Source organism: Hippocampus bargibanti, linkage group LG11 (assembly GCF_051943395.1).
Source record: "Hippocampus bargibanti isolate YZ-2025 linkage group LG11, ASM5194339v1, whole genome shotgun sequence".
NCBI lineage: Eukaryota > Metazoa > Chordata > Actinopteri > Syngnathiformes > Syngnathidae > Hippocampus > Hippocampus bargibanti.
Genome location: NC_142744.1, coordinates 4,214,269 through 4,358,447, shown reverse-complemented (window position 1 = coordinate 4,358,447; position 144,179 = coordinate 4,214,269). Strand labels below are relative to the sequence as shown.

Sequence of the window (144,179 nt, the reverse complement as noted above, 5' to 3'; positions counted from 1 at the left end):
CAAAAGGGGAAGCATGATTTTGCATGTGTGTCTGTCTCAACGTGTGTCCGCACTCCAAACTACCGCCCTGCTGCATGTAAATTATATGTGACATGTGAAACTGCGACTACCTTATATGGTATTCACAGTATTTCGGTACAGTAGAATATTGCCAAGCATTCCGGTTCGCGGGAGGAGAGTCTGTGTCTGTGTCTGTGTGTTTGTGTGTGTGTGTGTGTGTGTGTGTGTGTGTGTGTGTGTGTGTGTGTGTGTGTGTGTGTGTGTGTGTGTGTGTGTGTGTGTGTGTGTGTGCGCGTGTGTGTGTGTGTGCATGTCTGTATGTGTGTGTATCTGTGAGACTGTGAGTGTTTGCATGTGTCTGGTGTAGGGGGAGTTACCAAGGAGGGACAAAGTTGAGAAAAGGAAACGAGGGGCAAGACAAAGAAGGGAAAACAAGCAAATGTACCGTATTTTCTGGAAAATAAGGCAGACCTTCCTTCTATGAATGACATCTTTAAAAAAATGTTCCATACATAAGGTGCACCGCATCATAAGGGGCACCTTCAATGTATGATATTTTAAAACATTTTCCATACATTAATCGCATCAGATTATGAGGCTCATGGTCAGCTTTTGAAAATGTCTTTTACGTGCGCCTTATAGTGCAGAAAATACGGTACTTTTAAGCGCATTTGTCAATGTTTGAACTGAATTGAAAGTTTTTGTTTTCCAGTCATATGACATTCCTCCACTTCAGATATGTGTTTAATATTTTTGTAGGCAGGCCGAGTCGCATCGGGACTTTTTTTTTTCTAAGTGTCTGTAACTCCGAAATGACCCAAATCACATCAGCATGGGTTTCTTCTTAAGTCGTGATACGATGAGTGAATCTTGTGAGGCTTAAATAATTATCTTTGCGCCACTCCTTCCTCTGGCCTCCTCCCTCACATCTTTCCTGGCTTCTTGGTGGTGAGTCTGTGGTCGAGGCAGTGATGTGGAATGTTGTTGTTGTGACTTTGTGGGAGTCCGTAGGTAGCTCAGGCAGTGGCGCTCATGCGCGCACATTATCACAAGTATGTACACAAATGCGGCAAGAGATTTTCGAGAGAGATTGCAGCGAGAAATTTGGACGGGTAACCCATTTTTAGTCAAGCAGAAACCTGAGATGTGCGCTGTTCCCACCGAATAGATCTGAATGCATATGCGGAGCCCATAATATCGAGAATTAAAGTGGGATTATATATTTGACGGCATTGGTGCTGACAGGTTAAGCCTTTATTACACGGGGGGTCTTTTCTCTGTGTTCTTACTATGTTGTGACTACTTTTCAGCAATATTTCACGGCTTGGGCTGATTAGGAGACCCCTGGCTCCAATGAAATTCCTCACAGCAAAAACATTGCTGATGACACGTCATCACACAATTATTTGCCTTCTTAATATTTATTTGTCCTTTTTTTCTTCTCACATGACAAACAATCAGACATGTTGACCATAATCCTCAGTCTAACTGTTTCGCCAGGAAACAGTCTGACTCATGCTGCTTCTGGAGAAACAAACAAGTGGCTTTTGTGTTGTTTTGGTGTTGTCGTGTCCAGAGGCACTCAAGTCAAATGAACTCGTAACATGGCCAAGCATAATCCCGTGTGAGACAATGCCTATGCAGGTTCCGCCAAAATAAAAGCACTCGTGATACTAAGCTGGCATTCTGACTGAGGTTAGCCATGGCTATGTTGGTAGCGCCACCTATTGGTAGTGGACTATTACTATGCAGACACTCCTCAATTTACAAACATCCAAATTACGAATAACGGTCCATACGAACATGTTTGCAGGTACAGTATGTCGAAAAATGTTTGAATAGTGCCACTTGAATTTGCTTTGAATATTTCACACCGATCCATGCGCACCAAATCCAGCAGACATTTAAACAGCTTCTTCCCCCAAGCCATTAACTCTTTGAACTCTTTCAACAGTAGCCAAAATGGAACTGTATAGTGCCACTTAGCAGTTTTTTTGACAACGATACTAGTGCAGCGTGTTCTACCGGAAACAAATTCCTTGTGTGTCCTACATACTTGGCAATAAAGATGATTCTGATTCTGATTCTGATTCTGATTCTAATTCACAACCATACCTGCCAATATGGTCATTGTCTGAATCAGAGAGTACTATAGGCTGGAATGTATCGGAAGTGAAAAAGTACAGAATTGTATCGGAAGTGAAAAAGTACAATCGGGACAACCCAAACCTCCAAGCTTCAGATTAAAAAATAGTACATTTAATTAGACAACATATTAAACTGCCCCCCCTAACTGTGACAGCCCCAACTATCAGAAACTGGCCTCTGAGTGTCTGCTGATATCTCAACATGGTGACCCAGATGACATAAATATGAGCCAATGAAGTTCTCATTAAGCCATAAGGCCCGCCATTGTTGTAAAAATCACCTACGAACATGCGGAAATGCAATTTAGCACACAATCTTATATTCACGACAATTTAAGGATACACCACTGGGACACAGTTGGTCAGTGAGTACGCATGCCAAACAAGTGGCCTCATTGTCCCTAGAGGTCAATTTACGGAATAATAAATGGGGATTGTTTGTGCGCTATTGGCCGAAGATAACATCACCATGTTATTTAATGCACCAAGTTCGATAGAAAAGTCATGTGGTGGCTATGACTTCCCGTTGAAAATGATGATAAGGGTACTGAATGTTGGTAGGTTATCCAACTGTAGTCACGATATTCAGGATAGAGCGGTATAGATTTTGACTCCATCTCTGCCTCGGTGTGAAAATAGCTTCAAGCATATCTGAAATTGGAGCTGGAAGCACTCTTGTTGGCACTTGGATGTTAAATAGTCACACGATCATCCCTGCTTTTCCCAGATGAATCAAATTTGATGAAGGAACACTAGGTGCCAAGCTAACTTGTTCTTAGCCCGCACTGGCTAACAACAGCTGTCTAGCTAGCATAGTAGCCACTAGTCCTTGCCTTCATTTTAGCAAATAAGCCCGCACTGGCTAACAACAGCTGTCTAGCTAGCATGGTAGCCACGAATCTGATCCTTCATTTTAGAAAATTAGATACTCTTCAGAGGAGTTTCGCTATAATGGAAGGAAGACAAGCGGAATGTGACAGACGACAGAGAAGCGATGCTAACTGCTAAAATAATATAAAATGTACGGTAGGTTACGTAAACACCTGATGACTATATGCTTTGATTGGTGGAATGTACAGTTTTTCTGATTCAATGCTTTTTTTGTGTGCACAAATGAGTCATTTATTTTAATTTTAGCGGTTGAATTCTGCATGTTAATTGTAGAATCTTTGTTAATTATTTTTTTGTAATGTGTTTTTCAACCGAATTAGATAATCTAGGAATACTTCTCTTATATTTTTTTAAACACTATGCTTACACCTTTTACACATGTTCACACTGCAAAAAGCTTTTCATTTGCGTTTTGCTAAGACATTAAATTTGTATGGCCAGCTCTCAGTGCCTTTCTTCCTTCAGTGTGTGGAAACCTCAAGAGACAAGGTGGGAAACATATATGTAAAGGTCAGAGAGGCCGTTATTGACATGCTATGATATTCCGAGTAGCTGCAGTGGCATCATCGTGGAGCCCTGCGGTGTTGCGTTTCCTCCTGACGTCCTCCACTGTGATGACCTATCTCAGCAAACTCTCACCCTGCCTCTACTTCTATCAGTTTGCTGAAATCTAGTAGCAGCAAACAAAAGGAAACGTTCTCCCCCTGCAGTCAAAAGCTGAAAATAGAAGCGTTGCCTGCAAGCTATCATTTTGCATGTTCCGTTTTGCAGCAAAACAAAAGCCATATGTGGATTTTGCTGAATGCCGCATCAACTTCAACTCGACTTGAGCTATAAGTGTCTCATTGCTAATGGTGAATCGCCTCATGTGCTCTTTCAGGAAGGCCTATCATAACTGTGAACCGCACCCTCTATGTTGTTTTGTCATCGGTACTCAAGCAGTTATTCATACTGACAACTCCAAGACTTGCCTGTCTTTAAATATTTTTTTTGTGCCTGCATTTCTGTCTGTGCTCGTCGTCTGTGTCCCATACACAGTATAAAGCAATTTTCTTGCATCGATCAGTTTACCGACACGACCGAAGGACAACCCCCTTCCGCAAATGTGTTTTTGTGACTCATTAGAAAAGTGAGACAAGACAAAGATGTGCTCGCTCGCTGTTCATGTCAGAAACCGTTCTGATGTTGTACATGTTTCCCTAACATACTCTCAAGACTCAGTTGAAGCTTTCTCACCATCTTCCCTCCTTCCACCGCGGTTGACCTTACACCATGTTAAGACCTTTGACATGAACAGAAACTATTGGTATGCCATTATCCATAGGGTGAGTGAACTCTGAAGAATAAGAATGAATTATTTAGAAAAGGTAGACCTTCAACACCAAGAGAGGCTAGAGACAATTTAAATGAATGTACAAAAAGGGCTTGGCCTACTGGTAAAAAGATGTAGCAATCGATATGGGAAGGCTATCCATGTTCAGACATGATGGGTCATATCGAGAGCTCGTGGTGAGCATTGCTTCACAGTACTGCAGCATCACTGACTTACACAGAAATAGCAAAGTAGAAAAAAACTTGATGGGGTTTGGCAACTTTTCTTAAATGATGCTATTGCTGTGTCTCATTTGACTCAAGCTAGCCCACGGCGTCGTCAATGTGAACAACGTTGCAAGTGATAGCTCCACTCCACCCCATTAGCGGTTGTACAGCTTTTGCTGTTTGAACTGAACTTTTGATATGTGTGTGTGTTTTCTTGCAAATGACTATCTAGTTCTGGTGAAACCACGAGTGGAATTTGAATGGTTTTAATCGGAATTTATTCGAATTGAAATGTGTATTTGTTTGTTTATTGTTCGCATTTGCATGGCTAGCCGATAAAATACCCTGAGCTAGCTTAGTTGGGCTCAAATGAAAAGGCACATTTTACAATACAATATAATACAATATTGATTTGTATAGCGCTTCAACAACAGCTGAAGTTGTAACAAAGCGCTTAACATGGATGTCACGAAGATAGTAGAAATATTTACTAAGTTAAGACAAGGTCGTTTTTTTCCGCATAGTTCTACGTGATTGTATGCCAAGAGATTTTTCTACTTGCTCAGTAAATGTTGGGAAATTCTGCTTTAGGTTGTACAATCTTTTTTGTTCGGATCGTGCGCAGTGGGTGCAGCGCAGTGTTTGTATTAAGATAGCACTCGCAATTCAAAGGTCATTCAGAGCGACGGAGGTTACTTATGCTATCAAGGTGCCGTGCAATGTCAAAGCAGGGCCGAAATATCACTCTCCCTTTTTGTTTGAAAGACATTGAACCATGATGCTTGGTCATCGTGACCTGGGCTGCGCTGGTGCAGAGGCTTTGTTACAGCACATTGCAGTGCTGCAGTTCCTGTTTTTCGCATTGCTGAAAGTGCTGTACTGGGAAGAAGAAAAAATGATTTCTCTACACAGGGTGTGGTGATTTAACCCTCTCCTTTGATAAGAGCAGAGTCATCCCTCGGGAGCCAAACCATTCAAATTCCACTCGTGGTTTCACCAGAACTAGATAGTCATTTGCAAGAAAACACACACACATACACATTACTGCTTGTCCATTATGATGAGCCAATCCCGAATGTGTTTAAAAACTCATCTGGGTGATTTAATGACAACTCCCTTCCTAAATTAGAATGAATGCGTTTAAGAAAACGGGGCCTTTTTCACTCTGGCGGCAATTGGATCACCCTTTGCTAGGCTCCGCCTCTTCTCACCTGGCGTTCAGCCCAGAATGTTGCTGCAAGCCTCCTTGCTCCCATTGGCCCACACGCTCACGGAACTTCGCAAGGAGGGAAATGACTAACCTCTTCCCCCTTTGTGCCCTGCCTCGACTTCCCCTTTTCTTCACTCTCTTCCCTTCTTTCATCTTCAGACATATTTGCAATGGCCATCTTTGCTGCACCCTATTGTAAGTGACACGGGATATACATTATTATTTATTTCTTAAATCTGATTTCATTGCGTCGACGTGGTGGAAAGTTTTGAATGGCCTCTTTGTATGCGCCAGTGCGTTGAGTGCGCGCATGTGTTTGTGTGCGCCGTGGCGTGATGAGTGTGTGCACACCATGTGTGTTTAGAGCAATGGGCGGGTGAAGGTTTTATTTGTCTAGCTGACAACTGACGCATTTCTGACATTTTTACACATTCTTTATTCCCACCGTTTGCATACCTTTGTTAGACCTTACAACTTGATCCCAGAGCGTGACCCCGCCAAAAAAAATATACAGTGATACCTCAGCTTACGAACTTAATTGGTTCCCAGAAAGTGTGTGTAAGGCGAAAAGTTCATCTGCCGAACATTTATTTCCCATAAGAAACCATTAAAAATGAGAATAATCTGTTCCCAGGTCCCCATAAAACATAATTTTCTACTAAATAAGACTTAAAACTACACAAAATATACCTTAGTTTATGTATAATAAATGTGCTATTGTATTATAATTAAAGAAATAAACGGTACAGTATAATAAAGTCATTTAATTTACCTTTGTGATGGTCATTGATGTAGTTGCCTCATGATGATATCCGAGTGAAGTTGCCGTGCTTCCTCGGCAATAATACCCTCACTCACAATGTCCCCTGCTAGCTGCTTCTTGTTAATCCAAATCAACAGAAGTTTTTCAACCTGTTCTATTGCCTGAGACCGTTGCTTAGACAACTCAGAAACACCCTTAGCCACACGTAGCAATGGTTGACTTAGCATACTGGGACGCTAAGTCACAGTGTTTTTCGATGATCTTTTTCTGCTTGACCGTAATTTTCTTTTGTGTCCTTTTCGGCTTAACGCTAGCCTGTGTTGGGGTCTTTTTCGGTCCCAAAAAAGCAAAAGTTTCCACTCAATAACAAACTACGTATGTACTCAGAGAAAAGGGGTGTGGAAAAGTCGTCCGGCAACCACAGTGGCGCTGTTCGGCCGTGTGGTTTGGTGTTCTTCCGTTGAAAACTAGTCGTCAGCCACCGTGGCGCTCAGTGTGTTTCCCGAAAACTAGTTTGTATGCCAAGATTATATTCTCGTGAAAAGAATGTTAGTAAGGCAAAAGGTTCGTTATCTAAAGCGTTCATAAGCCGAGGTATCACTGTATTAGATTCAAAAGTAGATATGATCTATTTTTTCTCTCTCTCTGTCTCCCCAGAGGAAGTGCCTTTGCTGATGAGTGCCGCAGCTTTGACCTGCTTCTACCGCTGAAGCCCTATCTTCTCCCCGCCCCTCCCGCCTCGCTCGCTTGCTGCCAATAGCGCAAGGAAAAGTGGCCGCGCCATCCTCTGATTGCGCTACGACCCGTTCGTCCATCCACCCATCCTGCTAAGCCTCACCTAACAGCCCAGCAGCCCAATCGACGCACCTTGCCTTGAATTGACCTTCGCCTTGGACCCTTTAAGCCTCCACACAGTCTTCAGTGTCCTTAATCCCCCCGCCACACCCCCCAAAAGCAGACTACACCCCCAGACCGATCACCTTTGTTGCCTGCTTCACTGCATCTTAACTAGAGGGCTTTCTCTCCTATGCCATTTTGTTTGGTGAATGTGCCAGAAAAGAAGAATCAGTGAGTAATAAGAGAGCAGGCCGCCTCCTGGATAAAAAAAAAAAACATTTTACTTGATTGAGAAGATGGCGCAATAGCATTCACGGCCTTACTTCGTCCTGCAATATTTCACCCCGGCCTCTTCGGAAACTTCAGAAACTTTTCGTCTTAAAAAAAACGCATCATCTCAACATCGCAGGCCATATCAGCATCAAAACAAACAAAGTGAAATTGTGGATTAAAACCCAAGCGGTTCACTTTGATCAAGGTCAATCTCAGCTGGGATTTTTTTGTTGTTGCCATGGCGATGAACATAGCACAGATCCGTGACACAAAGTGGCTGACGCTCGAAGTATGCAGGGAGTTTCAGAGGGGCACGTGCTCCCGTTCAGACCAGGAGTGCAAGTTTGCTCATCCGGCCAAAAGCTGCCAGGTGGAAAACGGACGGGTCATCGCTTGCTTCGACTCACTCAAGGTAAGAAACCGAAAGCGGGTTGTCGGTGAGCGTTCAAAGAGCCAGACATGCATGATATGATCAAGGCCATTGATAAGACACTGAGCACTTGCCGCGTGGCAGACAGAAAGTCACAAGGTACAAATAGCAGTCTTTTACAGTCAGACGAGTGCGCACCATCTGGCCCCAGTATGTTCTTCCCCGTTCCACCCATTTTTGGTCTGGTGATCGGAAACATGTGATTAACTCATTCACTGCCAGACAATATGCAAAAATGTCCACTCCAGTGCCAGGGTTTGTGTCATTTCCATTCAAATTCCAGGACCTACAGAATATTGAGTTTTAGCACTACATAAACATTAGACTCTCTTCTTTCATCAGAATTTTTTCTGTTAATTCCTAAATTATATGGATCTGGAGTTATATGGGCTTGAAATGGGGCGGCTGTATAAAAGGCTAATGCTGCTCACTCGTGGGAGGGAAAAACATTGCAAGAGGTCTGACCAGCGCTTTATTGGCACCCCCTCCCCCACAAGAAAAACCAAAACCTGACCAAATTTGGGAATGGCGCTCCATGTCATGTTTTCAATTCCCAAATAAATTCGGGAATGAGTTAATTTCTGATTTTCAGCACCTGATTGGTATTCAAAATCAAAAATGACATTTATGCAATTAATACTAATTAAATGCGATTCCTGATTTATTTGTTTGATAAAAAAATTAAACTCTGACTAGAATTACAGTAGTGTTACAAAAATAATATATATTTTTTTGTATTATTTAATTCATTATATAATGTAATACTGTACATGTATGAAAATCTGTCCAAAATACAACGCAATACATCTTGGTTTCGATAGCGCTTTAACAACAGCTGAAGCTGTTACAAAGCGCTAACATGGACAAAAGGCAAATTATGCCCCCTCGTGGCATGAAAAACCAAAACCCGAACAAATTCAGGAATGGCGCTCTACGTCATATTTTCAATTCCCAAATAATCATGAATGGCAGTGAATGAGTTAAAAGCCCACAAAAGAGGTGGAGGGGTGGGTGAAATCCTGCTTGACTGATTCAGTCGCTTTGGCGGGTGAGTACACTGTAAACACAGTTACATGTACTGTATGTGTAGCATCAACACACACGGAGCTCTGCTGCCCTTAGCTACACGGGTGTGCAACTAGAGAGAAGTGAGGCGATGATGTTGCGCAAAAACCACATCCTGTGAACTGAGGCAGTTAGGGGGCTTTTTTGTAAAAAAAAAAAATAAAATAAACGATACCACACACTTTTTTTTTCATTTTTAGGCAGAGGAAAGAAGTCTTAATTTGTCCTTATCCTTCAGAAATATCTTATTTTCCGGTGTATGAGGCCCACCCCCAATGAATGGTGTATTTTCAAAAATAACGACGGCCGGGTCACTTCCCAATTGTGTTACATGTTATATTAGGATTATATTAGGATATATTAGGACAATTACCATATTTTCTGGTGTATAAGGTGCAGAGGAGTATAAGGTGCACATCCAATGAATGGTGTATTTTCAAACTTATTCCATGTATAAAGCACACCGGACTATAAGGCGCACTTTCAATGAATGGAAAAAAAGTGAATCAAATATATAAAAGCTTATAGTATAAGGCACACCCCATTATAAGGCGCTACAGTAGAGGCTACCATTACATACAACTTCTTCTACAGAGGGTAAATGGAGTTGGTGGCTGCTGACAGTAGTGGCCAGATTGGATATACTTCACATATAAGGTCATGTTTTGAAGAAAATGAAGGTTTTTGGCTGCGCCTTATACATATACATATACCGGAAAATATAATCAAAACTGTCTATTTTCTGAGCTCCTTTCCTGCAGACGGTAGTGATTCATGGTCACAGGCAGTAAGTCATGATGACGTTGTTTTTAGTTCGCTCGGAAAAAGAGACGGTGTTTACGACCAGATGTGGTCAGAGGGATATCGTTGGACATGCGCTGAGCTCTCCTCGCATGACGTCGTGTTCTTGTGAATGAAAATTATAAACTAGCTAAAAGAAGTCAGGGTAACGTCAGGCTTGGGCGGAAAATGATACAAATAGTGGACAGTGCGTGATCTACGTAAAGCTTATTCAACTAGCTCCACCGTGGACTGGTTGCCAGCCAATCACATTTTATCTACGAAAGTAGTTTAGGCTGATGCTACATGTATTGTATGCTATTGGTAACCTGTCGATGAGAAGGTTTCTTCAGCCGTCATCTGTACTTTTTGAAGGTGTCGGATAGGAGGTGGATAGGAGGCGAAAAGTCCGACACCTTCAAAAAGTACAGATGACGGCTGAAGAAACCTTCTCATCGATGGACCACTCCTGTACGACTGGGAGCTTACACAGATGTATTGGTAACCTGGGAATCAAATATGCTCATGCGTCACGGAATTGTTGCAGGATGAGGGATGTAAGAGCTGCTTTGTTTTTAACGATACCCCAGGAAATTTTACAACCGCACTGCTGGGTTCATTGTTTTGTCTTAAAGGGAATAAAACAACAACATGTGGAAAGCCTATCTTACAGAAGAAGCTTAGCAATAAGTGAAAATATTATCTTTTATGAATGGAAATGATTCCCAAAATAAAATCCGTTGTGCACCTAAGACTTCAATAGATGATCAGTTTGACCATTTAAAGAAAAGTGCCACGGAAGCAAGTACAAATGACCTTTTATCTTTCTGAATGTCGCCATCCCCCGCCACGTTCAACCCAGTGTCGACTTTCACTGACGCAGCAGCAAGCGTTCATGCTGAAGCCTCTCGATACGTGAACACGTGTTTAAATTGTCATTCTTGCTGACAGAATCGGCAACCGAGCGGAAAGGAGTAAGTAGCAGACATATAGGGGTTGTTTGAGTGAACCAAGGGGCCTATTATGGGACTCTGACTAGTACTTGGATTGACTTAACACTATTTTTTCCCACTTGTAATAAAGTGTAGCAAATTTAAACCCCACACAAAAAAAAACACATTGCAAACAGGACAGAATATGTGTGTCTCCATTTGCCGCAGACATAACCCAAACCCATCAGTACTGTACAGTGATACCTCAACTTCCGAACATTAAATTCGCGAGCATATAGTCTTGGCTGGTGGACTAGTGTTCGGCGGACGAACCAAACCACACAGCTCCACGGTGGCTGGCGGACTCGTTTTCGGCGGATGAACACCAAACCACACGGTCACAGCGCCGCGGTGGCTGGCGGACTGGTTTTTGTCACCCTCTCTCTTTGAGCGCAGACGTGGTTTGTTATCGAGTGGAGTGCTTTTGCTGTTATGGGACCGAAAAAGACCCCATCACAGGCTAGTGTTAAGCCAAAGAGGACACAAAAAAAATTACGGTTGAGCAGAAGAAGGAGATCATCGAAAAACACGAACGAGGTGTGTGTTGTGTTTCTGTGTTGTCTAAGCAAAGGTCTCTTTTTGGATTAACGATAAGCAGCTAGCAGGGGACAGTGTGAGTGAGGGTATTATCACAGAGAAAGCACGGCAACTTTACCAGGATATCATCAAGAGGCAACTACATCAACGACCATCACAAAGGTAAATAAAATGACTTTATTATACAATACTGTTTATTTATGTAATTACAATACAATAGCACATTTATTATACGTAAAATGAGGTATATTTTGTGTAGTTTTAAGGCTTATTTAGTAGAAAATTGTTTTATGGGAGCTAGGAACGGATTATTCTCAATTTTAATGGTTTTAATGGGAAATTAATTTTTGGGATACACACTTTTCACCTTACACACTTTCTGGGAACCAATTAAGTTCGTGAGGTGAGGTATCACTGTACTCACATCCTTGCTGAACTTTTTTTTTTTCAAGTCGTTCGTCGCCCCCATTGTGCCATGGGCTGACTGACCTCACCCCCTTTTCACTGTCCTGCAGCCTCTTCGATATCCGGATGCTCGCTCTCACTGCATGTGAGTGAGGATCGGCCTTCTTCTGGAGAGTGTATAATTAGAACAGGTCTCACGTGATCTGCTGTGCATAGCTGAATAGGTCACACCCAAACTCTGTCATTTCACCAACAGTCTGTCTCACTGGCCTGGTTTTTTCCCTTTTTTTTCCACGCCACACATATTTTTCTGTCCATTTGGGAATTTGGGAATGCAATTTGTACCAGACTAGACAGAAAAGAATCCACATGTATTTATGAATTCATTATTATTTTTAAACATGACATTAATTAGATAGCTCCCTCCAAGAAGACAATCCACTCCATTCAAATCTGCCTCGGCGTGTGGTCAAATTATCCAACACACTGCTCTCTCTCTGCTGTGTGAGACAGTATCTGTTTGGTGCAGCGCAGGCAGCTCAGTGACATGGAAGAGATGTAAATATTTGGAGAAGGATAATGGCATGGCTGGACCCCCTCATTTTAAAGTTGGCTTGTAACTTTTTAATGATTAACTCCTGAGCGAAAGGTTAAGTGCCACCCTTGCTAATAGTCACGCTTGTAACACTCACGATTGAAAAGTGAAGCTCCTGCAGTGGGCATGCGGGTGGAATTACTCGAATATGTCAGATGGAATGAATGTTTATATACTAAGAGACTGGTTGCTATGTTGTAATTTCACACGCTAATCTTTTTCGCTGCACTTGCATGAGAAAAATGTTGTAATGAGACGTCCCGTGGTGAAACACCAGCGAATGGTACGACAGACACTACCCTACTTACGAACATTCAAGTTACGAACAACGGTACATACGGACATTTTTGCGGGTATGTCGAAAAATGTTCGGGCTGAGATGCTGTAAGTTAGATTTTGTATTGTGCACCTTTTTCCGAGTAGTGCTTCTTTCCGCCGCTAATACCGACGTGAGGCACTGTGAGAGCTCTCTCTCTCTCTTTCTCTGTCTCTCTCTCTCTCTAACATATGTAGGTACTATTCTCTCCAGTTGTACATGTACATATCTTTATAGATCATATATTTTATTCAATGTCTATTTCTCAGTTAAAACCAATACAATTAGGATATATATAGGGTCGGAACTAACGGCAAATTTTAGTTGGCTGACGAAGCCTCTTGGATGAGAAGCGAAACGTCCGACACCTTCAAAGAAGTACAGATGGCTGAAGAAACCTTGTCATCGATAAACCAATACAGGTTACTTATACAAGCCTTAAACACACTTATATAAACATTAAACATACTTATGTGAGCTTTTAACATACATTTCATACAAAATATAGCACTGAAGCAACTTATGAACAAATTCACCTTACGATTGACCGTTCGGAACGTATCTTGTTTGTAAGTTGCGGAATGTCTGTACACTTTCCACAGGTCTTATTGGCTGTATATGATCAGCCAGTATTTTACATGTATTGCACACATATTTTGTGATGAGACGTAATATCTTAATTTGCCAACACTGATCGAATTGACGATTTCAGACAAAACGTCAAAAATCTGTTAAGAGCCGTTCCCTCTCAATTTGTAATTGATATATTAACTTTGCTTTGCTACATTCTTTCATTTGGTCAGCTTTAGAGATACAACTATTTTCACACTCAGAAAAATATGCAAACCATTTGGAATTAGAACGTTTTTTTTTTTAATGTAATCTGTTCTTTATACTGATCGTGACAATAGATGATTATGTTTTAATGTTTTTGCTAAACACAAAAATATGTGACCCCCTTGGCGACTCACTTTTGCAACAGCTAATTGGAGTCAGGAGTGAGTGACGATCAAGTCAAATTAATACGGCGAGATAGGACATGTTGGGTAAAGCAACCAAATAACAACACCATGTTTGAATTCTTGAGAAGCATTGATGTACCATTCTTGATGCTGAATCTCTTGTGAAATACCTGCAATTCCAAATTGTGAATTTACACGAACCTAGAAAGATATTTCTAAAATCCTTTAGTCATCAACCCATAGTAAAACAGATTGTAAATTAAGAAAGATCAACACTGTAGAAACTCTCCCTAAGCATGGCTGCAAAAATTACTGCAAAAACAGTGCAAAATAAAAAATAAATAAATTATAGCGCATTGGCTAATGACTTACAGAAATCTCTGGTGCACGCTAACATCGATGTTGACAAATCTAAAATAAGTAACACATTAAAACAAGAATGGATGTCATTGAAGGACACCATGGAGGAAGCTCCTGTTCCCCCCACCCCAAAAAAAAAAAGTTAACAAAAGCCTCTGAGTGTTCCAAAACACTGCAGGCAAATTTATGTGGACATAATGGAATTTATGTCTACATGTGAACGTTTGTTTTTCAACAACTGTTTGGAATATACAAAACGCTAAGTGGAGAAAAAAAGGCACACGACCGCCCAAAACCTCAAATATGAGAAGTATGGTGGCGGGGACATCATGGTTTGGGATTCCATGGCTAGGTATAAGATAGGAACAAAGAGATGTTTTTTTTTTTAAAGATCATTTGAATATTTTACTGTCAGCTCATGCGGACATTTTAAAAAACACATGATAACTACCTTCTACAGTATGTCCGCCGATTGAATAGGATAATGGCTACAACTTAGAACTATAGTTCTGATTGAATGCAATCAAGATGCCTTAGCACCAAATGAAAACGATTCACCCCAAACGTTCCAAAAAACACTGCTCAACTCATCCAGTTTCGTACAGCGGAATGGTCTTCTTCCTCCTGACGGTTATGCACTTTTGATTTACAGGAAATGTTAGTTTATTGTTGCCAAAGGAGTGTCATCCATTAATTCCAAAGGCTCACATACCTTTTCAACCCAACAATATGTTTGTGTACTGTGTTCAAGAAAAACAATGGAAGCATAATTGCTTCTTTCTCATGTGGTTATGTTTATACTGTACATTAACTTATTTGCTGCCATTTCCGATTTTTTTTTTTTTCGGGAGGGTGCCTATATAGCGCTGGTCAGACCTCTGGGAATTTTTTTTCCCTTCCACAAGGGGGCAGCGTTTGCCTTTTGTCCATGTTAGCGCTTTGCTCCAGCTTCAGCTGTTATTAAAGCGCTATATTAATCAATATGTATGTAATGTATTATATTTTGTACAGCCGCCCCCATTTCAAGCTCAGATAACTCCAGACCCATATAATTTAGGAATTAGGAATAGGACCCATATAAATTAGGAAGAAATTACATGCAATTCATTTGACACATTAATTCACTTCTTTTTAGTTATCTGGCTATCCAGCTGTCTATCTAGCTAGCTTGCTATTTGGCTATCTAGCTATTTGCTATCAGGCTGGCTACCTAGCTAGCTATCTATTTGCTATTTATGAGCTGTCTTGCTGGTTATCTAGCTGGGTATATATTAGCTATGTAGCTATCTATTACCTATCTAGCTGGTTAGCTATTAGCTATGTATTAGCTAGCATTCTATCTATTTGAGTTACTTTTGGGTTGAGTGAACGCTGGCGCGTGCTCACCCACGGAAAAACTTATCCTGTGACTGTGAAGTGACCTTGAGAGTTTTGAAAGGCGCTTAGAAATTAAATGGATCATTATTATTATTATTAATTGTTGTTGTACTTTATACACCAGTAATGCACAATTCGCCACAATGGGTCTTTTTTCTTTTTTCTGAAGTGTTGTAATTGTCCCAACTGCATCATTTAGGTCGTTATGTAGAACCTCTGTTATTAGCCCGACAGAAACACATTCACCTATTCCCTCTTCAAATTTTTTATTTTATTTTTTATATGGAAAAAATGCCTTGAAGAAAGTGACTTGAAGCAAGCCTACTCTCGTCACCCATTTTCTTTCCACTGGTGCTTATTTTCACTTTCCCCTCCATCTTGATTTCCTGCTCACTCCGTTTTTTTTTTTTTACCTCAAGCCACACCCATGGGTCACATTACATGCATGCGCACGAGCGCGCGCACACATGAATGCGTGCTCTTTTCGCCAAATGACATCACCCCCTGACCTAGTATGAACCCACCAGCAGCAGCAGCAGCGTCTCATCCAACCAAACAAGGCCCACTCTGTCGTAAAACAAGCAGAATGGTAACGGTCTGGAACAAGCAAAGTTTCAACACATACCTCCGTGCCATTAACCTCGCAGTCTGTCTGCCGGTTGGCCCGACACACCCACCATCATCACGTCTGACTGGTGCACAAAAACAGGCCGACCGTGTGCACATGCACGTGCGTGTTATGTGTGCGTTAGTGGCGCTGTCGGAGCAGGTTTCAACTCCGAGCCAAGATTACATTCCCACAGAGCCGAAGGCCCTTCATACCTTATCTTCCCTCTCTCCCTTTCTCTGTCTTTCTTTCTACTCAGCTCCTATTTTTCTCAGCCTATGACAGCGTGTTTATGCGGAGCGCTTAGGTAGCACCGTCAGGTAGAAGGCAAACATACACGGCGGTGTAAATATTAGTTACGTTGCTACTCGACGGCGGTTTTCTCGCTTGGGAGTAAAATCAACACGCCGCTCTCAGTGTATGGTTGTGTTCGTTTTGGGTTCAGGGGGGCTAATGTCTATTTGACACTTCTGTCACACGGCGTGCATGAAATCAAATGATACAACGCACATGGCCCCCCGTTCAAGTAGCAATTACCTTTTTTAGTCGATGACAAAGAAGTTATAAATAAGTCCAGGACTCATAAAATCTTTTGGTGTGAACACACCTGTTGAAAGTTTGCGAATCAAGTTGCCATGTGAAGATGCGATTAGATTAGATTAGATTGCTCTCACACTGGAGAAATTTACATTTCACAGCAGCAAAGTGATGAAAGGAAAAGAAGAAGTAGAAAAACAAAATACCGGAGCTGGAAATCAGGGGTGTCAGTCTTTTTTTTTTTTTTTTTTTGCCGCGGGCAACATTGTAGTTGAATGAATGAATGAATGAATTTGGGGAAGCCATTAGAATGTTTGATCCCCTCCACATATTAAATATAGAGCGCACAACAAATTAAAGAATAACTAGTTTTCAAATCTGAAGTCAGGAATAATCACTGTTATTGTGGTTTACATCTAAAAATATGAAATTTTGGTTAGGATTTTAGCGAGCATCATGGAATTTCACAAGTTTGATTTGCTTTCGCGGGCCGAAAAAAAAGTATGTTGCGGGCCGGATTTGGACCCCGGGCCTTGACTTTGACACCTGTGTTGTAAAGGCAGCCACTCTTGCGGCACCATCTTGAAGTTAAAATAACAAATAGTATGACAACAAAAAGACACTGACAGTCATTCAATCATAAGCACTTGCTGCACCCTTTTTGTTATATGAATCAGTTCTAGATGAAATAGGAGAGGATCAAAGCATCCTTTTCACCAGTGGATCAGTGATGTCATAGTGAAATGTGCACATATGCTACAAGCTAAGTTTTGAAAGCAAACACAAAGCTGTAGCATCCATTGACTCAAAACGAGATTGTCTCACTCACATCTCCTGTCCCACGTGAATCCGCTTCAATTCCAAGCCGCGACCGTCATCCATACGCATAGGCGCTCTGCGCTGACGCTCCTTTTTTCTCACTGCTCCTCAAGCCATGCATCCATCCAGCCGCAGACTGTTCAACAGCACCCACCTGACGCTAATTTGATGCTAAACTGACCGATCGTTCGTTTTGATCGTGATCATCATATGTTCATCCACCGTTTACCTGCAGATTTTGCAAAAGTGAGACCCTGTCATTGTTTGCTTGGCACCTCGCGCTTGTCCAAAGAAAATGTGGCTTTGCAAAGTAACAAAAAAAAAAAAAAAGATAAGACACCTGTTAGCAGTATCGTATTGCTCCTAGTAATCTGACTAAGACAAATGTGTTTTCAAGTTGAGGACTTCTTTATCCCTATGATTAGCGAGGTTTGTTTTTAGTAGCGCCATGGTTACTTCCAAGCCAATCCTGCAGTGATGTTGTAATCCAGATCATCTACGGGGTCCACACAGACTTCTGCCTATTGCAGCCTACACATAAATCCCCCATCCTTAATTGGATTTTTTTTAATACTATGGCGAAATCCTTCTTGAAATAATTTGCCCGGAATTTAGTTCTCTGTAAAGTAAGCTTTTTGTCTCTCTCTTTTTTTTAATGACACAATGCAAGGTTGTCGTCGTCTCAGGTTTTATTAAGAGCTAACCTATCTTCCAAGAGCTTTTGTTTTACTCTCCCTATTGTTTGTCTTGCTTCTATTCTTAAAGGACAACCGACACCATTTTTTTTTTGTTTCCTAACTGACATCAGAAAAATGTTTTATAGCATCTTAAATACCCAAAACACGCAGGCTGATATTTTTAGTCTAATGCAAAACACCAATAGAAATGACTTAGTGAGTTCAAATAGTTCTGAAGAGGAAAGCATACATGTTTGCAATCGATTAAAGAAGTCCTTCCGTGTCATTTTGAGGCGTCTGGACTCCTTTGTAGCGCCCAGAAAATGCACAAGATGACGCCCAAGTTCCGTTGGAAATGGGTTGATTTGTCAGCTGGGAATTTGTGTCAGCGAATATCAAATAGTTGTCTTGGTGCAACACACAACGATTCACCATCGCATTATTTATGTTTTTTCCTTCTAATTTCGCCTTCAACACAGATCAACACGAAGTTTTCAGACCAAACAAAGTACCCAAAATGCCCTGTGTGTCGCTTTCTCGGTCAGGGGCGTTCCAGACGTGACGTCACGTCAGGCATCGTCATCAACTCGAAAACAAGACTTCCTGAATATTCAGAGCGAGTCTTAAAATGTAAAATATAGCTATATGCGGTGGAATCTTTGTAAAATACGCTCAGTAGAAGTCATTTGAAGTGATTTTACAAATTATGGACACAACTTGTCCGGAGGCGTTGTTTGTACTTTAAGCACGGAATAATGCCTGGCACGCAGTTGCACAGTGACTTTAATATTTTGTCCACCAAAGCATTCTTTCGCTGACCGTTGTTCGGCGCGTACGGTACATCCTCCTCAGATCACTGATCACTACCCCTTTTTCTTCTCCGTGTCAGCCTGAGTCTGTGCCGCCATCACATTAGGTCCCTTTTAGAACGCTGCTAATACAATGAGCACTTCTCTGTCGACCTGCCACCTCCCGTGTGTATTTTGCCCCTTATGCACGCGTGCCACATAAACACCTCAGGGCTATGTGTTCAGCCAAGGAGCAAATAGTGATGCCTTGACAGTTGACACTCAAATGATCCTGTTAAATAATCTTCCAGCCATATTTTTGCCCGAGATTATTTCCTCAGTGGCGACTGAGGTGTCAGCAGGAATGCTGTTAAGTGTATTTGCTTGAAAATGTAAACCAGATGAGACAAAAGTCAATTTGTTTTGGAAAGCAGATCACCGCCATTTTAAAAGACTATATATTATTATTATTATTATTATTATTCAATTTTATATACAGTGATACCTCAGTTAACAAACGCTTTTGCTAACGAACATTAAATTCGCGAGAATATAATCTTGGCATACAAACTAGTTTTTGGCGGACGAGCCAAACCACACAGCGCCACAGTGGCTGGCGGACTAGTTTTTGGCGGATGAACACCAAACCACATGGTCGAACAGCAGCATGGTGGCTGGCGGACTAGTTTTCCACACCCCCTTTCTGAGTGCAGACGTGGTTTGTTATCGTGTGGTGTACTTCTGCTATCATGGGACTGGAAAAGACCCCACCAAAGACCCCACCAAAGGCTAGTTTTAAGCCAAAGAGGACAGAAAAGAAAATTACGGTCGAGCAGAAGAAGGAGATCATCGAAAAACACGAACGAGGTGTGCGTTTGTGTGACTTAGCGTCCCAGTACCAGTGTGCTAAGTCAACCATTACTACGTGTGGCTAAGGGTGTTTCTGTGTTGTCTAACCAACGGTCTCAGGCAATAAAAGAGGTTGAAAAACTTCTGTTTATTTGGATTAACAAGAAGCAGCTAGCAGGGGACATTGTGAGTGAGGGTATTATTGCCGAGGAAGCACTGCAACTTCACTCTGATATCATCATGAGGCAACTACATCAATGACCATCACAAAGGTAAATTAAATGACTGTATTATACTGTAACGTTTATTTCTTTAATTATAATACAATAGCACATTTATTATAGATAAACTAAGGTATATTTTGTGTAGTTTTAAGTCTTATTTAGTAGAAAATTATGTTTCATGGGGACCTGAGAACAGATTATTCTCATTTTTAATGGTTTCTTATGGGAAATAAATGTTCGGCAGATGAACTTTTTGCCTTACACACACTTTCTGGGAACCAATTAAGTTCGTGAGCTGAGGTATCACTGTATGTCTTAAAATTTCACTTAAATTATGACTTGAGGTTCTTTCTGTGTATCCTTCCATACGGTGAAACAATCAATCATTTCAACAGAGCATTTTCTGAATGCTATTCCAATACTTGAGCAAAACATTATTGTTGGCTGCCTCTTACAAACATAAATAAGCATGCAGCAAATCTCTTCCATCACCGCCGAGGGATCTGCGGAGCCATAGAGGACATTCACAACCGAAAAGTTTCCAAACACGTCGTGCTGAAAGGCACCAGTGCAAAATTGAAATGACAAGCATGTATTTAGTGAGAAACTATTTTCCTCAACATTGTTACCAAAGTGGTAAGGCAAAAATTGATGAAAGGAAGAGGAAAGGAAAAGAAGAAGTAGAACAATAAAATACAGGAGCTGCTGTCATGGCAGCTGCAGTCAAGGACAGTGAATTCAGGTCATCCATTTTTCCCTATAGAACATTGTTTTGAAAGAGGATATAGGCTGAAAACAAGACATTTTAACCATTTGCCCCGTTTACATTTGTAAGTGTTCACCTATACACACGCAGGATAATTTTGTACCTTGCGCCATTGTGTTGAAGTGCATTTTTTTGTTCTTTGGATTAGACTTTATTAGTCTTGCAGTGGAGAAATTGACAACTCACAGCAGCAAAGTTATGAGAAGAAAGGAAAGAAAGAAGTAGAAAAACAAATACAGGAGCTACTGCCAAGGCATCGACTCTCGCGCCGCCATCTTGAAGTCAAAATAACAAATAATATGACAACGCAAAGACACAGAAAGTCATACAATCCTGAGCACTTCCTGCGCCCTATTTGTCGAATGAAGCAGTTCTAGATGAAAGAGGAGAGGATCAAAGCATCCTTTTCACCTGTGGATCAGGGACGTCATGGTGAAATGTGCACGTCTGCTACAAGATAAGTTATGAAAGCAAACAAAGCTGTAGCATCCATTTAATCGAAAAGAGATTGTCTCACATCTGTCACATCTCCTGTCCCACGTAAATCCGCTTCAATTCCAAGCAGCGACCGGTCCACATACGCATGTTTCCGCTCAACGAAGCAAGGCTGTGTTAGATATTCAATGCAGGCTAGATTTAACCTGGTTGGCCATCAGTAAGGAATATTGGTGTCACCTTGGCCCTGTGACTGCCTCTTATCACTGCCTGGTTACTATTCTGGTTCTGTAGTTCGCCATAATCGCATTATACTTTTACCAGGGCTCTGTTTTATTTTTTTTTTTTTTCCTCTGACTGGCATGACACGCCTGCAATCCCACCTACAGACAATACAACTCAGCTATTATCCTCCCACTTGACTGGTGAGGATCGCACCCCGGGGCATTTATTTCATTTACTCAACACCCGCGCAAGCCGGCCTTCCGTCACGTGAGCGTTTAGCGACGTCAGTCAGGTTTTACTCAGCCCCTTACCTTCACATGTTGCCGAACATGAAAGACAGATGCCAGAAGCTACACACGCTAACTGGCCGCCACTAGCCCCTTGTCACCGGCAACCGAATCGTAGTTGATAACTGACTCGTTTTATTATTTAATCCGGCTGCTGTAACCGTGCCGCTGTTTTGTTTTCATAACTACATTCCTTCATAAAATGGCAGCGTCTGGGCCTGTCAACATTTTTATTGCTCCGCCGGTCTCTTTCATGCATGCATTGCATTCCGATTGATAAGAAATTACTTTTTTTTATTATTATGATAAGTTGTTAAAATGTCACTGGTGATATTTCATCTAAAGTTTGGTGCTCCTATTCACACGGTTGCGCTGCGTCATAACTTTGTCTTTAAATAATGTTGACATTACCTCTGGTTGTTGGCCACTTTTGACTACAATTCAGCCTACAACATAGAAGTGTTTTATTTTCTGAACTACATTTATTTTGTTGTGTTGATCCAAATAACATTGCTAATCGGGGTTATGCTGCAGTAGCTATTATTAAATTGCAAGGGTGTGTCGTGTCTGTGATTGGCTCAGAGAGTGCCAATTGTCCGTCACACCTTCTGGCTCTGATTGGGTGTTCTTGCTCAGGCGCCGTGGTTTCTTAAAAATCTAATTAGAGGTACACAAAATGGCCTGGGTTCTGCTTGCTTTTTTTTTTTTAATGATCGTCGTCCGCGATCATTTTACTAATGGTCATGTTTATGTTGCCTGGGACAAATTTATATTTATTTACAGGTAACATCCGAGTTACGACCGGGTTCCGTTCCGACAAAACGGTCGGAAATCAAAATCCATTCAAAATGGCCGTTCTGGCATTCATCCTGGCAGTTCTGATGCCATACAGGGTTGTATATCATCTCTATTAGCAATCTAATTATTATGCTAGTATTCTTAACTCAGTTAAATGAGCACCTTGAGAAGCAGCCAATGTATTTTCTCCTTTTACTTCACGTTATCGTCTGCTCATAATTTAAAGCGGTGTGAGAAACAAATTTAATTACTCCTACTACGCTGTCGGCTTTCTTATCCTTAATAAAAACAGGAAAGGGAGGAGTGAAAAGATCCTGCATTAGCTGGAGCCCAGTCCAAAGGGGATAATCACACAGAAACAGGATTAGGCCAGTTGACAGTGGGATTAGAGCCTCGAATAGGATTAACGTTTTTTTGAGATCAGATTAGTGTAATATGTGCGGGATTGATTCTGTAAATGCACTGTCGTGTGCGTGTGTGTGTGTGTGAATGTACATTTTACAATGCAGGCATCCCAGAGTTGAAATTGAAATTTCAGATGAAATCGCAAAAATAGAGCCTGCATCAAAGACACAGAGAAGGTGAAGTGGCATATCGCTCAGGTTTTATTTTCACCTCTCAAAATGCTGAGTTGTTTTCAAAGTCTATATTATATACGGCTGACAACAAGGCGCTCTAAAGGTAGCCACGTCAACCATGTTCACAGGCTGGCTGTTGATTCTAAGATCCATCTCGCTTTTCTCTGCTGGACTCTTGCCAACTCGTGTCTGACAACGACGCAGTGATAGTTTCAGTAATTATCTTCAAACGTGTCAAACGAACCTGATTGACATGGATGATTAGGTTGCGTGAAGGACTGTGATCAAATCTGTACAGTGATTCTTCACTCACAAACTGAATTGGTTCCCAGAAAGTGTGTGTCGGGCGAAAGGTTCGTCTGACGAACATTTATTTCCCATAAGAAACCACTAAAAATTAGAATAATCCGTTCCCAGGTCCCTATAAAACATAATTTTCTACTAAATAAGCCTTAAAACTACATAAAATATACCTTATTTTATGTTTATTTATTGTATTGTAATTAAATAAATAAACTGGACTTTATAATAAAGTTGTTTTACTTACTTTTGTGATGGTCGTTGATGTAGTTGCCTCTTGATGATATTTGAGTGAGGTTGCCGTGCTTTCCCGGCGATAATACCCTCACTCACACTGTCCCCGGCTAGCTGCTTTTCGTTAATTCAAATCAACAGACGTTTTTCAACCTCTTCTATTGCCTGAGACCATTGCTTAGACATGACAGAAACACCCTTAGCCACACGTAGCAATGGTTGACTTAGCGTACTGGTACTGGGACGCTAAGTCACATAAACGTATTCCTTGTTTATGTTTTTCGATGATCTCCTTCTTCTGCTCGCCCGTAATTTTCTTTTGTGTCCTCTTCGGCTTAACACTAGCCTGTGGTGGGGTCTTTTTCGAACCCATAATAGCAAAAGTACTCCACTCGATAAGAAACCACGTCTGCACTCAAAGAAAACTAGTCCGTTAGCCATTGTACCGCTGTTCGGCCGTGTGGTTTGGTGTTCATCTGCCGAAAACTAGTCCCCCAGCCACTGTGGCGCTGTGTGGTTCAGTTCGTCAGACGAAAAATAGTTTATCAGCCACGACTATATGCTCGCGAATATAATGTTTGTGAGCTAAAGCGTTCGTAAACTGAGGTATCACTGTATTTCTTTCCATGTCTAGTATTACTTGCATGTGTCCCAACATGTAACATATGTCCGTTCCGTCCATTCTTCCAAACTCAAATTTCCACACAATTATCAATCAAGATTTGGAATGCCGGTATGTGTTTTCATTTGATAGCTGAACTCTCACCCATAATCCTTTGTGTCATTGTTCTGTCAGGGTGGTAATGCGTCACTGGGGGCTAACTGTAACTATTATTGTAGATTAACGAGCCTATATCTTCTTAAAACCTGATGATCACATATCAGTTCCTGGATTCTGACCACTGGGTAGTGAGCGCAGTGAGCATCAGTGTTTGTTTACTATGCACATCACCGCATGGGTATGACTGGTCAGAAATAGACATGCGATGGCAACAAGTAAACCGAGCTGTCGTGGCTCAATTTTTCACTCTTTTTTAGAAACAGTTGCAAAGTGCAGTTATCGTATTAGCAATTGGTCGGGTTTTGCATTTGCTCAACCTCATCATCCATTGAAGGGGTGTTTGGTTTTCTGCATCAAAGCGTTAATTTTATTTTTTTAATTATATTTTGAAAGATTACTTGTGCATTATTCTTGTTACAACACAAAGTGGCGCAACTATTGTAAGCAGACTCTGTAACTGCAATATATATATACATACATACATACATACATACATATTGCTTTATATAGCTCTTCAACCAACAGCTGAAGCTGTAACAAAGCGCTTAACATGGACTGCAGTGATAGAGGATAAAGAATGTATGCCTGTGAGTATTGTTCCAATTTCTGCCTACATGTGTTGCAATATTATATATATATATATATATATATATATATATATATATATATATATATATATATATATATATGTGTGTGTTGTATGTTCCAATATTTATTGTCTTTATTTTTTCCCAATAATAATAATAATACACTTCCTTTATGAGCGCCTTTCAAAACCCTCAAGGTCACTTTACAGTCACAGTATAGGATTTTCTGTGGGTGAGCAGCGGCAGCCACACGCGCCTGCGTTCACTCAACCCGGAAGTAACTCAAATAGATAGAAAGCGAGCTAGCCAACTATTAGATAGCTAATAGATAGCTAGCCAGCTAAATAACTGGATAGCTAATAGATAGCTAGCAAGATTGCTATCCAGCCACCTAGATAGCTAATAGATAGCCAATTGATTATGTTCACGCTAGATGACTTTTAAGACAAGCGAATATGGTTATTTTATTTAACTCATTCACTGCCATTCCTGAATTTATTTGGGAATTGAAAAGTGTGACGTGAAGCACCATTCCCGAATTTATTCAGGTTTTGGTTATTCTTGCGGAGGGTGCCGATAAAGCACTGGTCAGACCCCTGGTAATGTTTTTACCCTTCCACGAGGGGACAGCATTTGCCTTTTGTCCATGTTAGTGCTTTGTTACAACTTTAGCTGTTGTTAAAGCGCTATATAAATCAATATGTATTATTCATAATAATAATAATAATAATAATAATAATAATAATAATAATAATAATACATTTCATTTATAAGCGCCTTTCAAAACTCTCAAGGTCACAGGATCAGTTTTTCTGTGGGTGAGCAATGGCAGCCACACGCGCCAGCGTTCACTCATCCCGGAATAACTCAAAAAGATATAAATGCTAGCTAGCTAGCTAATAGATAGCTAGCTAATATGTTTCCTGACACAAATAGCTGGCTAGGTAGCGAGCTAGTTTCCTTACTTGACTTGAAGATTGCATCGGTAAATTAACTTTATCAATTGACCTTTTTAATTTTTATTGATTTTGTACACTCACCCCAATTTCAAGCTCAGATACCTCTAGAACCATATAACTTAGTAATTAACTCTTTTTTTTCCTGATGAAAGAAGAGAGTCTAGGGTTTCTTACGGTAAATTGAATGTTCACGTTGTCCTAAAATTCACTATTCTGTGGGTCCTGCAATTTGAGTGAAAATGACAAAAACCCTGGCACTGGAGCGGAGACATTTTTGCACATTGTCTGGCAGTGAATGAGTTAATTTGTCATCATTTTGTTATACACAATATATTAATATACTTCGTGTATACATATACAGTACTATTTTTTTCCAGCACTTTTCTGCCGTAGGCTATTTGAGGTAGGGCATGTTTAACAAATACCAACCACTGGGCGTGAGCCTTTGAGTAGCTGCTGCTGGCCGTCAACACAAAGCTTCATTCACAGTGTGCGAAAGAGGAGAAAGCACTTTCATCTCCGTGTATGTTTGGACAAAAGTCACTGGAACGCGGGCTGGAGAACAGTCGAGCCTCACATACTGTGATCTAAATCATCCCTACCGTATGACAGAACATTAAAGATAACGCTGAACGGGATCCTAATTATCACGAGATGTAAATATGATGTTTTAGTTTATAACTGGGCTGTGGTTGTGTTCAGATTGAATTGGGCACATTCAAGCTAACCTTCTTTGGCAGTCAGCACACACATACCACAATTTAAATTGCCATGGAAAACTACAAATAATTTCCTGATGTTCAAGTAGGCTTTTCCTGACATTTTTAGAGGATATTTATTTATCAAAAGCACATACAGTAAAGTCTCGTTATATCGATATTGGTTATATCGATAGTCCCGCTTATTACGATACTATTTCTATACACCCAAGGAGAAAATTACATGCGCGCAGGGTCGGATATATCGATAGTCCCGGTTATATCGATATTTTTTCGGACTCCCTTGAATATCGATATAACGAGACTTTACTGTATGTTTTTTTTAACTATAACACTGACGACTATTTGGAACTGTTCCTAATTCCTTCAACCAGTTTGAGCTGAAGAAAAACAAACCCCATAGCAGGTTGCTAGCACCGTCGTGCATCATTAAGTGTTCCTTTTTGATAATGAGCGGTGTTGTTAGCGCCAAACATACCTATTGGAATTGATGTTCCAAAACTTCAAACTGGCTTCCATCGTACCATGCCAAAAACAGCGATGAGGAAAAAAAATGACAGCAAAGGCCTACTAGAACACCTGAAAGTGATTTGGGTTTTTTTTTTTTGCATTAAAACGATATTTGGATTGGACGATTTTACAATAGTAACTTTGTAGCTTTGTCGAATTTTTTAATTAACTCATTCACTGCCATTCTTGAATTCATTCGGGAATTGAAAAGCATGACGTGGAGCGCCATTCCCGAATTTGTTCGGGTTGTGTCTTTTTTTTTCTTCCCGGAGGTGCCGATAAAGCGCTGGTCATACCTCTGGCAATGTTTTTCCCTCCCACATGGGGGCAGCATTTGCTTTTTGTCCATGTTAGCGGTTTGTTACAGCTTCACCTGTTGTTAAAGCGCTATATAAATCAATATGTATTTTTGTACAGCCACCCCCATTTCTAACCCAGATAACTCCAGACCCATATAACTTAGCAATTAACGCTTTCTATCTGATGAAAGAAGAGAGTGTAATGTTTCTTACGCTGCATTGAATTATTTATGTAGACAAAAACCCTGGCACTGGAGTGGACACATTTTTTTCACATCGTCTGGCAGTGAATGAGTTAATCACAAGAATTGGCATATTTTCTTCAATTTCTTTTTCATTTAAGTGTCGGGTGCCATGAAAAATATATCAAATGAGTAGCAAGTGACACAAAAACAAACATGGAGCACCTAAAAGTACAGTTTTAAAATGTTTATGAATTTAAATGGGGGGGCACAACAATGACATCGCTAGTGATATGAGAACATGAACATGTATTTTGGTTATTATCAATGAAACCAAATGTCTCAATCGGCTCTTCAACGCTTGGTTGTCTTGGTTGTCACATAAAAGCACTTCTAATTTTACGAGGCCTTTAAAATGAGCAGGATGAAGAAACTAGGTGTGGTCTCATTTTATGATTATTTTTAACCATGTCTATACAAGTCCATGCAAACGTTTATTAACAAACACTTAAAGGACAACCTACGTCACTTTTTTGTTTCCCAACTGACATCAGAAAAACATTTTATAGCATCTAAAATACCCAAAACACACAGTATATATTTTTTGTCAAATGCAAAACACCAATAAAAATGACTTAAAGTGTCTTAAAAGTACTTCAATTTGAAACCAGAAGTGGCCAGTTTCAGAAGGTCCCGCCCCCTTGTTCATGGAATCACGGCAAGATGTCTTGCCTTGCTCGAGAATCAAAACAATGGCTTCAGATTCGGAAAATATGCTTTATTCGGATCAACACGAAGTTTTCAGACCAAACAAAGTACCGCAAAATGCATTGAGGTGATGCAAGGTATGTCCTTTCTCAGTCAGGGGCGTTCCTTCAGTGACGTAGAGTGAGGACTCGTCACCAACTCAAAAACAAGACTTCCGGAATATTCAGCACGAGTCTTAAAACGTAAAATATAGCTAGCACAAGCACGTGACGTGATGGAAGGACTGCTACAATGTGTCCTTTTTTTCGGTCAGGGGCGTTCCTTCAGTGACGTCACGTACGGACTCGTCACCAACTCAAAAACAAGACTTCCTGAATATTCAGCGCGAGTCTTAAAACGTAAAATATAGCTTTACGCGATGGAATCTTTGTAAAATACGCTAAGTAGAAGTCATTTGAAGCCATTTTACAAATTATGGACACAACTTGTCCGGAGACGTCGGTTGTCCTTTAACAACCGTCGGATTTCATCTTGCAAAATAAATCCAAACATTAGCATCAGAGCGATCAAAAATGCTGCTAAATGTTTGATAGGCAAACAGCAGCAGGATTGTATAACGGACTTGCGTTGTCTGCTGCGCTTTTGTTTTTTTTTTCTCCTTTAGGGGAAAGTAGACTATTTCTGTTTTTGCCATGGGAGTCGCTCAGATGGTGTAGGTGAAGCAAAATGAATGGTTCCTCATGCATACCGCTTACCGCATGCCTCCTCTCCTCTCCAAAAAGGATGGGACACAGCCCCGCCCAGCATTCTTTTCACCTCACTTCATTGTTTGCTCAAACCTTGCAAAGTTCCTAAAGCGAGGGTGTGTAACAATTTCAATCGTGAGAGTTGGACAAGTTCGCGATGCGGGCGGGACATTTTTTTTTTTTTTTTTTTTTTTTAAACAACCGAACGTCCTCAATCAGGCTGCAGGACACATTTTGTTTTCTTCTTTGACCTGGATTTTGCCAAGGGGAACAGGACTCATGCGTGTTGAGCGCCACCTTCACGTATTGCAAAGACATTGCAAGGGGGAAAAATTGTGGTTTTGAAATCAGGAGTCAATAATCATGGTTGGTTCAGCCGTTCTTTATGTTTATGTAATATGTATGTAATGAGAATCCCTGCAAAAAAAATCCCTCTCTGGTTAAGTCTTTAATTAAAGGACAACCGACACCATTTTTTTGTTTCCTAACTGACATCAGAAAAACGTTTTTTAGCATCTAAAATACCCAAAACACGCAGGCTGATATTTTTAGTCAAATCCAAAACACCAATAAAAATGAGTTCGTGTCCCAAAACTACTTCAAAATGACCTCGGAGATACCGAGTTTCAGAAGGTCCCGCCCCCTTGTTCGTGACATCACGCTTGGACGTCTTCAGATTCGGTGAAGATGCTTTCTTGTTACTCATCCAGTTATGAATATGATTCAAATAGTTCTGAAGAGGAAAGCATAAATGTTTGGAATCGATTAAAGAAGTCTTCCCGTATCAATTCGAGCCATTAGGACTCCAATGTAGCATCCCAGAAAATGCACAAGATGGCGCCCAAGCTCCGTTGAAAATGGGCTGATTTGTCTGCTGGGAATTTGTCAGCTCGTATCAAATAGTAGTTTTGGTGCAACACACAATGATTCACCATCTCGTTATTTATTTGTTTTCCTTCTAATTTCGCCATCAACACGAAGTTTTCAGACCAAACAAAGTGCCCAAAATGCATTGTGTGTCGCTATCTCGGTTTGGGGCGTTCCAGACGTGACATAAGGCGCACCACATTATAAGTACCGCCTTCAATGAATGACATATTTTAAAATCTTTTCCATACATAAGGTGCACCACATTATAAGGGGCACCTTCAATGAATGACATATTTTAAAATATTTTCCATACATAAGGCGCACCGGATTATGAGGCGCATGGTTAGCTTTTGAAAAAAACAATATTTTAGGTGCTCATTATCGTGCATAAAATACGGTATATTTTATTTTTTATTTTAATACAATTAATTTTAAAAAATATTATATATATAGAAATAATTATTGTTGTTTTATTATTATATATGTATTTTTATTTATTTATTTATTATAATTAAGACCTTATTGAATGCCATTTCTATCACATTTTAAAGGACAACCGACGTCTCCGGACAAGTTGTGTCCATAATTTGTAAATTGCCTTCAAATGACTTCTACTGAGCATATTTTACAAAGATTCCACCTCATATAGCTATATTTTACGTTTTAAGACTCACGCTGAATATTGTTTTTGAGTAAAGTGACGAGTCCTCACGTTACGTCACTGAAGGAATGCCCCTGACCGAAAAAAAGAACACATTGTAGCAGTCCTTCCATCACGTCAATGCATTTTGCTGTACTTGTTTAGTCTGAAAACTTCGTGTAGCACCAAAAAGAGGCAGAAGAGGGCAACAAAGCCCCATGTAAGTACAGTAAAGTCTCGTTATATCGATATCGGATATATCGGTAGTCCCGGTTATATCGATGCTATTTCTATGCACGCACGGAGAAAATTACATGCCGTAGGATTGGATATATCGATAGTCCTGGTTATATCGATATTTTTTCAGACTCCCTTGAATATCGATATAACGAGACTTTACTGTAATTAATCAGCCTGTGGAAACGGGCTGATTAATTCCTTACACGGAGTTTTGTCACCATTTTCTGCCTCTTTTTGGTGCTACATTTCCCGCCCCAGATACCTCAAAATGGCACGGAATAAATTCTTCGATTGCAAACATGTATGCTTTCCTCTTCAGAACTATTTGAATCATATTCATAACTGGATGAGTAACAAGAAAGCATATTCTCCGAATCTGAAGCCATTGTTTTGATTCTCCAGCAAGGCTTGGGGTGACACCACGAACAAGGGGGCGGGACCTTCTGAAACTGACTACTTCCGGGTTCATTTTTTTTGCAGATTTTGGACACTTTAAGTCATTTTTATTGGTGTTTTGCATTTGACAAAAAATATCATACTGCGTGTTTTGGGTATTTTAGATGCTATAAAACGTTTTTCTGATGTCAGTTAGGAAACAAAAAAGTGATGTCGGTTGTCCTTTTAAAAGTCATCTACCACCATCAAACGCTGACAACGCCCAGCCCTAATTCGCCATTTTGTCTGCAAGCATCCCATTTACAACTCTTTTGCTTTCCTGTGGGTCGATAAGTAATTACTTTAAGACATGAACGGTCCCCCCCCCCCCCTTCTACTGTATAATGTTTGCGTGAACAACACTCATTAAGAAGGAACACGGGAGTTTAAATCAGGAGACGTCTACACGGACCAGCCCTTGCCGCGGGGCGGAAGGGGAGTGGTGGGAGTTTTCAATATTTTTGGTTGTCAAGCTTCTTTGCGACTCTGTGATGAAAAACAATTCAAGGAAGCACCATGATGTCATGTGAGAGTGTCTGGCTGCTCTGTTGCCGTGGATACCGCCTTGAGCTGCCACTCGAGGCTGTTGATGTCACGATCAGACAAGCTACCGCAAACGGGGTATCTTTATCATTTCTACCTAGCTAGCGATGTATTTGCTAACTACAGTATTTACTATTTATTAGCTATCTAGCTATCTATTTGCTATCTGTTAGCTAGCTAGCTATTAGTTATCTATTAGCCAGCTAGCTAACTTTCTATCTATTTGAGTTATTCCGGATTGAGTGAACACTCGCTCGTGTTGCCATCTATTACCTAGCTAGCTATTAGCGATCTAGCTAGCTAGCTATTAGTTATCTATTTGCTAGCTAGCTAACTTTTTATCTATTTGAGTTATTCCGGGTTGAGTAAACACTGGCTTGTGTTGCTATCTATTAGCTAGCTATCTAGCTATTTGCTAGCTATTAACTATCTATCTAGCTAGCTATTAGTTATCTATTAGCTAGCTAGCTAACTTTCTATCTATTCCGGGTTGAGTGAACACTAGCTCGTGTTGCTATCTATTAGCTAGCTGGCTATTTGATAGCTATTGGATATCTATCTAGCTAGCTACTAGTTATCTATTAGCTAGATAGCTAACTTCCTATCTGTTTGAGTTATTCCGGGTTGAGTGAACACTAGCTCGTGTTGCTATCTATTAGCTAGCTAGCTAGCTAGCTATCAAAGTCAGCTTTATTGTCAAATATGCTAATATGCATGACATACATCACAGATAAAATTAATGTCCTCTCAGACCCAGCGTGTAAGGCACTTGTATAATATGGCTAAGAAAGACAGACAATTGACAAAAGACAATACATGTCATTTCTGAATGTAAAGTGACTGGCTCGTGTTGCTATCTATTAGCTAGCGAGCTAACTTTCTATCTGTTTCAGTTATTCGAGGTTGAGTGAACGCTGGCGCGTGTGGCTGCCGCTGCTCACCCACAGAAAAAAATGTATCCTGTGACTGCAAACTGACCATGAGAGTTTTGAAAGGTGCTTAGAAATGAAATGTATTATTATTTTGCCCAATTTTTCACAGTTCCCAGACGCAGGGCCAGCTCCAGCTGTTTAGATAATACGGCTGCAGTCGGACATCTTTTTTGTTGTTGTTGTTCTGAATATGTCGTGGCTACAAGCAAAAGTAGACTTTTATTCGGAATGATGAAAGTCCCTCAACTGTGAATCCTGTTTGGCAACGGGGAGGGTCAAGCGGGGTGAACGCTATGTGATCTGCGTAACGCACACGCCTTAGCACACGCTTTACCGCCATCACCCGCACTGCTTACCACTCACATTCTCCGAATGACGCCGCTATTAGAACACTTAATGGTGTGCAATTTCAACCTTTCGAGCCAGGTGAGGATAATTCTGCGGCTCAGTCTAGCTTTACCGTTGACATAAATTATAGTAAATAAAAAAAAGGCACCTTTAGCTAGACTATTAATAAATTATGCAATCTTTTTGCCGAGCGGCTATTCAAAAGCATCGAGGAAAGATTGCATGTTGTCATTTATTTTTGTGTGTTTTCATTTATTTTGAAATTATTCACTGCCATTGAATTTAAAATATGACGTGGAGCGCCCTTCCCGAATTTGTACGGGTTTTGGTTTTCCTTGCGGGGGGTGCTGATAAAGCACTGGTCAGACCTCTGGCAATGTTTTTCCCTGCCACAAGGGGGCAGCATTTGCCTTTTATCCATGTTAGCGCTTAGTTACAGCTTCAGCTGTTGTTAAAGCGCTATATAAACCAATATGTGTCACGATCTGGTTGGTGGCCAACGGGTGGCGCTGTCGGCCCCGCCGGCACCTTCACACGTGTTGGTCTTTCCAATCTGTGGCAGATTGTCACGTTCTGGTTGGCGACCAACGGATAGCGCTGACGGCCCCGGGGGTCGGGTCATTGCACTGTACTGCAGTGGACTGTATTCCACTGAATGTGTTTGCTTCACCCTGTCAGATTTTTACTCATGGTTTTCTTTGATACTTTGTACTTTTCTGTTCGGATGACTTTGATGTTTTAGATTTTGTTCTTGCTGACTTTATTTTGATACAATTTGTCAAATACAACCCGCTGCTCCCTCCTGCCTGCTTATTTGGGATCTACAACCATCACCACCTTGCAAACCGTGACATTATGTATGTATAGCATTGTATTTTGGACAGCTGCCCTCATTTCACGCTCATAAAACTCCAGACCCATGTCATTTAGGAATTACGGTACCTCTTTTTTTCCAATGAAAGAAGAAAGTCGAAGGTTTCCTTTGCTGTGTTGAATATTTATGTAGTCCTAAAACTCAATATTTTGTAGGCCCTGCAATTTGAGTGAAAATGACCAAAGCCCTGGCACTGGAGTGGATACATTTTTACACATCGTCTGGCAGTGAATGAGTTAAGTTAAGTGGAATATGCTGACGTTTTGGAAATAGTTTGTGGTGTTTGCAATTAAAATGATCCAGTCTAATTAGCGTTTTCGCACATCAGAATCAGAATCATCGTTTTTAGCCAAGTATGTAGAAGGAATTTGTCTCCGGTAGGACACGCTGCACTAGTATCATCATTAAAAAAAAAATTCAAAGAGGCACTATACAGTTATATTTGGGTTATTGTTTAGAGAGTTAATGACTTGGGGGAAGAATCTATTTTTGGTGCGCATGGATCTGTAGCGCCTGCCTGAGGGGAGTTGCTGGAAAAGGTGGTGAGCAGGGTGCGGAGGGTCCAGTAGGATTTCTCTGCGCCCTTCTTTTGATTCTTGCATTTTAGAGAGCCTTCATTAAATGTAATTTTACACAATTTGTTTTCATTCTCATTTGCAGTCATGCTACTTGCCCGCTATATACGGCTAGATCCGTGTATCTCAATCGCAGCAAGATCCAATAACAACTTGAGACAGCAACTTCACTCTGAAGGGTACAAAAAGTGAATCCAACCCACCTCACCCCCACCTCCCTGCAATCAAAGTGCACTTCTTTGCCATGATCCCCCTCACCCTCACCCTTGCACCTGTCTGGTAATCCAGTATGAGTGAAAGTGAAGAAGAGTGAAGTCATGATAAGGGACTGAGATGTCTCCCTGTGGGGGCTGCTCAGTGAGGTCAAGCAGGCGTTTGGGCATGTCGGTCTATTCCAAACGTTATTTGTCTATTAGCCTTTACGTCATGTGATGTGTCGTATGTACTCGGGCCACCTGTTGCGTGACCCTGAGAGCATGCATTAATGCTTTTTCATGTATGTAAAAAAAGGATAGTTGTCTCATTCCGGTCATGTTAGATGCCAAAAAAAAAGTGATTGCGACAAGCAAAAATCGGAATCAGACGAGCTTTATTGTTATTATTCTAAGCATGTACAACGAAATTGAATAGCAGGTTCAATGTGCGGAAACAACTAAACAAAGGGAGTTTGGTCAAAGGCAATCACCGTTGCGCTGATCATTACCAAAAACAAAAAAAAAACATTGATATTGCTTCATCAATGATTTGTTGACTTTATAGGACAATTTTGACCCAATCCCGTTTTAAGTTGACAATATTTTGCCTAGCTTGTCTTCCCGATCATGGTTTTTGTTCTACCCAGAGTTGCGAGGGTGACCAATAACTGGTTAGTTTATCTGGTATTCCTTTTTGTGGATTTTCACAAGAGTATAAAAAGCTATGGATCAATATATCTCTATGTAAATTTATGTATGCAAATTTCCCCATTGTGGGACTATTAAATACTTTCTCATTCTGATAAAGTTGTCCTCTGTATCAAGTTGTTGTAAAACTAAAGCCTACCCCAGGTGACTTTAGACAAGGGTCCGAGTACACCCCAGAATAGTGGTCACCCAATTCCAGCGTAGTCCATCTTGAGGGATAGATGAAATGACACATTTACAAGACTCGCTTTCAATTTCACATGAGCGATTTTGCCTTTTAAGTCATTCATTGCCAAAATGTGCCCGCTCGAGTGCCAGGGTTTTTGTCATTTTCACTCAAATTGCAGGGCCTACAGAATATTAAGTTTTAGGACTACATACGCATTCAGTTCAGTGGAAGAAACCTGATTCTATCTTCTTTCTTTCAAGATAAAAAGTTAATTACTAAGTTATATGGGTCTGGAGTTATCTCAGCTTGAAATGGGGCGGCTGTACAAAATACAATACAATACCCTACATATTGATTTATATAGTGCTTTAACAACAGCTGAAGCTGGAACAAAGCGCTGACATGGGCAAAAGGTTAATTCTGCCCCCTCGTGGAACAGGAAAAACATTGCCAGGGGTCTGACGAGCGCTTTATTGGCACCCCCCAGGAAAAAGCAGAACAAATTCGGGAATGGCAGCGAATGAGTGCCCAATAAATACTGATAATGTAATGTAAACCGTTGTCCTTCCTTTTCCAGGGCCGCTGTTCTAGAGAGAACTGCAAATACCTGCACCCTCCTCCGCACCTAAAGAACCAACTGGAGATCAATGGCAGAAACAACCTGATCCAGCAGAAGAACATGGTCATGCTGGCTCAACAAATGCAGCTCGCTAACGCCATGATGCCTGCCACGCAGCTACCGCCCATGGTGAGAAAACACACCCGCAATCACGCAATTATACAAGTACAACGGGTCGCCAATCATTAGTTAGGATTTTAGCAAGCATCATGGAATTTCACAAGTTTGATTTGCTTTCGCGGGCCGAAAAAAATGATGTGGCGGGCCGGATTTTGCCCCCGGGCCTCGACTTTGACACCTGTGTTCTGTTATTGTCTACACAAACAAAATCTGTTCTGTTCACCCTGAGCACATTCCTCCCATCCTTCACTTCAGCCCATGTTCTCCGTGACGCCCGGCCTGGCCACTAACGCCAACGCGGCGGCCGCAGCTGCAGCCGCGGCCTTTAATCCCTACCTGAGCCCCGTGTCGCCAGGCCTGATGCCCCCGGAGATCCTGCCCAGCACCCCAGTCCTCATGGCTTCCAGCCCCGTCGTCAGCCAAGTCCCCAACGCTGCCGCTGCAGCTCAGAAGCTTTTGAGAACAGACAGACTTGAGGTAACGGCTAACTTCTCTTGAAATGAACTAATACTGTGAACTAACACTTTATGGAGTGTTTGTTGGGTTTAACTCAGAAAGATAAGCAACATCCCAATCCATCCTTATGTTAAACAAACAAAAAAAGTGCTTTTCACCATCAAAACTGCCAACAGACTTTTCGTCTTTGGCTAGCTATTAGCTATATATTAGCTAACTTTCTATCTATTTCAGTTACAGTAAAGTCTCGTTATATCGATATTCAAGGGAGTCCGAAAAAATATCGATATAACCGGGACTATCGATATATCCGACCCTGTTTGCATGTAATTTTCTCCGTGCGTGCATAGAAATAGTATCGATATAACCGGAACTATCGATATATCCGATATCGATATAACGAGACTTTACTGTACTTCCAGATTGAGTGAATGTTGGCGCGTGTGGCTGCCGCTGCTCACCCACAGAAAAACATATCCTGTGACTGTAAAGTGATAATTTTGAAAGGCGCTGATAAATTAAATGTATTATTATTATTATCAATTCAAATCTAGAGCGATTGTGATGATTCATCGGGCATAAAAATCTTCATCGAATGATGCAAGACTATGACAAACGCTTGCAATAATTTGCTTCATCAAACGCGTTTCTTCTCATCAAAACATGCTATTGCTACAAACTACACATGTTGAACTATTTACAGTCCAGGATGGGAGTCACAACTTAGATTATTGTGCCACCTGCTGTCTTATTTGTGAACTACATAAAAAACCGCCAACCTTTTATTTACTTCATCAAGGCGCACATTTTACACAAGAAAAATGTCTAATATATTAGCAAGTCACATTTAAATCCCTTTGTTTGCATCTCAATATATTTTAATAATACTAATACATTACAATACAGACATAGCTAATCCCTCTTGATTCCTGCTTTATTTGCGTGTACTTTCTTGTTTGTGCTATTTATATGATTTTTTTGTATGCGGATGATGCTCCTTGTGGCAATTCAATTTTTCCAGTTTGACCTATAAAATCTCAGAATGGCAAAAGGTCAGGACACAGGTTAGCATTATCTGCTGCCCTCTGGTGGAAGACCATTGAATTATGCCTACTGTCTCTATGTGCTGTACATAACTCGTATAAAAGAATATATTTGTAGTAAATAAAGGGAAATTCTTGTAAATTAAGTGTACTTATATGATATCTCATAAGACACGTGAGACTGAATGTGCTGTAGCATAGTGATTGTAAATCCCTGCTAAATGCTTCTGTATCTGTATAGTATATATCTGTATGAAGAAATATGATCCTCTTTTTCTTGTTAAAACACTGCTGGTTTCATCTATTTTGAACCTTTTTGGTAGTATTTTACAAGTGAACATCCATGCACAGACAGCTAAATGCCTTGATGACTCATACTCAATTTGCATGAACATAAAAAAAGCTGAGTGCATAGTGTAGTGCCAAGTGCTGGTTTTATGAGAGTGAAAGAAATAAGAATAAACATAGCGGATGGAGCGTTAATGGCTTGGATACCGGAAAAATTATAACGCATGATAACAAAAATGGTTAATTATAAATCACATTGGGGAGCTTTGCAATTATAAAACAAGTAGCTCTCCAAATGTCTACCAGCTGTTTTTACATAGAGCAAGAGATCGCTATTGTTGTCTGGCATAATCAGAGTAACCTCATAGGATGATGAAATGCTGTTGTTATTAGGCATATTCAAAATCAGAACCCAAAAAATGCTGTTTAACTCATTGACGGCCAGACGATGTGCAAATGTATACATGTGTACAAATAAATGTATGTGTCTACTCCAGTGCCAGGGTTTTGGTCATTTTCACTCAAATTGCAGGACCCACAAAATATTGACATTTAGGATTACATAAACAGTGTAAGAAACCTTAGATTATCTTCTTTCATCAGAAAAAAAGAGTTAATTACTAAGTTATATGGGTCTGGAGTTATATGAGCTTGAAATGGGGGCATCTGTACAAAAGGCAAATGCTGCGCCCTCGTGGGAGGGAAAAAACATTGTTGCCAGAGGTCTGACCGGAGCTTTATCCGCACCCTGCCAGAAAAACCAAAACCCGAACAAATTCGGGAATGGCGGTGAATGAGTTTGAAAAATTAATATTTCACATTTTTTTGGGATGTGTATGGATCATTGTCATTTCAGTTCATTTCAATGGGAAACACTGATTTGGAATGTGAACAACAGAAATTTGCGTTTGATCACTGTGCGGAATGGATCATTGTCATTTCAGTTCATTTCAATGGGAAACACTCATTTGGAATGTGAACAACTGAAATTTGCGTTTGATTTCTGTGTGGAATGGATCATTGTCATTTCAGTTCATTTCAATGGGCAACACTACTTTGCAATGTGAACAACCGAAAAAATCTTGGCTTTTAGGTGTGCCGTGAATACCAGCGGGGCAACTGTTCCCGGGGGGAGGACGACTGTCGCTTTGCCCACCCCGCTGACAGCACCATGATCGACACCAACGACAACACGGTCACCGTATGCATGGACTACATCAAGGGGAGGTGCTCTCGCGAGAAGTGCAAGTACTTCCACCCGCCGGCGCACCTGCAGGCTAAAATTAAGGCCACCCAACACCAGGTGAACCAGGCCTCAGCCGCCGCTGCCATGGTGAGCAACGTAGCATTAAAAATGTGCGATAGCCATTTTGTTTTTATTTCATGTTGGATTATATACTAGCACACAAATGCTCTCTTGACGTTATGAACGGGTTTTGTTGTGTGAAGTGAATCATTGCAAAGTGACAGTGAAAACCTCTTCAGATGCAGTACAGTGAACCTCCGTTTATTGCGGGCTATACGCTACAAACCAATTCACGTTAGCTAACAATTAGCGATACTGAGATCTTTTTAAAACGATGAAAGTAGTTTTAAAACTCAATTTTGCTGCTGTGTGTTCAATTGATCAAAACTTCCCATAAATTCCACTTTTAAAACGTGTACCATGGCGCCTATTCAGAAATTACAACACTCAGAAGCGTATTCTTTCCACTCTTTAGCAACAATGACAACGACTGGAGGTCAGTAGGGGCCCTTCTACGGCTCTTCTTTCTTGTTATTAACTCATTCACTGCCAGACGATGTGCAAATAGGTGTTCACACCAGTGCCAGGGTTTTTGTCATTTTTCACTCAAATTGCAGGACCCACAGAATATTGAATTTTAGGACTACATAAACATTCAATGCAGCGTAATAAAGACCTTAGACTCTCTTATTTATAATAATAATATATTTCATTTATAAGCGCCTTTCAAAACTCTCAAGGTCACTTGACAGTCACAGGATAAGTTTTTCTCTGTGGGTGAGCAGCGGCAGCCACACGCGCCAGCGTTCACTCAACCCAAAGTAACTCAAATAGACAGGAAGCTAGCTATTTCGCTAATAGACAGCCAGCTAGTCAGCTAGATAGCTAGATAGCTAAAAGATAGCTAGCTAGATAGCTAATAGATAGCCAGCCAGATAGCAAGATAGCTAATCGATAGCCAGCCAGCTGAATAGCTAGTTAGCTAGCCAGATAGCTAGACAGCCAATAGATAGCTGATAGATAGCTAGCTAGGTAGCTTGATAGCTAATAGATAGCTAGCTAGCCAGCCAGCTTGATAGCAAATAGATAGCTAATACAGTAGTTAGCTAGACAGTCACCCAGATCCCTAATAGATAGCCAGCTGGATAGATAGCCAGCCAGCTCGACAACTAATAGATTTCATCAGAAAAAAAAGTTAATTCCTAAGTTATATGGGTCTGGAGTTATCTGACATTGAAATGGGGACTGCTGTACAAAATTTAATACAATACATACATATTGATTTATATAGCACTTTAACGACTGCTCAAGCTGCAACAAAGCGCTAACATGGACAAAAGGCAAATGCTACCCCCTGGTGGGAGGGAAAAACACTGCCAGAGGTCTGACCAGTACTTTATCGGCATCCAATTGAAGAAAAACCAAAACCTCAACACATTCGTGAATTCATTAAAATCGATGGTGGGAGGGAAAAACATTACCAGAGGTCTGACCAGTACTTTATCGGCATCCACAACTTTGAATTCACATTTGTCGAGTGTGATAACACATCATAAATGATGTGTTTTAACTTTTCCATCCAGCAGGGTTGGCGAGCGATAAACTGCGATATTACGGGGGTTCACTGTATTCTTCCGAATATAATTACCAAGTTAAAAACGAAGTGAACAATGTCGCCATCGCTACATCCATCCATTTGTGTGTTACCTTAACTAATGTAGACTCGTCATACTCGATGTAGTTTCATGATAATTGTGTAACCGTTGAGCAGTAGATCTCGTCTCCACATTGTGCATGCCTTAGCCCAGTAATCCCCTTTGTAAAAAAAAAAAAAAAAATGCATTCCAATGATTTGTTTTTTGATTTGTTGTTTTTTTTCTCACCTATACCCAAACTGCACTGCTGCCCCCATGATGCACCTCTGCTTGCTGGTTTATTTTAATGCGCTTGAACCCCATTGGCCCATTGCCATCATGTGCTCGCTGCCTGCTAATTAAGACTCAGTCGGCTGTCAAATCACTGAAGCGACCCCTCGACGCAACCTTTGACCTGGTACTATGACCTTTCACCTTTTAGCTTGGCATGTGGCTTTGTTGTCGAGCAGTGTTTTAACTAATGCTTATTTGGTTGTTTTTGTCTCGATGTGTTGTCTGTTTTTTTTTTTCTTCTCTTTCCTTCTGGCTTGAATGTGTGTGACGAAATGAATGCGGCTCTTCCATTTTGGGTTTTGCAAGTGGGCATTCCAAATGAGGTCACCGCAATTATATACGAATGAGCCGCCATCAATTCGTCTCTTGTCATGTCTCTTAACACAAAGCGAGTGAGGGTTAGGGGGAAAGCCTTATTTTTGGTTTAAATGGTGGCATGGCTTTTTTGTCAAATGTCCAATTGGTGGAGCTATCGACTGTGTGCATGAATGTGTTGCTAGTGCACGTCAGGTGGGGCTAAGAGGTCTTATTGTCTAAACAGCGCGGTGGAGGTGGTACCACACCATAACAGGTGATTCAAAAAAGATGGCTCACGCCAATCAAATTCCAAAGATGGTCTCACGTCAGGAGTGTCAAAGTCATTTTTTTTTTTTTGTCGTGGTCCACATTGTAGTTAAGGTTTCCTCTCGAGGGCCGTTATAAATTTGGGGAAGCTTACAATGTTTTATCCCTTCCACATATTACAGATAGAGCGCATAACAAATTGACAAATAATCAGTTTTCAAATCTGAAGTAAATAATAATGACTGTTATTGTGGTTTACATGGGACAATTTAAAAGACAACCGACACCGTTTTTGTGTTTCCGAACTGACATCAGAAAAACGTTTTATAGCATCTAAAATACCCATAACACGCAGGCTGATATTTTTAGTCAAAAGCAAAACACCAATAAAAATGAGTTAAAGTGTCCCAAAAACTACTTCAAAATGACCCCGAAAATGGCGAGTTTCAGAAGGTTCCTCCTCCTTGTTCGTGACGTCACGCCACGACGTCTTGCCTTGCTCTAGATTCAAAACAATGGCTTCAGATTCAGTGAAGATACTTTCTTGTTACTCATCCAGTTATGAATATGATTCAAATAGTTCTGAAGAGGAAAGCATAAATGTTTGCAATCGATTAAAGAAGTCCTTCCGGATCAATTCGAGCCCTCAGGAATCCAATGTAGCGTCCCAGAAAATCCACAAGATCGCGCCCAAGCGCCGTTGGAAATGGGCTGATTTGTCTGCTGGGAATTTGTGTCAACTAGTATCAAATAGTAGTCTTGGTGCAACACACAACGATTCACCATCGCATTATTTATGTTTTCCTTCTAATTTCACCAACAAAACGATGTTTTCAGACCAAACACAGTACCCAAAATGCATTGTGTGTCGCTTTCTCGGTCAGGGGCGTTCCATACGTGACGTCACGTCTGGAATCGTCACCAACTCGAGAACAAGACTTCCTGAATATTCAGAGCGAGTCTTAAAATGTAAAATATAGCTATATGCGATGGAATCTTTCTAAAATACGCTCAGTAGAAGTCATTTGAAGTAATTTTACAAATTATGGACACAACTTGTCCGCAGCCGTCCATTGTCCTTTAAAATTTTGGTTCGGACTTTAGAAAGCATCATTGATTTTCACAGGTTTGATTTGCCTTCGCGGGCCGAATAAAATGATGTGGCGGGCTAGATTTGGCCCCCGGGCCTTGACTTTGACACCTGTGTCTTACGTCAAAGATATTTTTGACATTTTTGCTTGAGACCTTTTTGGAATTGTTGCCTTGAGAGTGAACCATCACTTAACATGGCTTCCACAGTTTATCATGGAGCTAGCAGTGCAGCCTCCTTCTCTTTCTCTCTCTCTCTTTCTCTCTGTGCTTCCCACCTCTTGTTAGCAGCTGTATTGTCGTCCTTTAATTGTGAATGCTTGCTTCTGTTGCAGTTAGTTAGCCGCAAGTTAATATTCCCAGTGAAGATGATAAGATCATGAATGCTTTCTATAGTCAGTAGCTCCAGTAGGCACCATGCTCCTGCTTGTGTAGTACATGTGTCCGAGTGCTGCTTGCTTGCTACCGATGATATGATCATATTGTTGATGTACACACAAGGATGATGTCATGCTTCTCCTATGATGTCTTCTAACCTATATTCCCTTTTTTTTTTTTTTTTTTTTTTTTTTCCAACTCATCTTTTATTTTTTTTCTTTCCGTCCACACACTCTTATCTCTCCACCTGGCTGGGCAGGGTATCGCCCCCAGTGTCATGGCTCCTCTGCCAAAACGGGCAGCCCTGGAGAAAGCCAACGGGGCCTCTGCTGTGTTTAACACAGGCATGCTCCAGTACCAACAGGCCCTGGCCAGCATGCAGTTTCAGCAACAGGCTGCTTTCCTACCATCAGGTATGCAAAACCCGCAAGTTTGCCGCCCTCTGATTAGCGGGGACGATGCCCGGATCGACCTAACCTTGGCTCCTGTTGGACAGATGGCTGTTTTTAAGATTTTGCGCCATTTATCCAACATGTGTGGTTTGTTTACTTATTTTTTTTACATTTTGGATGGAGGCGCATTACGAAGATAGATCGCTCAAGACGTGTTACTGTTTGCTTTTTGCGTTGCCAGATAAAAGAAGTCACAAATCACCAACTAGTTTTACTAATGTAAAATGGGTGATTTCCACCAAGCGGGATGGTTTACTTAAGTTCGTTTGAAGGCAAGTTTGAATTTGGTCACAAAGTGTTCGGGATACAGTGAGACCTCAACTTACGAACTTAATTGGTTCCCAGACAGAGTGTGTAAGGCGAAAAGTGTGTATCTCAAAAAAAAAAAATCCATAGGAAACCATTAAAATGGGAATAATCCGTTCCCGGGTTTCCATAAAATATACTTTTCAACTAAATAAGCCTTAAAATTACACATAACATACTTTATTCTATGTATAATAAATGTGCTATTGTATTGTAATGAAAGAAATACACAGCATTGTATCATAAAGTCACTTTATTTACATTTGTGATGGTCATTTATGGCTTGATGGAATGGCGTTGGAGGTCGAAGGTCAAAGGGAATTGCTGTTTGGAAAGAGAGGCACATTACATGAGGACTGTAATTAAAGAAATAAACTGTGCTGTAAAATATAGTTTTATTGACCTTTTTGATGGTCGTTGATGGCTTATGGAAGGAGAGTCACCTTCCATGAGGACTGTTGGTAACTTAACCTCTGGTTTTGTTTGGTCGTGTGCTTCCGCCGAAGATCACTCCGCCAGCCGTGGTGGGTGTGTATTATGAAAATGGTGCTTATTATAAGGTTTAATTTTCATAAATTTGACGTTTGTAAGACGAAAAGTTTGTAAGTTAAGGGGTTTGTAAGTTGAGGTCTCATTGTACAGTGATACCTCAGCTTCTTTCCACAGCTTTCCACACTTCTCTTTATCGCCACAGGTACATCTGAAGTTATGACTATAGTTAGGTATTACTTCAAAAAAAAGTATCGAACAGAACCAAACCATCCACGCATGGTGGAAACAAGGCATCGTGTTTCGGATTCACAACTTTATAAACTCCAATTAGTTTGCTCATTGAAAGTGGTCACTTATATTTCTAACCGGGGCTTGTGGTGCAGCTAAGATGCTAACCGCGTTGACATCTTATGATGATCTAACAATTTGCAGAATGTAGCTTGCGTACCTTTTGTACAAATCTAATTGTTTTTAGACCTCTCAGGGTTTACATGTGTACCATACGATAAAACACGACTGAGCAAAAGATATTATGCTACCGCCCCCTCACCCTCCACTTCACTCTAACGAACTTTGTGACGGGCTGTTTTGATTTCTCTTCCCCTTATCCAATCCACTTCCTGTTGCATTGCATGATGGGCAGGCTCAATATTGTGCATGACCCCTGCAGCCGGCGTTGGTAGGTTCAAATTCTCCTTTTTCAGTTTTGTGTGACTTCCTGTCAGTGGCTCGCATGCGGCACCGAAATGTTAACAGTTTAGCTTGAGTTGTGTTTGTTAAATGTGGCAAACTGAACTGCTGCGACAATTTTTTTTGTTTTGTTTTGTGCAAAAGACATAATTGTGTGTTCTGTTTTATCTGTCATTCACATGTACTCATTTTGCCTAGTTCAAATGTTATTTGGTTATGCTCTTTTGTCATTGTTGCTTGATCTCATACACTCGTGCCTGTTTTCAACCTCGCTTCTGGCTGGTCACACTTAAAGGACAACCGACGTCTCCGGACAAGTTGTGTCCATAATTTGTAAAATGGCTTCAAATGACTTCTACTGAACGTATTTTACAAAGATTCAACCACATATAGCTATATTTTACGTTTTAAAACTATTCCGGAAGTCTTGTTTTTGAGTTGGTTACGAGTCCTCACGTTACGTCACTGAAGGAACGCCCCTGACCGAAAAAAGGACACATTGTAGCAGTCCTTCCATCACGTCAATGCATTTTGCTGTACTTTGTTTGGTCTGAAAACTTCGTGCAGCACCAAAAAGAGGCAGAAGATGGTGACAAAGCTCTGTGTAAGGAATTGATCAGCCTGTGGAAACGGGCTGATTAATTCCTTACACAGAGCTTTGTCGCCAATTTCTGTCTCTTTTTGGTGCTACATTTCCCGCCTCATGATACCTCAAAATGGCACGGAATAAATTCTTTCATCGATTGCAAACATGTATGCTTTCCTCTTCAGAACTATTTGAATCATATTCATAACTGGATGAGTAACAAGAAAGCTTATTCTCCGAATCTGAAGCCATTGTTTTGATTCTCCAGCAAGGCAAGACGTCTTGGGGTGACACCACAAACAAGGGGGCGGGACCTTCTGAAACTCGCCACTTCCGGGTTCATTTTTTTGCAGATTTTGGACACTTTAAGTCATTTTCATTGGTGTTTTGCATTTGACTAAAAATATCATACTGCGTGTTTTAGGTATTTTAGATGCTATAAAACGTTTTTCTGATGTCAGTTCGGAAACAAAAAAAATTGTGTCGGTTGTCCTTTAAGAGTGCCTTTAAGTCGAAGACACTTTTCAAACCATTAAATGCCGAGGGAGATCCATTTGAACCTTTCCCCCTTTCACGGTCTGTCAGCAGAGAAACAAAAAGGGGACTGTGTTTAAATCGAAATCCCTTGAGAACTTCCTGTCTGGCACTCTGTTGTCTTTCACTTTTGTCGTGTGTATGTGTGTGTGCATCTACGCTGCTCCTCTGGATATTTTTATATATTTTTTTTTTTGCTTACATGATTCTCCCCTCCAAAAAAGTTCCCATGATGCACGGTGGTACCCCAGTCACTGTGTCTGCAGCCACCACATCTGCCACAAGCGTTCCCTTCGCAACCGCCTCCACCAATCAGGTTTGCACCTCCACCGCCTCTCTTTTTTCTTTCTCTCTTTGTGACTACACAAAGACGATCGAGGGATTGCTCATGTCTCACAGCCAGTCGGGGTGGGTCGCAAAATAGACGGTGCTCCCTCTTGTTGGCCTACACTAAAGTCCGACGTGCCAACGTGTTCCCGGGATATATTGGTCTTTAATTCTTGAGAAAGAAATTGTGTTTGCATTTGAAATGTGTTGTCCTCCTTGTAACTCCCGTTTTTTTTGTCCTTTCCTATTTTGAGGACTCTTCCTTATCAAAGTTGACTACCAACGAATACATGCAATTGGTATGTATGAGGTAGTTATTTCTCGTGCAACAGCTGCTATCTGTGCCCTTTGGTGCTTGGCTTTTTTTCCACCGCTTTTATTTTGTATTTTTTATTTGAAAAAAAAAAAAAATCAGCTGCTGCTTCCAGCACGTCAATTCCAGCTTGACCATTTTCCAGCCCGATAGTCTCGATATTGTTACGGCAGAGTCTATCTTAAGACATATTTGAGGAGGAAACAGATTTATGCATTATATTATTGAGTCGTGCAGGTCAACAACATGGAGGACTTAAATTTGCATGGGGGGAAGCCAACTCACTGACCCTTCACTGCCTTAATAATAATCCTTTTAATAATGCCTTTCCCCCTTTTTTTTCCACGCTGTCCAGATGCTCCGACTCTCACTTGAGTTTAGCTTCTTTTTATTTATTTTTTCTCCAGCTGAGAAGTGACAGGATGGCGTTCCGCCATATTTCATGTTTGAATCGCACTCGTTTGAATCACGTGTCTGCTTTCTTTCCCCTCTCCAGATTCCAATAATATCTGCAGATCATCTGAGTAGTCACAAGTACTTGACTCAAATGTAGTTCCTGTCGAGAACAGTGAGTCTTTTGTTTCAATTCATCTCGCATATACAGTAAAGTCTCGTTATATTGATATCGGTTATATCGATAGTACTGCTTATTACGATACTATTTCTATGAACGCAAGGAGAAAATTTACATGCTGCAGGATCGGATATATCGATAGTCTAGATATATCGATATTTTTTCCGACTCCCGAGAATATCGATATAACGAGACTTTACTGTACTAACTTTATGAAATGTTGAGGGATATTCGGCTTTTGGGTTGAAATTTCAGGATGAACGCCCGATATGCACTAGAATCTTGACAAGTAAAACTTAATTTGAACTTCTTGACACTTTTGCAAATGTTTCATGTTGTACGAACGATCCAAATTGAAAAGAAGCAATTTTCAGAAAACAACTACATCCTTCACTAAACCGCCATGGTGGGGTGAGGTTCAATTTGGATCGTTTGTATAACAGCCTACTTAGACAACATTGGTCGTTAGTCAGAACAATAGGAACAATCAGTGGAGTGGCAGGGAGTAGTCCTCTGCTCCAACCTGAGAGCAGGGACCTATCACAGTATATATATATATATAGGGCCTAAACTACCAGTAAGACTTTAGTTTGCTGACGAAGTTTCTTGGATAAGAATAGCCCATATATATTTTGGGCCTAAACTACCAGTAAGACTTTAGTTTGCTGACGAAGTTTCTTGGATAAGAAGCGAAACGTCCGACACCTTCAAAAAAGTACAGATGACGGCTTAAGAAACCTTTTCATCAATAGTATTCAATAGAAAATGTTGCTTAAAAACAACAGATTGACATTGTATACTAACCTGTTGTGTAAACGTCACGTCGGCCATTTTGAATGGATTTCGACTTACAACCGTTGGACTTACGACCGTTTTGTCGGAACAGAACCTTGTCATAACTCGGATGTTACCTGTATAGGATAGGAATATGAGTTTTCACATTATAGTGATAAATCAGCATATGCAAAAAGCACTGAAACCTTCCTCCTGAAATTTGGATTGGATATGCCTTTATTAGTCTCACAGTGGAGAAATTTACAAATTTAGCAACAAAGCCACATTTCCACATCTTTTTGAGTCAATTTAGTCTTTTTTTTTTTTCATTTATACCCTCCTGTCTTTCTCCCTATGATAACCTCCATAAAGCATATCTAACGCCCACTCCCTGTTTCCTCCCCCATTTTCCAGATCAAATGAATGTGCGCTGGCACCGTCCAAGCCAAAAAAAGTTCAGCCTTTCTTTCCATAAAACTTAAAGAATGTCAAGCAACGGCACCGTGGAGGGCGACCCGTGCCATCTGCCCACATGTCAAAAGTGGAGAGAGAAGATTCCTGTCTTGGTACCTGGGGTGGGGTAGGGAAGGGTTGGAGGGATAGTGGGTCTCATCACACCGCCGTACATCTTAATCACGCCTCTCGATTGGTTATAATTCACTTCAACGGACGCGGAGAAGGTCAAAGAGTGATAGTTGCGCGCAAGTCTGAAAGTACACACACACCTCTGGTACGCCAGGCGACCAAGATTGCTTTGATATTTTTTGTTTTTATTAATCAGACATATTTCGTCGTTGACAACCCAAAAAAAAAAAAGATGCACCTTGAATTTGAATTGAAACGAGAGAGGGGCAGCCATTTTGAAACAGGAAATCTGCTAAGGCGATTGAGCATGTGCAGTATTGTATGTGTGTGAGTGTGTGTGTGTGTGTGTGTGTATAGTGACTAGTCAAACTAGACTCGGATGGATGGAAAAAAAAGGAGGGTTGCGGACATCTGAATGTTGTGGGTAAACCAACACACCTGTGTAGCTTGAAAGCACAGCCAGGCTTGCTCTTCTCACCTTTTGTCACGTGTGCCATGGAGGCCATACGACTCAAACCAGAGTGTTTGTCTCAGCAGTGTTATTTGTTTACCGAGGGTCAAAATTTAAACGGGGTCAAAAAAAAAAAAAATGTTATATGGCGCTTATTATTGTTTAGGAAATATTAATAATTTTAGAAGTGTTTTTTTTTAATGTTTTTAAAGCGTTTAAGTGTGACTTTGAAATGCAAACGAAATTGCTCTTTTAATGGACGAGAGTGCTGTTTTGTTTTAATTTTTGTTGTTGATGACATCATCGATCAAGTCTATGGACTCTAAAGCCTCTCGAATTAGGAGTGCGTCGCTTTAGCTGATTGGTCTGTTCAAGAAACTCCGTTGTGAGCCGCGCGCTAATTGCCGCGTAATACAATATGGTCCGTTAGGTCATCGTAACAAAAACAACAACAAAAGTACTTTGGAATGATTGATTGGATTGGATTGGATGTACCTTTTTAGTGTCGCAGTGAATTATTTTACATTTACAGAGGAAAGGAAAGAAAGAAGTAGAAAAACAAAATACAGGAGCTGCTGGAAAGGCGCCATTTTGAAGTCAAAAAAACAAAATAACAAATAATATGACAACACAAAGACACAGAGAGTCATTCATCATTCAGCACTTGCTGTACCCTCTTTATGACATGAAGCATTTGTTGATTGTTTATCTGAGTCCCACATGTCACACATGGGCTGCGATTCCCGACAGCCCTTTGATAACATCATGAAAATTGGCCTACACCTAAGAAAGAATACCTTTATTCGTGTCGCAGTGGAGAATTTTACATTTACAGAGGAAAGGAAAGAAAGAAGTAGAAAAACAAAATACAGGAGCTGCCTGAAAGGCACCATTTTGAAGTCAAAAAAAACAAAATAACAAATAATATGACAACACAAAGGCACAGAGAGTCATTCATCATTCAGCACTTGCTGTAACCTCTTTATGACACGAAGCAGTTCTTTATCTGAGTCACATGTCACACACTGGCAGCGATTCCCAACAGCCCTTTGATGAAATCATGAAAATTGGGATACACCTGCTCATTGTCGAAGAATATGAACTCATTCACTGCCAGACGATGTGCCTGCTCCTGTGCCAGGGTTTTTGTCATTTTCATTCAAATTGCAGAACACATAGAATATTGTATTGAATTGGATGGGATTAGCCTCTATTAGTGTCAGAGTGGAGACATTTACATTTCACAACAGCAATGTGAGGAAAGGAAAGGAAGAAGTCAAAATGGAAAATATCTTGTTGTGCCAGGGTTTTTAATTTGGTCATTTTCACTCAAATTGCAGGACCCATAGAATATTGAGTTTTAGGACTACATAAACATTCAATGGTGTCAAAGTCAAGGCCCGCGGGCCAAATCCGGCCCGCCACATCAATTTTTTTCGGCCCGCGAAAGCAAATCAAACGTATGAAATTCCATGATGCTTGCTACATTCTTAACCAAAATTTCATATTTTTGGATATAAACCACAATAACAGTCATTATTCTTGACTTCAGATTTGAAAACTAGTTATTTATTAATTTGTTGTGTGCTCTATATGTAATATGTGGATCGGATTAAACATTCTAATGGCTTCCCCAAATTCATAACGGCCCTCGGGAGGAAACCATACCTACAATGTGGCCCGCGGCAAAAAATGACTTTGACACCCCTGCCTTAGACTCTCTTCTTTCATCAGAAAAAAAAAGTTAATTCATAAATTATATGGGTCTGGAGTTATCTGAGCTTGAGTTCATAAGACAAGGTATCACTGTAAATAAAAACAAAATACACACAAATGGATTTAGACCTACTCCTCACTTCAAGATGGCTTAACTTCAAAATGGCAGAGGCCTCTCGCCCCTCCCCCCCCCCAAAAAAAAGTCATTACAGCATCTCTCGTCCAGTAAATCATTTTATCCACGCAATTTTGTGTTTATGTTGTTGCCCCAGAGGTGTGCCGACGCGTCTTTAGCGATTGTATCATACCTAACAAAGCCTTAGATGACCATGAATTGGGTTCACGCACGGCCCAAACTTGTCATTCACCACGCAGGTAAAAAGAGCACCAATGATGTTTTTTTTTTTTCCCCCTTTTTCTAGTGATCTCACCCACGCCGCTTGCGATACGTTTGTGCTTTCTCCATGTAACGAATCTTCTCTTAAAAATCCATTTAAAGGACAACCGACATCACTTTTTTGTTTCCTGACTGACATCAGAAAAACGTTTTATAGCATCTAAAATACCCAAAACATGCAGTATGATATTTTTCGTCAAATGCAAAACACCAATAAAAATGACTTAAGGTGTCCAAAATCTGCAAAAAAATGAGCTGCGAATTGGGCATTTTCAGAAAGTCCCACCCCCAGTTCGAGATGTCACGCCAAGACGTCTTGCCTTGCTGCATAATCAAAACAATGGCTTCAGATTCGGAGAACATGCTTTCTTGTTACTCACCCAGTTATGAATGTGATTCAAATAGTTCTGAAGAGGAAAGCATACATGTTTGCAATCGATTAAAGAATTTATTCCGTGTCATTTTGAGGCATCAGAGGGGGGGGGGAATGTCGCACAAAAAAAGAGGCAGAAAATGACGACAAAGCTCTGTGTAAGGAATTAATCAGCCCGTTTCCACAGGCTGATTAATTCCTTATACTGAGCTTTGTCGCCCTCTTCTGCCTCTTTTTGGTGCAACATGAATTTTTCAGACCGAACAAGTACAGCAAAATGCATTGACGTGATGGAAGGACTGCAACAATGTGTCCTTTTTTCGGTCAGGGGCGTTCCTTCAGTGACGTCACGTACGGACTCGTCACCAACTCAAAAACAAGACTTCCGGAATATTCAGCGCGAGTCTTAAAACGTAAAATATAGCTATATGCGGTGGAATCTTTGTAAAATACGCTCAGTAGAAGTCATTTGAAGCCATTTTACAAATTATGGACACAACTTGTCCGGAGGTGTCGGTTGTCCTTTAAGAGCTTTTATTTACTACTTAAGGATTTGAATCAATTTGAGATGCGTAGTTGTAGATGTTTTTTGTTGTTGTTGTTGCCTTACTATATAACCATATTACTTGACAGCATCGCTATAGACGTTATAGATTTTGAGGTTGTATAACATTCATCATTGTTTGTTTTTTTTTTTTCATTTATAAATGATAACGTTTGAAATATTCACGTCATTCATATAGCTGGATGTCTTTTTTTTTTTGTTTCAGTTGGTGTTACATGATATGTTTTGTTTTGATATATGCCAACATGTGGAATTTGTTTTGCTGGGATGACAGCAACAACCATTTTTTTTTCCATGTCGGCGTGTTAAGATTATGTTTGAAAATATATTGTATCAATCTATAGATTGTTCATATATTAGGGTAAACGTTGTTTTCTACTGTATCCATTTCAAAGTTTAAAAAAAAATGTCGTTTAGTTGGAAATATTTCTTAAATTTGACCTGAATGTCAGGCCAAAAATGAGCAGTTGAGATTTTGGGGTGTTTGGATATTATTATTGTTATTTTTATTATTATTATTTGTTTATTATTATTTTTTGGGTGGGGGGATGGGGAGGCTAGCTCGGAGAAAGAAGACTTTTCCCCTTGCTGGTGAAGTCAGAAATGCTGCAGATGATTGAGTTCTAACCTAAGGGACGAAGGTTGTGACTTTTTTGCACTTCTGTATATAGTCAAATAAACAGAGACAAATGTGTATCATATTGAGATTATTTTGAATAATGAAAAACAAATAAGAGATCTATAATGATAAAGGATTTTTTGTTAGATTAATTTAAATTCATAAATTAGAAGACCAGCTAAAATTGCTTGCAAAAGAAGGGCACTAGTTTCTTGGCCGAAAAGTTATGCGCTTTTTTTTTTTTTTTTGTCGTCTTTTATCAGTGGCTAGTTTTGCCTGGGAATGTTTTTATTTTGGCGGGGTAGAGAGGGGCATAATGTTCCCCACTCCCCCCTGCCCTGCTTCATCCACCCCCCTTCAAATGATGTCATGAGTTCATTTGTCGGCCACATCACTGCTCTCACTTGATCCAGAAAAAAATGAAAATATATATATATCTATATATTGTATTCCATTCAGATTTGACTGCATGTAAAATCATGTAAACAAAAAAAAACAGCAATTTAAGGAAGGTTTTTCACAATAATCCATACAGTAGATAATAATATCCACAGTGGGAAAGAGAGACAGCACTTTTCCCCAAACAACTCATTTTACGCTTGTGTGATGAAATAGTTTCTGAGCAAATATATTATTTCAACAATACTGAAAATATAAGCACTCATCCAACTCAAATATTTTTTTTTTCCGGAACCATATACAATATATATTTCCAATTTGTGTTTCCGCTCTTCTCTCCAAACTTTGCGCACAGCAGGTGAAGGCCGGATGCACATTTGGGGCAAAGTCTTGAACATGAATGTAAAGCGGCTGCTGTATTGTTGCTACCGAACCAAAGCACCAGATTCTCCAAAATCAAACGTTCACAGTCCGTTTCTTCCCTGCTGGGGGCTCACACACACACACACACACACACACACACACACACACACACACACACACACACACACACACACACACACACACACACATTCCTGTTTCAATGGTTTTGTGAGGTCCGGATAACTCCAGATAAGCCCACCGTTGCTAATAAGTTTAGACAGGAACTAATGTTACATTTGAACAGTAAATGTCACCCCATTTCCCACTTCAACTTCTTTAAAAACAAAGAAATAAAAAGTAGACTTGAAACTGAAATAACAGCAGGAGTGAGGTTTCTGAATGGGTACATTCAAAGTCCTCACCCCAATAGTGAATTTAGTTAAAATATCGTTTTACTTTTTGTGGTAAGAACTTTTTCCTCTCATTAACCACGCACACACACACATAAACACACACAGTGAGTAAAAAGTGTGTGTATCAAAGTGAAATGAAAATACACACCAAAAAATATTATGGGTGAATTTGTGAGGACCTCTCTGAAACTTTAACAGATACATATATAGACACTCTAGTAGCCTTGAGAATGAAACACTTGTGAGGACCGGCCAAAAGGTCCTCACTTGTCAAAAATGTACTCACTACGTATGGTATAAAATGTTAGTGGTCCTCACAAGACTAGTCATACAAACACATACACACACATGCCAATGCTTTTTGCCCGCTTTTTACTTCTAAGTGCAACTAGCACTTATGTATTCGCTAACTGTTGCCACAACATGATGTCTGATTTTGTTTTATGCATACTTGATTGTTGCCATAATTGACTCTTATCTGTATGGATGGAAAAAATAAATAAGATAAATAAAAAGGATTTGATTTGCTCATGCAATATGTGCGTGTTTTTCTTTATTTAATAGATAGATAGATAGATAGATAGATAGATAGATAGATAGATAGATAGATAGATAGATAGATAGATAGATAGATAGATAGATAGATAGATAGATAGATAGATAGATAGATAGATAGATAGATAGATAGATAGATATTTTTCCTCCTTTTTCATAACCCAGAGACATGACTATAGTGCAGGCACTGGAAGGGGACTATTGTCCAGACATGCCCGTTCACCGCTGTGGACATGTCTGGACAGTAGACGGACTGCACTGCACTATACTATTTGACACAAATTCCCAGCAGACAAATCAGCCCATTTCCAACGGAGCTTGGGCGCCATCTTGTGTATTTTCTGGTACATTACACTGGATTCCCAATGGCTCAAATTGATAGGGAAGGACTTCTTTAATCGATTGTAAACATTCATGCTTTCCTCTACATAACTATTTAAATCATATTCATAACTGGATGATTAACAAGAACGCATCTTCGGTTCGGAAGCCATTGTTTTGATTCTCGAGCAAGGCAAGACGTATTGGCGTGACGTCACGAACAAGTGGGCGGGACCTTCTGAAACTTGCCATCCCGATGTCATTTTGAAGTAGTTTTGGGACACTTTTAATTTTTTTTTTTTTTTTTATTGGTGTTTTGCATTTGAATAAAAATATCAGCCTGCGTGTTTTGGGTATTTTACATGCTATAAAACGTTTTTCTGATGTCAGTTAGGAAACAAAAAAAATGGTGTCGGTTGTCCTTTAAGAAAGCGGAAGTGAGACTGTTGGCTGTTGACGCGCTGAGGATATGGACAGGAAATGCCATTCAAAGCGAGCAGAAGCGTGATCGCTTCTCCGGCTCCTCTCCGCACTCGTGCTATCGGTGTACCCCCGAAAATGAGCCTCGCTTGACGCCGCCGCCAGCGTCCAGGGAGCGGCCACTCTCCCGCGGGGTCGCGCGCTCCGTGTGATCCTCTGTTGCCAGTCCGGGCGAGGAGTCAACCTTCCCGGCCTGCTCCGCTCGCAGGCTTCATCGAGGGACACAAAACAAGGAGGTATTTTGCCCGTTTCCTCTTTCTCTCCATTTGGCCATGAGGGAATACAAAGTGGTTGTTTTGGGCTCGGGCGGAGTCGGCAAATCGGCTCTGACGGTTCAGTTCGTGACGGGCTCCTTCATTGAGAAGTACGACCCCACCATCGAAGACTTTTACCGGAAGGAGATTGAGGTGGATTCGTCCCCGTCCGTGTTGGAGATCCTGGACACGGCCGGTACCGAGCAGTTCGCGTCCATGCGAGATTTGTACATCAAGAACGGACAAGGATTCATCCTGGTTTACAGTTTGGTCAACCAGCAGAGTTTCCAGGATATTAAGCCCATGAGGGACCAGATCATCCGGGTGAAACGGTACGAGAGGGTGCCCATGATCCTGGTGGGCAACAAGGTGGACCTGGAGGCCGAAAGAGAGGTATCTTCCGGGGAAGGCAAGGCGCTGGCCCAGGACTGGAACTGCCCCTTTATGGAGACATCGGCCAAAAACAAAGGCTCTGTGGATGAACTGTTTGCGGAAATTGTCAGGCAGATGAACTACTCCACTGTTCCTGTAGGAGGTGACCAGTGTTGTTCTTGTGTTTTGCTTTAAAAACAAACAAAACAAAACACAATCAGATATTTGTGCTTTTTTAAAATCATGCCTTTTTTTGACTTTTAAAGTATCTCTACTCACACTGTTGTCTTACGGTTTCGAACAAATGGACCATTAATTTAATCTGTGCTGTATGTCATGCATATTAGCATATTTGACAATAGAGCTGACTTTGACTTTGAAAAGTCAGCATTGAGGCTTCACACAAGCGTAATCGTAAAGGTTACAATGGCTGCATAAGTGGAAGCTTTCAATTGGTCATTCCTTTGTAAGGCTTTTTTTCATTCCCTAGTTAGTTTTAAATATCATAACTCCTTTGAAATAACAGCCAAAGTCACATTTTTTGACAAATACATTTCATTTTGCTTCAAACATCCCATTTATTTGGCCTCCTACTAAAAGTGACGACATCTTTAGTCAAACAGAATGTTTAAAGGACAACCGACGTCTCCGGACAAGTTGTGTCCATAATTTGTAAAATGGCTTCAAATGACTTCTACTGAGCGTATTTTACAACGATTCCACCGCATGTAGCTATATTTTACGTTTTAAGACTATTCCGGAAGTCTTGTTTTTGAGTTGGTTACGAGTCCTCACGTTACGTCACTGAAGGAATGCCCCTGACCGAAAAAAAGACACATTGTAGCAGTCCTTCCATCACGTCAATGTATTTTGCTGTACTTTTTTGGTCTGAAAACCTCGTGTTGCACCAAAAAGCCGCCAGAAGAGGGCGACCAAGCTCCATGGAAGGAATTTATCAGCCTGTGGAAACGGGCTGATTAATTCCTCACAGGCGCTTGGTCGCCATTTTCTGCCTCTTTTTTGGTGATCCATTTCCCGCCCCCAGATACCTCAAAATGGCACGGAATAAATTCTTTAATCGATTGCAAACATGTATGCTTTCCTCTTCAGAACTATTTGAATCATATTCATAACTAGATGTGTAACAAGAAAGCATATTCTCTGAATCTGAAGCTATTGTTTTGATTCTCAAGCAATGCAAGACGTCTTGGCGTGATGGCACGAACTGGGGGCGGGACTTTCAGAAAATGCCCAATTCGCAGCTCAATTTTTTGCAGATTTTGGACACTTTAAGTCATTTTTATTGGTGTTTTGCATTTGAATAAAAGTATCATACTGCGCGTTTTGGGTATTTTAGATGCTATAAAACGCTTTTCTGATGTCAGTTAGGAAATAAAAAAGTGACGTCGGTTGTCCTTTAAGTTTATACCAGAACTGAGATTATTAGTAAATATCAAATTTAAGAGAATTTCGTTCATGTTTTTGTCCACTAAAACATGACTGACAGACACCATTACATTAGGAAGGTGATGTAGACATTTTTTTCAGTAAAACCAGTGTTTGAAATAACGTCTGCCCGGAGGCCCGGGGCGTACAACTTTCAAAACGTCTTGGCCCGGTTGGCCAACCACTTCAAGAAAAAAAAAGGTTTTCTTCAAATCAAACGTTTGTTTTATTCAATAAAGCTACAAGCAAACCGCTACAAGCCACGTGGACTCCTCTTTCTAAGCGCCTTTCAAAACTCTCAAGTACACTTTACAGTCACGGTATAGTCCGAAGCACGAAACAGGCTTCTGATTGGCTGCCGTGCCGAGTATGCAAATTTGCAAATTGCCAAAGGAACCTTCGTTTGGCAATTTGCATATTCGGCACAGCAGCCAATCAGAAGCCTGTTTCGTGCATCGGACTATACCGTGACTGTAAAGTGTACTTGAAAATTTTGAAAAGGCGCTTAGAAAGAGCAGTCAACGAGGCTTTTCACGAGTGTCTGACACTGGTAAAACATATATTTTGTTACACCATTTTTTAAATCAAAAATTATCTTTTTTTTTTAGGAAAACATACATTTTATAACAGCATTTTTTTTGTCAAAAATAATGTGTTTTTAATAATCCCCAATGAGTTTCAGTGAGCGTCAATGATATGCGGCTTTCGGCTATTCGTGGCTGGATGGGTTCCTATCACTAAATCAGATCCCATATGTGTGTACGTTGCAGTTATTTACGGTTACCGTCATTTAGTTTTTTAGTTTTTTGTTTGCTGGCAACACAAAACAGGAGAAAAAAGGAACGGAGGAAGAACTCGGTGTCAAAATGGCAAACTGAAACATTTTAAAATGGCGTTACGTGCAATGTGGACATTTTTTTTCCTCAACCACGATCATCCACAAACACTGAAAAGCTCCATATTGTGTAATTGACGCTTACTGACAATCACCATCTTTTTAATTCTTCTTTCACGGAATATACAAAATTCCTATAAATATTACTACATTTTATGGATTGTTTCCATTTATCCCTGTAAATTCTTGTGAGCTCTAATGGAAAAGTTTTTAACTTGGGAAATTCACAGGACTTTGCAATCTTAATCGTCTGAAAATGTGTTTACATGGTAAAGTACTTGAATGTTTTTTGGGGATTTTTTTTTCTTCCAAATATAGCTTTCTTTGTACAATATTTGACACTTCTCTGAAAAAATGTGCCTCAGTGGGGAATGTCTTATTGTGAAACCTAAGAAACGTTTTTTTTTTCTTCATGTACTGTTTGAACAATCTTTTGTGCTCAGTGGTGGAGTCAGTGTTATGTCGGTCACTGTTAAGATCTTTTGTTTTTAGGGGGGCAGAAAATGAGGTGTGAACGTTTGTAAAAGTCACTGGAATAGGGATGGGCATGTGGACATTTTGGGAAAATGTTTCATGAGCCTAAAAATAGAATTGTATTTGTCATTTTTAAGGTTTTTGGAAAACATACAAAAAAATGTTTTTCGTCCAGTTACCCGGACTTGACCTCTTGCCCAAGGTCAACAGCTCCAGCTCGCCTGCGCTCGACAAAAATGGACGAATGTGATTGGATTGGCCTTTATTAGTCTTGCAGTAGAGAAATTGACGTTTCACAGCAGCAAAGTTATAAAAGGAAAGAAAAAAGTAGAAAAACAAAATACAGGAGCTGCTGTAAAGGCAGCCACTCTCGCGGCGCCATCTTGAATTCAAAAGAACAAAATAATATGACAACACAAAGACAGCCATTCAATCTTAAACACATTCTGCGCCCTCTTTGTTGTATGGAGCGGTTCTAGATAAAAGAAAAGACGATCAAAGCGTCCTTTTCACCAGTGGATCAGGGAGGTCATGGTGAAATGTGCACGTCTGCTACAAGCTAACTGTTGAAAGCAAACATGAATGTGTAGCATCCATTTACGAAAAGAGATTGTCTCGCATCTTTTCCCCCACCCCCACGTAAATCCGCTTCAATTCCAAGCTGCGACAACACCGACCTTGCAGCGGGGTTGTGAAAATCCACCCAAATGTATGATGCTCATCCCTAGTGCAAATATTTCTCTGGATTATTTTTAATGTTTACGAGATATCGAAAGTGAGAACAGTAGAAGTTGGATTTTGTGCACAAGGACCTAAAGTGCGTCGCTGTCGCTGCATGCGGTTGCGTCACGGTGACCGCATGTTAAGTGCCTTCCTTGTGACTGTGCCAAGTGACCAGCCCTTTTTCCTCTGCAGTTGCGTCTCCATGGCAATCAGAACGTTTGGTTTGTTTTCTTTATTTTTAACAGTTTCTAAGTTGAAGCGATGGTGTTGTTTTTTTTTTTCCTTGAAGATGTGATGAAAACTTTTTTTAATGTGATGATTTTACCTTTGGACAAAATCTGTGATGAAACTTGTGAGTTTTGAAACTTGTAATACAAAAACGAAAAAAAAGTCTTTTATGGACCAATGAGTGTTGCGCTTCTCTCACTGAATGCAAATTAGACTCACTGGGTGATTTCATGGGTACAATTCAGGGCTAGTATCGGAGTACAATGATGCAAGATGAAAACAGTAATCAACCCGCCAATCATGATATCAATACAAAACTGATTTTTATGATTTTAAATTTTTTTGTGTTCATAAACATGGAACATAAACTAGTTGCCCATACGAGCTTTAACGTTGCTATATGATTTATTTCCGTGTCGAGTAAACGCTGGTTTGAAAGCCGCATTTAAATGAAATGTATTAATTATTATAAATTATTATTATATCCACCTAATGTTTCAAATCTATCCACATTACCATAAAGCTACTCAATTCCTTTTTTTCACGGTCCATATTGCAACCATCCGCCATGTTCGCTGTAAATAATGCAATGCATCATGGGTAGATGAATACGGTGAGTGCATATACGGAGTCGACTATCGCTTTCGGCAGTTTCCGGCGGTTGACGGAAAAGCCCGATAACCTCGATCACGATTTTAGAACACACCCAAACAATTGCAAGGTGATTATGGCTAACAATGCTAAGGCGAGATGGCAGACGACGAAAGTTAAAACCTATCATGCAAAACGAACATTTTTCAATTGCTGTTTCACTAAATTCGTTTCTTTAGCTATTTTAACAGAAGTATGTCATATGTGGCGTGGGATTGTGTAGCAATATGCGCTAATCGTAATAGACTTGTGGCGGTGCTGGCGCAGTGAAGTTACAAAATTACGCCAGTGGCTGTCAAAAATGCGGAAATGACGCAAATTCACGGCCGAGATGCATCCCTGCAGGTACGATGACTGGTATCGGATACTGTTGCTCGTGTTCGATACCGATATCTGGGATCGGTTATAACTCATCCCCATTGATATAAACTGTGGCGCAACTTTGAACACGAAATGTCAGGATGAACCTAATGTTGACGTATTTAGGTTTTTTTCACGCCGGTTGTTGCTTTGAATGTCTCATGGCCTGCTCGCTGCTGAAATCGGTATTTAGCATTTGTGACGAGAAGTTTCACCGCTTCGTTTACAAGGCAAATAAATAAACGGGGCCATCTTGGCTCGGATTGCCTGAATAACACTTCAAGGATTGCTTTTCCAGTAAACGTGTTTAGCCGGAGAGAGCCTGTTCACCCCCCACCCCAAACATGTTTTCTCGGCCGATGCGCCGGAGGACAGAGAGGCTTCTTTGTTGCGTCAATCGGCCTTCCACGCAATCCGCCGACGTCTCTGGCGAAGGCCTCCTCAAAACGGCCGTCGGGTGTCGAACCCTAACCCCCTCCCTTCTTCCGCAGACTGTAGGTCCAGAGTGCCAACGGGAATGAAAAGACACGCTTTGCACTGTGGAGAAAAAGCTTCGCTTTCTCTGGCTTCGCCAATGAAGTTTTTGTCCTCTAACTGTCACCATCAGCGCCGCCGCTTGTCAATGCTGCTGCTTGTCAAGACGGTGTGGATTCGAACTGAAGGTCAGCTGCGTACCAAATGTGGGCAGCGGTATTTTGAAGAAGGGAAATCAAAGCACATAACAACTGAAAAATAAGCATAATTATTAGTAATACTTGTTTACTACAGAAATATACAAACGATTCCGGTGGAATGGAAGACATGCAAGACACATCGTCAACAGCTATTTAAAGCTAACTTTAGCCAACTAGCATAACCAACTAAGCTATTTGCTCATTTAAGAAATGTTAGCAATTGTGCTGTTAGCTTCGTGATACGAGGTGTGGCTCTCATCCAATGGGACTTCCAAATTCAATCTGTAACCTGACACCGAATCAATAACTACCCATAATAAAAATGGAAACAAATGTCACCATCGCCTTTAACTTATTTTCGTCTACATTCACTTGAAATTCTAACCCTAATTTAAAATTCAAATTTCTGTATAGTTCTCTCTCGTTTGTATTTATAATTGTATTTTATTTATTATAGTACCTATGCTTGTTTGTGACTGTAAAGTGTCCTTCAGAGCTTTGAAAGGTGCTTAAAATGTAATGTATTATTATTATTATTATTACCAAATTCAAATTTGAAACCTAAAGCTAGTTTGAAACTCTAACTTTAGTTTAAAAGACTACTTTGAAACCCAAACCATGGTTTGAAACCTTACTTTGAACCCCAACCATAGTTTAACACCTTACAATTGAAACCCAAACCACAGTTAAAAAAACAAACGTGAAACCCTAATCTGATTTTGAAACCCTGAGCCAAATTTGAAACCCTAGTTTGAAATGCAAACCCCAGTTTTAAAAATACATACTTTGAAAACCAAACCTGAGTTTGTAAACCTGAACCATACCAGATCCCCACTACCACCACCGCCGCCGCTGTTTGGTAAGTACACAAAATATAGTCCACATCGCATACAGGAAATAGAGAGTGACGGTACACTTCCTGTGTTGCAACCAACTGCTTGTTCCTCGTCTAGCTCGGGTCAAATAAACTTGCATGTCGAATGATTTTTCACTTTGTCGGACAAAAACGGCAGATTGTGTCTCACAAGTATCCCCCAAATAGTATGAACGTCCAAATATGACCGTGGGAATAAACTGTAGGATTGTGAAGAAGAAAAAAAAAATAAGAATAAAACAAGTGCTGTGAGGAAGGGTCGACTGAAGTTCATTGTGGTGGCTTTGTTGATTTGATTTAACTGGAGGCATCAGGAAGTTGGTCCCATGACTCCACCTCTGGTGGTCACGGATGCTCAAGTGTCAACTCCCTGGGAAGGCAATGTGCAAAAAAAAAGATCACTTCAACCTCACACTACCTTCCAAAATATTGTATTTGGCACTTTGTCGCACATTGGCACTTGTATACCTACATGGCTTAATTTTTGGGTGATATTTTTTATATTCATATGTTAAATTGTGGATTTTCAATGTCCAGTTTAACAAAAAAAAAAAATCAATGAATACAAGATTTTAGGTCACACTTCCTGAGACGTTTATGAAAAGTGTCCTACAGACGATTAAGTAGGATTAATAAATACTTTTCCGCTACTATGGGGTTTTTAATGCACCAAAATCAAATGTTGGCCATGCCGAGGTCTCAACATTTCACAATCGAGATTTCCTAATTTGTTGCTCAACAATCACATTTTAAACAAATCCCTTTTATGGCCGAACTGAATGAATTTCCTGGTTTCCCATTTATCATCGTTGTGTTAGTCAAATTAAAATGTCGATTTATGTACAGTAAAGTTTCGTTATATCGATATTCAAGGGAGTCCGAAAAAATATCGATATAACCGGGACTATCGAGATATCCGACCCTGTTTGCATGTAATTTTCTCCGTGCGTGCATAGAAATAGTATCGATGTAACCGGGACTATCGATATATCCGATATCGATATAACGAGACTTTACTGTATTTGTCTCCAAATTCGTTCCCAAATACTACGTATAGAAAGTGATGTAATTTCACATTTGATCCACGAGAGGGCAGACGGGTTCCGACCACAATTGGATGAGGTTTGAGACTTACTCTCCTTGTGTAAAAATGTAAATACAAAACGTACACAAATTGTACGCATTAAAATACCGGAATTTTGAAGCATCTAACAAACGTATAAACCAAGTATTCAAAATAAACGTAAGTCAAATTCTGTCATTAATTAACGGTTTACCTCAACCGGTTAAATGTCCGGTTATAAATCCATGTGTCAAGGTAAGCACATTTATATGTCATAATTTGACCAGAGAGGATTAAGTGGATCATTTTCAACTTTTTAATGGCAGTGCACAACAACTAACACATCCATGTGGCTTTGCTTGGCTTTCCTCTCTATTTCAGACGAGCAGGCTTGTGTTCCTGGAGCCGCCATGGGGCTTATGCACATTCCCCCCTTGCCTTCTTTTGTCCATCAACTAAGAATAAAGGTGACTTCACATGTATCGGCTACTACGGGTAAAATATTAATGGCTCGTGCTGGGGTTGGTTGACATACTGTAGTTCCTCTTATAGAGGTTAATCCCGATTTATAAATAGTAGTTGCTTGTCTGAGTGCATGTTGGCGAATGTAAATTCATTCGTATCGGTCGGTACCCATGACGTGACAATTGGTTCGGTTTAATAATCACCACAAGATGGCGGAATAACAGTAACAAGGCAAATACTGTACTCAATGGAGAATAAAACGAGAAACAGTAACGTAGTAGTAGTAATAGTACCGTTACGTACTGTATTAAGTTTAATCGCGGATTATTAACCCCTCTGTTGTCCACATTTTCTGTACACACACCGTGTTCTGAAAGTCAAAACGACCTGTCTTCAGCTAAATCGTTAATTTTGCTTGAAGAAAGAACTTGGCATTCACCACAATATGTGATACAGTGATCCCTCGCTACTTCGCCGTTCATTTATCGCGGCTTCAGTGCATCGCGGATTTTTTTTTTCAGGGGAAAAAACTTTTTTTTTAAATGTTGTATTAATGGCATGCAATTGTGAAAACAAATAGAATAAAAGCAAAGCAGAATAAAATCAAGCACACTGGCTTTGACAGCTCATGAGCTGTTTGTTCTCTATTCTAAAAAAAAAAGAAAGACAAGAAAAGAAAGAGTGCCAACAACTGCAGATAACAATGTTCTTCTTTCGTCATTTTGACCCGAAGACTACAGGAGGGTTAACAAAATTTCCATTTTTATATAGTTGGGGATAATGTAGGAAAAGTAATTAAACTTTTCACATTAAAAAATATACAGTAAAGTCTCGTTATATTGATATCGGATATATCGATAGTCCCGGTTATATCGATACTATTTCTATGCAAGCACGGAGAAAATTACATGCAAAGAGGGTCGGATATATCGATAATCCCGGTTATATCGATATTTTTTCGGACTCCCTTGAATATCGATATAACGAGACTTTACTGTAATTTAGGGTGTTTTTTTGGGGAATTTTTAACACAATCTCGTGTCATTTTCAGAATCTTTTCATACTATTTTGACCCACAGGAGGGTTAACAAAATGTCCATTTTTTTAGAGTTGAGGATAATCTAGGAAAAGTCAAATTTCAAGTTACATGTAAATAATATCATTTAGGGTGTTTTTTTTTTGGGGGGGGGGGGCATTTTTAACAGTTTTGGGTCATTTTGACCCGAACACCACAGGATGGTTAATTGCAGCATTATTAAAATGGCGACTTTGAAACTGTATTAAAAATGGTGAAGTCCAACTATTTTGTCAAATGTAATGAACAATGTCCACAAACTTTGCATTTTGTTTCCATTCTAACAGATGTGAGCCAATTGGGTGATTAAAACGACACAACAAAAATAAAATAAACAAATGAAGTTTGTTGCCTCACCACTTTTACATTGACTGCAATTTCCAGGCCCACATTCTTACTAAGCAAATGGAAGATGATCCAAAAAGTGGGGAATGATCCATGCCTTGTGTATGTATTTCAGGACAGCCCTCACAAAAGTGGGGGCTGCGCAAGCTGCACTGCTGCTGTCACACTTCCATCCAGTTTACCAGGAGGCAATGGGGGGGGAGTAGAAAAGAACGACCCAATGCTCACACTCCAGAATCCCACCCGCAGCTGTCCTCTCGGAAGCTTTGCAGCCAGCGGAGCTTAGGAAGAGCTTTTTTCCACGTGCTTGACTCCAGATTTAGCGCCAATATGCTCGACAGGTACGACACAACAATGTGCATGCCTTGATAAAATCTAAATGCCCTTCATGTACACATATGACACATTTTTCCACGTCATATTTTGAATACAACATTCAACACCGTGTCATTTCTTGTATGATTTATGAATGCCCAGAAATACGGTTTAGAGTTGAATACAGCTCTTAAATTCCAAACACTTCCATGATATTCTGATGAGCATGTGTCTTTCTTTATAATTCCCCGTTAATATATATTGGTGTAAAAAAAAATCCAACATACAACATCGTTCTTAGTCCCCCCGGGGGTTGCCAGTGACATTTAGGATGATGGATTGTCACATTAAGACAGGGGCGTCAAAGTCATTTTTTGCCGCGGGCCACATTGTAGTTATGGTTTCCTCTCGAGGGCCGTTATGAATTTGGGGAACCCATTAGAATGTTTAAATCCCTTCAAATATTACATATAGAGCACACAGCAAATTAATGAATAACTCGTTTTCAAATCTGAAGGCAAGAATAATGACTTTTATTGTGGTTGACATCCAAAAATATGAAATTTTGGCTCAGATTTTAGCAATTATCATGGAATTTAACAAGTTTGATTTGCTTTCGCGGGCCGAAAAAAAATGATGTGGCGGGCCGGATTTGGCCCGCGGGCCTTGACTTTGACACCTGTGCATTATTAAGACATGAGCTTTGTGATCGGGGGGACTAAATGCTTATTCCCTTGGCTCAATATAAGCACTCAACGGACTGAAATAAAGAGTAGATGTAAGAAAGTTTTTGTTATTTAGTTAACGACAGGATAATGTGTAGATTTTGCTAAAAATCACCGTTTACGGCAAAAAAAAGTTGAGAAAACACATTTTTGGTGAAAAATGTCATGTCAATCAGAACTATTGGACGCAAATAGTTGCTACATGTGTGTCTCTGATTATAAAACCACAAAAAGAGGACTGCGAAACAGCTTTGAAAAATCAATATAATTATTTATATGGAGAAAAAAAACAAAGAAATGTACTGTTTATGATTTACTTCATGAACTGCAACATCCTCTTCCCACAACGATGAAACACACTTTTCTACGACTTTATACCATACATATACATACAGTGATAACTCAACTTACGAACTTAATTGGTTCCCAGACAGAGTGTGTAAGGCGAAAAGTGTGTATCTCAAAAAAAAAATTCCCATAGGAAACCATTAAAATAAGAATAATCCGTTCCCGGGTTTCCATGAAATATACTTTTTGACTAAATAAGCCTTAGAAATACACACAACATACCTTATTGTGTGTATGATAAATGTGCTACTGTATTGTAATGAAAGAAATACACTGCATTGTATCATAAAGTCACTTTATTTACATTTGTGATGGTCATTGATGGCTTGATGGAATGCCGTTGGAGGTCGAAGGTCAAAGGGAATTGCTGTTTGGAAAGAGAGGCACATGACATGGGGACTGTAATTAAAGAAATAAACTGTGCTGTAAAATAAAGTTTTATTTACCTTTTTGATGGTCGTTGATGGCTTATGGAAGGAGAGTCACCTTCCATAAGGACTGTTGGTAACTTAAACTCTGGTGCTGTTCGGTCGTGTGCTTCCGCCGAAGATCACTCCGCCAGCCGTGGTGGGTGTGTGTTATGAAAATAGTGCTTATTATAAGGTATAATTTTCTGAAATTTAAAGTTTGTAAGACGAAAAGTTTGTAAGATAAGGTGTTTGTAAGTTGAGGTCTCACTGTATATCAGATTTTTCTTCTCCATGTCACAGATGCGCAATATAAAAAGTACCTGAGAGCAACTGATCTGCTTTTTTTCATAGCGACACAAGTATTTGGACCTCATCAAACACAACCATGAAGATATAAATAAACTGCATTAGCCTGGAGGTACACGAGTGTTGAATGAAGCATGAAATCCTGCATTGTCACATTACAGTTCAGTGTGTGTGTAGATGTGGGGGAGGTAGAAGAGGATGGGGGTTAAAGACGCCTTCCTCAACTGCTTCGTCCGTCATGCTTTATTTTCTCCACACTTTCGCTTCACTCGCCAACGTGTAGACACCAAATGTGCCCTCCTTTGATTGGTACGTTTCATTGGAGAAAACATAATTTGCGCAAAGGGGGCAGCGTGTCACAGATGGGATGAATTGGAAAGACACGTGTTTGGTCTCTGAGGGGATTTACAGGAGGTATCTTATTATTATTATTATTATTAATATTATGTATTTGTATGACAGTAATACTGTATTAGTTAATCCAATAATTATAATAATTATAAATATTTCTTTTCCTTTCGGGGGTCGCCACAGCAAATCATTGTCCTCCATCTTTAGAGGTTTGATCCGCATGTTTGTTTTGGCCAAACTTTTACGTCGGATGCCCTTCCTGACACAACCCTCTGTATTTATCCGGGCTTGGAACTGGCACAAGAAGACTGATGTACCTTTTTGGCTACAGAACAAGCAACTCACTCAGTCAAAGGCTCCCAAACACAAAATGGTCATCGGCACAGCAACATTCAAAAAAAGCAAAGACTATACTCACCATTCAGCTCTAATGGTAATCATTACTAGATACAAATAATAATAATTATTATTATGATGGATTTGTATGATATTATTAGTTAATCCAATAATTAGAATGCTTATAAGTACAAATCATACTAACAAATAATCCTTATTATTATTATGTATTTGTATAATATGATTAGTTAATTCAATATTATAATTATAAATACAAATAATAACAAAAAAATATATATAATATCTATTTGTATGATAGCAGCTGTCCTCTCGGAAGCTTTGCAGCCAGCGGAGCTTAGGAAGAGCTTTTTTCCACGTGCTTGACTCCAGATTTAGCGCCAATATGCTCGACAGGTACGACACAACAATGTGCATGCCTTGATAAAATCTAAATGCCCTTCATGTACACATATGACACATTTTTCCACGTCATATTTTGAATACAACATTCAACACCGTGTCATTTCTTGTATGATTTATGAATGCCCAGAAATACGGTTTAGAGTTGAATACAGCTCTTAAATTCCAAACACTTCCATGATATTCTGATGAGCATGTGTCTTTCTTTATAATTCCCCGTTAATATATATTGGTGTAAAAAAAAAATCCAATACAGTACTATAAAAGCGCAAGAAACGAGGTAGCCAAAATATCCTTTTTCATAATATCATCATCATAATCAATAATCATAATAATAATAATCATCATCATAATATTAGTTCCTCAAAATGTTTATTGTTTGAAATCACCCAAAAAATATCAACATTTCGGCGTACTTGTACTATATAGTAGTCTTTTCTGTAATACCGTACAATAGCTATCTGGCTGGCTGGCTGGCTGTCTAGCTGGCTAGCTATTAGCTATCTATTGGCTTGTTAGCTAGCTTTCTATCTATTTGTCTAATAACAAATAAGAAGAGGCTCAGAGCGGAGCACAGGTGGAGTCCCACCTCCACCTTGAATTCTACGACTGCCGTGTCGAAATGTCGTAGCACCTCCTGTGGCAGGAAATGCTTCTTGTGCAGCCTCAGGAAGTACATCCTCTGTTGGGTCTTTCTGAGAGTGTTGACCTACCACTTCATGTCTTGGGAGTCTATGATTCCCTGGAACTTGAAGGTCTCAATGGCTGACACGGGACAGTTGGATAATGTAAGATGTGGTGATGGATGTTTCCTGAAGTCCACTCTCATCTCTACAGTCTTGGTTGTGTCAGCAGCACCAGAATTCCAGCTCGAATAAGAGTTTGAGCCACAAAATTGACATACCTCGATCAGAATGTCTCACCGGGGCAATTAGACAACTTAGCCGCTGGGTGAAAGTCTCTTCGTCCTCGTCCGGGGACTCCAGACAAGAAATGAAACGTCACGTTCTACATGATGATTTTGACTGACACACTTTGAAATGAGATCAACGTTGAGGGACGTTCTTAGTCCCCCCGGGGGTTGCCAGTGACATTTAGGATGATGGATTGTCACATTAAGACAGGGGCGTCAAAGTCATTTTTTGCCGCGGGCCACATTGTAGTTATGGTTTCCTCTCGAGGGCCGTTATGAATTTGGGGAACCCATTAGAATGTTTAAATCCCTTCAAATATTACATATAGAGCACACAGCAAATTAATGAATAACTCGTTTTCAAATCTGAAGGCAAGAATAATGACTTTTATTGTGGTTGACATCCAAAAATATGAAATTTTGGCTCAGATTTTAGCAATTATCATGGAATTTAACAAGTTTGATTTGCTTTCGCGGGCCGAAAAAAAATGATGTGGCGGGCCGGATTTGGCCCGCGGGCCTTGACTTTGACACCTGTGCATTATTAAGACATGAGCTTTGTGATCGGGGGGACTAAATGCTTATTCCCTTGGCTCAATATAAGCACTCAACGGACTGAAATAAAGAGTAGATGTAAGAAAGTTTTTGTTATTTAGTTAACGACAGGATAATGTGTAGATTTTGCTAAAAATCACCGTTTACGGCAAAAAAAAGTTGAGAAAACACATTTTTGGTGAAAAATGTCATGTCAATCAGAACTATTGGACGCAAATAGTTGCTACATGTGTGTCTCTGATTATAAAACCACAAAAAGAGGACTGCGAAACAGCTTTGAAAAATCAATATAATTATTTATATGGAGAAAAAAAACAAAGAAATGTACTGTTTATGATTTACTTCATGAACTGCAACATCCTCTTCCCACAACGATGAAACACACTTTTCTACGACTTTATACCATACATATACATACAGTGATAACTCAACTTACGAACTTAATTGGTTCCCAGACAGAGTGTGTAAGGCGAAAAGTGTGTATCTCAAAAAAAAAATTCCCATAGGAAACCATTAAAATAAGAATAATCCGTTCCCGGGTTTCCATGAAATATACTTTTTGACTAAATAAGCCTTAGAAATACACACAACATACCTTATTGTGTGTATGATAAATGTGCTACTGTATTGTAATGAAAGAAATACACTGCATTGTATCATAAAGTCACTTTATTTACATTTGTGATGGTCATTGATGGCTTGATGGAATGCCGTTGGAGGTCGAAGGTCAAAGGGAATTGCTGTTTGGAAAGAGAGGCACATGACATGGGGACTGTAATTAAAGAAATAAACTGTGCTGTAAAATAAAGTTTTATTTACCTTTTTGATGGTCGTTGATGGCTTATGGAAGGAGAGTCACCTTCCATAAGGACTGTTGGTAACTTAAACTCTGGTGCTGTTCGGTCGTGTGCTTCCGCCGAAGATCACTCCGCCAGCCGTGGTGGGTGTGTGTTATGAAAATAGTGCTTATTATAAGGTATAATTTTCTGAAATTTAAAGTTTGTAAGACGAAAAGTTTGTAAGATAAGGTGTTTGTAAGTTGAGGTCTCACTGTATATCAGATTTTTCTTCTCCATGTCACAGATGCGCAATATAAAAAGTACCTGAGAGCAACTGATCTGCTTTTTTTCATAGCGACACAAGTATTTGGACCTCATCAAACACAACCATGAAGATATAAATAAACTGCATTAGCCTGGAGGTACACGAGTGTTGAATGAAGCATGAAATCCTGCATTGTCACATTACAGTTCAGTGTGTGTGTAGATGTGGGGGAGGTAGAAGAGGATGGGGGTTAAAGACGCCTTCCTCAACTGCTTCGTCCGTCATGCTTTATTTTCTCCACACTTTCGCTTCACTCGCCAACGTGTAGACACCAAATGTGCCCTCCTTTGATTGGTACGTTTCATTGGAGAAAACATAATTTGCGCAAAGGGGGCAGCGTGTCACAGATGGGATGAATTGGAAAGACACGTGTTTGGTCTCTGAGGGGATTTACAGGAGGTATCTTATTATTATTATTATTATTAATATTATGTATTTGTATGACAGTAATACTGTATTAGTTAATCCAATAATTATAATAATTATAAATATTTCTTTTCCTTTCGGGGGTCGCCACAGCAAATCATTGTCCTCCATCTTTAGAGGTTTGATCCGCATGTTTGTTTTGGCCAAACTTTTACGTCGGATGCCCTTCCTGACACAACCCTCTGTATTTATCCGGGCTTGGAACTGGCACAAGAAGACTGATGTACCTTTTTGGCTACAGAACAAGCAACTCACTCAGTCAAAGGCTCCCAAACACAAAATGGTCATCGGCACAGCAACATTCAAAAAAAGCAAAGACTATACTCACCATTCAGCTCTAATGGTAATCATTACTAGATACAAATAATAATAATTATTATTATGATGGATTTGTATGATATTATTAGTTAATCCAATAATTAGAATGCTTATAAGTACAAATCATACTAACAAATAATCCTTATTATTATTATGTATTTGTATAATATGATTAGTTAATTCAATATTATAATTATAAATACAAATAATAACAAAAAAATATATATAATATCTATTTGTATGATAATATTATAAATTAATCCAATTATTAGAATGATTACAAATACAAATAATAATAACGATAATTATACTTATTAAATATTATTGATTATGTATTTGTATTATAATATTGTTCATCAATCCAATAGTTAAAATAATTATAAATACAAATAAAATAATACTAATAATTATTATGTATTTGTATGATAATATTATTAGTTAATCCAATAATTATAATAATTATAAATATAAATAATAATACAAAATAATAGTTATTATTACATCTTTTCTCATGTCATAGTAAAAATAACATTATTATTATTATTATTATTATTATTATTATTATTATATGATCCAATCCAATAATACTAATAATAAATAATAATAGCTTTTATTTAGAAGTGCCTTTCAAAACTCTCAAGTCCTTTTTACAATCACAAGACAAGCACAATAAAACAACAGATAAAATAATAAAAAATAAAAGAAGAGATTAATCTACACAGAGAATGCAATTTTAAATAGGCGCGTTTTCAGATGGGATTATCGGGTTCACACGTGTCGGTTATCCCATATGTCACTTTTTCATCGCGTCAGACTTGCTATATCCTGAAACAAATCATCATCAACTCTCTTTTACTTCAAGCATACCCCCCGCCCCCCTCTCCATCTCTCTCTCTTTCCATCTGTGGCACCACCGAGCAAAACACTGCAGTTCTCCCCCAGTCGGACTCTCGCGAAGCTCTGCGCACGCTGCTCTTGGCTTCTCTTGGCGGTCTCGGTCCTCCTCAGCTACCATGCGTTTTAGTTTCTCCTCCTCTTGGGCTCTGCTCGTCTACTAACATTTCAGAATCCTTTCATCATTCAAAGCGGCAGTCTCGTTTCCGCGCCGGCATCGCTAAACCTCTTCCAGAGGACTTCTGGGTCAGGACGCAGCTGGTTGGCGGGTCTGATGAGACTTCAAAGGTGGACACGCATCAGTCAGCAATTTGCTACAAGATCCATTAGTGGCAACTCAACTACGTGTAAGGATGCTTTTAAATGAAGATTTTTCGATTTGTGTTACGGTCATGCGATAATCTGATTTTATCCATGCAAGGAAGTTTTCCAGCAGCAGAGCTTGTTGCTGCCTTTCCGGTCGATGTGCAAGTGTTGGCCGGGCAAGGCCGTTCTATTTGTGTTGTGATTGACCGAAATAGAAGTCGGGTCCAAGTCTTTTATTGTCATCTAACTTTTCCGGGATCAAGAAAAAAAAAACAAACAAGCAGACTGGTTTGTTCCCAAATGTGAACATTTTACAAGTAGCAAAAAAAACCCCTGAGGATGACAGCGCAGTCCTGATCAAAGGGTGTACCATGCATGACCTGCATGATTTGACCCCGACATCCTTTTTAGGATGTATTTATTTATGTTTATTTATAAAAATAAAAATAATAGTAATACTAAAAATAATAATAATGATGATGATGATGACGATACAAATACATACATTTTTTTCTTTTCAAGCGCCTTTCAAAACTCTCAAGGTCACTTTTCAGTATTTATGTGTTTGTTTATCTCTATTCATGTGTTTATTTGTTTATCTATGTATTTATGTTTGTTTATCTGTATTTGTTTATGTATCCGTTTATTTACTTATGTATTTGTGTGTTTGTTTAGTTTTTTATTTATCCCATTGTTTATTTTTGTGTCTATTTATTTATTTGTCTGTTTATTTACTTATCCGTATCTGTATTTCTTTATTTTTATGTAGTTATTTGTCTGTTCATTTCTTAATTAGTTTATTTATTTGTTTGTTTATTTATCTAGTAGTGTTTATTTGTATTTATTTATGTATCTGTGTGTTTGTTTCTTTACTTACTTATTTATTAGTTTTTACTTATTTATCCCTTTATTTATTTATGTGTCTGTTTATTTACTTATCAATGTATGTGTTTATTTATTTTTTTCATTTGTCCATTTTTTCTTTATTTGTTTATTTATCTATTTATTTGTTTATTTTTATTTATTTATCCTTTATTTATTGATGTGTATATTTATTTGTCTGTTTATTTATGTGTCAATTTATGTATTTCTTTCTTTCTTTTTATTTATTTGTCTGTTTTTTATTTATTTGTTTATTTGTTTATTTATCTATTTATTTGTTTATATGTATTTATTTGTCTGTTTTTTTACTTATCAATTTAGGTATTTATTTATTTTTATTTATTTATTCGTCTGTTTATTTATATATTAGTTTATTTATTTGTTTATTCATTTGTCTATTTAGAGGAGAGTGGCAAGACTGTTTAAAGGACAACCGACGTTTTTAACTGACATCAGAAAAATGTTTTATAGCATCTATAATACCCAACACACGCAGTATGATATTTTTAGTCAAATGCAAAACACCAATAAAAATGACTTAGTGTCCAAAATCTGCAAAAAAATTGAGCTGCGAATTGGGCATTTTCAGTCCCGCCCCCAGTTCGTGACGTCACGCCAAGACGTCTTGCATTGCTTGTGAATCAAAACAATGGCTTCAGATTCGGAGAATATGCTTTCTTGTTACTCATCCAGTTATGAATATGATTCAAATAGTTCTGAAGAGGAAAGCATACATGTTTGCAATCGATGAAATAATTATATGTGCCATTTTGAGGCAACTTTGGGGGAAAATCTCTCACCCAAAAAAAAGAAGCACAAAATGGCGACCTCCAGTGGCCACCTCCGCTTCCACAGGCTGATAAATTCCTTATATGGAGCTTGGACACCATCTTCTGGCGGCTTTTGGGTGCAACACGGTTCTCAGACCAAACATGTACAGCAAAATACATTGACGTGATGGAAGGACTGCTACAATGTGTCTTTTTTCGGTCAGGGGGCGGTCCTTTCGTGACGTCACGTACGGATTCGTCACCAACTCAAAAACAAGACTTCCTGAATATTCAGAGCGAGGCTTAAAACGTAAAATATAGCTATATGCGGTGGAATCTTATTAAAATACGCTCAGTAGAAGTCATTTGAAGCCATTTTACAAATTATGGACACAACTTGTCCGGAGACGTCGGTTGTCCTTTAAATATTTACTATTTTAAATACAGATTTATGACGAAAAGCATTAAAAACAAATTGGTGTATATTGAATGCTTGTCTATGCTTTGCACTATGATTCCCAACCTTACCCTTGGAATATTTTTGATTTTAATTAGGGGGAACGGGGTTGTGTGATCATTCGCCGTCGTTGTCTTGATGCTGTTGGGGAAAACAAATCTGAAGAGACTAATAAAAATATCAGCAGTGGACGATGTTTCAATTTGGGGAGAGGATGCAGGTGTTATTAATACATGTGGAGAATCCAATTAGACTAGCAAAAAAAAGTTTTCATTCATTTACAGTAAAGTCTCGTTATATCGATATTCAAGGGAGTCCGAAAAAATATCGATATAACCGGGACTATCGATATATCCGACCCTGTTTGCATGTAATTTTCTCCGTGCGTGCATAGAAATAGTATCGATATAACCGGGACTATCGATATATCCGATATCGATATAACGAGACTTTACTGTATTTCCATCTTTTCTCCCATTTTCAGGTCGCCATCATCTGGCAGGATTTCTTTCTTTCTTCAACCCTCACCTACCAAACAGGACATCATGACTATTCCATCCGTTTGAGTGCTTCCCCCGTCCCCGTAAGAATGACGCTCATGCTCCTTCATTCGGCCCTGTGACCTCCACATGAGATTCCGCAACCGTTTGGAGAGCTGGCTTGGGCTTTCGGCTTCACCTCGTGATCAAAAGGAGCATCTACCTCCGTCGGTTGCGGCGTTTATTTGCGCCCGCAACCATGCAGGTGTCTTTCGCGTGCACAGACCATGGTCTGAAGGCCCCGCGCAACGGCGAGCATAGTAAACAGAACACCACCAGCCCCAACACTACCAGCCAAGCTCGGGCCCGCTTTCGCACCGTGGCCTTGATCGCTCGCAGCCTGGGTTCCTTCACCCACCGCTATCACCACAACCTCAAAGAATCCACCGCCAAGCTCACCGGCATGAAATACCGGTAAGTTGTTGTTGTTTTTTTTCCCTGTACAATTTTTGGCATTGAAATTGTGAAGATGAACATGAGCGCGAACAGGCGTTCAGTGGGAGGATGTGAGTGAGCGCCCACGTTGTCCGAGGAACATGAAGAGAACGATCTTTTGCCAGATTGGAATGATTATTCAACTCGCTGAACGACATCGTAGAACATTTGATTGCGATTTCCAACCGACTGTGCTGTGAGAGCTCGTCAGGTGTGTTGTGGGAAATGATCAAATTTCACCTGATTGGTTCAAAAATGGCTTTTAGTGAATGGAACAAAATAAGATTAGGAACAAGGAGGTGACGTAGGCTAACGCTGGGAGAGAAATTTCAGGTGGTATTTTCAGGTTTGATGAACATAATTATTAATTTGCTTGACAGAGGATTCCCAAACTTTTCGGTTCCTTTCTTCAATGTAACAATAATGCCAGTGAAACATAATTAAAATTGCCTTTCGCATCAACATGATTTGGATTGGATGGACCTTTATTCGTCTCACAGTGGAGAAATTTACATTTCACAGCAGCAAAGTGATGAAAGAGGGGTGAAAGGAAAGGAAGAAGTAGAAAAACAAAATACAGGAGCTGCTGTAAAGGCAACCACTCTCACGGCGCCATCTTGAACTCAAAATAACAACAAAAAAAACCCGAAAATAACAGATAATGTGATACAACACAAAAGTCACTTTCTGCACCCTATTTGTTGTATGAAGCAGTTTAGATGAAAAAAGAGAGGATCAAAGTGTCTTTTTCACCAGTGGATCAGGGACGTCATGGTGAAATGTGCATGTCTGCTACAAGCTAAATGTTAAAAGCAAACACGAAGCTGTAGCATCCATTGATGAAAAGAGACTATCTCACATCTCCTGACCCACGTAAATCCGCTTCAATTCCAAGCAGCGACAGTTCCACATACACATTGGCGCTCTGTGCTGTCTGTAGATATACTGTATTGTCGAGCAAACAAAAAGAAAAAAAATCACAAGTTTCACATATTGTCAGGAGAAAAACTTGCAATTTTATAAAGAACTTAAAAATAAATGTTTATTCAAAATATTCAAATTTGGCTAAATTGTCTCTTTCTGTCTCTCACTAACAAGCTGGTGAATTTGCACCCACTGGCTTGCTAGCTCACTGTCATTCTCGCTATCTCATATGATGTATTTTATTCTGCTAAAGAGGACCAAAAATTAAAGGTTTAGATCAAATATATATGATGTATAAACAACCAAATTTATGCAAGTATATGAAATGTTAGTCATGTTTAATTGTTTCAAAGCTAAATTGGGCATATTACTTTGTTGAATTATTTTTTTGTGTGTAGCTATCTAAATTTCCAAGGTATTTGGCTGCTCCCAAAATTAGATGTCAAAGACAAAGCTCGGGGGCCAAATATGGCTCACCACATCATTTTCTTCGGCCCGCGAAAGCAAATCAAGCATGTCAAGTTCCATGTTGCGTTCTAAAATCCCAACCAAAATTTCAAATTGCCGTTTGTAAACCACAATAATATCTGAAAACGAATTATTCATGCATTTGTTGTGCGCTCTGTGCATAATACGTGGATGCTATGAAACATTCTAATGCCTTCCTGAAATTCACAACGGCCCTCGAGAGGAAACCGTAACTGCAATGTGTGCGTAAAATGAGTTGCTCCAAATGCACATTTAAAAAGCAGGACAACTTAGCACCAGAAACTGAGATTTGTACTCATTTGTTTGGCAAGGCCCCAATTGAGCAGATGATTTATGTAACAAAACCGTATAGTGCTAAGTGTAATAAAGCCCTCCATGCGGGAGAGCCCTCCATGTGCGCCCGAGTGGGAGTTGTAAAGCGACTGAGCCGAGTAAACAACACTCTCTTATCTCAATGAGTGGGCTCTCAACTTGGAACATGGGGTGGCTTCCAACTTTTAACACTCATTTAGCTAGCTACTGTATCTATTAGCTATATAGCTAGCTATAGTTATCTATTTGCTAGGTATTAGCTATCTATTCGCTAGGTATTAGCTATCTATTCTCTAGGTATTAGCTATCTATTCGCTAGCTAATAGCTATCTATTCGCTAGCTATTAGCTGTCTATTCGCTAGCTATTAGCCGTCTATTCACTAGCTATTAGCTATCTATTCACTTGCTAGCTAGCTCGCTATCTAATTGAGTTTCCTCCGGGTTGAGTGAACCCTGGCAGAAAAAAACATGTGACTGTAAAGTGATCATAAGAGTTTTGAAAGGCGCTTAGAAATGAAATGTATTATTATTATTATTATTATTATTATTATTATTATTATTCATCCATCCATTTTCCTTATTCCCCATTAGGGTCGCGGGGGTTGCTGGAGCCTATCTCAGCTGTCTTCGGGCACGAGGTGGGGGACACCCTAAATTGGTTGCCAGCCAATCATTATTATTATTATTATTATTATTATTATTATTATTATTATTATTATTATTATTATTATAAAATGACAAAATAAGACAGCCAGAAAATTGAAAATCACTGAAGAAAAAAACAATGGTTGAACACTTCTGGCAGATGCGCTCGCGAGTTCTTTTTGGGAACTGCTGGCATTGACGCACTCCATAGACAAGCTGGTAAAATAACGTCTTTGCGCTGGATGCGCGAGACACAGCGGGAGCATCCGAAGGCGTAGGAAGTCGAAGCCAAAGACGACGCCGAGCATAAACTAATAATACAACCACCTGCAGTGTTTTTTAGTTGTCATGGCGATCCCAAAATAGTGCATCTCCATTTGCAGGGTCCCTCACGAGCAATCCTCGGTGACAATTTGACCTTTGCTTACTCATGGGAGAATACACACAGCTAAAAAAACTGGCGCAAATGTGACGTAGCAGAAGAGGAGGATGTTGGATTGAAAATTCGTTCTTGATGTGTGAACTGAGTAGGGCCCGGTATATATATATATATATATATATATATATATATATATATATATATATATATATATATATATATATATATATATTATATATATTTCTTTTTTAGCTGGGAGGGATCAAGATGTAGATTTAAGGATGAGATAATATTAGCTATGGATTAATTGGCCAATGAAGAAATAGCTCAAATAGCAAGGCGTCAGCTGTAAATATATTTTATTTAAAAAAATCATGCCTGTTATAATAATAATCATAATAATCATAATAATAATACATTTAATTTCTAAGCGCCTTTCAAAACTCTCAATGTCACTTTACAGTCACAGGAAGTTTTTCTGTGGGTGAGCAGCGGCAGCCACACGCGCGAGCGTTCACTCAACCTGGAAGTAACTCAAATAGATGGAAAGTTAGCTAGCTTATGGATGGATGGATTTATGGATGGATGGATGGATGGATGGATGGATGGATGGCTACACAGCTCAAATACTAACAGGAAGTAGCTCAAATTGATAGAAAGCTAGCTAGCTAATAGATAGCAGATAGATAGATAGATAGATAGATAGATAGATAGATAGATAGATAGATAGATAGATAGATAGATAGATAACAGGAAGTAGCTCCAATTGATAGAAAGCTAGCTAGCTAATAGATAGCCGATAGATAGATAGATAGATAGATAGATAGATAGATAGATAGATAGATAGATAGATAGATAGATAGATAGATAGATAGATAACAGGAAGTAGCTCCAATTGATAGAAAGCTAGTTCGCTAATAGAGAGCAAGCTCTCTATTAGCTTCTTCTTCTTCGATCTAGGTAGCTTCTTCTTTTCCTTAAATATACATTTGGGAATAAAAAATAAATATATAAATATGACTAATACAAGACTTTGTTGGCATATTCTATCATCCCCATTGGGGTCTAATTGCTGAGCAGATGCTGATGGAAAGTAATTTCAGGTGCAATATTTATGCTCTGCTAAAAGGAAATTTGTCAAAATTTCAAATGAATCTAAATTTCCATCCATCGTTATATAACATATCCCCATGCAAAATGATTATTCGCTGTCATGGGTCCTGTTATTCTTTTTTTTTTCTCTCTTCAAGGCATCAACCAAATACAAAATATGGGGACTGCTACCAAAGCCATCTGCCATCACTCACTGTTTGTGTTGGATTTTAATAACGCTGACAATGGCTATGTGCATACATGCTCGCTGTCGCTTGGCTTCACGCACGGACAGAGTCCATCGTGTGACTTTTCGCTCCGGTGCACAATATCACTGAGCAAGGACACAGACAAACTGTTCTACTTGTTTGTCGGTTTAGTAGTCTATGCCAAATGGTGCTGTTTTTGTTTTTAATGTCTCATTCTTATCAATATTCAATACAGAGATGGAATACTTTAAGCACAATAAAACATCTCCGTAAAACCTCGAGCTAGTAAAATGTTTAGATAATTGCTTAGTGTCAGAGACGTTTGTTCGGACACTGTGAACAAAGGCTCGAACACAGAAAGATTGTCTTTTATTGCCGGCAGGGGACGTAGCCATTCATGACCGACGCCCAACCTCTGCAGCCCTCTGCCAAGCTATTTATTGAGAGTATGCAAATTTAAGTGAAACATTACTAAAACATAGTCTTCTTTATAATAATACAGTAAAGTCTCGTTATATCGATATCGGATATATCGATAGTCCCGGTTATATCAATACTATTTCTATGCACGCACGGAGAAAATTACATGCAAACAGGGTCGGATATATCGATAGTCCCGGTTATATCGATATTTTTTCGGACTCCCTTGAATATCGATATAACGAGACTTTACTGTAATACATTTCATTTATAAGCGTCTTTCAAAACTCTCAAGGACACTTTACAGTCACTGGATATTTTTCTGCGGGTGAGCAGCGGAAGCCACACGCGCCAGAATTTACTCAACCCGAAGGTCACAGAAAGTAAAAATGAAAAAAACTAAATAACAAATAATACACTAATAATAATAATAATAATAATAATAAAATAATTTATTGGAATACCAAGCCCCAGGACGTCCCAAGCACCAACAACTATAAAACAACAGAATCTAGACATTTTAATTGGTTGTCCTTTCCATGAACGGATAGATTTGTAACCTGGCTAATGAGCTCTTCCTGTGAAGGAGTTTACCAAGTCCTAAATTAGTCCAAGGCCAGATATCCTATATGAAGATGACAGTTTAACAGGCTGTGTCTGTTCACATCAGATTGACCCCAGATTTTCTGTGCTTCCCTTGTGGGCCTTGTGTTGGGCCAACTCAGCATACAACAGCATGGAACTTTTAAATATGATAACTTCTATTCTGTCTATTCTCAATCACTTAGAAACTGTAATTAGTTTTTAATGTAAGTATACTATCAACCATGATGACAAAACAATTATTTTAAACATGTTTGATTTCCTTAAAAATAAATGGCTTGCATGTGATTTGGGGATGGGGGGAGAAACATCAGAAGTGCATGTGTACGTTCCCATTCGACAAATGCTCTCGATGACTTACCCAGGCTAAACTTATTTCCGTCGTGGCATAAAAAGCTCGTTAGATGCATCATTTTTGCATACTTCCTTGACACTAATGACTATTTTTCAATTAGCCAAGTTTTTGGTGCCATCCTGTGTAGATTGCTAGATAGCTAAATAGCTATATAGTTACATAGCTAGACACCACAAAAAAAATGTTTTCAGTGAATAACAGAGGATGCGTTGCACGAGAGGGAAAAAAAAGTGAGGACAACAATCCTTTGGCTGTTGATGTTACTGCAAACGTACTTTTTGCCTCTGTAAAGAAGACAAAAAAAATTACGTGGTGTTAGAACACTGAGCACTTGAGAGCTGTGATCATGCCAGGCTCAAGCAAACAAGTCCCCTCCCCTCCGCCCCACCTCCCCTATCCAGAGCGGCCTTTGCGGCAGTTAAATTAGCAAAAAAAAAAAAAAAAACTTTCACACCGTTTGCGTTGTAATTGCAACATCGATTGCTCTACGCCAACGGGGGTGGATTTCCAGTACGGTATAGTCAACTGGGTCTTGCTTTCTTAGCAAACAGACTGTAATTACAAAGATAATTGGAAAGCATGGTGAAGATACCAAACACGGCTGCTGCTGCTGCGGATGCGCTGAGAATATAATGACTTGCACTTGTTACAAACAGGCTTTGGTTGCTGGGGATGATCTCGTCGTCGGTCTATCTGTCCGTTTTTTCTTTTCATCCATATACTAGTTTTGAATTCACTTTGATTTGGAACTCCGCATTCTAACATACACTCTGTGTGATAGTTTTCCAGTTTGATTCATGTCATCTATCTAGCTATCCAGCTATCCATCTAGCTATCCATCTAGCTGTCCAGCTGTCTATCTATCTAGCTATCCATCTATCTAGCTATCCAGCTATCCATCTAGCTATCCATCTAGCTATCCAGCTATCCATCTAGCTATACAGCTATCCATCCAGCTGTCTATCTATCTAGCTATCCAGCTATCTATCTAGCTATCTAGCTACCCATCTAGCTATCTAGCTATCTAGCTACCCATCTAGCTATCCAGCTATCCATCTAGCTATACAGCTATCCAGCTATCCATCTAGTTATCCAGCTATCCATCCATCTAGCTGTCCAGCTATCCATCCAGCTGTCTGTCTATCTAGATATCCATCTAGCTATCTATCTATCTAGCTACCCATCTAGCTATCCAGCTACCCATCTAGCTATCCAGCTATCCACTGGGCTATCCATCCAGCTATCCATCTATCCATCCAGCTATCTAGCTATCCAGCTGTCCAGTTAGCCATCCATCCTGTATATATAAATTCAGGGAAGAGCTCTGACTGAAAGTCACAACACAGTGAATCAAGCACTTTAGATCTGCCCACACGTTCTTCAAAGAAGGGTCAACCCACAGGCCACCTGCTCTGAAATCCAGCATGGAGAGATTTGTAGATTTCCTCCCCACCCCCCTATCCCCACACACATTTGAGAGTTTTTGGAAGAAAACGTTGAGAGCGCACAGACAGTATTTGTAACCTTCCAAAGCAATGAATCGACTGGGATCACCTTGGATATATTTCTTAGAAATATGGAATAGATGGTCATTTGAATTGGATTGGATTAACATTTATTAGTCTCGCAGTGGAGAAACATACATTACACAGCAGTAAAAAAAAAATAACGTAAGAGAAACGGAAAGGAAGAAGTAGGACCTGTTGTAAAGGCAGCCACTCTTGTCTTATTATTGGCCGGCAACAAGTTCAGGGTGTCCCCAGACTACTGTCCGAGAATAACAGCAGATCCTCATAAGGACAATCAGATGATAAAATGTATAGATGGCGTGAAAGGCGTTCCGGTGCATTCAAAGTTGAAGCAGTTTGGGAACCAAAATACAAAGAATGCTGTCACATTTGGACACGCTCGCGCTCATGGCAAGCATGCGCACTGTGTCGCAGCCTCTGGGGGGCAGCCTGTCATTCTCTGTTTGCCATTCTTTGTCATATACAATGTTTTTTTTTTTTGTGTGTGTGATGTGCTTCGACTTGAAGCTCGGATTTACAACCCCTTTAGTCTGTTGCTTGTGTGTCCTTTTTTTCTCCCGACTTATTAATTTCCCCCCTTGTCATGTTTTTTCTTTTTTGTCTCTTTATTTGTAGTTGCTCCGTTTCCTGACGGTATTTTTATATGTTGCAATTGGTGAGATGTCATTGGGGAAAACGAACGGGAACCGAAGAGGCGGGTTTTTGCTCATACATTTCTGACCATCAGTGTTGACTGGTGTGGGTTTGTTTTGTCAACACCTTCTCCCACACTGGGGACATAAGTGTCACGATGTGCAAGGTGATGGTGAACCCCAAAAAAGCAGGCAGGGTGATGAAGCAGCGTGCATTTGACACATTTTATGACATAAAGTTGGCAGGAACTAAAGAAAAACAACAGTCATCAGAAGAAAAAAGGTCCAAAGTAACAAACAAAAACATGACCACAATAACGTTGGCAGGAACTAAAGAAAAACAGTCATCAGAACAAAAGGATCCAAAGTAACAAACAAAACCATGACCATAATTAAGTTTGCAGGAACCAAAGAAAAACAACAGTCATCAGAACAAAGAGGTCCAACGTAACAAACAAAACCGTGACCATAATAAAGTTGGCAGGAACTAAAGAAAAACAGTCATCAGAACAAAAGGGTCCAAAGTAACAAACAAAACCATGACCATAATTAAGTTGGCAGGAACCAAAGAAAAACAACAGTCATCAGAACAAAGAGGTTCAAAGTAACAAACAAAACCGTGACCATAATAAAGTTGGGAGGAACTAAAGAAAAACAACAGTCATCAGAACAAAAAGGTCCAAAGTAACAAACAAAACCAAGACCATATTAAAGTTGGCAGGAACCAAAGAAAAACAACAGTCATCAGAAGAAAAAGGTCCAGAGTAAAAAACAAAACCATGACCATAATAAAGTTGGCAGGAATGAAAGAAAAACAACATTCATCAGAACAAAAAGTTCAAAAGTAACAAACAAAACCAAGACCATATTAAAGTTGGCAGGAACCAAAGAAAAACAACAGTCATCAGAAGAAAAAGGTCCAAAGTAACAAACAAAACCAAGACCATATTAAAGTTGGCAGGAATGAAAGAAAAACAACATTCATCAGAACAAAGACGTCCAAAGTAACAAACAAAACCGTGACCATAATAAAGTTGGCAGAAACTAAAGAAAAACAACAGTCATTAGAACAAAAGGGTCCAAAGTAACAAACAAAACAATGACCATAACATAACAAACCTGTCAAGACAAAAAAAAAACACCTGACAGAGTGAAACTAACAATGACCTGACACTGAGTAGTCGTGCCAGTCGTCCTTTCCTACTCCACTAATGAGAAACAGGTGTACAGCGGCAGGTGGAGCCCTACTGTGCCACCCTTTGGTCACAAACCGAAATGTGACGTTTTATCAGAGTTCAATGTCAGAATATTGATTTGAGCCTTGTAGATAAGGAAAATTGATGACAAAAATGAGAAGAAAGGCCTTGGTATATAACCATATCGCACTTTACGAGGTAATTGCTCTGACGTTTTAAGGACAATATCACAACCAGATGTTGATTTATTATCTGGATATCAATGTGGAAAAAGAATCTCCATACTGGATAGCGGCTGGCTGGCGAGATGCTCATCAGCGGTGACAGGTTTTGTGTGAGTGGGCGTCTTCAAGTGATTCATTTGTCATCTTTCTTCAAGGCTTGTTTTGAGGCGCTATGCAACCACGAGGGACGGAGGCGCAGTCATTGGCTTGCAAAGTTGTTGATGTCTTCTTAAATTTGTCCTTCACGGTGACTCTTGATGTGTTTTTTTAAAGCAGCCATGTCAACCTACATCTAGCTAGCACACAGATAACATGTGATGGTTTATCTCTCTTCGTTCCAGCATTTTAAGTTTGTAAACTACTTTCATCGGAGGCCATTTATGAATTAATGATAATTGGATACACTGTTGAGATGGGCTTTTGTGACTGATTGCTTAAGGGTTTAATTTAATGCCGATTAGCCGGATAAGCATTCCCATATAGTTGTATTACGTTCATCCTGTCTACTTGATATCTAATTTAAACCAGATTCTTTTCTTACAGTGTATTTTAGGTGTTCGATTACCAGACATGTTTCGACGAAGGCGGAAGTATACGCCGATGGATGTAGTCCTAAAACTCAATATTCTGTGGATCTTGGAATTTGAGTGACAATGACAAAAACCCTGGCACCGGTACGTCTGGCAGTGAACGAGTTAACATCAGTCTGTGATTCAGACATTTTTAGGCTAGCAGAGAAGGCCTTGACGGTCCATCACTGAAAAACAACGCAGAGAGATAAAAGTGTTTGGCAAACATGGCCGCGGCACAAATTTAACTTCGAAGTCAAAGCGGCGCTGCAGATTCTGATGACACGAACAAATCTGTTTGACAGACTTGTGTCTAATGCAACAAATAGCACCAACATCCTTAAACACGAGTGACATTCGTCGAATTCTGTTTCCCTTGACAGGAATCTTGGGAAATCCGGGTTGCGTGTTTCCTGTCTGGGCCTCGGTGAGTACATTTAAAGGACAACCGACGTCACTTTTTTGTTTCTTAACTGACATCAGACAAACGTTTTATAGCATCTAAAATACCCAAAACACGGAGTGTGATATTTTTATTAAAATGCAAAACACCAATAAAAATGACTTACAGTGTCCAAAATCTGCAAAAATTGAGCTGCGAATTGGGCAATTTCAGAAAGTCCCGCCCCCAGTTCGTGACGTCACGCCATGACGTCTTGCATTGCTTGGGAATCAAAACAATGGCTTCAGATTCGGGGAATATGCTTTCTTGTTACACATCCAGTTATGAATATGATTCAAATAGTTCTGAAGAGGAAAGCATACAAGTTTGCAATCGCTTAAACAATTTTTTTCCGTGTCATTTTGAGGCAAACGGGTGGGGGGGGGCACCCAAAAATGGCGACCAGCTCCCGTGAGGAATGAATCAGCCCATTTCCACAGGCTGATAAATTCCTTCCATGGAGCTTGGACGCCCTCTTCAGGCGGCTTTTGGGTGCAACATCGAGGTTTTCAGACAAACAGTACAGCAAAATACATTAACGTGATGAAGGACTGCTACAATGTGTCTTTTTGTCGGTCAGGGGGGGGGTCCTTTCGTGACGTCACGTACGGACTCGTTACCAACTCAAAAACAAGACTTCCTGAATATTCAGCGCGAGTCTTAAAACGTAAAATATAGCTATATGAGGTGGAATCTTTGTAAAATACGCTCAATAGAAGTCATTTGAAGCCATTTTACAAATTATGGACACAACTTGTCCGGAGACGTCGGTTGTCCTTTAATTAGCATTACAGAGCACATCTTGTGATTTCACAAGCAGTCAAGTGCAAACTTGACTTGAGTGAGTACGAGGCGCAGGCACAGAAGGATGTGTTTTTTTTCCATTCTTGTTACATGGTGTCATCGCATGCATCATTCATACGCGTTGAATATGAGACAATGCAAATCTGTTTTTAAGGTGTGAATATTTCCTCATTCATTTTTTTTTACCACAATTATCTCTCATCAAACATTTATTCTTTTCGTATGAGGTTTACGTGTGGGTGCGCAAACCCGCCCGTATATTAATGTCTGTGCATGCTCTGCGCTGCAGCAGGCGTGTGCCAAGTCGCCTGCAGGACATGTTGTCTGTGGAGGCACCAAAAAAAAAAAAAAAAAAAAATCAATGAAAGGATATGCCGTTTTTACAGAGCTGCAAGGCCTTCGGGCAAATTTTTTTGGGGACTCCAATTGCGTGAATAAGTGGTTGTCATATGTGCGGTGATATTTAAAGTAATGCCTGCGCACAAAAACAACACAGCTCTTTTATACACTGCAGTATACACGGGGTGTTCCAAAAAATGTGACGCAACTTGAAATATAATATCATAGTCTCATATTCTCCGCACTGTAAAGCGCTCATAAAAGTATGCAATTTTCTCATAAAAGCATTTGATATATGTATAATAATAATAATAATAATAATAATACATTTTATTTAAAGCGCCTTTCAAAGCTTTCAAGGACACTACAGTCAGCTGATAAGCATAGTATAAGTATTTAGATTTCTTGAATGTAGTACTTTAAATATTCTGTAAAGCTCTTTTTTTCAGTTGCAGCGGTTGTGAAAGTGCTATATTGTATTGTATTGTATTGTATTGTATTCCCTTTAGCCATCGAGTGGATGCATAACGCAACCTCAGCCATTTTTATGGCTTCTTGAGTTTTTTTTTCACTCGAACGATTTTGTCGACATTTGAAGTCACAGGTGTCAAAGTCAAGGCGCGCGGGCCAAATCCGGCCCGCCACATCATTTTTTTCGGTCCGCGAAAGCAAATCAAACTTGTTAAATTCCATGATGATTGCTAAAATCTGAGCCAAAATTTCATATTTTTGGATGTCAACCACAATAAAAGTCATTATTCTTGACTTCAGATTTGTAATATTTGAAGGGATTTAAACATTCTAATGGGTTCCCCAAATTCATAACGGCCCTCGAGAGGAAACCATAACTACAATGTGGCCCGTGGCAAAAAAATGACTTTGACACCCCTGGTCTAAGGCATGTTTATTATGATTCTTTTGCGATCCATTTTTTTTTTGATAGATCACTGAGTTTGTTTATATTGTTCTATATTTATTTTACTGTTGAATTATCATGTTTTTAAATTACTAGGGGGGCGTCAATGAAATATTCAATATAATTATCATGGTAAAGGCTAGCGCTTCAAAACCAGCAATTTAAAAGCAAGCTGTAGAATTATGCAAATGTCATCCTCTTGAATACAATATAATGCATGTCTACAGATGTTATTCATTATTGGCATTAAACACAAAACATACATAGCAAAGAATAATTTCCCTTTTGAGGACAAAAGGAGTGAGACTCAAAGCCAGCATCGGTTTATTTATTTCTCGTTTTTTTTTTTTTTTCTTTTCTCCTTCGTCAAGTCTAAAAATAAAATTGACATTCTAAGACATGCTGTAAAGCTCGTGGGATTAAACATTTAGCCGCCCATGGTTTTTGCATTGCAAACGTTTTGACATTGATGTTTGGCTCAACAGGCACGTGGGTGACATTCGGCGGTCAAATCTCGGATGAGGTAAGAAATCATGTCAAGTTCTGTCCTTTCAGCAATTAGAGGCCACTCGCAGATGTTCTCAACTCATTGTCCCCGAACAGTTGCGACTGAGCTCTTGTGACACCTAATTAAATGCCCGACAATTTGGCTCTTTTGCAAAATGGCTTGGTTGAGAGGACATCGAGGGAGGAATCAAGCGATTAGAGGCTAGAATGATGGATGGATGGATGGATGGATGGATGGATGGATGGATGGATGGATGGATAGAATGATGGATGGATGGATGGATGGATGGATTGTTAGGTTTGGGTGGGTGGGTATGGATGGATGGAATTGGGTGGGTTGGTTTGGATGGATGATGGATGGATGGATTGTTGGGTTTGGATGGATGATGGATGGATGGATTTTTAGGTTTGGGGTTGGGTGGGTTGGTTTAGATGGATGGATGAATGGATGTGTTGCTATTGATGGATGGATGGATGGATGGATGGATGGATGGATGGATGGATGGATGGATGGATGGATGGATGGAAGGATTGTTAGGTTTGGGGTTGGGTGGGTGGGTTTGGAGTGATGGATGGGTGGATTGTTGGGTTTAGGTGGGCTTGGATGGACGGATGGATGGGTTGGTATTGTTGGATGGGTGTATGGGAGGATGGATGGGTGTTGTGTGGGTGGGATGGATGGATGGATGGATGGATGGGTGGTTGGATTGTTAGGTTTGGGGTTGGGTGGGTTATTTGAATGGATTGTTGGGTTTAGGTGGGCTTGAATGGATGGATGGATGGATATACGGATGGATGGATTGTTAGGTTTGGGGTTGGGTGGGTGGCTTTTGATGGATAGATGGAGGAATGGATGGATGGGTGGATTGTTGGGTTTAGGTGGGCTTGGATGGATGGATGGACAGGTGGATGGATGGGTGGTTGGATTGTTAGGTTTGGGGTTGGGTGGGTGGGTGGGTTTGAATGGATGGATGGGTGGATTGTTGGGTTTAGTTGGGCTTGGATGAACGATGGGTTGGTATTGATGGATGGATGTGTGGGTGGGTTTGAATGGATGGACGTATGGATGGTAGGTACTTGCACTCCAAATTTTAATTCAGTGGCGGGAAGCATTTGACCTTGAGGCAACTCATCTCATCTCCATTTCAATCAATTGACAGCCCAAAAAAAATCATATCTGAATTAAACACCATTAAATAATGCCATCTTATTAAACTTAAAAAATCAATGCTTGGCTCCGATTAGCTGAAGGCCAAAATAGACTTTGTATCAACTCGCATCCTGCGGACTTGATGTTGAAGTTCAATTCTTGAGGGAATTTCAAGGCCCCTTTTATTTTGAAGGTTGTCGCCGAACGGGCCGTTGCATGACGTGACGTGTGTAGAATTGTAAAGTTCACAAGGGGGAACCGTTACCCTGTGTGTGTGTGTGTGTGCGTGTGTGTGTGTGCGTGTGTGTGCGTGCGTGTGTGTGTGCGTGTGTGTGTGTGTGCGTGTGTGTGTGTGTGTGTGTGTGTGTGTGTGTGTGTGTGTGTGTGTGTGTGTGTGCGTGTCAGGTGGCCGAGCAGCTGATGACTATTGCGTACGAGAGTGGGGTCAACCTGTTTGACACTGCAGAAGTGTACTCGGGTGGGAAGTGAGTCATCTTCTCTTTTTCATTTTTGTGGTTGAGGTTAGCAATAAACAAGATTTTATATCATTCAAAAAACAGCCAGTCCCAATTGAGGCTACACTCAATGTTTTTTTCTGACTTTGATACCCTCTATAAATAATAAACAGGAATAATGTGACTTAGTTTGTAAAATGCTTTTGCTGTTGACGATAATATTCAAAGAAAACGGCTTGGATGGAATTATCATTTCTATCTGTTTTGCCCCCGTGGTGTTTTTGTTTGTTTACAGAGCGGAGATAATCTTGGGAAACATCATCAGGAAAAAGTGCTGGAGGTACCGTAGATACAGTACGCCGCTTAAACATTTCCAATACGTTTTGGAAGCTAGCATATGTTAAAGCATGAAATTCATCAAACATCCAAAGGCTTATTTACATCTGGCCTTTGTTTGACACAGGAAGAGAAAGTGGGTCGTGTGGGGGTTCTCCTCAATCGTATGTTCACAATTGTTCTATGGTTATATTTTACACCATATACTTTCTAGCTAGATAGCCTTTAGGTATCTATTGGCTAGCTAGCTAGCTTTCTATCTATTTGAGTTACTTCCGGGTTGAGTGAACGCTGGCGCGTGTGGCTGCCGCTGCTCACCCACAGAAAAAAACTTATCCTGTGACTGTAAAGTGACCTTTGGGTTTCCAAATGTGCGTTTGTCTTCCCTTAGGCGATCCAGTCTGGTGATCACCACAAAACTCTACTGGGGAGGAAAGTAAGTGTGGATGGGAATGTGCGGGTGAGAGAATTTCACTGCAGGCAACACAAACATGGCGGCGAATTGTTGTTGTTTTCTGTCAGTAGCGAGCCGTGCTTGTCACTCCTGGGCCTTCAGTAGTGCTATGTCAGAATCAATCCAAACTGCGAGTGTGGTGTGATTTACTCCACATCCACTAGAGGGTGCCGAGAGCCAGGAAATAACTTAGGTCTGGAGTTATATGAGCTTGAAATGAGGGCGGCTGTCCAAAATACAATGCAAGTGATATTGGTTTATATAGCGCTTTAACAACAGCTGAAGCTGGAACAATGGAAGGCCAGCAGAGAAGGCCTTGTAGGCCCTGACGGCCCACCACTTTTTTTCTGTTCATTTCATTCTGTCTTCATCGGTTCACAGTTTGCTGTCCTCGTCTAATTCAAGTCCCAAGTGTTTTTCATCGTGTTTATTTTACTTACAGTACTTTGACTCGGTTTTGTTTGGACTTCACTGTTCAAGTACATTTTTGATATGTAATAATTGTGTCCACATCAGGTGTGTACCCACAGATGGGTACACACCTGCCTCATTTCCCCGTTTTCCTGCAATCATGACTCCCAATGCAGCCTAAAATGTGACAATGTTCTTTATCTTCTGTAAAGAAAGACAAATATGACCGCCGTTTATTCAGAGGTTGAATTGGATGAATTAAGAAATTAAAACTCATAAAGTATCTCAAGGCACCACTGGATTCTATCACCATGGAATATATTCAAAACCACTTATCAACTATTGTTATCGACATACTTTATACTTTAAAAAAGGTAAATGAGCCACATATGCATGCAATTATCATTACATCAAGTATATCTGGAATACGCATTTATTACCCTATCATATACCATAGAGCAGGGGTGTCAAAGTCATTTTTTGCCGCGGGCCACATTGTAGTTATGGTTTCCTCTCGAGGGCCGTTATGAATTTGGGGAACCCATTAGAATGTTTAAATCCCTTCAAATATTACATATAGAGCACACAGCAAATTAATGAATAACTCGTTTTCAAATCAGAAGGCAAGAATAATGACTTTTATTGTGGTTGACATCCAAAAATATGAAATTTCGGCTCAGATTTTAGCAATCATCATGGAATTTAACAAGTTTGATTTGCTTTCGCGGGCCGAAAAAAATGATGTGGCGGGCCGGATTTGGCCCGCGGGCCTTGACTTTGACACCTGTACCATAGAGAATAATGCATGCAAAACTTTGAGCTGTAGGAAAAAAATAAGCAAACTCTTGCATCTCCAACAATAAACCACATAGAAGTCAATTAAATGGCATACATAAAATAGAGAAACATTTAGGAGCTCCCTCCAGAATAGCTGCAGGACAAAATTGGGCTTGCATTTTGCATTTCAATTACAGCAAAAAGCCAGCCGGAATGTTAACGTTGCCCTCAGTGTTGCCGTAAAATCAACATGGCATCTGATGATGATGATGATGATGATGTGCTTTTTATTTTTACGGACAGAAATATGCGTACATGTATATGTGTATATGTGTGTGTGTGTGTGTGTGTGTGTGTGTGTGTGTGTGTGTGTGTGTGTGTGTGTGTGTGTGTGTGTGTGTGTGTTCACCTGCATTTCTTTTCTTTGTGGTTCAGGGCCGAGACAGAGAGGGGCCTCAACAGAAAACACATTATTGAAGGTAACGGATGTCCTCCCCCCTTTTTAAATGAATATTATTTGTTATGAATGACTTAAAGAACTAATGTAAGTCATTGACAAAAACCGACAAGAGGAATACTGTTTCAAAATATTGTTAAAAAAAACTAAAACAAAACATCAACACCAAAATGAGTAAGCAGTACTGTATGTATTTTATTATTATTATTATTATTATTATTATTATTATTATTATTATTATTATTATTATTAATTTATTTATTTACTTATGTGCCTATTTATTTATTTACTTCTTTGTTTATTTGTGTGTTTATTTATATTCAGCTATTTATTTATCTCTATTTGTTAATTTATTTTATTTGTTCGCTTTGGTTGTTTATTTTTATCTATTTATTTGTTGTTTATTTGTTTGCATTGGTCGGAATGTATTATTCTTATTATTTATTTAGTTAGGTTTTTGTGTGTGTTTATTTATTTTCACCTATATATTTATTTGTGTGTTTATTTATTTTATTTGTTAGTTTTTCTTGTTTATTTATGTATTTATTTTTTTCTATATTTGTTCATTTTGGTTGAAATGTATTAGTATTATTTATTTATTTAGTTAGTTAGTTAGTTTTTATATTCCATTTTATTAATTAATGTATTTATGTATTAATTTGTGCGTTTATTTATTGTTATCTATCTATTTATTTGTTAATTTATTTTAGATGTTTGTTTTGGTTGACATATATTTGTATTTATTTATTTATTATTTTATTTTATTTATCTTTATTTATTATCTTTATTATTATCTTTATTTATCTTACTTTGCATTATTATTGTTATATAGGAGCCTGATGTGCTCAGGAAATTAAAAAAAACAATGCATATGATTAATCTAGGAAAAGTCTATGGGTACTTGTTCCTATTATTGATCCTAACTATTGTAAAAATTCTCGACTATTGTTATCTATAAAAGCAAATCTGCTCTATTAAGTGTTCACATTTTCCATTCAATGCATCTTTATAACTTCAGGGTGTGATCGACTTTGTTTGTTGGTGAAATTAACCCCTGACTCAAAGGCAATATCATGTTTCCAAACGCGATACTTCACTTGACTTTAAATAAATAACGAAATAAATAAAGTGTATCCCAATTTTCATATATTCACAACCCTCCTACAAACACGTCTTGTAGCCCGCTGCGCATTGCACCTCTCTCAGTGACTCAGCTCTCACTCACGTAATTAGTATTCACAGCAGCCACTCCAACTTTCTCCTTCAAACAAGTGAGACTTTGGGCGTAATGAATGGACGACGTTAAAAGTGGTAATGAGTTCAGGACTCTTTTTTCTTTGTATTCTTCACATCTAGAAACAAACCTCTGAATTCACTTTACGGTGTCTAATAATGAAAACGTTTCTAAAAAGTCTGATCTGGAATCAATGTTTACATTTAAAGGACAACCGGCATCACTTTTTTGTTACCTCACTGACATCAGAAAAACGTTTTATAGCATCTAAAATACCCAAAACACGCAGTGTGATATTTTTAGTCAAATGCAAAACACCAATAAAAATGACTTAAAGTGTCTAAAAAGTACTTCAATTTGAAACCGGAAGCGGCCAGTTTCAGAAGGACTCGCCCCCTTGTTCGGGGTGTCATGCCAAGACGTCTTGCCTTGCTCTAAAATCAAAACAATGGCTTCAGATTCGGAAAATATGCTTTCTTGTTACTCATCCAGTTATGAATATGATTTAAATAGTTCTGAAGAGGAAAGCATACATGTTTGCAATCGATTAAATTTATTCCGGTAATTTTGGTGCATCTGGAGAGATGCATCAAAATGAAACAAACTCTTTAGTACTCACAATAGCCAAAAAAAAGGCAGAAGATGGCGACAAAGCTCCGTGGAAATTGTCTCCTGGGACGTTTTTGTCAGCGAATGTCAAATACACTGTAGAAATCTTGATGCAAGACACAACGATTCACCATCGCGTTATTTATGTGTTTTCCTTCTAATTTCGCCATCAACACGGATCAACACAAAGTTTTCACACCAAACAAAGTACCGTAAAATGCATTGAGGTGATGCAAGGTATGTCATTTCTCACTCAGTGGCGTTCCTTCAGTGACGTCACGTACGGACTCGTCACCAACTCAAAAACAAAGACTTCCGGAATATTCAGCGCGAGTCTTAAAATGTAAATTATAGCTATATGCGGTGGAATCTTTGTAAAATACGCTCAGTAGAAGTCATTTGAAGCCATTTTACAAATTATGGACACAACTTGTCCGGAGACGTCGGTTGTCCTTTAACATGTACTTTTTTTATGCATGTGTGAAGCTCAGCGTGTGCCTTTAGTTAGACAGATTGTTTGCAATAAGTGTTTTCCGCTTGTTCGGTCTCATGAGAGCTAAGTGATAATGTCCATTGTAGCTGCCTATTTTCTCCTGCACTTCATGCAGACGAAACTCACCAAGTAGCTCATTTCTGCTCCCGTTTTGTGTTTGCAAACACGATGAATCACTACACCCAAAGCTCAGGGCCGTGGCTGATCTTTGGTTTATAAATTAAGCACCAAATTGAGTTTTGCCCTCTGATTCATCTCTAAGAGGCTATTGATGAAGATTGCAGAATGCTGCACTGCTGAGGTGCATGAACGACGAATCCATCTTGGCGTCTTCTCTTTGAAATTTAGCCCACAGGAGAGAAGCCATTCCTCGATTGTGTCATTGCATCAAAGACGCTTTCATGGATTGCGAATGTATGATTCATAACAGACACCAGAATATCTTTTTTTGTTGTTCTTAGAGGTCTTATTTTAAGGTCCATAAAAAGCCAATCACCAAAACAGAGAAAAAAAATGCTCGCCATCACCGTGCGGGCTCAGTTTAGGATTCTTGTTTTGGCTGTTTTAAGATTCTGGGACTGCCCAATGAGGAGCAACGGGAAGGTTACTAGGGACAATTTAGAGTGTTCAATTAGCCTCCCATGCATGTTATTTGGACTGTGGGAGGAAACCCACACAGGCACGGGAAGAACAGGCAAACGCCGCACAAGGCAGGCCAGTGCTGGAATTGAACCGGTACCTCTGCACTGTAAGGTTGACCCGCTAACCACTAGCGCAGGGGTCGGGAACCTTTTTGACTAAGAGAGCCATAAAAGTACAATATTTAGAAATGTTTTTCAGTGAGAGCAACACACACACATACGGGTGATTTCAACAACGTGCGAGAATGTACAGTAAAGTCTCGTTATATCAATATCGGTTATATCGATAGTACTGCTTATTACGATACTATTTCTATGAACGCAAGGAGAAAATTTACATGCCGTAGGATTGGATATATCGATAGTCCGGTTATATCGATATTTTTTCTGACTCCCGAGAATATCGATATAACGATACTTTACTGTATTATATAAAATAACTTTTTGATTTTACTCACCGTTAATATGAATAGTTTTCCGTTCCTTATGATTGGTAAAAAAACAAATTCAGCCAAACGATCGGAATGAAAGTCAACTTGCCGGGTCCATTGGCGAAGTTACTGCTAGCTAGCCTGCACACTGCTCATTAGCTTGCACGCTTGCTTTCTGCTGTCTCTCACAGAAGTACAGTAAAGTCTCGTTATATCAATATCGGATATATCGATAGTCCCGGTTATATCGATACTATTTCTATGCACGCACGGAGAAAATTACATGCAAACAGGGTCAGATATATCGATAGTCCCGGTTATATCGATATTTTTTCGGACTCCCTTGAATATCGATATAACGAGACTTTACTGTATATTGATGCTAATGTTAGCATGGTGCTTTTCAAAGTGCCACTGATATTCCACTGTTTCATTCATGGTATTGTTTTATTGCAAATTACAATCACGGCAGAACCTTTTCGTGCCACAAAGGCAAATCCTTTGGTCCATTCAACCTGAAGTGTATGATTTTAATTTAAAGCAGATTCTTTACTTACAGACAGTGTATTGTGTTCAAATACAGTAAAGTCTCGTTATATCGATATCGGATATATCGATAGTCCCGGTTATATCGATACTATTTCTATGCACGCACGGAGAAAATTACATGCAAACAGGGTCGGATATATCGATAGTCCCGGTTATATCGATATTTTTTCGGACTCCCTTGAATATCGATATAACGAGACTTTACTGTACCTGACGTTTCGGCGTATACTTCCGCCTTTGTCAGAGTTTCACGGATGTTGTTGTGACGCACGATTTTCAGCTGGTGTTGCTATGAATACACTGTCTGTAAGTAAAGAATCTGCTTTAAATTAGATATCAAGTAGACAGGATGAACTTAGTACACTGAAGTGTACGATATTCATAATTTTTTTTACTCGTCAAGCTTATTTAAAAAGTGGCGTTTACCTGTTTCGACATCAACGGCCACCTGGGTCAGTATCATCCAATCAAAATTGCTCTTTGACGATCAACAGCCCCCTTAGGTCAGTATCATCCAATCAAAATTGCGCTTTATGCCAACTGCCGCCCAAACAGGAAATGAACAGCGAAAAAACGATAGTGTATTTAGTTTTATCGACGAGCCAGATGCAATCATCAAAAGAGCCGCAGGTTCCCGACCTCTGGTCTAGCGGCTAATGGTCAATGGGCTAGCGACTGGCCTAGTTACCCTCTGTGAAGATAAAAACGGATCAGAAAATGAATGGCTAGACAGATGGACGTGACTTTGGTATTTCTGTCTTCCCACTGCAGGTTTAAGAGGCTCTCTCCAGAGAATGCAGCTGGAATACGTGGATGTGGTTTTTGCCAACCGACCGGACAACAACACCCCCATGGAGGGTAAGCGGTTGCTGGGGAGAGGAGCTGGGTAGTTCGCCGTTGGGTGGTTGAGGGTCAGAACGGGGACACTCGCCTTCTCCTGCAACTTGAGAAGGTGAGAAAATAGTGCAAGGGCCTCACCGTATCCGTAGCCTGAAAGGATTGACGTTGGAGTGGTGTGTTATCTATCTTTGTCACACACGCACGCAGCCCCGCTAATCGGACAATTTCGCTTGGTCTCTCGCTCTCTATTTTTGCTTACTCTTTCTGTCTCGGTGGGATCGCCGCTTTCCACGGGGTCTCTTGCGCACTCCTGGTTTTTCACGAGCAGTATTATCTGCTCCCTTTAGAGCACAGGTGTCAAAGTCAAGGCCCGCGGGCCAAATCCGGCCCGCCACATCATTTTTTTTCGGCCCGCGAAAGCTAATCAAACTTGTTAAATTCCATGATGATTGCTAAAATCCGAGCCAAAATTTCATATTTTTGGATGTCAACCACAATAAAAGTCATTATTCTTGACTTCAGATTTGAAAACGAGTTGTTCATTAATTTGCTGTGTGCTCTATATGTAATATTTGAAGGGATTTAAACATTCTAATGGGTTCTCGAGAGGAAACCATAACTACAATGTGGCCCGCGGCAAAAAATGACTTTGACACCCTTGGTTTAGAACATGAATGACATTGAAGAGAGTATCTGCTGGGATGCAGCATAGAAATCGGTCCGTGTTAACTCATTCACTGCTATTCCCGAATGTATTCTGGAATTGAAAAGCATATTATTTTTAAAGAAATTGTGTGTTTTTAACCCATTCACTGCCATTCCCGAATTTATTCGGGTTTTCGTTTTTCTTGCAGCGGGTGCCAATAAAGCGCTGGTCAGACCTCTGACAATATTTTTCCCTTCCACGAGGGGGCAGTATTTGCCTTTTGTCTTTGTTAGCGCTTTGTTACAGCTTCAGCTGTTGTTAAAGCGCTATATAAATCAATGTATTGTATTGTATTTTGTACAGCCACCCCGTTTCAAGCTCAGATAACTCCAGACCCTTAGAACTTGGAAATTAACTCTTTTTTTCTGATGAAGTCTTAAGTTTTTTTTTCGCTGAATTGAAAGTTTATGTCGTCCTAAAACTGAATATTCGGTGGGCGCTGCAATTTCACTGAAAATGACAAAAACCCTGGCACTGGAGTGGACACCTATTTGCATATCATCTGGCAGTGAATGAGTTAATCATGTGCTCCAAAATATTTTTTAAAATGTATCAGTAAATTGTGTTGCTCGTACCATGTTTTCCGGCGCATCAGGCGCACCCACAATGAATGGCGTATTTTCAAACATTTTCCATATATAAGGCGCACCGGACTATAATTCAATGAATGAAAAATTAATATCCATTAATATTAACATTAATGGGTTACAATGTCTTGTCATTTAAATAGCATGACTACAAATAAGATTCTATAGTACTTCAATACAGTTGGTTTGTTTGTATTTGGCCCTGTGACTTTGAGTGTCCCTGACTCCATGCGAGACAGACAAGGCATGTCCCTGAAGGCACCAAAAAGTGATGTAACGTGTGTGTTGGTGCGAAGTCTTCCTTTGTTACAATCACTGGCTTTTTTTTATTTCAGAACCAGTGATCACTCCCTATGTCGTTTTTCTTCTTTTTTTCCCCTCTCTTTCTTTACCCTTGCTTGAGCCTTGATAGCTTTTCAAATGACAAAAGCGATCACTGCTTTGATCCAAATAGGCTGACAGGCGCAGGCGTGACATATTCTTCTTTTTTTCAGGCACTTTATTGTCGCACCTTTCACTATGAGTTATTACTCATGGCACAGGACAGTATTAAAAAAAACAGAAGTGCCACTTCAATCATGGTGTCAACCAACAAAATGTTCAGTGTCGATGAGCTCGCACCTGTGGGGAAATGAAAACCAAAGCATACATCAATGTCATAATTGTATTTTTTTAGTATTTTTTTTAACTCATTCACTGGGATTCCCGAATTTATTCAGGAATTTAAAAGAAGAAAAGAAAAAAGTGAATTAAGTGTTCACATTTTCCATTCAATGCATCTTTATAACTTCAGGGTGTGATCGACTTGTCCTTTAAAGGACAACCGACATCACGTTTTTGTTCCTAACTGACATCGAAAAAAACATTTTACAGCATCTAAAATACCCAAAACACGCAGTATGATATTTTTATTCAAATGCAAAACACCAATAAAAATGACTTAAAGTGTCCAAAATCTGCAAAAAATTGAGCTGCAAATTGGGCATTTTCACAAAGTCCCGCCCCCAGTTCGTGACGTCACGCCAAGACGTCTTGCTTTGCTCGAGAATTAAAACAATGGCTTCAGATTCGGAGAATATGCTTTCTTGTTACACATCCAGTTATGAATATGATTCAAATAGTTCTGAAGAGGAAAGCATACATGTTTGCAATCAATTAAAGAAGGTTTTCTGGGTCGTTCCTTCAGTGACGTCACCGACTCAAAAACAAGACTTCCTGAATATTCAGCGCGAGTCTTAAAACGTACAATATAGCTATATGCGGTGGAATCTTTTTAAAATATGCTCAGTAGAAGTCAGTTGAAGCCATTTTACAAATTATGGACACAACTTGTCCGGAGACGTCGGTTGTCCTTTAACTCCCTCTGGATTACAAAAAAAAATGACTATTTCTAATTAACATGAATTGCTGTTTGTATTTTTTTTGTCATTTGTGTGTGAAGAGATTGTCAGAGCCATGACCCATGTGATCAACCAAGGAATGTCCATGTACTGGGGGACATCACGGTGGTCTGCCATGGAGATCATGGTAAGTAATGACATCCATCCATCCATCTATTATCTGAACCGTTTATCTGATAAGAAAAATTAGTCACAGAATAATTGCTCCCATTAATAAATTGGGGCCAGTTGTACAATGGTAATCTGAATGCATTTTTAATGATAAACACAGTTAATTCATTCACCGAAAATGTGTCCACTGCAGTGCCAGGGTTTTTGTCATTGTCACTCAAATTCAAGGACCCAGAGAAGATTGAGTTTTATGACTACATAAACATTCAATGCAACATAAGAAACCTTAGACTCTCTTCCTTCATCAGAAAAAAAGAGGTAATTCCTAAATTATATGAGTCTGGAGTTATATGAGCTTGAAATGAGGAAGGTGACTCTCCTTCCATAAGCCATCAACAACCATCAAAAAGGTAAATAAAACTTTATTTTACAGCACAGTTTATTTCTTTAATTACAGTCTTCATGTAATGCGCCTCTCTTTCCAAACAGCAATTCCCTTTGATCTTCGACCTCCAACGCAATTCCATCAAGCCATAAATGACCATCACAAATGCAAATAAAGTGACTTTATGATACAATTCAGTGTATTTCTTTCATTACATTACATTTATTATACATAGAATAAAGTAAGGCTTAGAAAATGTGAAAATTATATTTTATGGAAACCCGGGAACGGATTATTCCCATTTTAATGGTTTCCTATGGGATTTTTTTTTTTTGAGATACACACTTTTCACCTTACACACTGTCTGGGAACCAATTAAGTTCGTAAGTTGAGGTCTCACTGTAAATCAATTTCCTTTTAATGAGCTTCTTTCCTCCACGTCTGTCCGCCTTTGCTTTATTTAGGAGGCCTATTCAGTGGCCAGGCAGTTCAATCTCATTCCACCGGTTTGCGAGCAGGCCGAGTATCATTTTTTCCAGAGGGACAAAGTGGAAACGCAGCTGCCAGAGCTCTACCATAAAATCGGTTAGATTCATCATCCTCCCTTGCAGGCTTCCCTTTGATATGCTTCGTATCCTTCACATCGACCCCCTTTGGATGTTTCTTCGCAGGTGTTGGTGTGGTCTCCTGGTCTCCCTTGGCCTGTGGCATCATCACCGGGAAATATGACAACGGTGTGCCGGAGTCCTCCAGGGCTGCCATGAAGGTACGGATTGAACTTCATTTCACCCAAATGCGCAAAATCCCCAGCGGGACGAAGCATCTCATGCAGTTTGTTTGTTTCATCTTGAAGCCGTATCAGTGGTTAAGAGAGAAAATAATGAGTGAGGATGGAAGAAAACAGCAAGCAAAGTTGAAGGAGTTGGCTCATATAGCCGAGAAGCTGGGTTGCACGTTACCCCAACTTGCTATAGGTGAGTTTTGTTTAGTTCAAATTTCAAGTTACAGTGATACCTTGGCTTACGAACTTAATTGGTTTCCAGAGAGAGTGTGTAAGGTGAAAAGTGTGTATCCCAAAAATTAACTTTCCCATAGGAAACCATTAAAATGAGAATAATCCGTTCCCAGGTTCCCATAAAACCTAATTTTCTACTTTCTAATTTTCTAAGCATTAAAACTAAGGTAAAATATACCTTATTTATGTATAATAAATGTGCTATGGTATTATAATTAAAGAAATAAACTGTACTGTATAATAAAGTCGTTTTATTTACCTTTGTGATGGTCGTTGATGGCTTGATGGAATGGAGTGGCCGCTTTCATCAGCATTAAACACTTGATGACGAACGTAGCCTTCTTCTTCCACCATATTCAGGAATGATCCCTTGTAGGTGCTTTCTCTGTCATAATTTTATCTAGTTCCTCATTAATGGTGTTCTGTTTATCTGGGTTGATAGCTTTTTGCATTAAGTGTACAGATGGCTTGTGCGGGTTATTTGTGGAGCCTGATTGATGGGATATTTTAACCTTCCAGTCTACACTCTGCCTTTGAACTAGCAAAGTTGAAACTCTCTCAGTCGTCTGCCTGTCTCTTTAATGTTTAAACCACCTCCCCTCACTGCTGCGTTCTTGACCTATCACGTGGCGTTAACTGAAGGGCGGGGAATAAAGGACAAAACCAGTCGGCTGCCATTTTGTTGTTAGAAGAACGGGCTCGTTCGCGAACGACACATCACTCATTGAGGCAGCTCTGTGTACGAAAAAAGTTTGTACGCCAAGGTAAAGTTTGTATGCCAAGGTAAAATTTTCATAAATTTAATGTTCGTAAACCGAAAAGTTCGTAAGCCAAGGGGTTCGTAAACCGAGGTATCACTGTACTTTGGAGGGTTTTCAACTGTAACTTATCTGTTGTGCATTAAAATTGCAATACCTGAAATCCACTGTGGAAAAAAAAAAATTTTTGGCTGTGCAATATCCTGTCTTCCAACGCTTTCATTTGCCTCTGAGGATTTAATAAAGTTAATCTTTGTCTTTATGTCCCCCTTTTCAGCATGGTGCCTGAGAAACGAGGGTGTAAGTTCAGTACTGTTGGGATCTTCCAATGCGAGCCAGTTAACAGAGAATCTGGGAGCCATTCAGGTTGACTGAATTATAGCATATCAAATCTGTTGTACCGTTGAATCACAAAATTTGAACAAAAAGTATTTCTACCACGTCAAGTTTTTTTTTCTCAACGGCTTCCTTTCCAGATAAGCAAAATGTCACTGATGAGCTGCAGAAAGACTGTTTTTTTTAGTATTCCAACTCTCCACTATTCAATCTTAGCCTTTTATGTACATGGACACTGGTAAATATTCGTTTATTTTTTTTTTGTGAAGAAAATTGGGCTAATAAAATTTATATGATAGAGATATATCCCCAATTCCATATCCCCAATAAATACATACATACATACATACATACATACATACATACATACATACATACATACATACATACATACATACATACATACTCAAGAACATAAATAAATGAATAAACAGAAAATAAATAAATAAACTGATGAATAAATAAGCACATAAATATTTATATAAACACATAAATAAATAAATACATGAATGAATATATAATTCATACACAAGTACACAAATAAATGAATATTAAATAAATAAACGCATCAACAGAAAAAATAATAATAAAAATACATAAATAAACACAATTTAATAAATACACACATGAATAAACAAATGCATATATTCATGAACACACAAGTACATAACTAAATAAATGCATAATAAATAAATAAATACATAAACAGAAAATAAATACTTAAATAAATAAATACATGAACACACAGGTAAATAAATAAATATTTACATAAATAAATAAATACATGAACACAGAAGTACATAAATAAATAAATGCATATTAAATAAATAAATAAATACACACATCAACAGAAAAATAAATAAATACATAAATAAACATAAATGAACACACATGAACAAACGAGTAAATAAATTAATGAACACACAAGTACATAAATAAAGAATGAATAATACAGAATAATAACAGAAAATTAAACAAACACAATTACATAAATAAACACATACAGTGAAAGCACATGAATAAATAACATTACAGCAGTGAAAACAACAAAATTATAACTATACACAATACATAACAAGTTTTGAAATCAGTCAAGTGAATTATTTTTTTCCCCCAATTTTTGTTTGAGTGTAAACGGGGTCACAAAATTATTGCAAAATCTCTCCATTATTTATTACACATGACACTTTGACATTGCAGTACAGATTGTAGCAAGTTGACACCCATGATTTGCATCCGCGGGCCACATAAAATGACCCGACGTGTTGAATCTGGCCCTCGGGCCTTGAGTTTGCCACCAGTGCTTTTGTGGGTTCCTTACGTATGTTATTAGTCATTTTTCCAAGCGAACGTTGTCATTCTTTGATCACATATTAAAGCGATGCTATGTGAACTCCAGGTGATTCCAAAGATGACAGCAGGCATCGCCTCAGAAGTGGATCACATCCTGGGGAATCGTCCGCACAGCAAAAAAGACTACCACCATTAGGATGACTCTCGGAAAACTGTCGCTGAAAAGTCTATCAAAGATCACGTGTACAACCATGGCGCAACAACGAGTGCCCCAACTTATGCTCGTTAGTGGTTGTGTACCATGTTCTGAATCATTCTTCTTTTCCCCCCCGAGATGTCTTATGTGCACAATGTTCAAGGTCAAAAATTGAGAATAGTGCAAAGGAATTCGGTAAGAGGTGAGAAAAATCAAGCGACATCATTGCCATGCAGCGAATCACTTCAAGGACAACCGACATCTCCGGACAAGTTGTGTCCATAATTTGTAAAATGGCTTCAAATGACTTCTACTGAGCGTATTTTACAAAGATTCCACCGCCTATAGCTATATTTTAAGTTTTAAGACTCGTGCTGAATATTCCGGAAGTCTTGTTTTTCAGTTGGTGACGAGTCCGTACGTGACGTCACTGAATGAACGCCCCTGACTGAAAAAAAAAAGACACATTGTAGCAGTCCTTCCATCACGTCAATGCTTGTTTGGTCTGAAAACCTCGTGGTGCGCCAGAAGAGGGCATCCAAGCTCCATATAAGGAATTTATCAGCCTGTGGAAACGCAATACACTGTCATGTCTACAAGAGGTCGCCATTTTCTGCCTCTTTTCTGGGATGCTACATTGCAGTCCAGATGCCTGAAAATGACACGGAATAAATTATTTAATCGATTGCAAACACGTATGCTTTCCTATTCAGAACTATTTGAATCATATTCATAACTGGATGTGTAACAAAAAAGCATATTCTCTGAATCTGAAGCCATTTTTTTGATTCTCCAGCAATGCAAGACGTCTTGGCGTGACGTCACGAACTGGGGGCGGGACATTCTGAAAATGCCCAATTCGCAGCTCAATTTTTTGCAGATTCTGGACACCTTAAGTCATTTTTATTGGTGTTTTGCATTTGAATAAAAATATCGTACTGCGTGTTTACGGTATTTTAGATGCTATAAAACATTTTTCTGATGTCAGTTAGGAAACAAAAAAGTTACGTCGGTTGTCCTTTAAAGTGGATCTATGTTTGAAGATAAATACAATTTTGCCTCACTTGATGTTTGTGAGGTGTTAACAACATCACATAACCGGTCTAATTGGGCCTGCTCAGTAGTACTTGCTACTACTTTGCATTTCTTTTTTTTTTGTATCTCCATCTGAAGCCATCAACGTGATAAACTATTCTCATATAGGATGAACCGAGAAGAGCTCAGCTAATATATTTTTTTTCCGAAACACCTGTGCTGTACTGATAGTAAAGTGTTTTACTTGAAGAACAATTTGTGTCATCCTTCTCTCCTATTGTTTACCTTCATCTCTTTTTAGCTCCACCCTTGTGGTTGGACAATGTCAGCGTTGCCGAGATGATAAACGGGGAAGCACATAAAGCAACAAAGCCATATAAGCCTAGCGAATGAAAACACACATTATTAAACGGTGTTCCGAGTAATTTATTCCAAAAACCATTCACGTAATGGGTCTTTGTTTTGTTCATGTGTATTCTTTGACGTGGTTCATTGGAGTTGTAAATAGGAATAAAGACATTATAACAGTTGTTGTTTTTTTCATTGAAAAGGGCTAACTCGTTTTATTTAGGTGATACCATTTTGCAAACTTCTGAAAGTAAACCATGAGCTAACGTGTGAGTTGTATCATGCTTACTGATAGAGATGGCGTTACAGTGTGAAGGTGAAGAATAGGAAGCAAGGTGAGAACATGCAAACTCCACACAGCAATGCCACAATAAAATATATTCATTATTTTCTCAGCCCGGTATGTATCGTTCGAGCACCCTGTGAGACCTGGGAAAGACAAAATTGTGTCAATTTAAAAAAAAAATAAATGTTCGTAATATGCAAACATTTACACTTGGTAATATTTGTGTGGTTTTGTGTGTGGTGTTTGCATATTCTCTCGTTTATTTTAATGTGAATTGAAGATTGCTTTGTTAGGGTTTGAATGTTCGAGTTTTTTGGAATGATGTGACGTTAGCGAACGAAACGGCTCTTATAAGTCGCTTGTAAGACCCGACTTCCCCCCTCTTCGATTAAAGGCGCAAGGATTTGTAAAAAAAAAAAAAAACACACACACACATACACACACAGAGGAATATAAATAAAGCCACATACATTTTTAAAATGATATATTGTATATATTTAACATTTGTAATTCGTTTTACATATTATTTTACATTATTTTTGGAAATAAATTAATTTAAGCAACAACAAAAAACTAATTGAGGAGCCATTTGGGAGCCGAAAAAGCCTGATCCTTTTAGTGAGCCGAGCCAAAAGAGCCGTAATTAACTTCACTCGTTTGTTGGGATGACCTTGAGAGGAAAGGCGCTTATAAATGAATTATTATTATTATTATTATTATTATTATTATTATTATTATTATTATTATTATTATTATTATTGTTATTATTATTATTATTATTATTATTATTATTATTATTATTATTATTATTATTATTATTATTATTATTATTATTATTATTGTTGTTTTCAGTGTACAGTAGTTTAAGCTCACTGAATAAAATAGAATCGATTTGACTGGCCAGTGGCGCTGTCGCCACAGAAATATAGGCGGGTATTTAATTTACTTAATCCAATCAGCGGTTCCAATTTTGAACTGTGTGTTTTGATTGGTTCTAATTCACTTCCTGTGTATGGTAATCAATTCAGCTGTTACGCGAAGCCCGCGATTTACGAATAAAAACGTCTCTAGTTAGCTAAACACGATGTATTGATTCCAAATGTCCCCCTTTTTTAGCGTCTTAAAAACAACAGTGGCTGGCGCGACTCCATTTTGAGCTAGGTGAAACGTAATTTAGTTGGAAGTGCGATTGGATAAATTACATGCTAACATGTCGAAGCTAATAACACTAGAGAGTTAGCGTTTCCTTGTCGACAGTCGTCAACAAACCGCGGCGTCCATTGTGTGATTCAAAGTCATCTGATTTAAGTTGGTGAGTCGTGCATTTAATGTCTGTCACACAAACGCTTTATTTTTTACAAGCCAGTCTGTCAATTCTCGTGAATCACTGATTGCAGCTGGAGAACCTACAACAACAATGTCGCTCGCCACCGAGTCTCGTTTTGAAGCCGCGGGGCACTTGGTGGAGAAAAGAGCGACGATTTGTGTAGTACCTGATCTCTCCTCCGACCTGTTAGGGGACGAATTCGACTTAAATAGGTCATTCCCCTGTGTCCAGAGACCACTGCAAATAAGAAAGATGTTAGAATTACAACGACGTTACTTTTGTGGACAATCCTCAGGTAAGCGATGCCCAGAAGTCGTGTAACACTTTGTTTAAAATAAATTAATTACTCGTGAGATGTGATTTTTTTTTTCATTCCGAATAATAATAAAATGTTTGCACCAATTATATTGTCTTCATTTTTAATGACTGACTTGAGGATTTTTGTTATATTTTCGTTCAATAGCAGCAGCAAAGCCCTTATTGTCCTGCCTGCATCCTATCTCGGACACATCTATTGATGCCCTTCCATGCCCACCATCAATGTCGGAGACAGAAGACAAGCTTTATCATCAGCTTGTTTCTACAGATTTGGGGCTGCCCGTCTCCTTACAGACACTCAATCCAAGCAAAGTGCTTCTGACAGTAGATCGCAAAAGCAGAGAGGTACAGTTATCTTGTGTTTCGAACAGTGTTTACCCAAATTCTGCTGCAGCACATTATTAATTCCACAGATGGAAATTTACCGGCTGTGGTAGAAAATGAATTATATTCAATTTGAGTTGTTCCGGGTTGAGTGAATGCTGGCGCGTGTGGCTGCCGCTGCTAATCCACAGAAAAATCTATCCTGTGATTGTAAAGGGACGTTGAGAGTTTTGAAAGGCGCTTATAAATTAAATGTATTATTATTATTATTATTATTATTATTATTATTTCGATGATTATCATCATTATTATTATTTTTATTATCAGGAAGGGCATCCGACGCAAAAGCTTGGCCAAAACAAACATGCGGATCAAACCTTTAAAGATGGAGGACACTAATTTGCTGTGGCGACCCCTTGAAGGGAAATGCCAAAAGGAAAAGATTATTATTATTATTATTATTATTATTATTATTATTATTATTATTATTATTATTATTATAGCAAAGCAACACACTTAAAATCTACCAAATCTGTCTTTTGGCTCAGTAAAAGTTGGGAAATACTGTTTTATAACATGTTAAATGAATTAAAAAAAAAACATTTATTCTTATTATTGTTACTTTTTTTTTAAAGATAATATCAGCCAATGATGAAGCCTACAAACTGTTTGCGTGCACTCCGGATGTGTTGCATGGAACAAAGTTGATGTCGATTTTGAAGAAAACCACTCAGGTTTTGGAAGCTGCGTTGCCTGAGGACTGTCTGCTAATGGATGGCGGTGTTGGATCAGTATCTGGGCTCGTGGTATGTTGCCGACCCTTTCAAGCATCTTGACCTTGGCCACAACCAATGACTTGTCATCCATGTGCGCCGATGATTATTGGGAGAGATTGAATCTGGGGAACCTTCAAGTTCCATCTCAAAACCCACCTGTTTAAAATAACATTTTCTGTGTAGTTCTCTCTCTCGTTTCTATTTATAATTGTATTTTATTTACTGTATTCTATTTGTGATTGTATTTTATTTATTATAGTACCTATGCTTGTCCGTGACTTTAAAGTGTCCCTGAGAGCTTTGAAAGGCGCTTAAAATGTAATGCATAATTATTAAATATTTTGTCACTATCGCCTTCCTCTTCTTGTAGGTTGACGTTCTGACACCGTCCGGCGAGGTGCCAATGGTGGCGTCGTGTACTCGCAAAATGTCACGAAATGAAGAACATCTCCTCGTCAAGATGGAGAGCGTGGAACGGATTTCCGCTTCTCTGACGTTTACGCAAGATGTAAGTGAATTTTATTTTAAGCAGTTTTCCTATTTTTCTAACATGCAATAACTGTGTTGTCATGTTATTTAGCAACATTTGATTCACCATTGTAATTTGAGACAAGAATTTAATGAGAAATTCAAGCTTGAAGAAAAACAACAACAAAAATTTATATTGTGGTATAGGTTACAATAATAATAATAATAATAATAATAATACATTTCATTTATAAGCGCTTTTCTAAACTCTCAAGGTCACTTTACAGTCACAGGATAAGTTTTTCTGGTGGGTGCTTTTCCACCTCCCGTAGTTCGTTCCTCTATTGTGTACGGAACACAATCATATTATCAGAATCATCTTTATTGCCAAGTATGTAGAACAAACAAGGAATTTGTCTCCGGTAGAACACGCTGCACTAGTATCATCGTAAGAAAAATGGAGGCACTATACAGTTCTATTTGGGTTACTGTTTAGAGAGTTAATGGCTTGGGGGAAGAAGCTGTTTAAATGTCTGCTGGATTTGGTGCAAATGGAACGGTAGCGCCTGCCTGAGGGGAGTAAGTAGCTGGAAAAGGTGGTTGGCAGGGTGCGGAGGGTCCCCCTAGGCCACATTACCACTAAAGATAGTCTAATTAATATTATTTGTAATAATAATCATACATTTAATTTCGAAGCGCCTTTCTGAACACTCAAGGACACTTTACAATCAAAATAACAATACACAGAACAATAAAACCAAAAATCAAATTATTATTATTATTATTATTATTATTATTATTATTATTATTATTATTAGCAATTACGTCATTCACTGCCATTCCCGAATTCATTCAGGAATTGAAAAGCATGACGTGGAGCGCCATTCCCGAATTTGTTCGGGTTTTGGTTTTTCTTGCAGGCAGCGGAGGGTGCGAATCAAGCTCCGATCAGACCTCTTTCTGTGTTTTTCCCTCCCTCGAAAGAGCAACATTTGCCTTTTGTACATCCGCCCCCACTTTCACTCAGATAACTCCAGACCCATATAATTTAGAAATTAACTCTTTTTCTGATGAAAGAAGAGAGTATAAGGTTTCTAATGCTGTATTTAATGTTTATTGTAGTTCTAAAATGTAATCTTTTGTGGTTCCTGCAATTTGAGTGAAAATGACAAAAACCCTGGCACTGGAGTGGACACATATTTGCACATTGTCTGGCAGTGAATGAATTAATGTCAACATTTAAAACAGGATTAAGAACACAATTATTAAGCTAACGGGATCGCCTTCATTGACTTTCCGGTTGATCGTCTGACCCACGTCGAAATTTGAGTTGTAATTTGGGTCAGTATTACAATTGCTTTTGTTTTGTTTTTTTTTTTTTTCACTTTTAGGGCAAAATTCTTACCTGTGACTCTACATTTGCTCAACTCCACGGATACCACCATCCTGAGGACTTAAAAGGAATCTCTGTAACGGAGCTCATCCCCTCTTTACAAATTCCCCTGCACTGTCAGACATTGCCCAAAGTAAGTCCAATTAGCCTAATACAGTAAAGTCTCGTTATATCGATATCGGATATATCGATAGTCCCGGTTATATCGATACTATTTCTATGCACGCACTGAGAAAATTACATGCAAACATGGTCGGATATTTCGATAGTCCCGGTTATATCGATATTTTTTCGGACTCCCTTGAATATCGATATAACGAGACTTTACTGTATCTAATATCGCACTTGTGCTTTCTTTCTTCCTGGTAGATGCTGAGAGTTCAGAGAGTCTGCGGTCAAAGTCGAGAAGGCGTATCGGTGCCGATGTGCGTTAAGCTTCAGGGGGCGGTACAGTGCGGAAGACCGCAACAACAGCGGATGAGCTTCTCATGCTCCTCGGAGAGTCTCGGCGGAGAAGATGCACACAAGGCCCAAGATTTACCACCTGAATGTTGTCGGCAATCTGGTAAATTGTTTTTCCTATCGATGTGGTTCAGCGTCAAGAATAACTTTAACATTTTGTTTCAAACTTTTTTTTTTCACCTCATAGATTCATGCAATAGTCACACCAGTTGATTTTTAGCCTGTCCTCGAAATGTTCCACTCATCATTTCACCGATTGTTCTTTTTGTCATGACTTTCCGCAGGCGTCAAGGGAGACGACAGGATCCTCAACCCCAGTTCCACACTCGAATACAATGGAACCATCTGGGCATTTGCCCCAGCGTGCGGCCTCCTCCTGCTGCATGCAGACGGCTCAATCTGTAGCATCCACAATCGACAGGCGCTCGGTCTGTTCGGGTACAGCAAGGGCGAGCTGCTGGGAAAGGTTCGCCAATGAGGGCGGGATCGGGGGCGGGCTTTCACAAGACTCGTTTATCATCGCTGCTCTCTGTCGTCCGCAGTGTGTCACTTTCCTCATGCCCGGTTTTTATGGATGGATGTCCGATTCGGTGAGGAAGATCAGTCCCTTCCCTGAGTCTCAAGCGGAATCTGTCAAAAGTTCAGCGAAATCTGGTGAGAATTGACATCCAGCAGCTGTTTGATCATATCAGAATCAGAAATTCTTGAATACTAGTTCCAACAATGGGGAAATTTGCAATATACAGCAAGCAATATTGAAACGGTTCGGGGGATGTCATCAGATAAAACACAATATTCTATGCATAAAAGGAAATGCCAGGAGACTGAAATGTAGAACTGCACAAAATAAATTCATAAAAAGACCTGTACATAGTGCAAAGTATAAAAATACAGTACAGACGTTCCCCAACTTACAAACGAAATACGTTCCTAATGGTCGTTCGTAAGTTGAATTTGTTCGTAAGTTGCTTCAGTGCCATATTTTGTATGGGATGTATGCTTAAGGCTTATATAAGTATGTTTAAGGTTTATATAAGTATATTTAAGGTTTGCATAAGAAACCTGTTTTGGTTTGTACTGAAAAATAAACATTTAATAAAAATATGTTCTATAAAGATATGTACAACTGCAGAGAATACGTGTTACTACAAAAATGTTCGTATGTACCGTTGTTCGTAACTGGAGTGTTTGTAAGTAGGGGAGCGTCTGTATAAAAATTTGATATATGTAGCTGGATTGGCAGTTTACATGGAAGCATTGCGGTGGGCAAAGTCGCCCTCATACGGCCTGTCGTGTATTTTCATGATCCAGTCATTTAATAGTTTTTGTAATCTCAGTTTTTCTCTAAAAATTGATTGAAATGTAATTATTGATTGATTTTGGACAAAACATTGCTCTTTAATACTTGTAATGATTTGTATAAATAAGTTTTTTTTTGTTAACATTTGATATTTTTAATAGGAACAAAAAAGGGAATTATCCTGTCAATATAATTGGGTTGGATTGGATTTGTCTTTATTAGTCTAGCAGATAAAAATAAATAATAATAATAAATAAATAAATAATAACAAATGTTGTAAAATTAAACACAAAATGACAATCATTTATTTGTTGATTTAAAAAGAAAAATGCTATTTAAAAATTAGGTTTAATTTTTCATTTATTATACCATAAATGATCATGAAAATATTACTTTGTTATTAACTTTTAATTTCTATTTTTAATTTTACTAAATTAATTTGACATAACCCGCCCCATCTGCCTTTTTGTAAAAAAAATAATTTTTTTTTAAATTGTTATTTTTATAGGAAAAAAAAAAATAATATATATATATATATATATATATATATATATAATTTTTTTACTTGAACATAAAGTTCATCCAACCGTGTTGTCTTGTAGAACTCTGATCAATAATCGAATCGCAATGTTCCATGTTCAAAAAACACCTCTCACTATATGTTAATTGTTCCTTTAATCTCAGTCATGGACCCGTCCTCGCTGGTAGCTGGAGACATGGCCACGGTACAGGAGGCCTGCCGAGGCAGATCATCCACGGGCAGAGGCCGCATCTTCACCGGCAACTGTGCCAGACTTGACAAACGGGGAAGCGCGTTGTCCACTTTGTCTTCACCCGCTGTCTCTTCCACGCGCGTTGTTAAGTAAGTCGTTCGGACATCGTGGTCGTTTCGTGAGTTTGTCTGTGTGTTGACTTTATTATTATTATTATTTTTTTTTTTGGGGTGCTCATTATAATCCCTCAGGACGATAAATACGGGTAACATCCAAGTTACGAATGGGTTCAGTTCTGACAAAACGGTCGTAAGTCAAACGGTCGTAAGTCAAAATCCATTCGAAATGGCCGACGTGACGTTTACACGACACGATAGTATATGATGTCATATAGCCAGCGTTGCCGGCTGCTGGCGCGTTGCGGTGCCAGGCGTAGAATTTAAAAAAAGGGTCTGGTGGTCATAAGTACGGGTGGTCGTAACTCGGATGTTACCTGTATGTGCTGAATCGTTGAAAAAATATGCTTTCATGTGACATGAGAAGGCCCAGTCAGTCACCGCCTGCTTTCCCTTTTATCATTTCACTGTTCCATTTGTGGTTTAAGAAGCGTTTTCGTAACTTCTAAGTACTTTTTATTGAACCACAATTAGGATTTCACCACCTCATTATATTCTGTTAAGATTATATTGTATATTAGTAAAAATAGATTTTAGTCAAATAATATTTTTTTTAATTTGCAATTTAGAAATATCATGCTCCTATGAATGTATTTTTTTTTTCAAATCAGTTTTGTATACTTCGACAATATAGTTAAATTGGGATAATCAATTTTAGAATTTGATCCTGTTTTCAGACACGATCGGGCCAACTGGCGCCCTTTTTAAATTTCCCAGATGCATCCCTGTAACAGTGCATCGTGACCTTTTGTACATACAGTAAAGTCTCGTTATATCGATATCGGATATATCGATAGTCCCGGTTATATCGATATTTTTTCGGACTCCCTTGAATATCGATATAACGAGACTTTACTGTATTTTGGTTGAGTCTGTGCGGCAACACAATTCCCCTGGAAACTGAACCAACCCTCTGTCAATGAAAAGTATCACTGGAATGTAAAGTATGAAATTTGAGTTCATCGTAGCTTTTCCGCCATCTGGTGGACATGTGCAACTTTCAATCGTTGAGCAAGATTTACCACAAAATGTTAACTACACCTTTGTTGGAGTCCATTTAAAAAAAATGAAGAATTGCACAAGAACCTCATTTCCATCTTTTCCATCTACAGTGCTAATGACACAGAAGAGCTACTGCAGCAGGCTGCCCAGGTCGCTGCCGGTAGTAACCACTTGTCAGGGACGGGCGATGCCACCGAAGCTCTCTTGAAGACTTTTGGCATGGTAAACCATCCTGGGGCAGATGACACCTCCATGCTTCCCACTGAGCAGCCAAGACATAAACATGAACAACTGCGTTTGGAAAATGAAATTGCCGCAGCAGGTATTATTAGCCAACATCCCAGTTTGCTCCTGATCATCGCTTATTGTACAGTGATACCTCAGCTTCCGAACGCTTTAGCTAGCGAACTTTTCGCCTTACGAACATTAAATTCCGGAGAATATAATCTTGGCGTACGAACTAGTTTTTGGGAAACACACTGAGCGCCACAATGGCTTGCGGACTAGTTTTCGGCAGAAGAACACCAAACCACACGGTCGAACAGCGCCACCGTGGCTGGCGGACTAGGTTTCCACACCCACTTTCTTTGAGGCACTCAGTGCAGACGTGGTTTGTTATCGAGTAGAGTACTTTTGCTTTTTTGGGACAGAAAAAGACCCCACCACAGGCTAGTGTTAAGCCGAAGAGGACACAAAAGAAAATTATGGTCGAGCAGAAGGAGATCATCGAAAAACACAAACAAGGTGTGCGTTTGTGTGACCTAGCGTCCCACTACCAGGATGCTAAGTCGACCATTGCTACGTGTAGCTAAGGGTGTTTCTGTGTTGTCTAAGCAACGGTCTCAGGCAATAGAAGAGGTTGAAAACCTTTAGTTCATTCGGAAGAACGAAAAGCAGCTACCAAGGGACATTGTGAGTGAGGGTATTATTGCCGAGAAAGCACGGCAACTTAATAAAACTACAGTAAAGTCTCGTTATATCGATATCGGATATATCGATAGTCCCGGTTATATCGATACTATTTCTATGCACGCACGGAGAAAATTACATGCAAACAGGGTCGGATATATCGATAGTCCCGGTTATATCGATATTTTTTTGGACTCCCTTGAATATCGATATAACGAGACTTTACTGTACTTTATTATACTGTACCGTTTATTTCTTTAATTACAATACAATAGCACATTTATTATACATAAAATAAGGTATATTTTGTGTAGTTTTAAGGCTTATTTAGTAGAAAATTATGTTTTATGGGGACCTGGAAACGGATTATTCTAATTTTTAATGGTTTCCTATGGGAAATTAATGTTTGGAAGACACACTTTTCGCCTTACACGCACTTCCTGGGAACCAGTTAAGTTCGTAAGCTGAGGTATCACTATACGTGATGTCTTTGTAACATAAAGATTTCCATTCCCGCCGTCTTCAGGTACTCCCACTCAAATTGAGCAAGCTTTTGGAAGGACCGGTTTCAAGTCTTCTGGTGTTGACAAAAACGGACGGCCATGTACATCTGTCCTGCAAGACTCCAGCTTTGAGGTCATTTCAATGGAAAGCAGGTCAGGTTCTCAGCTTGAACACCTTTTTAACTAACTTGGATCTTCAAAAGTCTTAGGTGTAAACGGCTTTCCTGTTGGATGGAAATATTGAGTCTACCCGTATTCCAGGTCTTCCTCCGGCTTTTGCGAAAAATTTCCTGGCCACGGCGCTTCCGGTCCATGCCAGGCGGAGGTCAGCTACTTCCTGGATCTGGACAGCAACGGTGACCTGGTGACCCGAGCCCTGGCTGACCTGGATATAAGCAGCGCTGTGCTGATCAGCCTCCCGGGGCCGAATGTTGAAAACCAGCACCACTCCATGACATCCTGCGATACGGCCGAGCTCCTTCGCACACCCTCACCATGCGACATTGAAGCCGAAGATCCACCCGTCGATACCGAAAAGGAGGCCGACAATCGCTCCGGGGAAGAGCGGTTGGAGAACCGGGCCGGGACGGATCAGTGGCCTCCTCTCTCGTCCGCGCCCGCAGAAAGCGTCCGGGAATTGTGTTTGACTGGGGAAAATGCTGAAGTGCAGTCGATCATGGACCTTCCTGCGACATCCACACCGAAGAAACAGAAGATGGAAAAAGATACGCTCAAGTCAGAGGCTCCGCCATTACTTGAAGGACGTTTCGAAGGAAGTGCTTACCACAGAGACGGCACGAGAGTCGGTACGGCTTCGTTCAATTTACCGTATTTTCTGGTCTATTAGGCGCACCACCAATGAATGGTGGCTTTTCAAACTTTTTCCTTTTATAAAGCACAGCAGACTATAAGGCGCACCTTCAATGACTGATTTTTAAAATTAAACACAAAATTACAATCATTTATTCATTAATTTAAAAAATGATATTTTAAAATTGTTTAATTTTTCAATTATTATTTAATAAATGAGCATGAAAATATTTGTCAATATATTTTTAATATTTTTACATTTACTAAAATAATTGTTTGTTAATAATAATAATATAAAAATTATATATATATATATATATTATAATATATATAATATAAAAATAATAATATAAATATATATAATATAAAAAATATTTTTTTTTAATTATTATTTTTATTATATATATATTTTTTATTTTCTTTTTTTACTTTAACTTTTTTTACTTAAATTTCATTCAACCATGTTTTCGTGTTGAACTTTGATCAATAATCGAATCGCAGTGTTGCATGTTCAAAACCCACCTATAATATATAATATTTGGCAATATCTTCAATGGGGGAGTAAAGAGTATCACAAAAAAACACCAAACTAATATAGTAAAATCAGAAAAGATCAATCAATCAATGGATCCGATTACCTTCAGTGGTTTCAGGTTTTAAAAAAAAAAGCATGAATGCTTTCCTATCCACTTTCATTGTCCTAAAATGCAAAAATCACAATAGTTCAGCAAATAGAAAATATTTCCTGGTTGTATGACTCCCAAATGACTGCCAATCGATTGACGATCTCGCTATTTTTTTGAATTTCTCTCTCCAGAGGTGCGGTGTGATGTGGTCAAAGCTGACCTCGCCGATGGAAAACAAATGTTCTGCGTGTGGATCAGCAAGCCCGACCAGCATTGGTCAATGTTGCAACGAGATCCGTCCCTGCTCGACAAATCGGGAGCCGCTCTTGGAGAGGTCAGTCGGTTGACAACAACAAAAAAAAAACATCATTCAAGTGATACATTTATTTATCCGTCGGTATGTCTATTCCAACATCCCTCCCTTAGAGGACCGGCGAGGTTCTGCGCTCCACCCTGGACCTCGAAAACTCTCGGGCGTGCGACGGGCATTTTGAAGAAGAGTACAAGCCTATTAAAGCCGTCGGTAAAGGAGCGTTTGGTTTTGTCTGGAAGGCAATAAGGCGCTGCGATGGGCAAGAAGTAAGAATCTTCACATACGCAAGACGGATCGGCTGTGACAAAAATGACCAAAAATGATACAGATGCTTTGTATAAAAGTACCGTATTTTCCAGTGTATAAGGTGCGCCCAAAAGCCTTGATTTTTGTCAATAGATGACTGCGCCTTATACGCAGGTGCGCCTTATACAGGTAACATCCGACTTTCGACCGAGTTCCGTTCCCAACAAACGGTCGTAAGTCAAAATGGTCGTAAGTTGAAATCCATTCAAAATGTCGAATAGAAACTCGGAGGCTAAATGACTTGCAAACTCCCCTCCCTCTGGTGCCATCACGCGGTCGATTGCTGTGCGAGAGTGAGATGCTGGCTGGCTGGCCAAAATTGTCGTACACATTGCCGGTGCCAGGCATAGAATTAAAAATTTAAAAATAGGGTCTGGAGGTCGTGGTCGTAAGTCGAGCTGGTCGTAAGTCTGATGTTACCTGTATGTGAAGTCATATTGAGCCACAACAGGTCTCGCAAATACGGTCAGCAGCCCCCCCACCCACCCAAAACCCCCTACAGAAGATGTATTGCGTAACCCTAGCCTCTAGTGTACGCCTTGGGGTACGCCTTATAATAATAATAATAATAAAATAATGATATTAAATAATAATACATTTCATTTATAAGCGCCTTTCAAAACTCTCAAGTACACTTTACAGTCACAGGATATTTTTCTCACGCGCCAGCATTCACTCAACCCAGAAGTAACATCAAGTTAAAAAAAAAAAACTAAACAGTCACGGGATAAGTTTTTCTGTGGGTGAGCAGAGGCAGCCACACACGCCAGCGCTCACTCAACCCGTAATAACTCAAATAGATAGAAAGCGAGCGAGCTAGTTAAAATAATAGCTAATATATAGCAAGCTAGCTACATAGCTAATATGTTTCCTGACTCAAATAGCCAACTAGCTAGCTATATAGTTAGCTAATAGCTAGCTAGCTAGCCAGAACATTGATTTTTTTTTTACTTATAGTTTTTATTGAAAACCATAATTTTCATTAATAAACTAACCCGGAATGGGATAATGAAAACCGTAAAAAGAACATTGACAAAAACTGATCTTAAACTCCCTATGCAGCAATATGAGTAGACCTAATATTTTTCCGGGAGATTTATACACCGGAAAATACTGTAAAAGAACAGATACTTGTAACCAAAATAGAAGGACTGATTTAACTCCTTTACCGAAAGTTTTAAAAATAAAAAAAAACGACATTTTACTGTGACTCAAGTACAGATATCCATTTTCAGACCGTTGTGAAGTTTATCAGCAAGGCCAGGATCGTGAGCGACTGCTGGGTAGATGACCCGATGTTGGGACAGGTCAGTCAGGAGATCGCCATCTTAACCAGAGTGCAACATCACAACATCGTCAAGGTAAGCCACCTCTCGTTTTCCCCAACCTCACATCGATGGCTTCATCTTATGTGCGCGTTTGCTCGACTTTTGCCGCCAGGTGCTTGAGGTCTTTGAGAACGGGAGTTACTTCCAGATGGTCATGGAGAAACACGGAGACGGTTTGGACCTTTTTGAATTCATTGACATGCAGCCACGATTGGACGAGCCACTGGCCAGCTACATTTTTCGACAGGTTTGTCCATACGGGACAACATATCGACGGCGCGATTTGCGATACGGTGCCATTGAATTTTGTCTTTCACTCACACAGCTTGTAGCGGCCATTTTCTACCTGAGGTCAAAGAACATCCTGCACCGAGACATTAAAGACGAAAATATCATCATTGATAAGTGTTTCCACATTCGCCTCATCGACTTTGGTTCTGCGGCAATGATGGCTCCGGAGAAGCTCTTTTACAATTTCTGCGGCACGCTCGAATACTGCTCCCCAGAAGTACTTCAAGGAAACCCGTATGTGTGCAGTATATCGCATCTTTGCAAAAAAATATGCGCTTTTTAAAGGACAACCGACAGCATTTTTGTTGTTTCCTAACTGACATCAGAAAAACGTTTTATTGCATCTAAAATACCCAAAACACACAGGCTGATATTTTTAGTGAAATGCAAAACACCAATAAAAATGAGTTAAAGTGTCCTAAAAGTACTTCAAAATAACCTTGGAGATGGCGAGTTTCAGAAGGTCCCGCCCCCTTTTTCGTGACATCACTCCAGAATCAAAACAACGGCTTCAGATTCGGAGAAGATGCTTTCTTGATACACATCCAGTTATGAATATGACTCAAATAGTTCTGAAGAGGAAAGCATAAATGTTTGCAATCGAAGTCCTTCCGTATCGATTCGAGCCATCAGGACTCCAATGTAGCTCCCAGAAAATGCACAAGATGGCGCACAAGCTCCGTTGGAAATTGGCTGATTTGTCCGCTGGGAATTTGTGTCAACTAGTATCAAATAGTAGTCTTGGTGCAACACACAACGATTCACCATTGCGTTATTTCTGTGTTTTCCTTCTAATTTTGCCATCAACACAAAGTTTTCAGAGCAAACAAAGTACCCAAAATGCATTGTGTGTCGCTTTCTCCGTCAGGGGCGTTCCTTCAGTGACGTCACATCAGGAATCGTCACCAGCTCGAAAACAAGACTTCCTAAATATTCAGCGCGAGTCTTAAAACGTAAAATATAGCTATATTCCATGCAATCTTTGTAAAATACGCTCAGTCGAAGTCATTTGAAGTGATTTTACTACTTATGGACACAACTTGTCCGTAGGCGTCGGTTGTCCTTTAAATGTTTCTTTCAATAATCGCAGTCATAGCCAATGGGCACCGCTCTCCCAAAGCGTTACTTACGCCTGACGACAGAATCCCGTTATGAGAGCACTGTTTCCACTCCTTTATGACCTTGATGGGCCATAAACGTTGACGACGCGCCTTTTAAATTACACACATACAACAATCGTAAAGTTATTTAAAACGTTCGTTAAATGTGAATGAAGTGACAAACACGCGTTTGCTGTCTTCTCATATTGACATAAACCAAGTTCCGATGAGATCATCGTACCGCTTGGTTAATGTGTGCCGATGTGTCCTTTGTGCAGCTACAAGGGTCCCGAGTTGGAAATGTGGTCTCTGGGGGTTTTGCTCTACACGCTGCTGTTTAGCGAGAACCCGTTCTGTGGTGTGGCTGAGATCCTGGATGCCCAACTCAATCCCCCTTTTCCACTCTCCTCAGGTATTGACATTAGTAGCTTTTGGCATCATTCTAATGGTCATGAATGGAAATCGATTGTTTCTCAAATCAGCTTACCCCATTGGAATGAATGGACATGTCATCAATTCGTTCATCAATCAATTGAATGATGGCTTGTAATTCCGACTTTCGAATGTAAATATAATACGGTGGCAGACACAAGGACCACGCCTCTCACCCCAGCAGGCATAAAGCAGGAGGGGGCTGTTTAGGTTAAAGGACAACTGACGCCCCCGGACAAGATGTGTCCATAATTTGTAAAATCACTTCAAATGACTTCTACTGAGTGTATTTTACAAAGATTACACCGCATTTAGCTATATTTTACGATTTAAGACTCGTACTAAATATTGACAAAGTCTTGTTTTTGAGTTGATGACGATCCCCACGTGACGTCACTGAAGGAACGCCCCTGACCGAGAAAGCGACGCACAATGCATCTTGGGTACTTTGTTTGGTGTGAAAACTCCGTGTTGATTCGTGTTGATGGTGAAATTAGAAGGAAAACATATAAATAACGCAATGGTGAATCGTCGTGTGTTGCACCAAGACTACTATTTGATACTAGTTGACACAAATTCCCAGCAGACAAATCAGGTCATTTCCAACGGAGCTTGGGCGCCATCTTGTGCATTTTCTGGGAGCTACATTGGAGTCCTGACGGCTCGAATTGATACGGAAGGACTTCTTTAATCGATTGCAAACATTTATGCTTTCCTCTTCAGAACTATTTGAGTCATATTCATAACTGGATGAGTAACAAGGAAGCATCTTCTCCGAATCTGAAGCCATTGTTTTGATTTGAGAGCAAGGCAAGACGTCCTGGCGTGACGTCACGAACTAGGGGGCGGGACCTTCTGAAATTCACCATTTCCATTTTCAAGTAGTTTTGGGACACTTTAACTCATTTTTATTGGTGTTTTGCATTTGACTAAAAATAGCAGCCTGCGTGTTTTGGGTATTTTAAATGCTAAAAAACGTTTTTCTGATGTCAGTTAGGAAACAAAAAAATGGTGTCGGTTGTCCTTTAAGGTTACACTGGATCACAGAAAGGAGCACACACTCTTTATTTCACACTGTGGCTCTGAACACTCATTCCTGCTAGGTAAGAGGTCCTAGTGTCCGACACAACACTGTTTACTCCACTTATACAATACATGCTTTCTATGTTTTAACATTCGTCTTTGTTGTATGTACCAGAACTCAACACTGTGTTATATGGGCTGCTGGACCCCGAGCCCACCCTAAGGATGACCCTGGACCAGCTGCTTCTGCAGCCCTGGATTAGCCAGCCCATTTCGCTGGCCGAGTACACCTGGACAGAGGTGTTCCCTGCAACTCAAAGCAATTGTGAGTACGCGAGAATGAAGAGAAGATTCCAATTTGAGTCACAAATAACAGAATAACATAAGGACTGAACGAATGATATGTATTCCTCCTTTTAATAGGTTCACTGCAGCGCTACGAGTCCATTCCCCAAAGATATGGAGGTCAAGACTTGTTCCCGGACCAAGGTGATGACACACTTTCGGATGAGGAGGACGAGGAAGATCAGTTGTCCATGGCGGCCTTGGAATCGGAGCTCCAGAAGTACCTCCATGAAAACTAGAGACTTAATAAAGTCCAGCCGTTCAGCCAATGTAAGTTTTGTCTAAGGAATTGGCTGCAACAAAACAAAAACAAAAACAATTGTGGAGTGACTTTTTTAATTTATTCTTTTAGGTCTTTTTAAAGCATTTTAAAGTAGTAAAAATCCTCGCAGTGCCTCACACATTTCATCAGTTCACCTGTATAAATTCAATTTGATTTTAACACTAAATGAAAGATAATATTTATTTGAACTATTTATTTGGATCCGCAAATACATATTTTGCCTTGATTTTGAATGTTTGTCTTCAACTGTAATAAATGAAATACATTTGTTTTGCAATTTGTACAAGCAACATGCAATATGATTTTACCTCGTGATGTTTTGACACAAATTCCGTGTGATTGAAGTCAGATTAAAATCCTTATTTGTGGCAAAACTCTTGTGTCCTCTTATTTTTGTCAACTGATGATACATGGTCGTTTTTTTTTTTGCCAAAAACGACTTGGTTGTATTACTTTTGGCTAAAAGCGTACTATACATGGTCATGTTTTTCGGCCAAAAATGCCTTACAATTGTATTACACTTAATCAGATTACTTGTAATCCCATTACCAGTTTGAACTGGTCAGAACCAGTTCCGACCGGTTTGAACTGGTTGGAACCGGTACTGGTTTGAACCAGTTTCAGCCATTTCAAACCAGTCGGAATAGGCCGAAGCCGGTTCAAACTTGTTCTAACCGGTTTGAACTGGCGGAAACTGACTTGAACTGGAACCGGAACCGGATTGAACCATTTCAGCCAGCTCAAACCTGTTTGAACAGGTGCAAACTGCAGTTTGAACCGGTTCTGAAAACGGTAGAAACTTGTTTGAACTAGCGGAAACCGGTTCAAACCAGAACCGGTTCCGACCAGTTCAGACCAGTTAGCACTGGTTTGAACCGGTTTGAACTGGCCGAAACTGGTTCAAACCAGTCGTAACCAGTTCCAGTTCAAACTGGTTTCAGCCATGTATAGTAAGGCGTGTTTAGCCCCAAAAAATGACAATGTATAGTGAGGCGTGTTTAGCCAAAAAATATATGGTATATTTTGGCTGAAAAAAAAGTTCAAAACTGGTTTGAGCTGGCCGAAACCGGTTCCAGTTCAAACCGGTTAGAACCAGCGTGAACCGGTTTCAGCATGTTCCGACTGGTTCAAACCAGTTTGAACTGGTCGTAACCAGTTCCGATTCAAATCGATTTATACCGTTTGAACTGGTTGTAACCGTTTCTGGTCTGGAAAAAAACGACCATGTATAGTAAGGCTTTGTAGCAAAAAAATGACCATGTATAGTAAGGCCACCATGTTAAATAAAGCGTTTTTAGCAACAAAAAAAACAAACGACCACGTATAGGAAGGCGTTTTTAGATGAAAAAAAAACGACCATGTATAGTAAGGCGTTTTTGGATGAAAAAAACGAGGGCTTTGTAGACATGGTGAATTTGTATGTATGGTGCATACTTTCGTTGTGTGAGTCTCTGAGCAAGTGGGAATGTAGCTCATTGGTAGAGCGCATGCTTTGCATGTATGAAGTCCAGGGTTCAATCCCCGACATCTCCACGACCGGTTCTAGTATTAACCAGTTTTATGCCGTTTGAACCGGTTAAAACTGGTTGGAACCAGTTTCAGTTGTTTCAAACTGGTTCCAACAAGAACCAGTTCCAATCAGTTCAAACCTGTCGGAACCGGTTCTGACCAGTTCAAACCACTCTTAACCAGTTCTCACCAGTTAGAACTGGTACAAGCGGTTAGAACCAGTTTGAACCGGTTTCAACCAGTTGAAACTGGTTTGAACTGGTTTAAACCGGTTGGAACATGCCAAAACCGGTTTAAACCGGTGTAAGCAGGTTCAAACCGGTAGATACACCTTACAATACATGGTTGTTTTTATTTCTGCTAAAAACGCCTTACTATTCATGGTCTTTTTTTTGGCTAAAAACGCCTTACTATAAATGGTCGGGTTTTTTTCGGCTAAAAATGCCTTACTATACATGGTCGTTTATTTCTGCTAAAAACGCCTTACTATAAATGGTCGTTTATTTCGGCTAAAAACGCCTTACTATACATGGTCGTTTATTTTGGCTAAAAACGCTTTACTATAAATGGTCGTTTATTTCGGCTAAAAACGCCTTACTATAAATGGTCGTTTTTTCCGGCTAAAAACGCCTTACTCTACATGGTATTTTTTTTCGGCTAAAAACGCCTTACTATAAATGGTCGTTTTTTTCGGCTAAAAACGCCTTACTATACATGGTCATTTATTTCGGCTAAAAACGCCTTACTATACATGGTATTTTTTTTCGGCTAAAAACGCCTTACTATAAATGGTCGTTTTTTTCGGCTAAAAACGCCTTACCATACATGGTCGTTTATTTCGGCTAAAAACGCCTTACTATACATGGTCGTTTATTTCGGCTAAAAACGCCTTACTATACATGGTCGTTTATTTCGGCTAAAAACGCCTTACTATAAATGGTCGTTTGTTTCGGCTAAAAACGCCTTACTATACATGGTCGTTTATTTTGGCTAAAAACGCCTTACTATACATGGTCGTTTATTTCGGCTAAAAACGGCTTACTATAAATGGTCGTTTTTTTCGGCTAAAAATGCCTTACTATACATGGTCGTTTATTTCGGCTAAAAACGCCTTACTATACATGGTTGTTTTTTCGGCTAAAAACGCCTTACTATAAATGGTCGTTTATTTCTGCTAAAAACGCCTTACTATACATGGTCGTTTTTTTCGGCTAAAAACGCCCTACTATAAATGGTCGGTTTTTTTTCGGCTAAAAACGCCTTACTATAAATGGTCGTTTTTTTCGGCTAAAAACGCCTTACCATACATGGTCGTTTATTTCGGCTAAAAACGCCTTACTATACATGGTCGTTTATTTCGGCTAAAAACGCCTTACTATAAATGGTCGTTTTTTTCGGCTAAAAACACCTTACCATACATGGTCGTTTATTTTGGCTAAAAACACCTTACCATACATGGTCGTTTATTTCGGCTAAAAACGCCTTACTATACATGGTCGTTTTTTTTTTTCAGCTAAAAAAGCCTTTCTATACATGGTCATTTATTTCGGCTAAAAACGGCTTACTATACATGGTCATTTATTTCAGCTAAAAAAGCCTTTCTATACATGGACATTTTTTTCGGCTAAAAACGCCTTACTATAAATGGTCGTTTTTTTCGGCTAAAAACGCCTTACCATACATGGTCGTTTATTTCGGCTAAAAACGCCTTACTATACATGGTCGTTTATTTCGGCTAAAAACGCCTTACTATACATGGTCGTTTATTTCGGCTAAAAACGCCTTACTATAAATGGTCGTTTATTTCGGCTAAAAACGCCTTACTATACATGGTCGTTTATTTTGGCTAAAAACGCCTTACTATACATGGTCGTTTATTTCGGCTAAAAACGGCTTACTATAAATGGTCGTTTTTTTCGGCTAAAAATGCCTTACTATACATGGTCGTTTATTTCGGCTAAAAACGCCTTACTATACATGGTTGTTTTTTCGGCTAAAAACGCCTTACTATAAATGGTCGTTTATTTCAGCTAAAAACGCCTGACTATACATGGTATTTTTTTTCGGCTAAAAACGCCTTACTATACATGGTCGTTTTTTTCGGCTAAAAACGCCCTACTATAAATGGTCGGTTTTTTTTCGGCTAAAAACGCCTTACTATACATGGTCATTTATTTCAGCTAAAAAAGCCTTTCTATACATGGTCATTTTTTTCGGCTAAAAACGCCTTACTATAAATGGTCGGTTTTTTTTCGGCTAAAAACGCCTTACTATACATGGTATTTTTTTTCGGCTAAAAACGCCTTACTATAAATGGTCGTTTTTTTCGGCTAAAAACGCCTTACTATACATGGTCATTTATTTCAGCTAAAAAAGCCTTTCTATACATGGTCGTTTATTTCGGCTAAAAACTCCTTACTATAAATGGTCGTTTTTTTCGGCTAAAAACGCCTTACCATACATGGTCGTTTATTTCGGCTAAAAACGCCTTACTATAAATGGTCGTTTATTTTGGCTAAAAACGCCTTACTATACATGGTCGTTTATTTCGGCTAAAAACGGCTTACTATAAATGGTCGTTTTTTTTCGGCTAAAAATGCCTTACTATACATGGTCGTTTATTTCGGCTAAAAACGCCTTACTATACATGGTTGTTTTTTCGGCTAAAAACGCCTTACTATAAATGGTCGTTTATTTCAGCTAAAAACGCCTTACTATACATGGTATTTTTTTTCGGCTAAAAACGCCTTACTATACATGGTCGTTTTTTTCGGCTAAAAACGCCCTACTATAAATGGTCGGTTTTTTTTCGGCTAAAAACGCCTTACTATAAATGGTCGTTTTTTTCGGCTAAAAACGCCTTACCATACATGGTCATTTATTTCGGCTAAAAACGCCTTACTATACATGTTCGTTTATTTCGGCTAAAAACGCCTTACTATAAATGGTCGTTTTTTCGGCTAAAAACACCTTACCATACATGGTCGTTTATTTTGGCTAAAAACACCTTACCATACATGGTCGTTTATTTCGGCTAAAAACGCCTTACTATACATGGTCGTTTTTTTTTTCAGCTAAAAAAGCCTTTCTATACATGGTCATTTATTTCGGCTAAAAACGCCTTACTATACATGGTCATTTATTTCAGCTAAAAAAGCCTTTCTATACATGGTCATTTTTTTCGGCTAAAAACGCCTTACTATAAATGGTCGGTTTTTTTTCGGCTAAAAACGCCTTACTATACATGGTATTTTTTTTCGGCTAAAAACGCCTTACTATAAATGGTCGTTTTTTTCGGCTAAAAACGCCTTACTATACATGGTCATTTATTTCAGCTAAAAAAGCCTTTCTATACATGGTCGTTTATTTCGGCTAAAAACTCCTTACTATAAATGGTCGTTTTTTTCGGCTAAAAACACCTTACCATACATGGTCGTTTATTTCGGCTAAAAACACCTTACTATACACGGTCGTTTTTTTTTTCAGCTAAAAAAGCCTTTCTATACATGGTCATTTATTTCGGCTAAAAACGCCTTACTATACATGGTCATTTATTTCAGCTAAAAAAGCCTTTCTATACATGGTCATTTTTTTCGGCTAAAAACGCCTTACTATAAATGGTCGGTTTTTTTTCGGCTAAAAACGCCTTACTATACATGGTTGTTTATTTCGGCTAAAAACGCCTTACTATACATGGTCGTTTATTTCGGCTAAAAACGCCTTGCTATAAATGGTCGTTTATTTCGGCTAAAAACGCCTTGCTATAAATGGTCGTTTATTTCGGCTAAAAACGCCTTACTATACATGGTCGTTTATTTTGGCTAAAAACGCCTTACTATAAATGGTCGTTTCTTTTCAGCTAAAAACGCCTTACTATACATGGTCATTTTTTTGGGCTAAAAACGCCTTACTATACATGGTCGTTTATTTCGGCTAAAAACGCCTTACTATAAATGGTCGTTTTTTTTCGGCTAAAAACGCCTTACCATGGTCGTTTATTTCGGCTAAAAACGCCTTACTATACATGGTCGTTTATTTCGGCTAAAAACGCCTTACTATACATGGTCATTTATTTCAGCTAAAAAAGCCTTTCTATACATGGTCATTTTTTTCGGCTAAAAACGCCTTACTATAAATGGTCAGGTTTTTTTTTCTCGGCTAAAAACACCTTCCTTTACACGGCCGTTTCTTTCCGGCTAAAAACGCCTGACTATACATGGTCGCTTTTTTATCAATGGGGAGTGGTGCGTTTTACACCTCCCCCTTCAGTAGTTCTACGTCTGAATCAATCCAACCCTTAATAACTATTTTATGACTATGTTACAACCTTGACTGCAGCTGGAAATGCGACTCATATAAAAAGTGTGATTTTTCCAAGTCCAGAGTTTTGAAAGGCGCTTAGAAATTAAATGTATTATTATTATAAATACGAAAACACACATGTGAAAGTAGCACACCCTCGTACAAACTTGTTAAAACGTCAGTCGGAAAAAAACTTCCAACGTCACCGTTGATGCACGGACTTATTTTGGAGTGGGACGAAACATGAGCGCTCGTTCTGCCATATGTCGGGTGAGTAAAAAATAAATACAGTACAACCAAAACATGAAATGTTTTTACGGTTTTATACTTTAATTGTTTTGGAAATATATTTTTTGAAGCCATATCTATTTTTAAGACACTTATATTGTTCGCCGATATTGCTGCTGATGACACGCCAAATCGCTTTAACCTTGATGTTACTCAACTCGACAATATTAACAACTATGCCGTCTTTGCGTAGGTCCTATGCCACGTGACAAATACCTCCGCGTCCATATTCCGCCCGTTTCAGTCAAGTAGAAGCTTACATCGTCCTTGCTCCCAGTGGAGATCGCTTTGTTCACCGAGCAGCAACCCTCTTCCCTACGTCGCCAACAATGAGCCAGCACCCCCGCAGAGACCCCCCGTTCCAGAGTTATCTATCCCTTGTCTACTTGACATGGGCTTCACCCAAAATCAGGCTGAGCAAATGTGGGAATGTGTGCTCAAATCCAGTGGCAGAAGGGCCACCAACCAGTGGCTGTCAACACTCACGGTTCTCTTCATGACGGGCCTCAATCCCTCCAGCGTGGTGAAGGTATTGACTAAATGTCCCGATTTAAACACCATCAAGGATTCGCTTCTCCAGGAGCGAATCAACAATCTACGAAAACTGGGTTTAGTTGAAGGTGAGCTTGTGAGCGTACACTTTTTTTTTACTCTCTTTGTTCAACTGCGTAACAGTAGTGTCACTCCATCCAGGTAGTCTACAGCGGGTAATGGTGCACTACCCCGCCATCTTGATATTACCGGTCAAGAAAATCAAGCATGTGACCATGTTCCTCAGGGAGAAGTGTCTTTTTACAGTGCAGCAGGTCACCCACATCCTCAGAGACACTCCGGCCATCGTGCATGAAGACCTGGATCAACTGGAGTACAAATTTCAGGTGAGAATTTAGGTTTCTAGTAGAGGTAGTACAACCGGGGAGACATCTTGTTCCAATTTAAAGTTTCCTGTTGAGTACAATGAAAAGTATTCTTATTATGTATATTTATTATATTATTATCGAAGGAAAAACCTATTCCACGTGTTGCACTGAAGATTTACTGACTTCCTCTTAACTTAATCCAAGATTAACTCATTCACTGCCAGACGTGCAAAAATGTGTCCACTCCAGTGCCCCCACTTTCACTGCAGATAACTCTACAACCAAATAAGGTCGACATAAACTGTTTTTTCTGATGAAAGAAAAGAGTTTAAAATTTCTTACACTGCACCGAATGCTAATGTAGTCCTAAAACTCAATCTTTTGTGGCTCCTGCAATTTGAGTGAAAATGACAAAAACCCTGGCACTGGAGTGGACACATAGTTGCACATCGTCTGGCTTAATAATATGTGTCTGGAGTCCAATATACAATGCAATACATACATATTGGTTTATATTAGCTAGCTAGCTAGTTTTCTATCTATTTGAGTTACTTCCGGGTTAAGTGAACGCTGGCGCGTGTGACTGCCACTGCTGACCCACAGAAAAACTGATCCTGTGACTGTAAAGTGACCTTGAGAGTTTTGAAAGGCGCTTATACATCAAATGTATTATTATTATTATTATTATTATTATTATTATTATTATTATTATTATAGCGCTTTAACAACAGCTGATGCTGGAACAAAGCGCTAACATGGGAAAAAATGGAAATTCTGCCCCCTTGTGGAAGGGAAAAAACATGGCCAGCGCGTTATCAGCACCCAAACATGAAGAATAAATTCGGGAATGGCGATCTAAGTCCTATTTTCAATTCCCGAATAAATTTGTGACTGCTGTTGTGGTACTAGTTGTAGTAGTAATAGTATTAGTTGTAGTAGTAGTCTGGCTAAATTATATGTGTCTTGAGTTATAAGAGCTTGAAATGAGGGCGGCTGTCCAAAATACAATGCAATACATACATATTTGTTTATATTAGCTAACTAGCTAGTTTTCGATCTATTTGAGTCACTTTTGGGTTGAGTGAACGCTGGCGCATGTGGCTGCCGCTGCTCACCCACAGAAAACTGATCCTGTGACTGTAAAGTGACCTTGAGTTTTGAAAGGCGCTTAAAATCAAATGTAATATTATTATTATTATAGTGCTTTAACAACAGCTGAAGCTGGAACAAAGCACTAACATGGAAAAAAAGGGAAATTCTGCCCCCTTGTGGAAGGTGAAAAAAACACAGCCAGCGCTTTATCGGCACCCAAACGTCATATTTTCAATTCACGAATAAATTTGTGAATGGCGGTGAATGAGTTAAGTTGCTAAGGACACTTTCATCGTATTGATTGACACCTTTTGTGTTTTTCCTACAGTACGTCTACTTCCGAATGGGCATCAAACAAGCAGAGATGGTGAAGCACAGGTTGTTCCGTTCCACGCTGGAGGAGCTACGCACGCGCCATTCTTTCCTAGAGCGTCGAGGTTTATACCAAACTCCGGACAAGAAAGGGCAGACCACCATCGTTAACCCTAAACTGGACAGCGTCCTCAATGTGGACCTGGATACCTTCCTGCTGAAACACGCCGCCAACGCGTCCATCGAGGAGTATGACGTCTTTCGGAGACTGGTGGCCAGAGAGTGGAAGCGAGAGGAGCGTCTTCATGGCGACCGCCAAGCGGAGATGGAGGACAGTGATGATGATGATGAGGAGGATGAAATGGAAGAGAAAGAAAGCTACAGGAAGACAAAAAAAGGATTGACACATGAATGAGAGCACTACAAAGAATATGCAATCGAACAGTTCGTCCAATCACATCAAAATATTCAGACTGATGCTGATGATGTGAATAAACCTTACTGGGGTCTGCATTTTTTTCCCATCATAATTCAACTTTGTGAATTTTGAAGAATAAAATTACAGTGAGACCTCAACGTACAAACTTTTTGTCTTACAAACGTCAAATTTCTGAAAATTAAACCTTATAATAAGCACTATTTTCATGATACACACCCACCACGGCTGGCGGAGTGATCTTCAGCGGAAGCACACGACCGAACAGCACCAGAGGTTAAGTTACCAACAGTCCTTATGGAAGGTGACTCTCCTTCCATAAGCCATCAACGACCATCAAAAAGGTAAATAAAACTTTATTTTACAGCACAGTTTCTTTAATTACAGTCCTCATGTAATGCGCCTCTCTTTCCAAACAGCAATTCCCTTTGACCTTCGACCTCCCAACGCCATTCCATCAAGCCATCAATAACCATTACAAATGTAAATAAAGTGACTTTATGAGACAATGCAGTGTATTGTCTCATTACAATACAATAGCACATTTATTATAAATAGAATAAGGTATGTTGTGTGTAGTTTTAAGTTTTTTTATTTCGTTGAAAAGTATATTTTATGGAAACCCAGGAACAGATTATTCCCATTTTAATGGTTTCCTAAGGGATTTTTTTTTGAGATACACACTTCGCCTTACACACTCTGTCTGGGAACCAATTAAGTTCGTAAATTGAGGTCTCAATGTATATATTATTCGAACTATTTTGTTAATATGAGTGGGAATTTCTTGGATTGGATTACCCTTTATTGGTCTCGCAGTGGAGACATTTACATTTGACAGCAGCAAAGTGATGAAAGTAATAGGAAAGGAAAAAGTAGAAAAACAAAATACGGGAGCTGCTGTAGAGGCAGCCACTCGCAGTGCCATCTTGAAGTCAAAACAACAACAAAAACGAAATAAAAAAATGTGACAACGCAAAAGACACAGACAGTCATTCGATCCTAAACTTTCTGTTTTAATCAGCCTGTGGAAACAGGCTGATTCATTCCTTACACGGAGCTTTGTCGCCATTTTCTGCCTCTTCTTGGTGCTACATTTCCCACCCCCAGATACCTCAAAATGCTACGGAATAAATGCTTTAATCGATTGCAAACATGTATGCTTTCTTCTTCAGAACTATTTGAATCATATTCATAACTGGAGGTGTAACAAGAAAGCATATTCTCCGAATCTGAAGCCATTGTTTTGATTCTCCAGCAATGCAAAACGTCTTGGCGTGACGTCACGAACTGGGGGCGGGACTTTCTGAAAATGCCCAATTCGCAGCTCTTTTTTTTTGTTGCAGATTTTGGACACTTTAAGTCATTTTTATTGGTGTTTTGCATTTGAATTAAAAAAAATCATAGTGTGTGTTTTGGGTATTTTAGATGCTATAAAACGTTTTTCTGATGTCAGTTAGGAAACAAAAAAGTGACGTCGGTTGTCCTTTAAATGACTGCGGTTTAGAACTCAAATCCATACATAAGAGTCGAGTTCCTGAAACAAATCCGCCGGTTGAAAAAGTCGAAAGTGTCCACCCTGTTCCTACGTGACGGCTAAGTGGCTCGGCGGAGCTTTTCTGCATCTCCGTAATCATCTGCGCGAGTCAACACGGAAACCCATCAGATAAGCGCCAGGCGGCAGAAAAACACCTTGTTGATTGACACAAGATTTCAGCCTTAATGGACGTGCGTCGCATACAGCGTTCAAATGAACCAAAGGTAAGAAAACGGAACTTTGCCCACTCAATAGTTTGTCAATAAGGACATTTCACTCTCAATCGAAATATCTGATTTTTTTCCCCTTCTTCTTTGCCTGAAGCGTTTTATTGTGTAGTTTAAATAAGCAGTTATTTACAGTTAAAGTACTTTTCAAGTGAAAATGTGGGTGTGCTGATATTTTTAGATCTGATGTTTTTTTTTCTCCCTCTAGCCTCATTAGGTATTAGATATTACATATGACAAGATCCTAAATGTTTTGCTATTATGTCACAGCAACCATACAAGTTTGTATGGAACCATTAAAAAAACTATAAAAAATAACAATAGGTCAAAACATGAAAAACAAGTACATCATACTCACCAAAGATGATTAAAAGTATGACTGTGTGCAGATGGCAACAGATGTGTTTGGATCGGTGTGTCTGATAATGTGAAGCCAGTGCGATTTATTTCTATTGGGACAAAAACTTCAGACAAGGTGAAGATAATTATGAATAGTCCGATATTTTATTTTGAAAAAAAATCTTAGGGACGTGATTGGTTAACCGTGAACACAGCCACCTGCCATTGCTATTTTAGTTTTACCTGTCCTATTCACCAAGATTAACTTTTTATTCAGCAGGGAGTTTTTGAGGTATATTTATTCACTCAAAAGGCTGAATCAGAATTATTATTTTTTCCAACGGGTGTGTAGACCTTTTCTGCTCACTGCATCAGATTTTTTCATTTGTATTATTTATCATTTTATCTGTAGTTTTACTGTTGTTATCCTATGACTTAGAAATTATTAGTATTAGTAGTACTATTATTAGTATTTGTATTGGTAGGAGTAATAGTTGTAGTATTGGTATTAGTAGTGGTTGTAGTAGTAGTAATATTAGTAGTAGTAGTATTTTTATTAGTAGTTGTAGTAGTAGTAGTAGTCGTAGTAATATTGGTATTAGTAGTAGCAGTTGTAGTAGTAGTTGTTGTAGACGTTTTAGTAGTAGTTCTAGTAGTAGTATTGGTATTAGTAGTTGTAGTCGTAATAGTAGTAGTATTTGTATTAGTAGTGGTTGTAGTACTAGTAGTAGTAGAAGTAGTAGTTGTAGTAGTATTATCAGTATTATCAGTAGTAGTAGTAGTAGTAGTAGTAGTGTAGTAGTTGTAGTATTAGTAGTTGTAGTTTTAGTAGTACTGCAGGTGTAGTAGTAGTATTGGTATTATTATTAGTATTAGTTGTAGTCATAATAGTAGTAATATTGGTATTAGTCTGGTGGTAGTTGTTGTAGTAGTAGTAGTAGTAGTAATAATAATAATAATAATAATAATAATAATAATAATAACATTTCATTTTAAGTCTCTCAAGGACACTAGTAGTATTATTATCAGTAGTAGTAGTAGTTGTGGTAGTAATAGTAGCAGTAGTTGTAGTAGTAGTAGTTTTAGTAATAGTTGTAGTAGTATTATTGGTATTAGTAGTAGTAGTTGTAGTTGTAATAGTAGTACTAGTAGTAGTAGTATTATCTGGAGTAGTAGTAGTAGTAGTAGTAGTTATTTATGGTAGTAGTTGTGGTAGTACTAGTAGTATTAGTAGTTATTGTGATTATTATTGTTATTATTTCAATAAAAGAAAAAACGGCTTGCTGATGTCCCCATCTTGGCGGCAGACATTCCGAGAGGACGGCCTTCCCGAACAATGTTGCTGACACGGAGCAACAGGAAGCGGCCGGACGACCCGCTTGAGACAGAGAAAATGGCCGCCGAGACCACCCTGATGAGCAACCTGACGCAGGAGTGGCTGGCGAGCCTTCGCCGCTGGCACCTGGAGCTCTTCTTCATCCCCACCACCGTAGTCACGGCGGCCACCATGTTGGTCAACCCCATCCTGTTGGCGTGCATCTTGGCCTCGCGCGCGTTACGCCGAGAGACGCGCTACCTGCTGGTGGCCAACACCTTGGCGGCGGACATGTTGTTCCTCACCCTCAACCTGACGACGGCCGTCCTCAACGCCGCCCGGGCGCAAGTCCCGTGGCTGGCGTGCGAGCTGCTGACGGCGGTGACCGTCACGGCCTACTGCGGCGCCATCCTCAGCGTCACCCTGATGGTGGCGGACACCTACGCCGCCGTCCGCTGGCCGCTGCACTACCACGACCTCCTGCCGCCCGCTAGGACCCACAGAATCCTGCTGGGGGTCTGGTTGGTGGCGGCCAGCTACCCCTTCACGCTGGTCATCCTGATGGAGATGGAGAGGGAGAACCTCCGCGGGAACGCCGCCGTGTGCCTGGTCCTGATCTCGCTGGGTTTCATCCAGGCCAAAAACACGGCGGGGATAAACATCTACTTCTTCGTGGCGGCGCTCGTCTGCGCCGCGCTCATCTTCTACTGCTACGTCGGCCTCTACATGGAAACGCGCACCCAAGGCATCTGGCAAAGTCGCTACTCCAGAGCTCGGGTGACCGTGTTGGCCCACGGGGTTCTGCTCTTGCTTTACTTCGCTCCCGGTTTCGTCTTCACCTTGGAACTGCTTCTGTTCCAGAGCGAAAACGTCAGCCAGGACGTCCGCGTGTGGGTTAGCACGGTCAACATGTGCGTGTTCATGCTCCTTCCCAGGGCTTTCGCTCCTTACCTGTACGGGTTACGCTACCGCCAGATCTCCGATACGTTGCTGCAACTGCTGCATCGCCATCGAAGACTGAGCCAGATCACCGTGGCGTAAATCACCTTCCGTTTGCTCGGTGACCTCATGTCAGAGATGTTTGTTCGGACACCGTGAACAAAGGCTAGAACTCAGAGAAGACTGTCTTTTACTGCCGGTAGGGGGCGTAGCCATTCATGACCGACGCCAAACCACTGCAACCCTCCGCCAAGCTATTTATTGAGAGTACAGTGATACTACGGCTTACGAATTCCCAGAAAGTGTGTGTAAGGCAAAAAGTTTGTCCGCCAAACATTAATTTCCCATAAGAAACTATTATAAATGAGAATAATCCGTTTCTAGTTTCCCCAAAAACATATTTTTACATTTGTACGGCATACAAGAAAGTTTGTACGGGAAACGCGAAAATTATTAAATATCGTTTTGAGATATTTTCAATTCCGTTTTTGTCATGAAATATTAGCAGTCATGTTAATGATAACAATTATCGCTACTCGTAAAAAGTTGACGACCGGGAAAACAAGTCCGTGCGAAAAGTCTCAAGAAGAAACAAAAGGTCAGAGAAGACAAGTCTATTAGCTAGCCATCTAGCTATTTGCTATCTATTAGCTATCTAGCGGGCTACCTAGCTATTTGCTATCTATTAGCTATCTGTCTGGCTATCTAGCATGCTATCTGTAAGCTAGCTAGCTCGCTTTCTATCTATTTGAGTTCTTCCGGGTTGAGTGAACGCTGGCGCGTGTGGCTGCCGCTGCTCACCCACAAAAAAACTTTTCCCGTGTGACCTTGAGAGTTTTGAAAGGCGCACAGCCATGACAGACAGCTGCATTTTTACCATATACATATTTGAATTTAGAAGTCGTAGCATAACTTACTGACTACACTTCGTGTTCATTAATACTCGTTTTAAACGGAATTGTTTGGTTTAGCCAACTTAATTGTCATTTCCATTTCTACTTTCGTTTATTTTTGAGATGTTTTGATCCCAATAACGATAATACATTTGATGAATTTTGACTCACAATATTGATATAATACTCATGTCTGAATGTAATTTGTGTCAAAAATAATCTGTCAAGATTGCTAACGGTTACTGTACACAACTTCTGGAGCATTTGACCAAATCTAATGACTTGCATGTATTTCCTTCTCTACTTTAACTACAGTTTGAAGTGTGTTAAGTAGTTGACTCATAAAACAAAAACAACATTTTCATGCTAGCTTTTAAGTACTGTTTATTTTATCCCATAATACAGACGGGAAACAAAAAACTCTTCACACAAAAAACGGTGACCACAGTCCTGTTACACTCACCCCATGACAAAAAAAAATGAATAAAATAATAACCTCTCGCGCTCACGAAAAAAAACAAGTGATGAAAAATGCTAACGCTGAAAACCCCAAAAATGCTAACGCTGAAAACCCCAAATTGAAATAAAACTGATCAAGTGAGAAATTTCATCGCTTTCCTCCCCCACCACTAGATGGCAGCATTTCTTCATATTCGAGTGAAACAATTTTGTTAAGTAGAAGCCAAAGGACGCTTTCCAATCGAGTCGCATTTAATTTATCGACACTTTGAAACGCTCTTTAATTTCGTCTGATGGCTGACGAACACTTTGGACAACGTGATTATTCTCTAATAGGCAGCAGCTTCATGGCTTGCCGTTGGAAATAGTTCTGGATTTGTGGCGCAAAATAATAAACAATTGGGATGCAAAGTCATTAACAAAACGGGCAAAGCATTTCGTTCAAGACGGAAGTGATGGCCTGTGACTGACGAGGTCCTTTTGGGTTTTTTATATGCTTTGTATTGTGGCTGAATGGATGGATATTATCATGCGTTTTCATTTAAACATGACAAACTGTTGCTATAGAGACACAGAGTGAGGTAGGGAGTACTAAGCGTCATGCATTGTCAACGGGACTAAAATCACCATCACTGTGCGTGTGCTCCCGCGTCTGTGTGTGACAGCGCATGGGCGGATATTTGACAGCATCAGCAGACGTTTTGACAGAGTTGCAATTCGAGTCGGGAGGGAGAGGGAACAGGGGAGAGAGGGAGAGATAAAGAGGGGAGAGACAAAGTGAGAGAGAGAGCCACCAAGCCATGCCTGCCAGTTTGATGCCAATTGTCAGCCATGTGCTTAAAGCGTTCGGTGAGAAGTGTGATGAGGTGACCTAGTTTAAACACAGGACACTTGTCAACAAACAGGGACTGCATTGGCCTTGCTTTGGGCCACCACACTGCGTGGGCTTCAAGATTGTCAAATGATCAAAGTACCTCCTGATTGAATGCAAATCCTGTTGCATACCTGTCAACGTCGGTTAATAGCTGCTCTTATAAATGATTACAATTTCGTACGCCGTGCATTATTTGAAAGTATTTTAAAACATGCAAACTAACACTGTTTACCGCGCGTGTGCACGTTACGTTTATCAATCTGACCGTACGATAAAAAAATATATACGATTGAGGATTACTTTTGCTGGTTTGTCGTGACAATAGTAGCGATCGGCGGCAGCAATCTCGTCGATTTACAGCAGTTGAGACCAACTCTCTAAAAAGAGCCGTAATTCCAATCACTATGTTAATCAGTATGAGCTTTTTGGATGGAAGGGGGAGATCTGGGTAGTGACTCAGCATGTTGGTGATTCGTTTCTAATTGGAGGCAATAATTCCAAAGCGCGTACGCACACACATAAACAAACGCCCCTTATCAGAGTTGTGCTGTACTGATAGAATGAGGTGGATCATTACGTGTACGTACTACTTACCAATGTGGAAGCAAAGAAGCTGGGGTGAGTAAATCACAGAGAATCTCACCGAATCCAGTCAAAATTGAACTGAGCAGCAACGGTATTCAGGAGAAAAATGATGCAAGTCAGCGTCTTCCCTGCATTCGTATGCACAACATGTGTCTCATGTTGATGACATCACAACTGTCCCTTATTTGAACCCAGCATGAGTCAAATGCTCACCTGTTTGGTAACTATAGGCTAAAGTTTGCTGTCCACGTGGATGGAATAGTGAGGTATAGGTTATAATAGGACTAAATGCCGTGTGAATGAAAAAATAAAAATAAAGTTTTGTGCGCTGGTTGATGCATCTCTGAGTAATTAAGCACTCCCAAGATGGCGGCAGGCCTTCAATGCTGCGGATGGATCTATGTGTAACATTGGCCGACAGGCTTGACATCAGGGCGAGTAAATTAGACAGCGATTAAAGTTATGATCTTCCAGTATCTTGTTTGAGAAGCAAACATTGTTTGGCTTGCCTCAAACCGAACCCGAAAACACCGAACACAAGTACAACAGCATTCGACACGAAAGGTGCTTCGTTTCCTTTTAGCGGTTACATTTCTCGCCGGTTAGGGGCAGTGTTGCAACGTTACAACCCACAATTTGACAACGCGCACGCAAACGCTCTCGCTCAAATCCGAATGGATGACTTCACAGCTCCGCCTGGGTTTCCTTTATGATCCCGGGATCTTCCCCCTCTCTCACCAGACATCAGCAAGCAACGAAGGAGAGCGCAGCACTCATTCCACTTCCACGCATCTTCCAACTGCAACTGCAAACGAGGGGCTACCAAACTCATAGCTGCAATCAAACCTCGGGTCGGGTCTTCCATCTGGACTTCCACCCCCCACAAAAAAATAAATAATTGCTCAGCCCTGCCACGACGGGATTTAAGCCTGCAAAGAGTACAACGTCAATCTACTTTGTAGCCACCAGCCAACATGTCCGAGGTGCTGCCATACAACGAGGGGAAAATGAGCGGCTACGGGGCGGACAGCGAGGTTAGCCAGATGTCCTTTAGCTGCGGACTGCAGGACACAAGCGCCTTTTTCGCCGGCTCGCAGGGCAAGAGACCCCCGAAGCTCGGCCAGATCGGGAGAGCAAAGCGAGGTAAACGGGCGTCAAGTTGATTTTCGTTGCGGTTCACGTGCCATCTTGTAAAACGTTAGAAATATTTGACCAATTTACTATTTGTCAGAGAATTTACAAATAAAAAAATCTAAAGTGAAAAAAAAAATGTGTTTAAAATAAGCATTTTAAACAAAACCAGCCATTTTTATTTTTGGGTCACAATGTTTGGATGCAATTTAGTGATGCATTCAGGAACAAGAAACGTGTTGTTTTTTTCCATAGACCACTTAATTATCATACAATACACGCGACCTAGAATTGGGGAACAGGAGACGTCTTTTTTTGTGTTGTCACGTGGTTGTTTATCATACCGTTTCCACGCGATCTCGTGATGCATTTAAATTCTGGGAAATTTTGTATTTTCAATGTCACTTGGACTGTTTGCCAGACTACTCACGTGATCTCGTGATGCATTCAAAAACTGATTTTTACATGTGATGCAGTCAACGAAAAACTGGGGGAGACCCATTGCAGTTTTTTAAAAGAAAATTCTCTTTCCCATTTGCTTGAAACGTTTTGGAATCAATAATAATAATAATAATAATAATAATAATAATAATATTATTTAATTAATAACTAATTAAAAATTAATAATGATAATAAATAACAAAAAAAAATAAAAAATATGACAATAATATTAATAATAATAATCTATATCATAACAATCATAATAATACAATTTCTTCCCCCCTCCACAGTGGTAATCGAAGACGACCGAATAGACGAAGTCCTCAAGGGGATGACAGACAAGTCGTCGCCCGGCGTTTAAAGACCCCCCCCTCCCCTTCATTGAGCGATGCCTTGCAGACTCTTTTCATTTTGATCACCCGATTTGAAGCACTTGTCGGCTGTGCATGTTGGAGGATTGCAGAAAGAGAAGGAGAAGAAGAAGACGACGACGGTGACACAACGCAATGAGGATGACGATGAGGGATGAAATGCAGTGGAGAAAAAGCGAGCTCGAGGAAAGGACGGAAGAGGAGTAATGGAAAGATTGGTCGTGGGATATCACTGGCAATCCTCCATAACCGAGTACCGCTTTTTATTTTCTTTTTCGAGAAGAAGAAAATTTCACCCCCACCCCTCTTCCCGACAGATCCCGAGACGGCCGCTGTGGTGTCTCGACGTGCGCTGACTTTGTTATGAGAGGTGATGGATGAACTTGTCATTTAAACAAACACCAACACCCCCACTCCCCCGCCACCCTTTCGCAAGCAAAAACAAGTGGCGGAATGAAACTGGACGTTGTACAGTAGACTCAGCTTGCAGATGAATTAGCACCCCCCCCCCACCCCCTCCTTCCTTGTATATGGTGCATTCAAGGGAGCTGTCCTTTCAGCACTGCCCCCAATGCATTCCTGTTGCTGCTTTGGTATTATCAACACTTCCGTCACTCCCCCCCATGTTTTTTTTCTGCCAACAGACCAACAAAACTTTCAAGTCTCTTTGTTATTTTAAAGGAAAGCAGATTGTATGTAAAGACCCGAGGATGGTGCAATTTGAATATTTTCAGTCGTGGAACGCCACTTGTTTATTTTATTTTTTAGGGGCTATGGGTTTTTTTTTGCTTTAGCGCCCCCAGTGGCAAAAGTGGCAGGTTCATGTAGCTGCGCCTGCACATATCTTTGATTAAACTATAAAGGAGACGTTTTTTAAAAGCGTTTTTAATGAGCTCAAATGAAAGATGTAAGACTTAAAGGACAACCGACGTCACTTTTTTGTTTCTTAACTGACATCCGAAAAACGTTTTATAACATCTAAAATACCCAAAACACGCAGTATGATATTTTTTATTCAAATGCAAAACACCAATAAAAATGACTTAAAGTGTCCAAAATCCGCAAAAAAAATTAGCTGCGAATTGGGCATTTTCAGAAAGTCCCGCCCCCAGTTTGTGACGTCACACCAATACGTCTCGCATTGCTTGAGAATCAAAACGATGGCTTCAGATTCGGAGAAGATGCTTTCTTGTTACACCTCCAGTTATGAATATGATTCAAATAGTTCTGAAGAGGAAAGCATACACGTTTGCAATCGATTAAATAATTTATCCCATGCCATTTTGAGGCAACATTGGGGAGAAACAAACACCAGGAAAGAGGCACAAAATGGCGACCTCCTGTGGCCACCTCCATTTCCACAGGCTGATAAATTCCTTATATGGCGCTTGGACACCCTCTTCTGGCGGCTTTTGGGTGCAACACAAGGTTTTCAGACCAAACAATACAGCAAAATACATTGATGTGATGGAAGGACTGCTACAATGTGTCTTTTTTTCGGTCAGGGGGCGTTCCTTTAGTGATGTCACGTATGGACTCGTCACCAACTCATAAACAAGACTTACTGAATATTCAGCGTGAGTGTTAAAACGTAAAATATAGCTATATGCGGTGGAATCTTTGTAAAATACGCTCAGTAGAAGTCATTTGAAGCCATTTTACAAATTATGGACACAACTTGTCCGGAGACGTCGGTTGTCCTTTAACACTGTAAACACAAAAAAAATGGCCGATCATTTTTCATTGAATGATTTTTGGCAAAGGGAAAGTGCTTGTTATCAGATTTAAATCGATCTGTGAATGTCATTTGAGAGAACTGGCCTTTTTTTTTTATGTGTGTGTTTCAAAATAGTCTCGAGTCTTTCTTTTCGGGCTCATTGAAAAATGGGAGCGCAAAAAAAAAAAAAAAAAAGGCGAAATATAGCATTTCTACTTTTTTTTGTTGAGCATATTTCTGATTTATAATATTTGATTCTTGAACAAACAGCAACCAAATTTTTAGAGATTGAATCCGTTGGTTACTATGGCACCTTCACTTCCAAGTGCACCGATTTACCAATGGCTTACATTACTTGATCAATTTATTTCATTTATTTTACTTTGAGTTGCGAAAAATTGCCTAGAATTGAAGAGGAGATGAGGTCATACACGCTCAGAAGAAATGCTAGTTTTCATAGACCAAATGTAACCCCCCCCCAACTGAGGTGAACAAGGTCTATTTTCATACCCTTGCACCAAAAAACAAAAGAAGTCATTCATAATTATGTTTTATTTTAATGCCTTTTATGGCGGGCAAGGCGAGCAAAATGAGAAACACTCACAAGGACCGGCAAACCAGACATCATTTCGCAAGTCCCGCCCCTTAAATGCACATTTCCAATAATACTACAATACGATGTCAATCACACTTGACGTTCTCTTGTGTTGTTTTATGATTTGGAGCACTTTGCATCAATGCCATTTTAATTTGGATTCGATTGGATGTACCTTTATTCGTCTCGCAGTGGAGAAATTTACATTTCACAGGAGCAAAGTTATGAAAGGAAGAGGAAAGGAAAGAAAGAAGTAGAAAAACATAATACAGGAGCTGCTGGAAAGGCAGCCACTCTCGCGACGCCATCTTGAACAAAAAAAAACAACAACTAAATAGCAAATAACATGACAACACAAACACACAGAGTTCTTCAGCACTTGCTGTACCCTATTTGTGACATGAAGCAGTTCTAGATGAAAGGAGAGGATCAATGTTCAATGGGGAATAAAATAATTGTAATAAATTGAGTGACAGGTTTGCCGACGGAATCAATTTAAACTTGTAAGTCAAGGTGCCACAGTATGTTGGATACGTTTTATTTTGAAATTCAATGTGATTTAAATCATGCATGAATTCTCAACTCCGGTGCCAATGAAGGTGGCACCACGCTTAACTCCGCCCCTAATCCCCGTTTCCCCACACCGGCACGCTTGTTTTTAAACGGAAAGTTCATATTTGTATTTTTATATCTCAATATTTGTTATTTAAAATGATATGCTCGTATATGGTCTTACGGTTCATCAATAACAACAAAAATACAACGTTTTTACTCGTGAGAGGACGCTCGACTGCTCTCGTTGGAAGATCGGAAGTTTTTTTTTAAAGACTAACTGAATGTGTCTGGGTTTTTTGCACACCACCTCGATGTTCAACTATTAGTAAGAAATTGTATACTGTGACTTGAGCTTCGTTGATGAATTTGTTAGAAAATGGCAGTTTTAGAGTATATTGCACTGTTTACGAGTACGATCAAATGACGCCTTGTTATTTGACCCATTTTTCAACCTTACAGTTTATTTTTTTTAAGTTGTTTTATTTTGTACTATCATTTTGAAGAAACTGGATATGGTTTGTTGTGCATGAATATTTAATATTTTCAATATCGGAAAATCATTTTATGAAGCAAAAAAAAAAAAAAAAAAAAAAAAATCTAGAAAAATGTCATGACATTCTAAGAATGAGTCATTGTATATTATGATGCCA

General features: G+C 39.6%; 7 protein-coding genes and 1 long non-coding RNA gene across 24 annotated transcripts in view; all 8 read left to right on the top strand.

Annotated features, from left to right (window-relative positions):
- mbnl1 (muscleblind-like splicing regulator 1) overlaps nt 1-54,818 on the top strand; it is a 59,946-nt gene extending 5,128 nt beyond the window's left edge. For 2 of the 11 annotated variants that reach the window (XM_089008096.1, XM_089008094.1), the window contains exons 2-12: nt 7,208-8,072; nt 36,200-36,370; nt 36,617-36,838; nt 39,242-39,481; nt 41,393-41,446; nt 43,613-43,766; nt 45,247-45,282; nt 46,638-46,729; nt 46,995-47,039; nt 47,550-47,621; nt 48,816-54,818. In XM_089008096.1, coding sequence (XP_088864222.1) covers nt 7,899-8,072; nt 36,200-36,370; nt 36,617-36,838; nt 39,242-39,481; nt 41,393-41,446; nt 43,613-43,766; nt 45,247-45,282; nt 46,638-46,729; nt 46,995-47,039; nt 47,550-47,606 — 1,245 coding nt within the window. In that variant the 5' untranslated portion in view covers nt 7,208-7,898 and the 3' untranslated portion in view covers nt 47,607-47,621; nt 48,816-54,818. Of the gene's footprint in view, nt 1-5,835; nt 5,983-7,207; nt 8,073-36,199; nt 36,371-36,616; nt 36,839-39,241; nt 39,482-41,392; nt 41,447-43,612; nt 43,767-45,246; nt 45,283-46,637; nt 46,730-46,994; nt 47,040-47,549; nt 47,622-48,815 lie in introns of those variants that run through there. The other 9 variants (XM_089008095.1, XM_089008097.1, XM_089008099.1 and 6 more) reach the window with 9 other exon arrangements.
- Nucleotides 54,819-55,397: 579 nt separating this feature from the next.
- LOC148891216 (ras-related protein Rap-2b-like) lies at nt 55,398-58,376 on the top strand. Its single transcript, XM_089008106.1, has one exon. It carries the CDS (start codon nt 55,911-55,913, stop codon nt 56,457-56,459), a length of 549 nt encoding a protein of 182 aa, XP_088864232.1. The 5' UTR covers nt 55,398-55,910; the 3' UTR covers nt 56,460-58,376.
- A 2,218-nt stretch (nt 58,377-60,594) lies between these two features.
- Nucleotides 60,595-62,053, top strand: LOC148891215 (uncharacterized). 2 transcript variants are annotated; one of them, XR_016116426.1, is made up of 2 exons: nt 60,595-60,751; nt 61,533-62,053. It is a non-coding gene; the product is annotated as an uncharacterized LOC148891215 (long non-coding RNA). The 2 variants fall into 2 exon arrangements; XR_016116425.1 differs by lacking the exon at nt 60,595-60,751 and adding an exon at nt 60,760-61,026.
- Nucleotides 62,054-68,646: 6,593 nt separating this feature from the next.
- On the top strand, nt 68,647-106,323 carry kcnab1b (potassium voltage-gated channel subfamily A regulatory beta subunit 1b). 4 transcript variants are annotated; one of them, XM_089008079.1, is made up of 17 exons: nt 68,647-68,742; nt 71,351-71,417; nt 73,131-73,305; nt 75,858-76,326; nt 86,310-86,353; nt 88,913-88,950; nt 90,490-90,569; nt 90,835-90,879; nt 91,267-91,311; nt 92,953-92,996; nt 97,703-97,789; nt 100,506-100,591; nt 101,425-101,545; nt 101,632-101,726; nt 101,814-101,934; nt 103,011-103,099; nt 104,469-106,323. In XM_089008079.1, the coding sequence occupies exons 4-17, from the start codon at nt 76,112-76,114 to the stop codon at nt 104,556-104,558; spliced, it is 1,200 nt and encodes a 399-aa protein (XP_088864205.1). In that variant the 5' UTR covers nt 68,647-68,742; nt 71,351-71,417; nt 73,131-73,305; nt 75,858-76,111; the 3' UTR covers nt 104,559-106,323. The 4 variants fall into 4 exon arrangements, with proteins under 4 accessions (XP_088864205.1, XP_088864206.1, XP_088864207.1 ...); XM_089008080.1 differs by lacking the exon at nt 71,351-71,417; XM_089008081.1 differs by lacking the exons at nt 71,351-71,417; nt 73,131-73,305.
- Nucleotides 106,324-107,256: 933 nt separating this feature from the next.
- On the top strand, nt 107,257-123,118 carry pask (PAS domain containing serine/threonine kinase). 2 transcript variants are annotated; one of them, XM_089008265.1, is made up of 21 exons: nt 107,257-107,539; nt 107,625-107,849; nt 108,018-108,217; nt 108,832-109,002; nt 109,343-109,480; nt 110,832-110,966; nt 111,203-111,398; nt 111,580-111,761; nt 111,838-111,949; nt 113,280-113,457; nt 114,597-114,808; nt 115,922-116,051; nt 116,160-116,704; nt 117,526-117,668; nt 117,761-117,913; nt 119,189-119,314; nt 119,394-119,528; nt 119,607-119,806; nt 120,951-121,084; nt 122,303-122,452; nt 122,551-123,118. In XM_089008265.1, the coding sequence occupies exons 2-21, from the start codon at nt 107,645-107,647 to the stop codon at nt 122,709-122,711; spliced, it is 3,606 nt and encodes a 1,201-aa protein (XP_088864391.1). In that variant the 5' UTR covers nt 107,257-107,539; nt 107,625-107,644; the 3' UTR covers nt 122,712-123,118. The 2 variants fall into 2 exon arrangements, with proteins under 2 accessions (XP_088864391.1, XP_088864392.1); XM_089008266.1 differs by lacking the exon at nt 122,551-123,118 and adding an exon at nt 122,135-122,207 and having other exon boundaries at nt 122,303-122,432.
- A 5,581-nt stretch (nt 123,119-128,699) lies between these two features.
- Nucleotides 128,700-132,538, top strand: mterf4 (mitochondrial transcription termination factor 4). 2 transcript variants are annotated; one of them, XR_016116424.1, is made up of 5 exons: nt 128,700-128,836; nt 129,048-129,474; nt 129,548-129,732; nt 131,135-131,898; nt 131,974-132,538. XR_016116424.1 is itself a non-coding variant. In XM_089008082.1 (4 exons), the coding sequence occupies exons 1-4, from the start codon at nt 128,810-128,812 to the stop codon at nt 131,531-131,533; spliced, it is 1,038 nt and encodes a 345-aa protein (XP_088864208.1). In that variant the 5' UTR covers nt 128,700-128,809; the 3' UTR covers nt 131,534-132,538. The 2 variants fall into 2 exon arrangements, 1 of the variants encoding a protein (XP_088864208.1); XM_089008082.1 differs by having other exon boundaries at nt 131,135-132,538.
- A 1,898-nt stretch (nt 132,539-134,436) lies between these two features.
- LOC148891211 (putative G protein-coupled receptor 148) lies at nt 134,437-136,073 on the top strand. Its single transcript, XM_089008084.1, has one exon. The coding sequence runs from the start codon at nt 134,991-134,993 to the stop codon at nt 136,008-136,010; it is 1,020 nt and encodes a 339-aa protein (XP_088864210.1). The 5' UTR covers nt 134,437-134,990; the 3' UTR covers nt 136,011-136,073.
- A 3,483-nt stretch (nt 136,074-139,556) lies between these two features.
- The window catches only part of camk2n2a (calcium/calmodulin dependent protein kinase II inhibitor 2a), a 4,661-nt gene continuing 38 nt past the window's right edge, over nt 139,557-144,179 (top strand). The window contains exons 1-2 of the mRNA XM_089008953.1: nt 139,557-139,862; nt 140,582-144,179. The exon at nt 140,582-144,179 is cut by the window's right edge and continues 38 nt beyond it. Coding sequence (XP_088865079.1) covers nt 139,694-139,862; nt 140,582-140,652 — 240 coding nt within the window. The 5' untranslated portion in view covers nt 139,557-139,693 and the 3' untranslated portion in view covers nt 140,653-144,179. The remainder of the gene's footprint in view (nt 139,863-140,581) is intronic.

Excerpts from the sequence above, each read along its gene's own strand:
- LOC148891216 (XM_089008106.1), top strand. The coding sequence starts at position 55,911 with ATGAGGGAATACAAAGTGGTTGTTTTGGGCTCGGGCGGAGTCGGCAAA.
- kcnab1b (XM_089008081.1), top strand. The coding sequence starts at position 76,112 with ATGCAGGTGTCTTTCGCGTGCACAGACCATGGTCTGAAGGCCCCGCGC. Across the intron at positions 88,951-90,489 it reads GCGGTCAAATCTCGGATGAG|GTGGCCGAGCAGCTGATGAC; the intron begins GTAAGAAATCAT and ends TGTGCGTGTCAG. Across the intron at positions 90,880-91,266 it reads ATCAGGAAAAAGTGCTGGAG|GCGATCCAGTCTGGTGATCA; the intron begins GTACCGTAGATA and ends GTCTTCCCTTAG.
- pask (XM_089008265.1), top strand. The coding sequence starts at position 107,645 with ATGTCGCTCGCCACCGAGTCTCGTTTTGAAGCCGCGGGGCACTTGGTG. Across the intron at positions 111,399-111,579 it reads TGAATGTTGTCGGCAATCTG|GCGTCAAGGGAGACGACAGG; the intron begins GTAAATTGTTTT and ends GACTTTCCGCAG. Across the intron at positions 117,669-117,760 it reads CGGGAGCCGCTCTTGGAGAG|AGGACCGGCGAGGTTCTGCG; the intron begins GTCAGTCGGTTG and ends TCCCTCCCTTAG.
- mterf4 (XM_089008082.1), top strand. The coding sequence starts at position 128,810 with ATGAGCGCTCGTTCTGCCATATGTCGG. Across the intron at positions 128,837-129,047 it reads CTCGTTCTGCCATATGTCGG|GTCCTATGCCACGTGACAAA; the intron begins GTGAGTAAAAAA and ends GTCTTTGCGTAG. Across the intron at positions 129,475-129,547 it reads AAAACTGGGTTTAGTTGAAG|GTAGTCTACAGCGGGTAATG; the intron begins GTGAGCTTGTGA and ends CACTCCATCCAG.
- LOC148891211 (XM_089008084.1), top strand. The coding sequence starts at position 134,991 with ATGTTGCTGACACGGAGCAACAGGAAGCGGCCGGACGACCCGCTTGAG.